Source organism: Urocampus carinirostris, chromosome 7 (assembly GCF_059441175.1).
Source record: "Urocampus carinirostris isolate Australia breed hairy pipefish chromosome 7, RoL_Ucar_1.0, whole genome shotgun sequence".
NCBI classification, from domain to species: domain Eukaryota; kingdom Metazoa; phylum Chordata; class Actinopteri; order Syngnathiformes; family Syngnathidae; genus Urocampus; species Urocampus carinirostris.
Genome location: NC_142355.1, coordinates 7,893,319 through 8,031,956, shown reverse-complemented (window position 1 = coordinate 8,031,956; position 138,638 = coordinate 7,893,319). Strand labels below are relative to the sequence as shown.

The window sequence follows — 138,638 nt, the reverse complement described above, 5'->3', positions numbered from 1 at the left end:
AAGTCCGGTAGCTGGATTTGAACCCACACAGGAGGTTCCCAAGACCTTAGAACTGTGCCGCACACGCGCGCTATGAATCTCACGCCTACCGATCTGAGAGCAACATCTACCGATTGTCTTTGTTTTTTAATTTTTATGTGAACAAAGTTTTGCCGATTAAAATGTAGCCGAATTATCCATAGTCTTTATCATCGTCTTTTTCGCCGTTCTGCACCGCAAAAAGCTTTGATGGAGACTCGGCAGTCATAATCAGGAACTCCGCGTGATCTCATTCCTTCGAGAGCAGCAGACGAATAAGAGTGCTACATATGACTATGTTTAATGTAACAGAGTTGAAATTTGATTGTTTTGAATGTTTTTTTGAATTCTCACAAAATCTGTGTTTTTGTTGTATTACTGTTAATAATCCGGTACCTCATTCAGTTGTTAAGTCATGGGCGTCTGCGGCTGTCTTTTTCGTTTGGCACTTTATGGGCTTCAGCGCTTGCCGTAGCTTCAGCTAATTTGCATCGCGCTGAAGGTAAGATGTGCCCAATATCAGTTGGGTAAAAAATGCATATTTTGCTAGATATATGAGCTGCTTTCGCAAATTATTTTTGTATATAAAGATATATGTTGTGCTAAATGATGTATATTAAAAAAAGCACTAAATAAGAAGTAAAGCAATACAGCTTAAAACGATGATGCAACGTGTTTTGATGCAAACACGCCACGAGGTGCGGCCTGTTGAGTGATGACCCATTTTTTGTAACTTTAATATTTTAGAAAGTTGCAGTCGTGAACAGATGCCCCTGACTTTTGTATTGTTTTGTTTACTGAATGCAGGTACGTGGGAAAGTTATGTTCATTGTTATTATGGAAGTTTCATTATTAATGTGCTCGCATGTTGTCTGCTTGCCGAATTTGTAAGCGCTGAAGATAATTGCAGTCGTGAACAGATGCCCCTGACTTTGTTGTTTTGTTTACTGAATGCAGGCAATAAACCCAGAGACTGTGAAACCGTGTGTCATGCATGAAAGAGGGTCGCTACATAAAGAACACCAGAAAATGTGGAATAATTAAACATTTTAATAATCACATGTAAACACAAAATAACAATAAAGTAAATTGAAATTGAATTTTATTGTTGTCTTTTCAAATAATAATAATAATAATATAATAATAATAATAATAATTTAATCGCGTCGGAAAAAAGATCTCCCGATTTCCCATTTCTGAAACTTAACATGTATGTGTCAGGCTTTTACATTCGGCCAGACAAACCAAAATGGTCAAAATATCCATACATCCATTGTCTGCACCTTACCCACAGTAGGGTCGCAGGGATGCTGGAGCCCATCAGCGCAGTCCTCGGGCGGTGGCCAGGGGACACCCTGAACTCATACCTGTCAAGCTCCAGGGCTCCATGCCCTTACAAACTGTCGTATTTTTCCTTACAAAATAATCTTACACCATATTTTTTTTCCAAACGTGTTTATTTATGTAGTTTAACATGTTATATTGTACATGTGTTTCGTTATATCATCTCATCTCATTAGCTGCACCGCTTATCCTCAATAGGGTCGCGGGGTTGCTGGAGCCCATCCCAGCAATCATCGAGCAGTGGGCAGGGGACACCCTGAACTGGTTGCCAGCCAATCGCAGGGCACACAGGGACAGTGGTTAGCGCGTGTGCGGCACAGTTCTAAGGTCTTGGGAACTTCCTGTGTGGGTTCAAATACAGCTACCGGACTTCCTGTGCGGAGTTTGTATGTTCTCCCCGTGCTTGCGTGGGCACTCCGGTTTCCTCCTACAGTCCAAAGACATGCATTTCAGGTGGATATGCCGGTCCCAATTGTGTGGGCATGCTACAATACACTGGCAAATGCCATCAAAGAGAATTGTCAACAGGCGGCGCAGTGGTTGGCGCGTGTGCGGCACAGTTCTGAGGTCAGTCCTGAGTGGGTTCAAATCCAGCTCCCGGCCTTACTGTGCGGAGTTTGTATGTTCTCCCCGTGCTTGCGTGGGTTTCCTCCGGGCACTCCGGTTTCCTCCCACGTTCCAAAAACATGCATTTCAGGTGAATTGGCCGGTCCAAATTGTTCCTAGGTGTGAATGAGCGAGTGAGTTGTCTGTCCCCTTGTGCCCTGCGATTGGCTGGCAACCAGTTCAGGGTGTCCCCTGCCCACTGCCCAGAGATGGCTGGGATGGGCTCCAGCCCCCCCGCGACCCTAATGAGGATGAGCGGTACGGCTAATGAGATGAGAGTGTTTGTCCATGCCTCAGACTGTAAGCTGTTATAAAAGCCAAAGGTGGTGCAGCTAAATACTAGTGATACATTTCGATATGTCTTTGTCATGACTCCATATTTATTTCCCTGCACTTTCTATATAAAAGTAACATTTTCTGATCATTTTAATCCAATATGTTACTTAAGAACAGGGGTGTCAAACTCATTTTAACTCGGGGGGCCACACAATAGAACAAACATTCTGTCGGGGGCCGGACTAGTAGATTAAAGAGAAAGAAAAAGATAAATAAAAGAGAAAGAGGGAGGGAAAAGGAGAGGGCGGGACAAAGAAAGAAAAAGAGAGGGAGAAAGCGTGAGAAACAAAATAAATAAAAAGTCGTGAGGGAGGGGGAAAAGAAAGGGATAGGAAGAAAGAAATCCAAAGAGAAATAGAAAGACAGAAGGAGAGAAAAGAAAGCACCAAGGGTAGGGAGAAAGAGAGAAAAGGAAAAAAGGAAGTTAGAGCAAAAGAAGAAAAAAAGACAGAGAAAAAGAGGAACAAAGGAAGAGAAAGAAAGAGACAGAGAAATAAATAAAAGTACAGTGTCTTTGTTCGAGGCACCTGGCTTTGTCAACATAAAGTTGACATATTTCAACCTGCAGCTTGTTTTTCTCTTGCGCTTCTCTGAGTGTTGTCTCACGGGCCGGATTCAATCCTTTAGCGGGCCCGATCTGGCCCGCCTGTTTGACACCTGTGCTTTAGAATGACCTTAACAAATTGCATTGTTTGTGATTTGAGTTTCTTTTCTACAAAATAAAATGTCTGAGTGAGGGTTTGCTCAACCTTCTTTTTGTTAGGGGTTTCATTAAACCCTGGAATACTTCACCGTTTTATACTAGCCATGTGTATAAATCCAAATATTAGAGGATGCAATAAACGCACATACATTGGCTCAATGTTATGTATACACATCAATGTGGCGGCAGTAGCTCAGGAGGTAGAGCGCTCGTCTTGGGATCAAGGGATCCCAGTTCGAATCCTGGCTCGTCCGTGTTACATGTCGAAGTGTCCTTGGGTAAGACACTGAACCCCTAATACCCCCAATAAGCAGGTTAGCGTCTTACATGGCTGCAATACAAGGCCGCTATTGGGAAATGTGAAGCACACTGTAAGGCGCTTTGGGAAGTCATTGACTTGAAAAGCGCTATATAAATGCAGATCATTTCATAACACCAAATTTAAATCACATGAAGACACATTTTTCTCCAGTACTGAGGCCTCTTGTCAAGTCAAGCCATTTTTATTTGTATAGCTCTAAATCACGAAGAGTCTCAAAGGGCTTCACAGATTATTACACTATATTACACAGATTATTTTTCAGCCGACGAGAAGAGTAGGTTATTCATATGCTATGGAGTAGAAGTGAGTTTTAAACTTAGATTTAAACATTTCCACTGAGGTTGCAGATCGGATCTCAGGGGGAAGAACATTCCACAGCACCGGTGCCTGGATGGAGAACCCTCTTGAACCAGCAGAACACTTCTTTGCTCTTGGGATCACCAGAAGACCGGCACTCTCAGAACGCAGGGTTCGGACCGGGACATAGGGGGAAATCAGATCTGAAAGATAAGAGGGAGCAAGTCCATGTATGATTTTGTATAATACTAAGAGAACCTTGAAATCACATCTAAGGCTAACTGGGAGCCAATGCAGGTTAGCAAAAATCGGTGTGATGTGATCGGACTTTTTTGTCCTAGTTAAAAGCCTCTCTGCGGCATTTTGTACCAGCTGAAGCGACTTGATTCTAGACTTCGGGAGACCAGAGAGTAGTGCATTACTGTAATCGAGACGGGAGGTAACAAACGCTCTGTGATATCAATGAACAAGACACATTTCACTGCTCAAAACTAGACCATTAAATTGAACCTTCGCACCAAAGATAAACAATTAAGTTCAAAATTGACATGTCCAAGTTTATTGGTCCAGAAAAGTTTTCAACAAAACAATTACAATGGAGTAAACATCTTTTTTTTTTCAAACCTGTCACAGGAGCAAATATCTTACCTGTAATGCTTAGTTGCATACACGTAAGTTTTTCAGTGTGAATGTTTTACACAACTGTCATTGAACTTTTTTTAAAGGACATTTCCATTTCAATACAACCATCAGCATTTGTACTAAGGCCAAAGTTCTAAAATGAATACAACGGTGGTAATATGTGACAACAAAAAATGCAGATGTGCTCAATATCACTGCATGTTAACACCTTTTAGATAAACAAAAGAGGTAGTGCACAATCGCTAATGGCAACAACTGCACGACTAAGTGCCCCTGTGCCATACCAACAGAGGTCAGATTTAGGTCTAAACGCATGTTTTTCTCAAACTGTGAATTTAAATATTACCTTCAAAGAAAATGTTTTGGTTCAGAGTCAACCGTAGCAGTTTTTGTATACGGACGATGCAAGAAATCCGAGACTTATGAAAAACAGACGTCTTAAGAAAAGCATATGAAAGGACCACCATCCACCACAAGCTATCAAGATTTTGTAGTAGCTAGAAATAGAAAGCTGACAATTGGAAATTGGTTTCTGTATGTACAAGGGAGTATGAAAAACTATTGAGGAAACGGAACAAATAACAGTTATAAATGGCGCGTTAACGTCTACCTGTCATGATTTCGAAACAAAATTGCAATTTTTCCAGAGTTTGTGCCAACCGGGAAAGCAGAGGAGTTTAGTCCAAAGCGATGATGTCATCTTCATCATCACTGGGGGCAGTTGCTGCACAAGACTGATCGGTCCGTGGCCGCTTAGTGGTTGTGTTGTCTCCATCAGCGTCTGGATGCTTCCTTTTGTTGTTACTCGCGATAGCTGCCGAGCTAGATGAAGCGTCGGCATCGTCATCGGAGTCCACGAGCATAACATCGTCATCGTTCTCAGATGTGACTAAAAGGTGGAGGACATAAGCATGAGAAGGTGGAGAATGAAACAAAATGATCCTTTCCAAAGTACAGTGGAACCTCGGTTTTCGAACGCCTCTGAGTTCGGACAAATCGGTGTTCGACCAAAAATTTCGAGAAATTCTTGCTTCGCTGTTCGGTCAAAAAAGTCGGAGTTCGAACGCCGGTACGCTAGGTTGCGATGCAGAGCGGCGTACGGGTGTTTCAGTCCCTAACTATGCCTCCGAAGAAGGTCGGTGCAAGCGGGACAGGTGGAAAAAAAAAAAAGTTGTTCGTCCAACTATTGCCTTTAAGAAAGACATAATAGCTAAATATGAAAAAGGTGTACGAATTTCCGATCTTGCTAGTGAATACAGCATGGCTAAATCTACTATCAGTACGATAGTAAAGAATAAGGAGGCTGTGAAATCGAGTGATGCGGCTAAGGAAGTTAGCGCTATAGGCAAGCAACTGCCGCAAGTTTTGGAAGAGGTTGAAAAACTTTTGAGGATTATTTACACGTTCAAGTTAGCGTAATTTTTCGTACGGAAGATGTGAATTTCCCTTCGGGGATGAACAAAGTATCTATCTATCTATCTATCTATTACGATAACACGAACGTACGATTAGCCTGGGTTAGCTTCATGTTTACGTTCATGGTAAACATTCAGGGTGTTGGAACGGATTAAAACGATTTTACATTACTTTTAATGGGAAAAACGATTTTCGGTGATCGACCAAATCGGTTTTCGAACAGGGTTCTGGAACGGATTATGGTCGAGAACCGAGGTTCCACTTTAGAACAAGAACAAAATCGAACAAAATCAGACCTTTAGAGGAAGTGGATGCCTGGGCAGATTCCTTGTTGCCATTGATGATGCTGTGTACATCGCCCTGGTCGTTTTGAGGCGGAGGTGCTTTATCTGGAGCTTCACCAACCACTTCGAACTCGACATCCCTCTCTAGATCTTCACTGTTGATGAAAATACAATCTGGCTTTAAAAAAAGAATTTAGAGCCAAACTAATGCTTCTGTGTTATAGATTAATAGGGCTGCAACATTAAGTCAAAGTTGTTGACAGAAAATAATAGATATAGTTGCATATGGATTCCATTGTTGATTATTTTGACGTATTTCCGACAAGAAAGGCATCTCTACATGTATAAAATATCTGCTTAAGGTTGCTCATGTGCATTAGTCCCAGTCTCAAGTGTTGTTCATCTTAAAAATTCTCCATTTCACTTAACTGACTTCAGCACATATTTAAGCAACACAGAAAACTAAATTTTTATTCGCTGAAAAGCAGTTTTGTTCTCCCACAAACATATTTTTTAGCAATCTTAGAATCAGGAAACATTCTCCTGAATAGCGGTCCCATGTGGTCGGCCATAGCGATTGGAACACCATGTTCAATGATCGCTTCAGTAAATAACACTTCAGCATTTATGACGTCCAAAGAATCGGTTGGGCTGACAATAAAAGTGGAGATTTTGCCGCTGAACTTACTGTCATCTGCATTTGATTTGTGTTTTTTCGTTTACAAGTGGTCTTTAACGTCGCTAATTCCTCCATGACCCACAGAAAAGTCTTGTCTACACAGTGTGCAGTTGGCGTAATTTTCACCTTTTCTCGATCTGATAATTACTCCAGGGAAAGCTTTGGAATATTCTTCACAAAAGCAGTGTCATTTTCGTTTCGGTTTCACAATTTTCTGCACTTCTCCGGTAGACTCCATGACCTCTATTCCCGCTGCCAATTATAGTGCTCCAATTGAGCTAAAAATAAACCTCGCGCAGTGATATATAGTGGGACCTCGCTACTTCGCAGTTCCACGTTCGCGGGTTCAGAGCTTCGCGGGTCTAAGAAATAATCATAAAATAAAATAATTTAAAAAAAAAAAAAAAAAAATATATATATATATATATATATATATATATATTTTAAGCATTTCTGAAGGGGCGTCTCTACTTGGCGGGTGGTTTTGGTCCCCATTAACCGGGCCTAAAACTTAATAATAAAAACATTTAATAAATAAAAAAAATATATATATGTATATATATATTTTTTTTTTTCCTTCAAAGCATTTTTGAAGGGGCGTTGCTACTTCGCGGATTTTCACTTTTCGTGGGTGGTTTTGGTCCCCATTAACCGGGTCTAAAAAATAATAATAAAATGAAATTTAAAAAAAAAAAAAATTAAAAAAATATGCATTTTTGAAGGGGCGTTGCTAATTCGCGGATTTTCACTTTTCGCGGGTGGTTTTGGTCCCCATTAACCGCGATAACCGAGGGACCAGCTCAGTAGCCTAGATGGTAGGGCGCCCGCTTTGAGACTGCGAGGTCGCTGGTTCGCGCCTCGGCCGAGTCATACCTAAGACTTATAACATTGGTAAAATGGCGGCGCCCTCTGTTGGCTGCGGCTGCATCGGCTCGCTACAACGGGTCAGGTGTATCGACATTTCGTTCTGTGTACATTGTTACAAAGAATGATAATACAAAGGAAATTATTATTATTATTACTGTATCAGCACTGCCAGACGACTTGCAATGCTGATATAGCCGTTTGAAATGGTACTTTGTCTCCATCTTGCGGTGGAATGTTTTTACGCTTAAATTTTTTTTAAAGGGAAAACCGGAGTTTATGTGACCCAACCATAACACCGTAGTGGGTTGAAGAAAACCGTACTCATTACAGCAAAACCGGAGTACTTGGCAGGTATGCAAACGTCAGTTATCAACAACGTTTGATTTGAAACTGTTGGAAATCATTGAGTCGTTTTGACTTTGCAGTTGACCACAGAATGTACCACACAAAATGTGCATATTTGTTTTGTTTACGATTCTACTGCTGCTAATGAGCCTGTTCAGTTTACTTGATTTAAATGTATGATGTTTTTGTCTGTCCCTAAAAATAGACAGAGGTTCATTTATGGATTTACGTTCCTACTGACCGAGAACTGCACCTAATTAGTTTTAGTGCAATTTTATTAAAATTTGTACGAATCCGCAAGATGTTAAAGTAAAGATGCATTTCTCGTTGCAACCATTTTGTCTTGTGTTTATTATCATTTTAATTAAATCAACTTCATGCTTAATTTAAGAAAAACAAAAAACAATGATCATTATTCAACTCATCGTTTTAATAGTCAAAGACTTGTAAACTGTTAAAATAGTTGCAGCCCTACGCATTAAGTCTCAAAAGGTGAGATGTGCTGTACATACGCGTGCAACACATTAATGAGGAGTGTGTAATCTTGAAGGAAGTCATCAGCTTGTAGCCGACTGCCGTTACGGATCCCGAAGTCAGAGAGGAACTTGCTGTTGTTGTCTTTTTTATTGCAAGAAATTGAAAGTCAGCAGAAAACAGACAAAGCAGCTTTTGTACATTCATTTGAATGTTAGACTCACTCGAAAATAAAACTTATTTCACTGATTAGAAGTCTGACAGGCAAAAATGCCTGTTAATTACAACTAAATGATTTACCTTCGGTTTCTCCTTCCTCAGAGGAGATGAGTATTGTGCCTTTTCCATCTTCTATCTGAACATCTGGAGCCACCATACCAAACCGCTCCTTCAGGATCTGTACACAACACATGGAGAAACATGAACTTTAGGTCACATGGTTTTAGATCAGCAATTGAAAAACAAATCTGATTTGGGTATTTAAGAAAAAGTACTGTGTTGATATATTACAGTGGAACCTCGGTTTTCGAACGCCTCTCAGTTCGAACAAATCGGAGTCCGCTGTTCGGTCAAAAAATTTGAGCCGGTATTGCGTAAGTGAGTACGCTAGGATGCGATGCTGAGCGGCGTACGGGTGTAGATGGCTCTTTTCGTGACCAACTTATCACGTGCAGACGTGCTTCGTTTTGCTTTCGCTTTTAATATAGGTGTACGAAGTGTTTTAGCCCCTAATTATGCCTCCGAAGAAAGTCAGTGCAGGCAGCAAAGTTGCTACAGGTGAAAAATGAAAAGTAGTGCGTACAACTATTGCATTTAAGAAAGAAATAATAGCAAAATATGAAGGAGGTGTGCGAGTGTCTGATCCTCTCCCCACCGTCCACCTGCGCCTTCTGTTGACCACCACAAAGGTAAGAAATCCTATGCGTAATTCTTTTCTTTATCCTTTTTTTTTTAAATTTTTACACGTTCATGTTAGCGCAATCTTTCGTACGGAAGATTACGATAACGCGAACGTAAGATTAGCCTGAGTTAGCTTTATGTTTACGTTAAACATTCAAGGTAAACATTCAGGGTGTTGGAACGGATTAAAACGATTTACATTATTTTCAATGGGAAAAATGATTTCGGTGATCAAACAAATCGGTTTTCGAACAGGGTTCTGGAACGGATTATGGTTGAGAACCGAGGTTCCACTGTACTTGGTTTTACTATTACCAGTGGCCTTCATAATTTTTGCAAAAGAATCATTTTAAAAATGATTCATGTGTACTCCTTAAATTTTAATAGCACATTTCCTAAATCAAAACTCAGATATGAATTTAAATTACTTAATTCGAAAATACCCTAATACCATCTGGTCTAACAGTCTATTTTACGCACTCAACCAATTTATGAAATACTTAACTAAGTCCGCGAAGCAATATTTAAAACCTAACTGGATATTATATACACGGGTTTTCAAGGCATTTGGTGTCATTGAAATAATATAATTATGAAAAGTATATGCATTTCCCCAAACTAATGAGCAGATCTGTACATAAAAACAAAGAAATGGTAATCTGCTGGAATTTGTTACCAAAAATATGCTTCAGCGAGCTGGATTACTGACTTGACGTATGCAGTCTCAGGCGGTGCGCATTTTGAACATTTGTGAAATAGTACACATAATCTACATGCTTTTGAATTTCTCATTAAAATTGAAAAGAATGTTGGGATTTTCAGCATGAACACTTTTTAATTTAATTTGCCATAATCATGTACTTTCTGTGATATTCACATCTCGACGGATAGGACAGTTTTTAAAAACACGCTGCTTTTTCCAAATCATGTTAATTCATAGGCAGAATACTCCTAGTTACAAGTATACACTGATGTAGCAATATAACTTGAATTTCTATGAGAGCATTTCTTATTGCAAACGCTTTGTAATGAATATAATAATTTATAAATAATTGATTTTGTAGCCTTTAGATTTTCATTGAGTGTTCCAAAGCCAGTTTTGAAAAAGAAAAATAAGTGTTTCATGATAGCAGTAGTTTGGGACCTGACAGTTTAACACAAGTGAAATTCTTTCTTTAGTTTATAGTAAACATCACTAATCACCTTATCCTGCAGAGCGAGAACCGTTGTTTTGTTGACATCGACTTTGACAGTGACTTCAGGTTTGCTGGCACAGACATAACAGTTGGCAACTGGCGGGTCCAAGATACATGGCACTAGCAACTTCTTCCTCAGGTTCGGACATTTATTTAGAAAGATCTGGAAATGAAAAAGCAATACATTTTGGTTGGTATTTGCGAAGAAATAAACTCTTAAGCCCACAATAGTACAGAAATACCTTTGTACCCTCAACGTCTCCATTTGGAAAAAAATCTGTAGGCGACCCAAAATATAAATAGAGTAATATGTGCGTTGGCATTCGAACAAAAAAAAATACGTTCCCAACACTCCCAAACGTATGGCCGTGTGAGGTGAGCAGCAATCTTAGATAGTCTTGCCCGGTCGGTAAGCATCATATCGAGAGGTCGTCGTTCCGAAAACAAGTGTTGAATGGTGCATTTTATTTCCTTTTTCACCCAGTAACAACAAGTTCTAGGACGGTTAGTCATAAGGAGAAGTAAATGGGAAAACAGTGACTACAATGATCGAGTTAAAGGAGGAAATGATTTTGAAATACGAGAACGGTGTACGAATGTTTGCTATCGAATTGCTGCTCTGAGAGGTACAGTAAATGGTTAAAATTGTTTTATATGTATATCTTTATTATGTTGTAATGTGTACGAACATATAAAAGTACACATTATTACTTTGTGTAGTAAAAAAATATTTCAGTACTCTAACAATAGTGTCTGAACACAGATCCGGAATGGATTAGGGTCAAGTACCGAGGTATCACAGTAGTAGGGGAGAAGTCTGAAGTCTGTAGAAAAATGACAACATTCAGGTGTAAAATCATCATCACAGGGTTTAAGCTTTTATTAAAATTACAGCCTTAATAATAACTTTTATCTCCAAGTCAATTCATTATAAATATTGTATGGGGTAGTTACTTTCCTTTAACATAATAGATCTGATAATATTTTGTTTGATACGATTGATAACCGCGCAGAGGGAATGAAGCCAAGACGTGAACGGGATTTCTGCTTCATATACTACATAAATCAAATCATATGCTTTTAACGATGGTGAATACAAGAAAAAGGGGTAGCAAAAATACTTTTAAATTAGTTTAACAATTTAAAAAAACGTAAGTATTACAAATACTATAAAATTAATATATCCGCCACAAACCCACGGAGCAGCACTGCAATCATTTGAGGATTTAGTTTACCAATTTTTGATACAATGCACTATTTTTACACATCATAACTATAACAGTACAGCACAGTCATAACTTTGCAATTGATTATTTCCAAGCAAAGCAAGTTGCGCATCAGGGCTGCGCAATTAACCGAAATCGAATCAGTATCGCGATGTGACGTAGTGTTGTAGTGTAACCACAAACCATCGCATTTAGTATTCATAGTTCCTGTTTGTTATTTGAGGGGTTTGGCCAAGAATTGTCACATTTCCGGGTTTAACAGAAGCAGTTTTTATTGGCACCAGCCAATAAAGGCAAGGCAAAGTTAGCAAGACGAGTGTGCACGACTTTGATTGGCCGCTTACACCAGCCAAAAAGAGCGTGCACAAATGCGCACCAAAACAAACGCCTCAGTATCGACATTTCGTTCTGTGTACATTGTTACAAAGAATGACAATACAAAGGAAATTATTATTATTATTATTATTATTAGTTTGGAGCCTTATATTGAAAATACTTTCATTAGGGCGCCCGCTTCGAGACTGGGAGGTCGCTGGCCGAGTCATACCTAAGACTTAAACATTGGTACCCGTTGCCTCCCTGCTTGGCGTTCAGCATTAGGGGGTTTGGTCACCTAATGACTCCCAACACCTCAGTTGGGTTGAGCGAGGGGGCTGGGAATCCCCTCCTCTGAATCAATCTCCCAAAAAGAGTCAGAAAGGACTCTAGCCACCTCCCACTAGGGGGGTATGGCTGTGGTATGTATATATATATATATATATATATATATATAAAATACTTTCATTAATCAAATCAGACTCTGAGGGGAGACATAATAGCGCAAAGATAGCTGATCACCAGTGGGTGCTGCCTGAAACTTTATCGCGTCCAGGAATTGACTATGGTGGCATCGGGAGGGAAAGCTAACAACTCTTAAGCCACCACTGCCGAACGCCAGATCCATTACCCATGAAACAGACTCACGAAAACCGCTACATTTGTGACTCTTGTAATTTAATCATCACAGAGACCTTGCAGAAGTCTTGGTTACCCGACGCTAGCGTGTAGCTAGCTAGGCTCTCTAAATCATTTTCTTACACTGCACTCCAATTTTGTTGTACTTTTTTTTATAATAAGAGTACAGACAATTTATCCAACTGCAATTCTGTTTTTATTTGTAGATCTATATTTTGTTACAGTCGTATACTTTTAGTCTCTAAGGACATCATATCTCAAGGTAAGTTTGCATTTCACTATATTTGAGTTTTCCCCAAAAATAAAACAAGCACAGAAATGCACTTTTCTTGTAAAATCATATCACATGGAAATTGCCAATATAGGTCTGAAAAATCGCATTTAGCTTTTTTCTAAAATCGTGCAGCCCTATTGCACATTGTGTTTGGACATATTTCAATTACAAGCGAACTCCCAGATCTAAAAGTTTTGTTCTTGGTAGTTGCAAAGTCAGATACCCGGTAAAAAGAATCTCAAACTACATGTATGAATGAATGTTAGCCGCTAAAAAGCAGTACACGTCAAAAGCATGTATGAGGTTGTTAGTTCAATCATCCTAACGACGAGTGGTAGAGAAACTGACTGTGCGGCAGGATTCCATTTCCCCGGACAGAATCTTGAGCGCCTCCAGCACAATGAGCCCAGCGATGACAGCGTTGGTTGTCGCGATTGCTGGGATTATGTTACCTGCCATTGCTGGTACAAAAAAGCCAATTCAAGACCTATATTTTCCTTTCAAGTGTGACACAAAAAGAAAGGGACTTACACTTGACATCGAAGCGACTCTTCATGTTCATACTGAAAATGTGCATTCGGAGGTTGGCTGCTGCAGTTACAAAGTCCATGGAAGGAGGATCATCCTGACAAAATAAATCAAAAAACAGGATCTAAGCTCCCTGTAGTTCAGTTTAACGTCTTGAAATCTATACAACACATTCAGCCAATAGAAGAGCGTGCAGGGGACAGCCTCATTTACCAAGAGCAAATTATGATTCATTATCTTGCTCGTGGACACTTGGCATGCGGTTGAAATTCAAACCACAATCTTAAAGATGTAAGGCAACCGTCTACAGGGATCTAAATCCAAATTAACATTTGATAAAAAGGGATCAATTTAAGACAGCCACACCTTTCCAACGGAGGCGCACATATTTTTACATTCATCACAGAGTTTTATATTTATGATTTTCATACTGGATTCCAATTTGACAAGTTGCACTTCTACATCATGCATACAAAAGTTTTCAAATGTATGAAACGTAATGGCCAATGTTCTTTTCAGAACTCGGGGATAAACTGATGGTCAAAATGGTTTTACCTTATCCCAGACAAGTTCTGCACCGTCTCCTTTCTGATCTAACAATGAGTGGAGGGTGTCCACGCTCTCTTGGAAAAGTTTACAGTTGCCCCAAACACCAAGGACTTGCTGGTCCTTCAGACCAGGACCTGAGGACTCTTCCTGAGCACATCCTAGGTCGAACGATAGAAACGTCACTCAAACACACGGTGGCTTGTAATGCAGAAGAAAACGACTAGTAAATAGAAAGCCAAATTAATATTTTCAGACAGAATGCTGCAATAATCAGTGAAAACTAAATGGTGTCCACACACCTGACTTTTCCAGCTTCTGCCAGTCCAGTGGTGTCGGAGCCTTCCTTTTCTTCCACAGCTTGTCCATGGTTAACAGGTACATGATGTCATCTTTGAAAAGCTAAAAAAACAGCCAAAGATAGAAGGTAAGAAGCAACACTTAATTCACTTTACTGGATGGAAACTTTGCAGGCCATTTTCAGGGGCGTACTACTTTTTCATGGCCAAATTTAGGCTCTTTAAAGCCAAATATATCTGCAGTTTACACACATGTTTTTCAGGTCCTCAAAAATGTAATCCATTCATTATCTGCACTGCTTATCCTCAGTAGGGTCGCGGGGGTGCTGGAGCCCATCCTAGCTGTCTTCGGGCAATGGGCTCGGGCCACCCTGAACTGGTTGCCAGGGCACACAGCGACAGACAACTCACTCGCTCATTCACATCTAGGGACAATTTGGACCGGCCAATTCACCTGAAATGCATGTTTTTGGAATGTGAGAGGAAACCGGAGTGCACGGAGGAAACCCACACAAACATGGAGAGAACATGCAAACTCCACACAGGAAGGTTTGATCTCATGACCTCAGAACCGTGCAGCACACGCGATAACCACTGCGCTGCAAAAATGTAATTTTAGTGTAAATATAATTTCCACAATTTACATGTGTGATTAAGGCATTTATCATGACATGATTTTTTTTTTAGATCTTGTGTAAATCCCAAATTTATTTGTGTATATTAGCATTACATCTGTCGAGACAAATCTCCCCATATTGGTCCCCTGGGTAAAAATTAAATATTGCGGTAAGTTCTTGCTTTTACAATTTTACCACTGGGAAACAACTTTTTTTTTTTACATGTCCATTAAAAAAAGGTCCAAAATTGATCATCTTTCTACTACTACACATTTCATCACCTCATTGGGCCTTGTTTAGATGAAGCATGTGGCAAACGGTTAGCAAAAAAATCTTAGTTAAGTAGTCATCTCTGTGAAATGCCTTTAAAATGACTTGAGAGAGCTGGTTTTCCATTTTTACGAGTTGGATACTTTTGCAAAAAAACTTGAAAATACATTAAATTTAAGCATTTTCAAGGATTTTAAGGACCCATACAAAGCCTGATTTTCTATGTTAGGTAATGAAAGAACAAATTTATTTACAGTTTTTCACACCCATACAGCGCACATAAGATTTCATTCAAAACATGAGTCACGCTCTATTTTCCAGCACGGGATTGTGATATTCTAGTGTTTTACTTTGTGATAAATACTTAAATGAACAACAGCCAAACTCAGTTTTGTTCTCCCCGCTTTTTTTTTTTAATTTGTGCACTCATATGCCTGTCTGAGTAGTTGCAGTGTTCTCGTTTTCCCGCGTCCCTGCGTCCTAAACGCATCATTTTTGCTGGGGACGCATAGTCTCAAATCAACGTGCGTCCCCGGGACGCAACTTTTTTGACACAAAATTGTCATTATTACCCGATTACATTTTTTTTATACAAAGATTTACCGCACTCCAAACTTTTCGTCAGGCAGATCCAGCAGATGTTGTTTTGGTCTCGCGGTTCGAGTTTTCGTCTGCACGCCGATCTCGAGTTGTGTAGTGAAAAGTCTGTCTCTTTTTAGAGAACCGGCTTTTTCACCTCAACTCATTTAAGAGAGCCGGTTCTCAAATGGCTCTCTTAAATGAGTTGGAAATTATTACGAACAATAATTTGATGCAGAAAATTAATTAATAATTTGATGATTAAAACTGAATGAATATATATTTTTATTATATATTTTTTACCGATTTACAATTTCAACCTCGATAACACTAAATTTTGGGGACCCATAGATCTCTGTTGGGACCCATAGATTTTTGAGCATGCGAGACTCATCACTTTTCAGAGGTAAAATGAACACTGTAGTTGTAAGGGATGGCAGTCGCGCCCAATGTGCTGGTGCCCCATATGAGCTGAAAAATAAAGAAATAGAACCAGCTAGGGAGAGTGCGGCCTTTATCAAGAGATTGCAAGTTCGATTCCCGGCTCCTCCGTGTTATATGTCGAAGTGTCCTTGGGCAAGACACTGAATCCCTAATGCCCCCAATAAGCAGGTCAGCGCCTTGCATGGCCGCTATTGGAGTGTGAGTGCGTGTGTGAATGGGTAAGTGTGAAGCACATTTTAAAGCGCTTTGGGAAGTCTTCTTTGACTTGAAAAGCGCCATATAAATGCATTTACCATTTAACAATGTGCGCCTTATGGGTGTGAAAATACAGTACAAAGACAACACCCGCTTCGGTGTTTGTCAATACTGCAGACTAAATTTTTCAAGTGCATAGCCAGTAGATGTTACCTTGTTAAATAGTTTGATGGCATCATATTTGTTGGTGCGGGCCCACTCCTTGGTAGAGACGCGCTTGACATCTCCGTCCTTTTCTGCAGCTGTGGCACGGGCAGCCGTTTCTTCAGGCTTCCCTTCATTCGAGAATGCAATTCACAATTCGATCGTCAGTTAAAAGCGCCACAATACAAACATGCAGTGGCTTGCGAAACCATTAGGTCCCCTTGAACTTTGTGACCTTTAGCCACATTTCAGACTTCAAACAAAGATTTAACTGTAATTTTTGTGAAGCGTCAACAGTAAGTGGGACACAATCATGAAGTGGAACACTTTATTGGATATTTTAAACTTTTTTAACAAATAAACGAAAAAGTGGGTGTGCAAAATTATTCAGCCCCGTCAAGTTAATACTTTGTAGCGCCACATTTTGCTGCGATTACAGCTGCAAGGCACTTGGGGTACGTCTTTTGTACATGGAGAAACTGATATTTTTTCCCAATTTCTCCTTGCTAAACAGCTCGAGCTCAGTGAGGTTGGATGGAAAGCGTTTGTGAACAGCAGTTTTCAGTTCTTTCCAGAGATTCTGAATTGGATTGAGGTCTCGACTTTGACTTGGCCATTCTAACACCTTGTTATGTTTTTTGGTGAAGCATTTCATTGTAGCTTTTGCTTTATGTTTTGGATCATTGTCTTGTTGAAAGACAAATCTCCGTCCCAGTTCCATCTGATTTTCCTTCAGAATGGTCCCGTATTCGTCTTAATCCATCTTCCCCCTGCTGAAGAAAAGCAGGCCAAAACCATGATGCTGCCACCACCATGATTGACTGTGGGAATGGTGAGTTGAGGGTGATGAGCTGTGCTGCTTTTACGACAAATATAACATCTCCCATCGTTGCCAAAAAGTTCTAATTTGGTCTCATCTGACCAGATCACCTTCTTCCACAAGTTTGGTGCGTCTCCCAGGTGGCTTGTGGCAAACTTTAAACAACGCTTTTTAAAGGATATCTTTAAGAAATGGCTTCCTTCTTGACACTCTTCCATAAAGCTATGTGCAGTATACAACTGACTGTTGTCCTATACACAGATTCTCCCACCTCTGCAGTTCATCTAGATTCTCGAGTGATCACTGGCCTCTTGGCTGCATCTCTGATCACTTTTCTCCTTGTATGAGCTGAAAGTTTAGGGGGACGGCTCGATCTTGGTAGATTTGCAGTGGTCTGATCCTCCTTCCATTTCAATATTATTGCTTGCACACTGCTCTTTGGGATGTTTAAAGTTTGGGAAATCTTTTTGTATCCAAATCCAGCTTTGAACTTTTCCACAACAGTATCTCAGACCTGCCTGGTGTGTTCCTCGTTCTTCATGATGCTCTCTGCGCTTTAAACAGACCTCTGAGACCATCACAGTGCAGGTGCATTTATACAGAAACTTGATTACACTCAGGTGGATTCCATTCATCATTCCATTTAGATCAACATTAAGTCATTCACAGATCCTCACCGAACTTCTGGACAGAGTTTGCTGCACTTAAGTAAAGGGGCTGAATAATTTTGCACACCCACTTTTTTTCATTTGTTAAAAAGGTTTAAAATATCCAATAAAGTGTGTTCCCCATCAAGATTGTGTCAGACTTATTGATGATGCTACAAAAGGAATTACAGGTTTTATATGTTGATGCGGCAAAAGGTCACAAAGTTCAAGGGGGCCAAATTGTTTCGCAGCCACTGTAACAAGCAAACCTAAATTGGAATCCATTTGTATCAACATGTCACAATTAATTTTATGGGCAAAAAAAAAACCACCCAGACTCACATGAAGCCTCAGGATCTGCTGTGTCAGGTGACACATCTTGATCTGCATCCTCCTCGCCGAATAGCTGACTGGAAAAGCAAGTTGTTGGTTAGGTCAGTGTATACGTTTTGGGGGTCAATTGTGCGTTACTATTGCCTATAAAAATTAACAAATATGACTCACTTGAAGAGATACTTGGCCCAGACAATGCAGTGAATGGGTTCAGAGGGCGTATTCCTTATTGTGCATCCTGGGAAGGTCTTTTGGGTTGGTTTTGGTTGGCACTCGTAGCACTCAGTCATTCCCTGATGTAAAAAAGCAACAGGGTTCAGACACCTTTTTCATGGCCAAATTCGAGCACTTTTAAACCCCCCAACGTTCTGACGTTTTACAGATGAGAAGCAAGTACGTGTCTGTATGATGTCACCAGGTCACTGAAAACATGTCATGCCACATATCATTTGAAAGCTTAAATTTCTTAGGATTCAAGATAAAGGATTTCAAAATGTAATCATCGCCATGAGTCGGAGGCAAGATAGCGGAAAACTATAAAAGCCGGTATAGCTCACCAATAACATGCTCCGATAGTCAGCTGATGAAACGATTCTCCGCATACATGTTCTTGTTACATTCAGAATGGTACAGTGAATCCAACCATGTAATACATTTACTCCAAAACGTCGACAGATTAAAAATAAAATCCGCGTGAATGCATTTCTGCATCGTTGGACGTTCCTTGTTGCAATCAGGCTGTATTAACTCTGTAGTGTTTGACTGATAATGCCAATTTTGTTTGTAAAGATGCAATGTTCAATAAAAAATTATATAAAAAAAAAAAAAGTAAGATACTTCTGTAGAAACAGTCTCAAGGCATCATCCGCCGGGCTAAAGAGGTACTATAAATTTACAACGAGATCCAATGCACTTATTCGCATTGATGAACATGCTTGGTGGCTCATATTCAGGCTGTACCATGAATCGATGAGGTAATTATTTGCCAACGCTCTAGCTGCAACTAACGTTTATTTTCATAAAAGATTAGGTCGATTATTTTTTCAATTACAGTATTTTCCGCACTATAAGGCGCACCTAAAAGCCTTTATTTTTTTCAAAAGCTGACCGTGCGCCTTATAATACAGTGCGCCTTATATATGGATCAATATTAAGTCGCAAAGTCTTGCAACTTAGGCAAGCAGCCGCCGACTAGATTTTCCCCCGAAGGCGAAGTAGTCCACGGTGTATGCTGGGATTTATATACCGGCGCTTCATTTCCTAACCAACGTGTCAATCATCATTTGAATCAGTCACTATTGGCTAAAGTTATTCGGAGGTAAAGGGGGCAGATCCTTTTTGTCATTTACAGGCTCGCATAGGCTAAAGGTGCGCCCTATAACCCGGTGCGCCTTATAGTGCGGAAAATACGGTAATCATATTTCTAAAAAATATTTTTAATTTCCTCCTCTTTACACAAATATTAAAATTTTGGACGGATAGAAAAGTAGTGCGCAAAATAACAGAATACTCTATAGTATAAAACAATCCCACTTGACAATACACAAAAATGCATTAAAATATATGCTATACACCTGCAAATATGTAAAGGTACTATTTTCCTACCACCACATCCAAAGATCATATTATATTTGGACTAATCATACGAAACAAAAAAAGAGCAATACATTTCATTTTGTTTGTAGCATTTTTCTACCCACAAAATAGATATGAAAAATGTAAAGCTTTTCAAAAAGTTGTCAATATTTTTTTATTAAATCCTTTAATATGAGCATATTATATATCATTTTCATATTGAGATTGATTATGAATCGGCCCCTAGTTAAACATGCCATTAATATTCTTTTTCCTATTAATTCATTTATTTCATCGACTTGTTTTCAGACATGTTTCCTCTGTACTTCTGTAGCACTTTGTTCCCTTGAAAGATTGTTAACTTTGTTTCATAAAACAGTCAGACACTACAGAGTTTAAACTTTCAGGCCAATTTCCTTTGGAATTATGCAATGTTCAATAAAAAGATGGAATAAAATGTAAGAACTTATCATAGGCACCCTCTGCCGGAACAAAGTGGCACTGCAAGTCTCAGCGTCACAACGGAAGTTTGTGCTCTCTTATATGCATTGATTTAACATACTTAATGGCTCATAAATCACGTGATACAACAAATCGATCTAATAACCAACAATTGTATTAATTGATTTGAATAGATTTTATCAATTAGTTTTTGCAGCCCTGCAAAGGATAATGCCACACAAACTAATGCCAACTGCTGTTAATTACTCGGGAAAAAGAAGTGCAATGGCAAAGCCAGCAGAGAGCAATGTTGTCGTCAGTTTTAAGCAGACTTATTAAGAACCATGGCAACAAGCATTTCATCCCAAATTCAAGCACTTTTAATCCTTGAAAACGCAACAATAAAATTCAAGCAGCGGTGCAAACCTTAAATCGGACTTTTTTTTATTTAGACTACAGTGGAACCTTGGTTTTCGAACGCCTCTCAGTTCAAACAAATCGGAATCCGACCAAAAATTTCGAGAAATTCTTGCTTCGCTGTTCGGTCAGAAAATCGGAGTTCGAACGCCGGTAATGCGTGAGTACGTACGCAAGGGTGCGATGCTGAGTGGCGTACGGGTGTAGATCGCTCTTTTCGTGACCAACTGTTATCGCGTGCAGACGTGCTTCGTTTTGCTTTCGCTTTTAATATAGGTGTACCAAGTGTTTTAGCCCCTAATTATGCCTCCAAAGAAAGTCAGTGCAAGCAGCAAAGTTGCTACAGGTGAAAAAAATAAAAGTAGTGCGTACAACTATTGCATTTAAGAAAGAAATAATAGCAAAATATGAAGGAGGCGTGCGAGTGTCTGATCTTGCTAGGGAATACAGCATGGCTTCTGCTGACCACCACAAAAGTAAGAAATCCTATAATTCTTTTCTTTATCCTTTTTTTTAAAAAAAATTTTCACACGTTCATGTTAGCGTAATCTTTCGTACGGAAGATTACGATAACGCGAACGTACGATTAGCCTGGGTTAGCTTTATGTTTACGTTGAACATTCAAGGTAAACATTCAGGGTGTTGGAACGGAGCCCAACTTTTAGGGTGTTGGAACGGAGCCCAACATTGAGGGTGTTGGAACGGAGCCCCCTTTCCAATGACCCGCACACTACTTGTTGTGGAGACCCGGGTGCTAAATGACTTGTAAACGACCTGATTCTTTTAATTTTTACACGTTCATGTTAGCGTAATCTTTCGTACGGAAGATTACGATAACGCGAACGTACGATTAGCCTGGGTTAGCTTTCAGTTTACGTTGAACATTCAAGGTAAACATTCAGGGTGTTGGAACGGAGCCCAACTTTTAGGGTGTTGGAACGGAGCCCAACATTGAGGGTGTTGGAACGGAGCCCCCTTTCCAATGACCCGCACACTACTTGTTGTGGAGACCCGGGTGCTAAATGACTTGTAAACGACCTGATTTTTAAATTTTTACACGTTCATGTTAGCGTAATCTTTTGTACGGAAGATTACGATAACGCGAACGTACGATTAGCCTGGGTTAGCTTTATGTTTCCGTTAAACAATCAAGGTAAACACTCAGGGTCTTGGAACGGATTCAAACGTTTTACATTATTTTTAATGGGGAAAATGATTTCGGTGATCGAACAAATCGGTTTTCGAACAGGGTTCCGGAACGGATTATGGTCGAGAACCGAGGTTCCACTGTAATTGATAATCCAAATAATCACCGAACCCTGTTCATTTTAAAGACGAAAAATTCTATTTACAAATCATTTTCTGTTCACAATTTGATTCCGGTTCTTACAAAAATTGTGAAAACAAGAGGGATAATTTGTTTAAAAAAATTCTAGAATTGTTGCAGAACCACTTTACCATAAGTAACACTCACTTATAAGACACTAGCAGAAAATGTTAGACGCGGGAGTTTAACTTGCTGTCATACCTTTTTAATGACGGTAACCTGTCCAAGGTATCCTGCTGTGCCGCTCTCAACGAGAGGAATGTCAGCTGCCAAGCACATCCTGTTCACATGGTTGCGAGCGGCTGGGAAATAAAAAGTCAATTAATATCTTAAACATCTTAAAAAAACATAGAAAAGCTCGGTAAGTCTTTATGTGCCTACCTCGGTTATCCAATGCATTCATCACAAGGATAAAATCCTTAAAGAATTCCACATTGTAGTCAGGACTGTTGGGAGAAAGTTTTTGAGTTTCCTTTTATCCAGGATTTTTGCATGCAGCATTTCTTGACCAATATTTTTACACAACAAAAAAGAATTTACTTCATGATGCTGTCATGGTAGGCGGTGATATTTGCAGAGGGGCAAAATTGCAAGGCACTCTCTTTGGCAACCTGGAATAAACATTAGCACACAATCTGGAGTTATTGAAGACATCCAGCAACAGTGCAACGGCAGATATCTCAAAATATGAAACGAAACCTGAGCTTTAGACTTTCCAACATGCTTCTTCTGAAAGAGAAACTGGCGATTCAAATTGCTGACATCGATTGTATCCAAGTCGATCTGTGAAAAAATGTTTCGTTATGTCCGTAACAAGCAGAATCACGTTTTCTACTACTACGACTTTCGGCTTGCAGAGTGGCTGGCATAAAAAGGACACCATACTCTTGAAAATCCTCCATCTTCCTTACTAATTCGATTAAGGAGTGGATACGGTAACTAGTTCAATCAGAATAGAAAGTTAATAGAGGTTAGTGGTTGTGGCCATTGTCCGAATAAATGGCAACTAAAAAAAGGGTATTACTTGTATTTCGGGACGTCGTTCACTAGCAGCCTAAAAAGGTATATTTTGGAGTGAAGAGAGCACAGTAGCCATTTAAGAATAAATTAATTTCGATTGTGAAGCCAGAAGTTATGATGTTGATATGTGTTATACGATTAAGCCCTTTAATTTAAAATGTACTTTAATTCAATCCTAGCTCCTATTGTAGTTTTAATTTAATGCGCCTTATAGTCCAGTGTGCCTTTTATATGAAAATATATGACTAAACATTATTTTTAGGGAGTGCACATCACAGTGCAGAAAAAAACAGTTCTATTTGTGTGAAAAGTTTATATTTGGCCAATGGAGTAAACTTAACGTAATCTAAACAATGTTTTAACACTATAATTTGCATGTTCATGTTACATAAACAATGCCAGTAGAATTACATTTGCATACCTGTCAACCAGTACGGTTTTGCCGTAAAAAGTACATTTATTATGCATTTTAAGACGTGTGAGACGAAGAAAATCCGTACGGAAAAACGCAAATTTGTAAATTATGGGAACCATCTGGTTCACTGACTATCACGAAACGGCAAATCAATCAAGTCAAACGAGTTCGCCGCGGAAGCCTCTATCTCTGTATCGTTTTTTTTGTTGCAAACAAAGCAAGCGGTTTGATGTAGTGAAAGGAAGTCCGTCTCTTTTCAGAGAACCAGCTTTTTCGGCTCAACTCATTAAAGAGAGCCGGCTCTCAAACGGCTCACTTGCTTTGATGCATTACATTACGAATGATTATGTTGTATAAAGTTAAGAAAAAAAGTATAAAAGGATATAATGAAAAAAGACAGGTTTGTGGTTATCCTTTTAAGTATATTACCAACAATAATTTAATGCAGAAAATTCATTCATAATTTGAATAAGAAAATGTATTATTCTACTTAAATATATTTGCATGTATTTTTTCCTTCTACAGTGAACGTCCAAGCTACTTCATTTTTTTACTTTTTTTCTAATAAACCTCATTCATGTCGAGCAACTCAGGATCTCACAACAAAATCTTAATTAACAATAAATATGATATAACGAAAGGGCAGCACAAAGTTCTAAGGTCTTGGGAACCTCCTGAGTGGGTTCAAATCCAGCTACCGGACTACCTGTGCGGAGTTTGTATGTTCTCCCCGTGCTTGCGTGGGTTTCCTTTGGGCACGCCGGTTTCTTCCCACATTCCAAAGACATACATTTCAGGTGGATTGGCCGGTCCAAATTGTCCCTAGGTGCGAATGAGCGAGTGAGTTGTCTGTCCCTGTGTGCCCTGCAATTGGCTGGCAACCAGTTCAGGGTGTCCCCTGCCCAATGATTGCTGGGATGGGCTCCAGCACCCCCGCGACCCTACTGAGGATAAGCGGTGCAGCTAATGAGATGATATAACAAAACACATGTACAATATAACATGTTAAACTACATAAACACGTTTGAAAAAAATATGGCGTTAGATTATTTTGTACTTTGTAAGGGAAAATACGGCAGTTTGTGGAAGTTGACAGGTATGCAGAATACAGTTCTATTTGTGTGAAAAGTTTATATTTGGCCAATGGAGTAAACTTAGCTTGGAATGTAAACATTGTTTAACAATATAATTTGCATGTTACCGTTACATTAACAATACGAGTAGATTTACATTTATTGATCAAATGGGATCAAAGTGAGCAATCTTTAATGTACTGTACATGTAGCATTAATTCCAAAAACGTGGAAAAATTCAATGACCTGTAATTACGCTTCAGGATGAACGATCAGGATACTTCAATGAATAAAAGCATATAAACCACAGCAGCTAATCACACACTTAAAAAGGGCATGTTATTTTTACTTTAATATTAAGTTATTCGGGTTAATGGCGCCAAAAGACCTCCTTTAGCGCTAGGCATGCGCGTATTCTACGATAGTATATCATCTTCCAAGTTCATTCAAGAATATTTAAAGATAAATACATCCTCACCCTGCAATGATGTATTTACCTCTTAATACGCATCAGTGTTATAAAAATGCTTGGATTGATAGCCGAGCCACCCACTCAGCGGCACAAAGAAATTAGCACGCTAGCCGGCTAAGCTAATGCAAACAAACGTAAGTGGTACCGACCACTTGAATGTTTTTGAAGCCCGTGAGAACGAGGTTCTTCAGCAATTCGCAGCCGATACCGCCGGCGCCCACTACCAAGACCTTGGACGTGGACAGGGAGTCAGCCAACTCCTTTCGAAGAGAGCCCACAAGTTGAACCATGTTTATGGCTGCAACCAGCTACGACGTGTAGCGACGGTTACAAAGTGGTTGGCTATGTACTCCACACCGCTGAAGAAAGAGTGACGTACATATACAGATCTATATGTGACAGAATTCTATCGTGTTGTCATAACGTCATTGCGTCTGCCATATTGAATGGGGCGCCTTATGAGCAACGTTTCCTGTAATTTTCCACGGGACTGAGCGTTCACACTAAATCGGTGAGCAACGCTTGAAACAACAGTGAGCAACAGCAATCCCAAGTGTGGCAACTAAGTCATTATCAAACATGTCCAATACTTGAGTTGCCGGTAATGCAAATGTTTTTTTCACTTTTGAATGAATTGACTAATGTATTATTGCAAAGGTTGTACGGCCTACAAACGTCATTTGTTTTTACAATTATTTCACAAGATTTCCATTTCTTTTTTTTCCTGGTATCTTTTGTCGCATAATACTAACATTTTTGGGGGGCTTATTTAGTCGGTTGCGTGATACACAACTGTATTTAATCACATTTTTTAGTGGAAGTACAATGTTGGCAACAAGATTGACTTGGTATAATTGGAAATTATTTGAATGCAACACAAACTTTTTCTTCTTTTTCCCTGATTTTTTTCTATTTTTTTTAATTCCTTTAAAAGAAATCACATTGTGTTTTTCCTAGCTGTTACTTTTTTCTTTTTGTTCTCTATTTCTTTTTTTTCCTTTGTTTCTTTCTTTTCTTTTTTTATCCGGTATCGATCCCGTCTGTCCCGTCCTGTCCAGCATCCTGCTTGTGTATCCAGTACCCGGTATTGATCCGGTCTGTCCCGTCCTGTCCGGGATCTTGCTCCAATATCCGGTATCGATCCCATCCTGTCCAGTATCTTGCCCGTGTATCCAGTATTGATCCTGTCCTGTCTGGTATCCAGTATCTGTCCAGTCCTGTCCAGTATCCTGCTCATGTATCCAGTATCCAGTATCGCTCCCGTCTATCCGGTATCCTGTAGTTTGCAATAGTCTTTGATCTGTGCAGCCCTTTGAGACTCTTTGTGATTTAGGGCTATACAAATAAAAATGTCTTGACTTGACTATCGATCTTGTCTGTCCCGCCCTGTCCGGTATCCTGCTCATGTGTCTAGTATCCAGTATCGGTTTGGTATCTTGCTCGTGTATCCGGTATCTATCCCGTCTGTCCCGTCCTGTCCGGCATCTTGCTCGTGTATCCGGTATCAATTCCGTCTGTCCGGTATTCAGTATCCGGTATTGATCCCATCCTGTCTGGTATCTTGCTCGTGAATCCTGTATCTGGTATCGATCCCGTATGTCCTGTCCGGTTTCCATCTTGTCTGTCCCTGGCTTCCTGTTTTCCCGCGCCTGACTTCTCTGTCTCACTTCTTCTGCTCAGCGATCGCCGAATCGCTGGCGTTTGTGTTCCCACACATGACTGCCCCGTTTCCATAAAATAAAGCTTGTGTGAAAACGTTACGCGTCTGGGTCCACCATTTATTCGGGTTTTGGCAAATAGAAGTACACATTTCTCAACCTATGATTTTTTTTATATATGAAAAGTAACATAGGTACAGGGTTGGGTAGGGTTACTTTAACTTGATTACTTTTCAATTACTTTTGGATTACTCCAATACCAAATATGCTAATAAAAGACAAAAGAAACTATGAATAAAGTTACTAAATGTTGTGCAGGCTTGGGGAGTAACGGAATACATGGAACGGCAAAAATGATGTCGGCAAGCTCTTTGGATTTATTTTCATTTTGTTTCTGTCGCATTTTATGTTCGTTTTGCCGGAGATCAAAGAGATCAAAGCCAGGAGAGAAAACTTACCACGTGTTGTGAGTCATCATTTTATTCATATTTAGTTTCTTTTGTCTTTTATTAGCATATTTGGTATTGGAGTCATCCAAAAGTAATTGAAAGTAATCCAGTTAAAGTAACCCTACTCAACCCTGCATAGGTATGATAGTTCAAGTAATTGTACCTAAACTATCCAAATCAATGCTTTGTTTTTTGACTGTATTGGATGCACCAAAAATAATACACTGTTTCTCGGCAGCGGATCAGGAGGTAGAGCGCTCGTCTTGGGATCAAGAGATCGCAGTTCGAATCCCGGCTCCTCCGTGTTACATGTCGAAGTGTCCTTGGGTAAGACACTGAACCCCTAATACCCCCAATATGCAGGTTAGCGCCTTACACGGCGGCATGGCTGCTATTGGGAAATGTGAAGCATACTGTAAATCGCTTTGGGAAGTCTTGACTTGAAAAGCGCTATATAAATGCAGATCATTTCATTTCATTTTAATCAAGAAAGTTTTCCACTTTCAAGTTTTTAAGGATACTTCAAACGACGCACCCCATCTTTTAGATTTAAAACATAATTCAAAAAAATGATTGTTTGAAAACATTTTTAACGTACTCTGTGGCTGGAGATTTGTTTTGAACGAAAATAAGTCTTCATTAGCTCAAAAAAAGTTGAGAAATACTCACCTAGAGGTCATTGCCCGAAAGTAACCGTAAGGTCTGTGCGTAATCAACAATGTTGCGCAGATTTTGGGTCGGCAACAAGAGGGCAAACGTTCTTAACCATTATTCCTAAAAGTGACCTGGGAAAATAAATACACTCATACATAAAATGTGAATGAAAATGTGTTCTTGAATAATTAAAAGGCGAAGGAAAAGTCAATATAAGCGCAGGAGAAAAATAAGCGTTTAACAGTAACCTGCAGTTTTAAACATCTCCACTGGATGTCGCCAAAGCTAAGAGCAACTCCCAAAGCTGTATTTGCTGACTGACATTGATTGACCAGAGAACATGGAAAAAAAGCCATCTCGCTGTTGTTTTACTTGTGATAAAATAAATGAAAAATAAATATGTGTTTGCATTATATATGATATCTGGGATTACATTTCCAGATATATTGACATTGTCGTGTTTATTATGGTATTATTATAGTATGCTTTTACTTATTTTACATTTCACATTTAATTATTAATTTTATTGTTATTGCAACATCCATTGCAGCCTGGTCATCCTAGGAGGGGGGGTTACCTTATGTGCGGTCCCTTCTCTAGGTTTCTTCATTTTAATCATGTTGAGGATTTTGAGTTTTTCCTTGCCTTCGTGTAGGTTTTAGATCAGGGAATGTTGTAATAGTAGTCTGTAGTCTGTACAGCTCTTTGAGACCTCTTGTGATTTAGGGCTATACAAATAAACATGACTTGACTTGACTATCCTACGTTTGAACACTGATTAAAGGGGAAATTGACGCGTTGCAAACCAGTAATTCAACAAAAACCATACAATGGAAATAGTTAGGAAAATATAGTACAAAAATATTAGATAAATACTACAGAAATCCTACTACAGAAATATTAAGTGTACTACAAAAATACTACCGCAGAGAATTATACAGAACTACCTGAAAAAAAAATCATACTACAGAAATACAGTACTAACAAAAAAAAAACAGACAAAAATCCTACTAGAAGAACAAAGAAAAATACTACAGCAGTCTGTCAAGAACCAGAACCGGATCAGGACCCAAATGCGTGACGTTCTCACACAAGCCTTTTATTTTACGGGAAATGGGGAGTCATGCACGTTAGACAGCGGTCTGGTGTGAAAAGACAGGAAGCCAGAGACCGACGAGATCGATTCCAATTGCCCGAGTTCATTTCGGACAGATGGGGTAGATACCGGACAGGACGGGACAGACATACAGGATAGATAATGAAAAAGGATATTGACAAACAGAACAAACAAGACAGGAACGAAAACTGGCGAGAATAATAGACAAGACAAAAATAGAGGGGAACGAAACTGGAAACCGATATTAAACAGAACAAAAATAAACAGGAACAATACCGGACAGGAAAATAGCGACAAGAAAACAGGACCGAGTCAGAACCCACGGTCTTGCGGGGCAGCAGTTCGCTGACGGGCTGACAAGGGAAGCGTGACAGCGCTGAGCTTAAAGTAGACAGAAAGCCAATCTGTTAACAAGCCGCAGCTGGCGCCACAAGGCTGGGCCAATTGGGCGCCATGGCAACCGTGACACAGTCATATTGAAAGAATAAGCTAACACCTACGCTATTAATGATTGAAATTTCCCTTTTAAAGCAGAAAAATAAACCTTGCAATCACAAAGTGGCACCTATTTACTCACAACAAGGCAGGCTATGTGTCAGGAACCAGGACGGAATCTCGGACCCAATTGCGTTCGTTTTAAAGGAATCTTTATTGGAATGAGTTGTCAGAGCTTGCTTTGGACGCCGGTGTTTGTCGGTCAACAGCAGCGTCGGACGGAATGGCAGTTCCGTGACATGTAGGCAGAATTGATACAGTTTAATAATAATAATAATAATAATAATTTCCTTGTATTGTCATTCTGTGTAACAATGTACACAGAACGAAATGTCGATTGCACCTTGACCCGTTGTAGCGAGCCGATGCAGCCGCAGCCAACAGAGGGCGCCGCCGACCACTTTTTAAGTCTTAGGAATGACTCGGCCGGGGCGCGAACCACCGACCTCCCAGTCTCAAAGCGGGCGCCTTACCATCTAGGCTACTTTAGCGGGCAGGTCGGTGACCAGGGCAGGAGAGTAGATCGTAAACGTGGGACAGAAACAGGTCGAAACAGGAGGCAGGCAGGAATCAAGCAGAAGAAGTCTTTGCTACTGGTAATCTGGCGAAACACAACAGAGAGACACAAGTACGGTCTGACACTCGCCCTGGGTGCTGACAGCTTAATAGGGGAGTGCCAGCCAATCAGAGAGTGCGCTCCTGCGCGGCAAACGATTGCCCCAGGTGTCTTCATTTTGGCAATCATGACAATCATGTAATAATCTGTGAAGCCCTTTGAGACTCTTCGTGATTTAGGGCTATACAAATAAAAATGACTTGACTTGACTTGACTATGTAGAATAAAAAAATAGATCATTTCTGTGAGCAAGTTGATTTACCAAGCAAACAACACAGACGTTTCTTTCATCATCTTTCTTCATCCTTTCCCCACTTGCATTAAATGTAGCTTATACGTAGTACTATAATTTAACCCCTCCCCGGTAAATAGATTATCATAAGTGTACACAAAGAACGGATAAAAAAAGGGGAAGCCTTAAAATGGTCAGATCTGGATTGAACAGGACACATCAGAAATGATTGCTTTTTTAAATATTGGTTTGTTGGTTGGATCCCTTAACCACCAGGGTTGGGTAGGGTTACTTTAACTGGATTACTTTCAATTAGTTTTGGATGACTCCAATACCAAATATGCTAAGAAAAGACAAAAGAAACTAAATATGAATAAAATGATGACTCACAACACGTGGTAAGCTTTCTCTCCTGGCTTTGATCTCTTTGATCTCCGGCAAAACGAACATAAAATGCCACAGAAACAAAATGAAAATAAATCTAAACAGCTTGCCAACATCATTTTTGCCGTTCTATGTATTCCGTTACTCCCAAGCCTGCACAAAATTTAGTCATTTTATTTATATTTAGTTTCTTTTGTCTTTTATTAGCATATTTGGGTTTTGAGTAATCCAAAAGTAATTGAAAGTAATCAAGTTAAAGTAACCCTACCCAACCCTTGTTATCTGTAAATAGAACACTTCAATTGACCCAGAGCATCAAAAATGAGCATTTAGGTTGATTACGACGACAAACTAGTCGGGTTGCAACCTTGTCAATGATGACCAGGATGCAAATATGCTTTCTTTTGATTTTGGCTTTCTGAGAATAGTCCGCCAATTTTTTTAACGCAAACTTAGTATTGGCATATAAAATATTGACTATATGAAAGTGTTAAAATTACAGGATTTTCCTAATTGAACTGTATATACAGTATTTCAGGTCATTGGAGCAACATTCCCTGTGGTGTGTCTTGGGTAAGTACAGCCTGGTGGAGCCCATCCCTCTCCAGTTTTAAAATATAGTACAAAGTCAATGTTGTGTCACACCAATACCATGACGAATTTAAACAAATTATGTGTTCCGTTCCTTGAACCTCGTCACAACCGCCCGGTTCGTCGTCAGTCACGCAAATAAATAAGTGAAAATCAATACTGCACTGAAGACACTGGAGTTTATTTGTCCTGGGAACGTGCGTCTGTGTTCCCGATGAAATAAAAAAACAACTCGCGTGGGGTTATTAAACAGTTTATTAAATCCTCAAACTCGGTTTGCCATAGGTTCGCAACAAGTAAAGGCTGCTCATAAAATTTGGTTTCATTCATGTGGGTTGGTCCACTAGAGCCAACCCCCCTCCCACTTTTGATTTGTTCATTGTCAATAGTGTTGCCAAGCTTCAGAAGAAACATCGGCCAACACTGCAGCACAGAAGAAGGACACTTAGGATGGCTTCTTCAGGACAAAGATGGCTTTTGTTGACATTTGGTCTTATGCTGGGACTTCATCAAACTTCTTGCTTCTGGATCCTCAACGTTGTCTTTCCTCCTGATTCGAAAGCTCACAACCATACCCTCATGAACGTCACACCTCCACTCATCCTTGGTAAGTTTATTCACCTCATCTTTATTTTGTTTAGAGAGAAAACATTATTCTCCTTGGAAAATACATGACCCAGCGTTGGGAAGGTTACTTTAAAAAAGTATTTTGATACAGTTACTAGTTATCTGTTGAAAAATGTAATCGTTAGCGAAATCCAAACACCATAATTTTGCAGCAATGTAACTTGATTACTTTACATTACTTTTGGATTACTCCAATACCAAATAGGCCAATGAAAGACTAAATAAACATGATATAGATAAAAAGCTGTACTTCCCATAAAGCCTGTCTTTTTTTAATCAAAATGAGTTTAAAAAGATTGCATAAACAGAGATAAATAATAACAATGATGGGCGGATAATAAAAAAGTTAGCGAGAGAGAAGCTTGGCCCGAAATTTGGATCGGGTCGGGCTATGGCTGGAGCTTTAGATCTTACCTCTAGGCTGAAAGTGGCGGAAAGGATAAAAGCAAAAAATTTACGCGCTTTAGAGTTGTCCAACATCCGGGCCTCATTAGGCCAGGAGGTAGAGCGCTCGTCTTGGGATCAAGAGATCATAGGTTCGAATCCCAGCTCCTCCGTGTTACATGTCGAAGTGTCCTTGGGTAAGACACTGAACCCCTAATGCTCCCAATAAGCAGGTTGGCGCTTTGCATGGCTGCACGGCCGCTATTGGTGTTTGAATGTGTGTGTGAATGGGTAAGTGTGAAGCACATTATGGAGTGCTTTTGGAGGTCTTCATTGACTTGAAAAGCGTTATATAAATGCAGATCATTTCGTTTCATTTCCAACATTTTGTTCTTGAATCAATGCAATATATTTCCTTGTAACGCTCCGTGTGTTCAAGTTTAACGTCTGTTGGCGTCGTAATTGATTTTGTGGATTACCACCCCATAACCCATCATAGTTTGTAAAACTGTTGAAATTTCTCATGGCCTTCTAGAAGGCTCTGGCGCGCCAACTCGGAATCTGATTGGCTTAACCAACAGCTCTCTCGAAGAATGATATTACTGGTTCACCGTTCACGGATCCCATAACAACATGGGTCATCGGGACACCAATGAGAATGCAACTCTGGACACCCTTTTCCACTGTTGACAGTCCCTGGGCTGTTTGTGGCAACCAGTCTTTTCTTATTGTTGTCGGACACGACCTTTAAGATTATTTGTGAAGGACTCTGGGTAGATTTTTGAGCCTAGCAACAACTAATGGCTGTAATGTGATTGGTTAAATGCGTAAATATGATAGAATACAAATAAAAACAGCACAACCAAGGGAGAAGCAATGAAAGGAAGCTGACAGTGTTATTTAATACGTTTTGATGGATAAAATGTTATTAACATCACATGATTCAGATATTTTTTGGGCCAGCAAAGAAGGCCTTGCAGACCCTCACGGCCCACCAGTGCAGTAACGATACGCAACTCTAAAGGATTCGGCATGACACTGTCAAAATACACATTGGCAGAATTTTGGCACTGTTGGAAAGTAATTTCATTCATGAAAAGTATTTTAGCAGTACAGTAACTCCAAACGTGGGAACTTAACATGCACATATACAACGGCAGCTGGCATTGACACTTATCATATATACACAGCTAGTCACGTCACAATCACAGGCATGTCATTGGGCGCATGGACAGAATTTTGGCACTGAAGGGACCCCATATAAATTGTCAATAGAAGTAGATTATGAACTATAGTATAGGAGTTTGAATATGTAGTTGCTAACCTCATGATTAGGATGAGATTTATGTGTTTAGGTCCCGTTGTTAAATGTTGAGAATATAAAGATGCTTGGAGTGTGCCAGAGGGAATATTTGTGAGTTCTGGGCCTGCAAGGCGTTTGGTTCAGTAAAACAAATCTGTTCACCGTCTAAGCTGTTTGTTTACATTTGGTATGATTTTATTTATTGTTAAATACATGCCTACCTTTCAATCAATGTCATACCTGTCAACCTGTACGTTTTTGCCGTACAAAGTGCGTTTATTATGCATTTTAAGACGTGTACGACGTACAAGAAAATCTGTACGGAAAAACGCAAATTAATCAATTATGGGTACCATATACCGACTATGACGAAACGGCAAATCAATCAAGTCATGTTCGCCGCGGTAGCCTCTATCTCGGTATCGTTTTTTTTGTTGCAAATGGAAGCGAGCGGTTTGATGCTACTGTGCGCATGCATCTTTGAAATACATCTGCTCTTAAAAAACATCGGATTTCATGTGGTAGTTATGTAGTGAAAGGAAGTACGTCTCTTTTTAGAGAACCGTCTTTTTCGGCTCAACTCATTAAAGAGAGCCGGCTCTCAAACGGCTCACTTGCTTTGATGCATTATATTACGTATCATTATTGTTGTATAACGAAGTTAAGAAAAAAAGGAAGTACAAAAGGAGAAAATGAAAAAAGACAGGTTTGTGGTTATCCCTTTAATCAGTACATTTCCGACAATAATTTAATGCAGAAAATGAATTCATAATTTGAATAAGAAAATGTATTATTCTACTTAATTATATTTGCATGTATTTTTTCCTTCTACAGTGAACGTCCAAGCGAATTCATTTTTGAACTTTTTTTATAAAAAACCTCATTCATGTCGAGCAACTCAGTATCTCATAACAAAATGTTAATTGACAATATATATGATATAACGAAACACATGTACAATATAACATGTTAAACTACATGAATAAACACGTTTGAAAAAAAAATATGGTGCAAGATTATTTTGTATTTTGTAAGGAAGAATACAACATTTTGTAAAGGCATTTAGTCATGGAGGCTGACAGATATGCAATGTGCTCTTACTCTACTATAATGTAACATGCTGATACTGAAAGCCCTTTGCTGTTTCACAATGTTGGGTTTACTTCTGTCCATTTTCGGTTACACACTCCGACAAACATTTTAGAGGCCTAAGAGGAACCTGTTGTTTACTTTTCGAGGCTTATGTCTCGATTGTTTGTGCAGTTCCAGGAAATTTGGGGAACCGTTTGGAGGCCAAAATAGACAAACCACAGCTGGTCCACTGGATGTGCTACAAGAAAACAGATCACTGGTTCCCCTTGTGGATTGACCTCAACATGTTCATGCCCGTTGGTGTCGACTGCTGGATCGATAACATTAGGTAACCGTAGAGTTATGACTTTCATTCACTCTCTGCCTGCAGAAGCGGAAAATATCAATAAGCAGAAACTTTCACTTGGGTTTAGTGATCAATGCCGATCAGTCGGAACATTTTTGATGGCACTGTTTGTTTTGGTAAATACTGCTTTATCATTTGCGGTCTAGGCTTAACATTTTTTTTCAACATGATGTGCTTTGCCGTTTTCAGACTTGTTTACAACAGGACGGCAAGACGATCATTCAACTCCCCAGGAGTGCAGGTTCGAGTGCCAGGGTTCGGACAAACCTATCCTATTGAGTTTCTTGACAATAACAGATTGGCTGGTGAGATAAGTACACTATTATTTCTTGGTTAAATTCTATAAATGTGTTATGATTGTCTGTCAAAAACACTGGATTTCCTTCATAATACACTCCCCTAAAAATATATCTCATCTAATCTCATTAGCTGCACCGCTTATCCTCAGTAGGGTTGCGGGGGTGCTGGAGCCCATCCCAGCAATCATCGGGCAGTGGGCAGGGGACACCCTGAACTGGTTGCCAGCCAATCGCAGGGCACACAGGGACAGACAACTCGCTCGCCCATTCACACCTAGGGACAATTTGGACCGGCCAATCCACCTGAAATGCATGTCTTTGGAATGTGGGAGGAAACCCACGAAAGCACGGGGAGAACATACAAACTCCGCACAGGAAGTCTGGTAGCTGGAATTGAACCCACACAGGAGGCGCCCAAGACCTTAGAACTGTGCCGCACACGCGCCAACCACTGCGCCGCCGTGCTGCCTCCCCATAAAAATATATGTCACGGGTAAACAATGTTTTTGAAGCTCACAGCTTCTTTGTTACAGATTATTGCGAAGGGCTTTAAAGGGACACTGTGATATTTGAACACCAGATGCCTCTGTATTGTGTGGTGCAACTGAAAACCAGTGCTAAAAAGCACAAGAAATAATATAAAACTACGGAGACTCAAAGTGAACAAACAACACCATTTTCCCATCATATTTTTCACATCCTTTCACAAGGCTCTCTGTTTTCGGAGATACCTGTAGTAGCAAGATTCTGGACAATCTTGTCTGCCCCCTCCCGGTGAGCCTCATGTTAAATAAAATAAATCAACATTTCTCAACCTACGAGTGTTTCCTAAAATACACGTTTGTATGCTAGTTCAGGTATTTTTGCTTATCGTTAAAAAATTTTTTAGAAAGCGCAAAATCAGAGGCCTTTAAACTTTTTAAAGCGGGGAGCCATTTTTTGTTACTGATCGGCACAAAGAGCTACTGGTTTGACATACATTTCTAAAATGACCACTTCTTATGTTATTACTGTGTTGTTAGTGTAACCGCGGTGTACCTGTCCCACCAAAGATCCACATTCACGCTGGACTGGATGATGAGGTTTTTTATTACAGTTTCTGCAGATGAAATGAGTCACAACATTAGCTTCTCTGCTGGCTTTGATCTCTTTGATCTCGTTGGCAGCTCTCTCTGTAGACTGCTCAAAGCATATCAAAGAGCTTGCTTTTCAATTTACATAAAATACATTTTAGAATATCACAATACATTTTTACATCCATTTTAACAAGATACAATTTACCTGCAGATGAAATGAGTCACAACATTAGCTTCTCTGCTGGCTTTGATCTCTTTGATCTCTATAGAGGGAATTAACATTTTAGCACAACAGAAACAAAAACAAAAATAAATCCAAACAGCTTGACAACATCAATCACATTACTGTGCATGTTGAGAGATCTGTCAGCTGTGGTTATAATGTTTGAAATTAACTTCTTTTGTGGAGCACCAAAAGATGTGTCTTACCGTTGGCAGCTCTCTCTGTAGACTGCCAACAAACCCCGCCTCCCGGTCACATGTCAGAAGCCAAAACCAAACCCTACCCCATACCAGCAGGTGGCACTGTTGGACTCATCATTGCGGGACACTTACCAAAAACTATACACATATTTCAGCAGGAATTTCAATTAAACTAAAGTTATTATTACACCCGTTACATTAGTATGTTATTACCATGTTTTACTTATTAGAAGTTGGGTTAAAATCTGCTCAGTCAACTACTAAAAATCGTACAAGTTAGGAATAAATTTCCTGAAAAATCACAATGGCCCATCATTGGTGAGCTATTTTTCAGATCCTGTCAGGTGTTCTTAGGGGATAGCTTGTGCCTAGAGGCACCACGTTGGAGACCCCTGCACTATATAACACACAAGGTCCCTTTAATGAATATTTCTGAAATATCAATTGTTATTATGTTATTCCTATGTTATGACTATGCTGTTTACTATGCTTTGAATTATTCTGAGTTAGGCCTTCATAGGCTCAGCCAATCACAAAATGAAAAGGGCTTTAAGCAGTTAAATCTTATTTATAGTTCTAAAAAGATATATTCAGGGGCTTTAATAAGAATTGATGTACAGTATGTGAAGACACTAAACAGTGCACATGTTATTGATTTCATATGTCAGTGCTAAAAACATGATACCACCAATATAAAACACCCCAACACTTTCCATTGTTTTGATTCTTAATTGTCCTAGAAAATTACAAAAACGTATGAGTGATTACCAATGTTCCCTCTAAACTGCGCGCGTGCGCACTGCCCGCACATTCTCAGCACACAAGAAAATCTATCCAGCGCAGTTTTTGGAGAACCGGCTTCTTCGGCTCGGCTCACCAAAAGGAACCGGCTCTTTTGGGTCCTAAACGGCTCTTCAGGGTGTTTTTGCTTCTTTCATCCCTATATGACCAAATATTATGTACAATTATGCACAAAATGCCTTAAAGGAAGGGGGAATAGAACAAAAAAGAAGAAAATACCAAAATGTAAAAGGAGTGAAAAAAGAAGGAAAAATTCAGAAAAAAAGCCAAAAAAAGGAAAAGAAAGAAACAAAAAAGGAATTAAAATAAATAGAAAAACAGGGAAAAAGAATAAAAAGTTTGTGTTGCATTAAAATAATTTCCAATTATACCAAGTCAATCTTGTTGCCAACTGTCATGGGACCGGACCAGAATGGAGGCAGGAGGCAGGAAGGGTGAACTCATTCGCGTTAACGATCAGTTACTTTTTTTAAGCAAAATAAAAGTTGTCCAACACTCAGGGACAAAACAAAACAAAAACAGGCTTACAGGCAAACAGAAACTCAGAGTAGGAATACTCACAAAACAGGCTTTTACTCAGAACGGGCAAACACAGGTTTCAACAGAACAGATTAATGCAGAACAGAAAACGCAATGAACCAGCAACCGGCAATCCCCAAAACCCGCCTTTAAGAAGCACACAAGCAAATTAGACGATCTGCTACACCGGTGCCCAGGGGGCGGGGCCAGCCAGTCGCCACGGCGACCATGCTGGACATGACAGCCAACGTTGTACTTCCACTCAAAAATGTGATCAAATACAGTTGTGTATCGTGCAACCGACTAATTTTTTTGCATTGCCGGAAACTCAGCAAAATATAACTTGATGTCAAGTTTTGGACATGTTTGATAATGACTTAGTTGCCACACTTGGGATTGCTGTTGCTCACTGTTGTTTCAAGCGTTGCTCACCGACTTTGTGTGAATGCTCAGACCTGTGGAAAATTAGAGGGAGCATTGGTGATTACCCAGATGCCACTTCCTGGTGAAAACAGTGATCTTAGTCTGTGTTTATATGAAGTTGAAGTACATTAACTGAGGTTAGACTGTGTTTTGCAGGCTACTTTCATACAATGGTGCAGCATCTAGTCAACGTTGGCTACACTCGAAACGAGACTGTCCGTGGAGCACCATATGATTGGAGACTAACTCCTAGTAAGTTATAAGAGATACATGTTGTCTATTGCACAATATTGTGTTTGTTTTGGAGATTCAAGTAAATTGATGCTTTATACCGTCTTATTCTTTATTCTTATGCTTGAAAATAAGATATTAATTTCCATCCAACGATATCATGAGCATATGTGCAAGCAAAAAAAAAAGAAGAAGAGAGGAATTTCTGTGACGATGATGAGAAATCAATGTGAGCGTCTATCTTTGCTCTCCTTGCAGATGAGAATGCAGAATATTTAATGAAGCTGAAGGATTTGGTGGAGCAAATGTACGAGCAGTACCAGGAGCCCGTTTACCTGTTGGGACACAGCATGGGCTGCCATTATGTCCTTTACTTCCTCAATCAACAGCCTCAAGAATGGAAGGACAAGTATATTCGGGGCTTCATTTCCCTTGCGGCTCCATGGGGGGGCGCTGTTAAAGTCATGCGAGTCATGGCGTCAGGTACGCTAATTTGCACACCGTCAAAAATGTCATTAAATTAAAAAGTGAACACAGTCATAGCTTTAGGTATGAGCAACTAAAAACACGAGAATTTCAATATAAGAGATTTATTTGGGAAAAAAACCTTGCTCCACATGCAATGGAAAATCCAAGTCATGAGCAGTCCCAGTGGCTACCACTAGAGGGATCTCACCGCTCGAGACTGCTCCTTGGTTGCGCTACAGCTCTTTTTAATGATACTTGCCTTACGTACTTCCTTATCATTTTGGAAGGGAGGCAGAGACAAATATTCTTGAATCAGTCTTTCTTTAAAAGACCTTTAGAAAAGGAAAGCATTGTGAGGTCCCTTCTCAAGGTTTCTCTTTTTCCTCACGCTGAGGATTTGAGTTGTTCCTTGCCCGCATGTTGGTTTAAGATCAGGTCATTGTGTCATTGTAATCCTGTGCAGTCCTTTGAGACATGTTTGTGATTAAGGGCTATATAAATAAATTTGGCTTGACTTGACCGGAGCTAAAAGAGCAAAAAACGGAATGCTACAGTAACTTTAATTTAAGCTTACAGTAATTGCTAACGTTTCATCAAGAGTCTCGTCCTCGCACAGTCACTCGCCCCACACCACGCCCACACCTCGTTTACGGCAACCCCCTCATAATAAACTCACATTTTGTTTCCTTAATATAATTTTTTTGAATCTTATGACTGTATTTTCAATGTTTAATTACTATTTGAATGTATTTGAAGTGATACAGAAGATGTGTTTTATAGCTACTTAGGGTTAAGTTTGATGCTTTTGGAAGGTTGGGAACAGACCAATTAGTTTTTCATTTTTCAGTTTGGGCAACTTTAAAAATAATAATAATAATAATTTCCTTGTATTGTCATTCTGTGTAACAATGTACACAGAACGAAATGTCGATTGCACCTGACCCGTTGTAGCGAGCCGATGCAGCCGCAGCCAACAGAGGGCGCCGCCGACCACTTTTTAAGTCTTAGGAATGACTCGGCCGGGGCGCGAATCACCGACCTCCCAGTCTCAAAGCGGGCGCCTTACCATCTAGGCTACTGAGCTGGTATGGTAAAAAACTCGAGCCATCAGCCTGATCTTGGAACAAATTAAGCTCGTATGAAGAGGTACTACTGTACCCCTGTAATTTATTTTTTTTTTTAAAGTGAGGGCTTAAATTTGTTCTATACGCACATAGTCAGATGCTAGAAAAAAATTAATGATAATTACAATTAGAAAAGCAAGATCAGTTTCTTTACTAGTCATAACTGATCAAATTCTGCTTCTAGAGAGAGAGAGAGAGAGAGAGAGAGAAAGATCTCTAATCCATAACTTTTTTACTGCATTAATATTTATAAAGCCCACAAGCTCACAAAACCCATTATTGTTATGTGTATTTTTACTGTATTTTTGTTTGCAATTTCTAGAACGCAGTACAGCTCCAGAAAACACATCTCCAAAATGTAATGTTGGAGTGACCAGAGCTTGACGTTTTTAATTAATCAATCAATACTTTTTTTGTCCATGACAACTAACTATAATAACTATAATACCAGTACATTGGTATGGTTATCAGTTCATTCATTATATGAAAATGTGTCATTTCGAAACATAATGCAAGAGCTCCAATACTGAATGGACCATATAACATTATCTTAGCAGCAGACTTAGCTATAATGAATCAAAATAAATATACATATGCTGATGCATAGGGGGAACACATCATGGAGCAAACAACGATTGTCCAATTGTGGCCGCGGAGGTCTCTCAGAATGGCACTCTTGAAGCAACTTTATGTTAGCAGCGACTTCTCAAACCTTAAATTAATTATAATAATGATAATATTTTGTAGAAAAAAAGTTACATATTGTGTTGTGATTAAAACACTTGTTTGCAGACTGCGTGCAGAGCAGTGAATCTTAATGAAAGAACTCTTTCATAACTGTTCATCTTATAAAGATGGGTTTTCAATGTATTTAGAACTTCATTCATTAAGTCAAGTCATGATTATTTAGCCCTTAATTACAAAGAGTCTCAAAGGGCTGCACAAACCACAGATTATTGCAAACCACAGACTATTATTACAGCACCCCCTGATCTGAAACCTACATGAGGGCAAGGAAAAACTCAAAAACCTCAACATGAGGGAAAATGAAGAAACCTTGAGAAGTGACTACACATGAGGTCATGAAAAAAAGAAGGAAAATTAAGTAATTCCCCTAAATGAGATCAAAAGTAAAATCATACATGGTCTTCTAGGAAATCAGACTTTTGTATTTAGAAAAAGCTAAATGTTCTTGATTGAAGTATGCGCTTTCTGTCACGAGGACCAGAACAGAGCAGGAGACCCCAGAGCGTTCGTACAATTCTTTATTTGGGGAAGCGTAAGGGTTAGCGAGAGACGCGATGACCGTCGAACGTCAGCAGCAGCAACACCGTGAAGACAACTTCGGAAGACGTAGCCAATCGTAGCGTGGGACGGAGGCAGGTCGAGTTTACCAGGACTGGAGAGAAGATCGTAGCGTGGGACGGAAGCAGGTCAAGTTTACCGAGACTGAAGAGAAGATCGTAGCGTGGGACGGAAGCAGGTCGGATCGGAGGCAGGCAGGCAGAATCAGGTAAACAAGAAGGCACATGTAATCGGGGGAGTCATACGGGGTACAGAAGTATCCTCAGACGAAGAGGTCTCCGCGTAGCGTGCTTAAAAAGGGAACACAAACCAATCAGGGAGCGCATTCCAGCGTGTCAGATGATTACCCCAGGTGGCTCCATTTAGGTAATCATGACACTTTCTGTGGAATATATTGACTTGAACCAAAACTAATGGGTTCATATCACCTACTTTGAGATGACACATTAGCTACAACCTTCCCAAAACTGTTTGAACAAACACTAAGAAGGCTAATCGGCCTATCATTGACCTGATGTGTTTTGCTGCAATTCAGGTTGTAGATACAATCATTATGTGTTCTTGTTTAGGTGAAAATGATGGCATACCAATGATTTCCAACATCAAGATTCGAGAGGAGCAAAGGATGACTACAACAAATCCTTGGATGTTGCCTACGGAAAAGGCGTGGCCTAGAGACCATGTCTTTGTATCAACGCCAACTTTTAACTACACAAGTGAAGACTTTAAGCGGTTTTTCCAAGACATCGATTTTGAGGATGGCTGGTAAATTTAAACTGTACTTAGAGAATGCTTTTTTTTTTTCTATTAGCTGTACTGTTGACCAGTGTTCCCTCTAAGCTGCGCGTGTGCGCAATGGCGCACTGCTCGCACATTCTCAGCGCACAAGAAAATCTAGCCAGTGCACAAAAATGAGGGCTCAAAATTACTAATTAAGAAACAACTTAACTCAAAGTTACAGTGCATGAAGGTAAAAATACTCGGGTTCCCCTGACGTTGTGTCCTAAATGCGGTATTTTGAAGTCGAGTCGAAGTAGAACGAAGTTGAGTAAAGTTAGTAGATTTAGTCGAGAACTGGCTTCTTCGGCTCGGCTCACTAAAAGGGTCCTAAACGGCTCTTCAGGTTGTTTTTGCTTCTTTAATCCCAACATGAGCAAATATTATGTAAAATTATGCACAAAATGACTTAAAGGAAGGGGGGAATAGAACATAAAAGAAAAAAAAACACCAAAATGAAAAAGTAGTGAAAAGCTGAGAAAAAAAACAAAACAAAAGGAAGAGAAAAAAAGAAGGAAAATTTTAAAAAGAAAGCCAGAAAAAAAGAAAAGAAAGAAATGTAGGAAAAAAGTAAATAGAGAACAAAAAGAAAAAAGTAACAGCTCGGAAAAAATATACACAATGAGATTTTTTTTAAAGGAATTAAAAAAAAAGTAGAAAAAAAACACGGAAAAAAGAAGAAAAAGTTTGTGTTGCATTCAAATAATTATATCAAGTGACTCTTGTTGCCAACATTGTACTTCCAGTAAAAAATGTGATTAAGTACAGTTCTGTATCTTACAACCGACTAAATAAGCCCCCAAAAATGTTAATATTATGCGACAAAATATATCAGGAAATAAAAAGAAATGGATATCTTGTGAAAGAATTGTAAGAACAAACGACGTTTGTAGGCTGTACAACCTTTGCAATAGTACATGAGTCAATTCATTCAAAAGTGAAAAAGAATTTTGCATTGCCGGAAACTCAGCAAAATGGAACTTGATGTCAAGTTTTGGACATGTTTGATAATGGATTAGTTGCCACACTTGGGATTGCTGTTGCTCACTGTTGTTTCAAGCGTTGCTCACTGACTTTGTGTGAACGCTCAGACCCGTGGAAAATTAGAGGGAACATTGCTGCTGACCCAAAGTGATTGGAAAAATCTAATAACGCTTTTCCTCAGACCGATACTAATCCAAATACTCGATTCTTGAGTAGTCATCTCGAACAAATCCTCACTCTAGTTAAGAGGGATTTTAAAATACAATACCCAAACCACCCCCCCCCACAAAAAAAAACCAATTAATTTGAATTAAAAACCTTCATATTCGAAAACCAGACTTTCCCTTAACTTTGAATTAAAACAACAACGTTTTTTCATTTGTTACCTTTAGTTAATTATCATAAATTGGCCACAAAAGAGCACTGTTGCAGGGCAGTACGGCGGAGCAGTGGTTAGCGCTTGTGCGGCACAGTTCATGTCATGGGAACCTGTCATGGGTTCAAATCCAGCTCCAGACTTTCTGTGCGGAGTTTGTATGTTCTCCTCGTGCTTGCGTGGGTTTCCTCCCACGTTCCAAAAACATGCATTTCAGGTGAATTGGCCGGTCCAAATTGTCCCTAGGGGTGAATGAGCGAATGAGTGGTCTGTCCCTGTGTGCCCTGCGATTGGCTGGCAACCAGTTCAGGGTGTCCCCTGCCCACTGCCCAGGGATGCCTGGGATGGGCTCCAGCCCCCCGCGACCCTAATGAGGATAAGCGGTACGGTTGATGAGAGATGAGAGCACTGTTGCAGTATTGTCCATGCTAAACTAGCCGTTTTTGGTTCAATTGATTACTTTTCGATTTATTTGCGACCAATCTCTACTATGTCTGCCACACATGTCAACCCCAGCGAATTGCTCCCCATTTTAATAATTCCAATTCACCTTATTAAGTGATAACAAATCTTATGAAACAGGTATACACGACAGACTATGTAGAATACCGCGACAATATGAGCAATCTACGATGACGTTGTCGTCTGTTACCAGTGACCGAGACGATGGGCAAGACGAGAACAGTCAAACAAAAAACAAGAGTTACTTTTTGGTACCTGTTTTAAAGCAACTATGATAAGTCAATATTTGGACTGTTTAGGTTGAGTAACATGGGGTATCCACTTTAAAAAGCACCCTCAGAAATTAGGAAAACAATATAACCCACTACATTAAAACTGACTATTATTTGATTGGTTTCAGGTATATGCGGGAAGACACCAAAAACCTGACTGGTGATCTCCTCGCACCTGGTGTAGAGGTGTGGTGTATGTACGGCGTTGGACTACCAACTCCAGTTACACAAATTTACGACGAAGGCTTCCCCAACGCAGACCCCATCAACTTTTTGTACGACGATGGCGACGACACCGTGGGAAGCCAAAGCATGAGTCTGTGCAAAAATTGGGTAGGACAGCAGGAGAAGCCTGTGCATATTACGGAATACAGAGGATTGCCACATCTGGATATTGTGTTCAATGAAAATGTGCTTCATCAAATACAGCAAATCTTAGAGGGCAAATCAGAGATGCCCAAGGAAGTTGATGTTAGGTCTGGACAGAGCTGAGGTTTATAAATGTGGATCTTTTTTTAACATAACATTTTTAATGCTTATTTGGTGTTTATTGTAGTATTTCAATTTGCTTTTATGAATATAATGTTCCAATACAATGTTGTAATACAGACTTTGAAAGTAACAATACAATCTTGTCTTGTTTTATTGTGCAACACAGATTCATCCACTGCAAACCACTTTGACACTTTGCGTTACTGGGATTATATGTTTATTTAAAATAAGGTCTACACAAAATTGAAAGTATCTATTTTTTTCTTTTTGGGGCATGTTTAACTATTTACTTTGTATGATAGATAGATAGATAGATAGATAGATAGATAGATAGATAGATAGATAGATAGATAGATAGATAGATAGATAGATAGATAGATAGATAGATAGATAGATAGATAGATAGATAGATAGATAGATAGATAGATAGATAGATAGATAGATAGATAGATAGATAGATAGATAGATAGATAGATAGATGGATGGATGGATGGATGGATGGATGGATGGATAGATAGATAGATAGATAGATAGATAGATAGATAGATAGATAGATAGATAGATAGATAGATAGATAGATAGACAGATAGATACTTTATTCATCCCCGCAGGGAAATTCACACTTCCAGCAGCATCCCTGCGCTGGAGAACAAAACAATAATAAAGCAAAAAGAATACAATACACAAATACCCAATGTGACTTGTTAATACCCAATGTAGCGTGTTATATAGAATATCTAAATAGTGCTACACAGAATACACACTGCAATAAAAATACGGTAATATGCAATGTGGGGGGTGTGGTTTAATGTGGGCCTTTACTCCGCTGGGTGGACTTGAAGAGCCTCATGGCATGAGGAAGAAAATATCTCCTCAGTCTGTCCATGGTACAAGACTGTGACAGCAGTCTGTCGCTGAAGCTGCTCTTCTGTCTGGAGATAATGCTGTGTAGTGGACAGTGTTCCCTCTAAGCTGCGCGCGTGCGCAATTGCGCACTGCTCGCACATTATCAGCGCACAAGAAAATCTAGCCAGCGCACAAAAATGAGGGCTCAAAATTACTAATTAAGAAGCCACTTAAGTCAAAGTTACAGTGCATGAAGGTCAAAATACACGGGTTCCCCTGATGCTGTGTCGTAAATGCGGTATTTTGAAGTCGAGTCGAAGTAGAACGAAGTTGAGTAAAGTTAGTAGAGTTTGTCGAGAACCGGCTCACTAAAATGAACCGGCTCTTTCGGGTCCTAAATGGCTCTTCAGGTTGTTTTTGCTTCTTTAATCCCAACATGACCAAATATTATGTAAAATTATGCACAAAATAACTTAAAGGAAGGGGGGAATAGAACAAAAAAGAAAAAAATACCAAAATGAAAAAGTAGTGGAAAGCTGAGAAAAAAAGAAACATAAGGAAGATAAAAAAAAGAAGGAAAAATTTAGAAAAAAGGCGTAAAAAAAAAGAAATGTAGGAAAAAAGTAAATACAGAACAAAAAGAAAAAAGTAACAGCTCGGAAAAAATAAACACAATGAGATTTTTTTAAAGGAATGTAGAAAAAAAAACACGGAAAAAAAAAGAAAAAGTTTGTGTTGCATTCAAATAATTTCCAATTATATCAAGTGAATCATGTTGCCAACATTGTACTTCCACTAAAAAATGTACAGTTCTGTATCTTGCAACCGACTAAATAAGCCCCCAAAATAGTTAATATTATGCGACAAAATATATCAGGAAATAAAAATAAATGGATATCTTGTGAAAGAATTGTAAAAACAAATGACGTTTGTAGGCTGTACAACCTTTGCAATAGTACATGAGTCAATTCATTCAAAAGAGAAAAATAATTTTGCATTGCGGGAAACTTGATGTCAAGATTTGGACAATTAATTATCTTGCCACACTTGGGATTATGGTTGCTCACTGTTGTTTCAAGCGTTGCTCACCGACTTTGTGTGAACGGTCAGACCCGTGGTAAATTACAGGAAACATTGGTAGTGGATGTGATAAATTGTCCATGATTGACCGCAGCTTTTTTTAAAAATATAATTTTCTAACAATATGAGGTTTGAACCTTTTTTTGTCGACACTTTTAACAGCAATTAAACACATTCACAATTTCAGATTGACAGGTATGCTACCACAGCATGCTGCGGGATTTGACAGCAGGGTTGGGTAGGGTTACTTTAACTTGATTACTTTCAATTACTTTTGGACTACACCAATACCAAACATGCTAATAAAAGACAAAAGAAACTAAATATGAATAAAATGATGACTCACAACACGTGGTAAGCTTTCTCTCCTGGCTTTGATCCCTTTGATCTCCAGCAAAACTAACATAAAATGCGACAGAAACAAAATGAAAATAAATCCAAACAGCTTGCCAACATCATTTTTGTTGTAGTTAGTTTATTGTTGTTAGTTGCCGTTCCATGTGTTCCGTTACTCCCCAGGCCTGCACAAAATCTAGTAATTTATTTATATTTAGATTCTTTTGGCGGCAGTAGCTCAGGAGGTTGAGCGCTCGTCTTGGGATCAAGGGATCCCAGTTCGAATCCCGGCTCGTCCGTGTTACATGTCAAAGTGTCCTTGGGTAAGACACTGAACCCCTGATACCCCCAATAAGCAGGTTAGCGCCTTACATGGCTGCAAGGCCGCTATTGGGAAATGTGGAGCACATTGTAAAGCGCTTTGGGAAGTCATTGACTTGAAAAGCGCTATATAAATGTAACCGCGGTGTACTTGTCCCACCAAAGATCCACATTCACGCTGGACTGGATGATGAGGTTTTTATTACAGTTACTGCAAATGGATGAGTCACAACATTAGCTTTTCTGTTGGCTTTGATCTCTTTGATCTCATTGCAGTTCTCTCTGGTAAGACTGCCAACAAAGCATATCAAAGAGCTTTCTTTTCACTTTACAGAAAATACATTTTAGAATATCACAATACATTTTTACATCTTTACATTTTAACAAGATACTTTTAACAAGAGATCGTATCGTGGATTTTTAACGTTTACAATGGATTCAACATATTTTTCTTTCGTCTGAATTTTAACCAACATCATCCTTTTTTAATGTATATGAAAAAATAGAAATAAAAACAATAATGAGTATAAAAACGGGTACAAGTTACCTGCAAATGGATGAGTCACAACATTAGCTTTTCTGTTGGCTTTGATCTCTTTGATCTCTACAAGGGGAATTCATAATTTAGTAAAACAGAAACAAAACGAAAATAAACCTAAACAGCTTGACAATATCAATCACATTACTGTGCATGTTGAGAGATTTGTCAGCTGGGGTTATAATGTTTAAAACTAACTTCTTTTGTGGAGCACCAAAAGATGTGTCTTACCATTGCAGTTCTCTCTGGTAAGACTGCCAAAAAAAAACCTGCCTTCCGGTCACATGTCAACAGCCAAACCAAACCCTACCCCATACCAGCAGGTGGCACTGTTGGACTCCTCATTGCAGGACACTTACACAAAAACTATACAAAATATTTTAGCAGGAATTTCAATAAAACAAAAGTTATTATTACACCCGTTACATAAATGCAGATCATTTCATTTCATTTCTTTTATTAGCATATTTGGTATCGGATTAATCCAAAAGTAAATGAAAGTAATCCAGTTAAAGTAACCCTACCCAACCCTGTTTAACAGGCAGCGTTTAGTATGCTGAGCTCCCTCTTTCCGCCTATCTGCTCTCGATTACTTCGGTCTTGACTGAAGTTGCGTTACCAGGTTGAGATTGCCTTCGCACCTCGTGACCGCGTCATCACGCTGCTTCAGACAAACAACAAACTGTTAAAGGTTCAACAAACGAGGCGGGAGAAGACACTTAGTGTACAGCTTTTTTTTTTCTTTTTTCTTTTTTTTTATTTAGCTGAAGCTAAATGTCTTTTCGGCTATGATATATCTGAAGTCATGGGGAGTAGACAGCGGGTAGCCGCCTTCTCGCTTCTCACACTCGCGTTGTTATTGTCGCTCTTTTGCGAAAGCAGCCTTGCCAAACCTGTGGACAAATGCGGGGACAAACCGTGTCAGTCCCCGGGACCTCCGGTGGTCCTCGGTAAGTGTTTACCGTGCTTCATACTTCGTTTTTTGGCTTTCGTTCGGTAAATGTGTACAGTTGACAACCGATGGACGGAAGACTTCAATGTGATGAAATGTCATTTTTTTCCCCTTTTCTATTTAACCTTGCTCTTGTGTTAGGCTCGCATACCTGTCAACCTGTACGGTTTTGCCGTACAAAGTACGTTTATTATGCATTTTAAGACGTGTACGACGAGAAAATCTGTACGGAAAAACGCAAATTTGTCAATTATGGGTACCATCCGGTATACACCGTCTATCACGAAACGGCAAATTAATTAAGTCAAACGAGTTCGCCGCGGAATTCTCTATCTCGGTAGTAGTTTTTCGTTGCAAACGAAGCGAGCGGTTTGATGTAGCGAAAGGAAGTCCCTCTCTTTTAAGAGAACCGGCTTTTTCGGCTCAACTCATTAAAGAGAGCCCGCTCTCAAACGGCTCACTTGCTTTGATGCATTATATTACGAATCATAAAGTTGTATGAAGGGCAGCACAGCGGCGCAGTGGTTAGTGCATGTGCGGCACAGTTCATGTCTTGGGAACCTCCTGCGTGGGTTCAAATCCAGCTCCAGACTTCCTGTGCGGAGTTTGTATGTTCTCCCCGTGCTCCGGTTTCCTCCCACATTCCAAAAACATGCATTTCAGGTGAATTGGCCGGTCCAAATTGTCCCTAGGTGTGAATGAGCGAGTGAGTTGTCTGTCCCCGTGTGCCCTGCAATTGGCTGGCAACCAGTTCAGGGTGTCCCCTGCTCACTGCCCTATGATTGCTGGGATGGGCTCCAGCACCCCTGCGACCCTACTGAGGATAAGCGGTGAAGCTAATGAGATGAATGTTGTATGAAGAAGTTAAGAAAAAAAGGAAGTATAAAATGAGAAAATGAAAAAAGAAAGGTTTGTGGTTATCCCTTTAATCAGTATATTACCAACAATAATTTAATGTTTTGTACCACTAGGACACACAAAATTGTACAAACTGTCCCTTTAAAATAGAAAAAAAACTTTAGCAGATGTTTTGTAATCCCCTAAAACCTTTTATTACGTTATATAATTATTTTGAGGTTAATTTTGACATTTTTCAAAATTGGGGATATACATGGAACCGAAAAGACCGAGAGACCCACAACACAAATAGAAAAAATATATAATAATAATAATAATAATATATGTTTACAGATAAAGAAGCCTAACCAGGTAAACGAGCGATGAGAAAAAAAATGTATGGCAAATTATTATTTTCACTGTGTATTACAGCTCATTTAAGACACGGGTCACCAACATGGGGCTTGTGACCTGAAAAGTAACCAAAAAAAAAAAAAATTCAAAAGAAGTAATCATTATTTGGCTGGCCTGTTTCACTTTGGCGCAAATTAGGTTTCAAATTGTTAGAGACAACATATACTGTTTCTTGATGCGATGATTTTGTCGCTTACTTAATCTTTTAACTCCATATTACACCAATGACTAGCTTTTATAACACATTACGAAAAAGTCCCAAATTGTTGACAGGTACACAGTACATCAGTGGTTCTCAACTTGTGGGCTGGGACCCAAAAGTTGGTCGCAGACCCGTTTTCAGTGGGTCTCGTGCCTTTGCCTTGGCAAAATAATGCTAAGAAATGAGAAAATAACTTCAATCTCCTTAATAGTTGCAAATGCATGTTGACACCCCCCAGTTCACACCACAGAAAACAACATTTACGGTTGGTTTACACATGTTGAGCATGGCCAAGCGCAGTTACAGTAGAGAATATATGAGACATGGATTTCATTATCTTGAAAATTATAGGTAGTGAAGCATTTAGGACTTCACTCGAAATGTATGAATGCATTATTTGACCACTGAACGTTCTGTACTGTTTAGTGCATCCCAAAATGAGAATGAGAGAATACAAACTATGGAGACTCAAAGTGACCAAACAGCAACATTGTCCTTAAATTTTTTTGCCTTTCACGAGGTTTCTGGTTTTCGAGGGGACCCGTAGCATCAAGATGGCCGACTAAGATGTCCGCTCCCTCTCCATGAGCCTCATATCAAATAAATGCAAAAAATGAAATGAAAAAACCTTTTTACATGGTGTATTACATGCATTTTTGCTTTTTATTTGAATAAGAAAGGCGTTTTTTTAACACTAGAAGGCGCTAAATAATACACACTGACCCTTTAAAGGTAATATTAATACTAGTAGTTGTATTTGTTCTATTGGTCTATTTATTTTTTTAAATAAACGTAAATATATCTGTTAGAGGAAGCACGGCGGCGCAGTGGTTAGCGCGTGTGCGGCACAGTTCAGGTCATGGGAACCTCCTGCATGGGTTCAAATCCAGCTCCAGACTTCCTGTGCGGAGTTTGTATGTTCTCCCCGTGCTTGCGTGGGTTTCCTCTGGGCACTCCAGTTTCCTCCCACATTCCAAAAACATGCAATTCAGGTGAATTGGCCGGTCCAAATTGTCCCTAGGTGTGAATGAGCGAGTGAGTTGTCTGTCCCAGTGTGCCCTGCGATTGGCTGGCAACCAGTTCAGGGTGTCCCCTGCCCCCTGCCCGATGATTGCTGGGATGGGCTCCAGCACCCCCGCGACCCTACTGAGGATAAGCAGTGCGGCTAATGAGAGATGAGATGAGATATCTGTTAGATGCACATTCTTTTCATTGAATAAATTTGATTTTAGTTTTCTTGATTTTGGTTGCAACTTGTAAGCAGAGTGGGATGGTGGGTTCTAAAGTCAAACCAGTCGAGTAATACCGTAATACAGAACCGTGCACTTGATTTCATTTTACAGCCGTGTCACAAGATGGCTTTTACGCAGCCAACTGCTTTCCTGGCAAATTTGAGCCAATCCCCTCCTCCATCTGCACTATACGTCATGGGACTCTTTTCAATCAGCATTTTATACAGATATCCTGTTCAAACCTCATTAGCATGCAATTCCCATTGTCCCCTGACCGCCTTGATCAAATGTGGTCAGCTATGTGGAAATCTTATCTTGTTCATACTCATTTTGTCGACATGAGATCAGGGTACGTTCTGGTGGCGGCAGCACACACTGATACGCTCAAATTGGAGCAATTGTCCTTCTCTTCAACTCGATGTGTATTGGGTTAGTGTTGGAATATTTAAACATACTTTTCGCAGTCTTACTTAACTTCCAGATAACGGTTGGGAAAAAATGAAAATCAATGTTTTGTCTTTGAGCAGAACGACAACGTGGATTCAAGGCTGTTGTCGGTCCAATGTCAATGTGAACTCGGAAAACGATCCAAAGATCAAAAACTCCAAACAACATGTTGCATGATAAAAATAGCAACAAAATATTGTATATGTCCAAATCAGGGTTGGGTAGGGTTACTTTAACTGGATTACTTTCAATTACTTTTGGATTACTCCAATGCCAAATATGCTAAGAAAAGACAAAAGAAACTAAATATGAATAAAATGATGACTCACAACACGTGGTAAGCTTTCTCTCCTAGCTTTGATCTCCGGAAAAACTAAGATAAAATGCGACAGAAACAAAATGAAAATAAATCCAAACAGCTTGCCAACATCCTTTTTGCCCTTCCATGTATTCTGTTACTCCCCAAGCCTGCACAAAATTTAGTAATTTTATTCATATTTAGTTTCTTTTGACTTTTATTAGCATATTTGGTATTGGAGTAATCCAAAAGTAATTGAAAGTAATCCAGTTCAAGTAACCCTACCCAACCCTGGTCCAAATGTATGAGCGCTAGGGGTGGCCGATACTGGGAATTTTAGGATCGATCTAATCCTTGGAAATACATTGTAGTATGGATCGATTAAGATCCGAAATTTAAACTTTTTATTTGGAAATGTCATCGAATAATTGAACCCTTCCCCTTGAGTACGTTTATATTTGCGATAAACACGGCACGAAGATTTTTGAGACTAAAATGTTTAATTTTTTCATTACATTATTACAATTCAAACTTTAATATATATATAAATATAGAAATTAATAAATAGAAATATTTCTATCACAACTGTTTCAGAAAAAGCCAAGAGAGTTGAATAAAAAAGCGGCAATGTATCAAATACAAATATAGACAATGTCAACTATACCTTCCTTTTTACAATATTTTAAAAAAATAAAGTCAGAAAGTGCAATCTACAAACCTTGAACTGTATAACAAATAAAATACTTCTACAACAACTGTTACAGAACAAAAGTCAGGAGAGTTGAAACCCCCAAAAATCAGAAATGTAATGAATAAGCTCTTTTGGCTCTGTTGCCATAGTGACTGGTTTGACAAGTTTTTGTTCAGGAACCGTAATATTTTTACATTTTTGGTTGCAGCTCGTTGCTCTCTGTAAGTTGAACTATTTTTCATGTGTTTTTGTAAATTTGCCACAGTTGCGCACCACATAACCACCTAAATGACACCTGGCTTTGTTGTACACCCTTCTGCACTTCTCAGTTTCCTCTGTCATATTTACCTTCTGATAAGGGTGTGCGCATAGATTTGGCCTTCACTTCTGCCTGGCAGGCAAGATGCAGCAGCAGGCCAGGTAGGGAGAGGTGCCTGTCAGTCACACTAACAGGGGTAAACTTGGAGAGTGGCCGAGGGTGCTGGGTGAGGGAGAGGACTGCGCTATCCACATTGAGAATCGGCGCTTTAGGGTGATTGATAAAGAGGTGAAGTATCAATCCCAGGATAATAGTATCGATCTGATCAGAGTACATGAGCACCAACAGAAATCGAGTTGGACTCTAATGCGATTTTCTGTAGGAACTTTCCTCGCGTCTGTTTATGATTTCTGTATTCATTGTTGTGCTTTTCTTTGGATATTGCACTAACAAACTTGACAATGTCACTCTCATGAAAAATCATTGTGTGTGTTACCTTTGTTATGAAATGGTGATAGCAAAATTGAACGTTTCTTTCTAATTGCAGTTCCGGGAGATCTGGGAAACCAGCTCGAGGCCAAGTTAGATAAACCCAGTGTCGTTCATTACATTTGTTACAAGAAGACGGACACCTTCTTCACTTTATGGCTCAACTTGGAGCAGCTTGTGCCTGTTGCCATCGACTGCTGGATGGATAACATAAGGTATGACGCCTCAATTTCATACAGTTATCTTAGTTATGAACATGATAAATTTACAGGTTGAAACATTTAAATACGGTTGAAAATTTCACATCAATAAGTACCGTATTTTCCGCACTGTAAGGCGCACCTAAAATCTTTTTTTTTTTTTAAAGCTGACTATGCGCCTTATAATCCGCTGCGCCTTATATATGGATCAATATTGAGCCGTGACAGTTCTCGCAACTTACAGTAAGCAGCCACCGACTCAATTTTTCGCGTAGAAGAAGTGCACTGTGCATACTGGGAAATATTAAACGATTCTCTTTTATTTGTGCGTTTGTATAAAGACCCTGAAATGGCTCCTATTAAGAGACACGCTTACAACGCAGAGTTTAAACTCAAGGCGATCAGTCACGCAGTAGAACACGGAAATAGAGCAGCAGCAAGAGAGTTTAACATGAATGAATCGATGGTGCGGAAGTGGAGGAAGCATGAGGATGAGCTGCGCCAAGTAAAGAAGACTAAACAAAGTTTCCGTGGCAATAAAGCGAGATGGCCACAGTTAGAGGACACACTTGAACAGTGGGTTGTTGAATTGTCCCCGAACTGCCAGACAACAACAGCGACACTGACTCGATTAATGACGACCTTGATGAGACGGAGTCAGACGTGTTGGATGGCCCATTCACTGAGATGGTCAATTCGAACACTGCAGAAGAAGAATTCGAGGGATTCGTAGATGAGGAGCTGATAGAGTGAGCTTTGTTTTTCTTTTGTGTGTTTACGTTTTACATTTTACAGTTACTATGTTATTGCTTTATTGTTATTGTTTTGCACTTGTTATTGTTTTTGCACATTACTAGTGTCACTATATTGCGATTGCACTAACTTTTAATTTACCAAAACAGTATCAGACTTTTTTTGCCTGTTGACTAAATGGAGGAAAAGTAAAATGTTATGCCTTGCTGTTGTTCAAAGATGTGTCACGAAAATGCTTTAACTCAGAGAAAATCCAAAACAGCTGTTTATTCATTTTGGGAGTGAATGGAGTTGTGGAAAGCTTGTTTGTTATCTATTAATAAAGTTTGACTGACCTATCTGACTGTTTTGTTGACATTCCCTTTAGCGCGGCACCATCTAATGGTGGCATAACGTAACTACAGCCTCTACTGTAGCGCCTTATAATGCGGTGCGCCTTATGTATGGAAAAAGTTTTAAAATATATCATTCATTGAAGGTGCGCCTTATAACACGGTACGCCTTATAGTGCGGAAAATACGGTACACATATGAACGATAGGGTACTGTTGGAGCTGTCAACCTTGAACTAGTTACATTCTTCTTTCTGCCTTAAAGAATCATACACAAAGCTGTTGCAGAGTCTTTCATTCATTTCAACCTAAGTCTAATTACTTTTGTAAATATTCCCCGCGCTGGCTTTGTTGACACTCATTGAACTTTTATCCATCTTTGTTGTCCAAAGGTCAGTTTTCCCAATTAAAGGTCATGTAAACAAATGTTAAAGGTAAACCTTAACATGTGGGGATTTGTCAACAACGAAAAAGCAAACTGTTAGTGGAGTATATCTAATTAACTTAGCATTTATATAAATTTCGTTAGATTATTAAAATAGGTCACTGAGTATGTTGTCACCGTAACATGAGTTTTCCAACTATATTAAGTTTATTATTTAATCATCACAGCATTACTTTAATAATGACATTAGATGTTTAGTTGTGATAAATACACTTATGTTCATCCACATATTTGAATCAAGTATTTACTTGCTGTATCCTTTCATATCAGTACTTTCCCACCGATGATCTGCCGCCCTTTTGAAATGAAATGATCTGCATTTATATAGCGCTTTTCAAGTCAATGACTTCCCAAAGCGCTTTACAATGTGCTCCACATTTCCCAATAGCGGCCTTGCAGCCATGTAAGGGCTAACCTGCTTATTGGGGGTATTAGGGGTTCAGCGTCTTACCCAAGGACACTTCGACATGTAACACGGACGAGCCGGGATTTGAACTGGGATCCCTCGATCCCAAGACGAGCGCTCTACCTCCTGAGCTACTGCCGCCCTTTTCTGGTCATACAACCTTGACGTCTCGTCAATGTGCAGTATTAAATATTGGAGAGGGAGTTCTTGTTCACAGCAATGATCTTATCGTACAAACTTCAAAATACAGCTGTGTTATCAAAGGGCTCTTGTAATGTGAGTTCCCAGGAGAAAGCCTGTTATAGCTTCTTTTTCTGTTTTGTCAAATCCTCGCCTTTTTCCTATTAAGCAGGGGGAGAAGCATTCTTGCATGCCTTTTTGGGGGAGCGCGTTTCTCGCCATCTTGGTGGGAGGACGCTTCCCATCGACTGGTCCTGAGTGCACTCTGATTTTATCTTTATTTTGAAATTTTGTATTAAATGTCTTCAACTGCATTGATTCTCTCCAGCTCTGATTTTTCAATGTCCGAATACCCGGTCTGGTTTCGGAAGAGAACACAGAATGTCTTTCGCCTTTAATTTATAATTTAATATTATAATTTTTATGAGACTAAATAAACAGCGCTTGTGGCTGATTCTGAAGAAACATTGAGAAGGTTGGTAACAGAGTTTGGAAGAGTATGTGATAGGCCAGGGGTCGGGAACCTATGGCTCGCGAGCCATATATGGCTCTTTCTATGAGTACCTGTGGCTCAGAGACAAATTTGATTGCATGCTAATTTTCTCCATCTCGTCCAAAACGTAAGCTACTAATCCTGTTCAGGTACACACAAAGCCACACTAAAGCTGATTTCGGGGAAGTGCTTGGCAGAATATATAGGGCACGTTTTTCACTACAATTTACAGTCAAGGTGTCACACGAAAAAAAAAAAAAAAAAAAACTCGTTCTGGCTGTACATCGCTAAAGAATCCGTTATATAAAACCTCACTATATTATCGGTCTTCAGTGTCCAGATACCTTATGATGAATCCACAGAACACACTGTAAATACGCCAAAACACCGGAAGAGAATTTAAAGTTTTTTGATTGGGTGAGTGGGAGGGATGGGTGGAGCCATGCAAAAAGTGCAAGCACTCCCTCCCATCTCTCGCCCTACGCCGTCTGCACCATAGATAAGCACATCAGGCTCCCTTTTTGCAGAATGTTGTGACGTTTTTACAAAATAACTGCTTACATCTGGTTTTGAAACCAATATGTATGAAAAAAAGGGTCAAAGTGAGTTTAACCGATCTTGAGTAATTGCAAGAAAGACAGAAGTTTAAATTGGTATGTTTGTTGATTTGGGGACACGGGCTCTGGCATTATTCTCTTTTCATAATTTTTATCAAATCATCAAAAATAAATGTGCTGAAGACTAAGTTTTTGTCTGGGGCGCGTGTTTAGCATTATAGTAAATTTGTCTCATAATATATGTCTCTTTCCCAAAATAAAATTAATATATTTTGCTTTTATGGCTCTTTGAGTCAAAAAGGTTCCCGACCCCTGTGATAGGCGTAAGTTATGTGTGAATGTTGGGAAGAGTAAGGTGATGAAGTGTTCACGCGATGGAGTGGGCATGACGTTAGAAATCAGGTTGCATGGACAGGTGCTGGAAGAAGTTGAAAGCTTTAGGTACTTGGGTTGTGATGTGGCTGCAGTTGGTGGAATGGAGTGTGAGGTATTGCACAGAGTGAATCAAGGAAGCAAGGTTTTGGGTGCTTTGAGGAGAGTGATGAGCAACAAGAGTATGAGTATGGATGTTAAGAGGGGACTGTATGAGAGTGTGATTGTGCCGACTGCGTTGTATGGTGCAAATACTTGGAGTCTGAACGCAGATTTAAGAAGGAAGTTAAATGTTTTTGAGATGAAGTGTTTGCGGACTATGTTAGGAGTGACAAGATTGGATAGACTGAGAAATGAAATTGTGAGAGACAGAACTGGAGTAGTCGTAGAACTGAGCAAGCGTGTGGATAACAGAGTACTCGGTTGGTTTGGACACATGGAGAGGATGGAGGAGGAGCGAATGTTGAGGAGGATCTACAGAGCAGAAGTCAATGGAAGGAGACCAAGTGGAAGGCTGCGATTTACATGGATGGATGGTGTTATGAGTGCACTGCAGGAAAGAGGTCTAAATATAATGGAAGCTAGAGCTCTTGTTGGTGATAGAAAGGAGTGGAGAGGTGTTGTGAAAGGATAGTGGGATTGTGGACGCGTTCTTAAGGATGGGCTGGGCACCCGTATGATGCGGCAGGGGTAAACCAGTGAAAGCTGTCAGGCCCTGCTGTTGAACAAAAGAGTGTGTTGTGTCACCCTGACCCGAGTGACATGGCCGCTTTCTGGTGTCCCCTTTTATCTGGAGGGACGAAAGCATGACCAACTTGGGTGCCGAGGTGCCTAACTTGTTTGGGTGTTTGGGCAATTGGGTTGGCCATGGTCCAAAAATTGTGCTATTTATTTCCCTTTTATTTTCTTTGTTATTGTATGTGTGTGTCTTGCTGTCGGTCACCCCTCTTGAGGGATATGACCAAGGTAGATAGATAGAATGAAAATAAACCCTGGTATGGGAAACATTGCGCACTTGTGCCCCAAAAACAGGAAGCTGTTCATACACAAGGTGCAGGATGTTCATCAAAACCTTTTCTTAACAATAGACGGGGTTGGGTAGGGTTACTTTAGCTGGATTACTTTCAATTACTTTTGGTTTACTCCAATACCAAATATGCTAATAAAAGACAAAAGAAACTAAATATGAATAAAATGATGACTCACAACACGTGGTAAGCTTTCTCTCCTGGCTTTGATCTCTTTGATCTCCGGCAAAACTAACATAAAATGCGACAGAAACAAAATGAAAATAAATCCAAACAGCTTGCCAACATCATTTTTGCCATTCCATGTATTCCGTTACTCCCCAAACCTGCACAAAATTTAGTCATTTTATTCATATTTAGTTTCTTTTGTCTTTTATGAGCATATTTGGTATTGGAGTAATCCAAAAGTAATTGAAAGTAATCCAGTTAAAGTAACCCTAGCCAACCCTGACAATAGATGGACAGAACTCACAACTAAGTCATGATTTCTGTATGACTTTGTTATTGTAGGTTGATCTACAATCGGACCACACACACCAGCTCATCACCACCCGGGGTGAATATTAGCGTGCCGGGATTTGGCCAAACATACTCTGTGGAGTACCTGGACCCAAGCAAACGCAGCGTGGGTAAGTAAGTGAGGGAGAGACGTAGAGAGGACAAAGGTTCGCTTGCAGCTAAGGATACACCAAAATTGAATTTGGGGCAGAAAATCAAAAGTGCGTAATGATTGGCCCAAGAAAAGTAAAATATTTGTGTATAACGAGTGTCCGGGCACTCCGGTTTCCTCCCACATTCCAAAAACATGCATGTCAGGTTAATCGACCGATCCAAATTGTCCCTAGGTATGAATGAGCGCGTGAATTGTCTGTCCCTGTGTGCCCTGCGACTGGCTGGCAACCAGTTCAGGGTGTCCCCTGCCCACTGCCCGGAGATGGCTGGGATGGGCTCCAGCACCCCCGCAACCCTACTGAGGGTAAGCGGTACAGATAATGGATGGATGGATGGAGTGTCTGAAACTCATAATAAAAAGTTACCGGACACCAGGGCAGAAAACATAGCCTGCCCAGCCATAAACTTGCCTGCCCCATTTTTCACAACTTAAGACAGCTAATCGCATTAGTCATTTTCATTAATGCAATGTTTGTTTTGCGTCGTCTGCTACAAGCCACGTGAACTCCTCTTTCCACAACGGTTCTAATGTACGTTTACGTTTTGAAGCGTCATCAATTTAGTTCGCTTCTTTTGAATATTTCTTCTGGGGCTGAGGTTTTGGCTTGATTCCTAACCACTTATCCATTTTCCTTGTGTTCCATGTACGTCTACTTTGGAAAATAATATGCAAATGCACAACCTTATAACGCTCGGGATAGTCCGGAAGAACGAAGTTATTCGATGCAGGCTTCTGATTGGCTGCTGAGTATGCAAATTGCCAAACGATTTGAAATCCCGAAATTTCCAAACCGAACGAAGACGACGTTTTGTAAGATGTACGCCCGGCTTAAAAGATGCACGCCCTGGGCGCAATCATGTATAAGGTTCACCCTTGATTTTTAATATAGAATCGGTATAAAATATTTTATTTTTCTTAGCTTGTACTAAACATTGTAAGTGACAAAGGTTGAATGCATACGGCCATAATAAAGATTATTCATTGACAATGAAAATAATGAACACAATGCCAACATGAAATTTACAATGTATTTAATATCCTTCACTCGAAGTGATTTTTTTGGTTATATGTACGAGTATATCTTTCAGAACCACTTTCTATTTTCTCCTTTCTCTAACTGTTGTCTCTGGTACAATGAATTATCAGCTCGCTGGTCGATATCTGTTAATCTGTTAAGACTATCTTCATTTAAGAGCAATGTTGCCTCTAATTTTCCACGGGTCTGAGCGTTTACACCAAGTCGGTGAGCAACGCTTGAAACAACAGTGAGCAACAGCAATCCCAAGTGTAGCAACTGAGTCATTATTAAACATGTCCAAAACTTGACATCAAGTTACATTTTGCTGAGTTTCCGGCAATGCGAAATTATTTTTCACTTTTGAATGAATTGACTAACGTACGATTGCAAAGGTTGCAGGGCCTACAAACGTCGTTTGTTTTTACAATTGTTTCACAAGATTTCCATTTCTTTTATTCCTGGTATCTTTTGGCGCATTATACTAACATTTTGGGGGGCTTATTTAGTCGGTTGCACGATACAGTAATTACATTTTTTAGTGGAAGTACAATGTTGGCAACAAGATTGACTTGATATAATTGGAAATTATTTGAATGCAATACAAACCTTTTCTTCTTTTTCCCTGTTTTTTTTTTATTCCTTTAAAAAAATCTCATTCTGTTTATTTTTTCCTAGCTGTTACTTTTTTCTTTGTGTTCTCTATTTACTTCTTTCCTTTGTTTCTTTTTTTCTGGCTTTTTTTCTGAATTTTTCCTTCTTTTTTCTCTTCCCTTTGTTTCTTTTTTTTCTCAGCTTTTCACTACTTTTTCATTTTGGTATTTTTTCTCTTTTGTTCTATTCCCCCCCTTCCTTTAAGTCATTTTGTGCACAATTTTACATAATATTTGGTCGTGTAGGGATTAAAGAAGCAAAAACAACCTGAAGAGCCGTTTGGGACCCGAAAGAGACGGTTCCTTTTAGTGAGCCGAGCCGAAGAAGCCGGTTCTCGAAAAACTCTACTGACTTCACTCAACTTCGTTCTACTTCAACCTTGACTTCCAAATACCGCATTTAAAATGCAACATCAGGGGGACCCTTGTATTTTTACCTTCATGAACTGTAACTGTGACTCAATTCGCTTTTTAATTTCATTTTTGTGAGCTGGCTAGATTTTCTTGTGCGCGGAAAAGCTCTGGGTAGTGCGCAATTGCGCACACACGCAGCTTAGAGGGAACATTGCGCTGGATAGATTTTCTTGGTTAAGAGTGGCCAACAACAAAAGTAGGAACAGGTTCGATGTCTCCATTTTGAAGAATCCATCTTATTTTCTTGTCTGCTTTTTTAGGTATGTATTTCTTTAATATTGTCCAGTCGTTGGTGGACTGGGGTTACACCCGAGGTGACAGCGTGCGAGGAGCGCCGTACGATTGGAGGAGAGCACCAAGTACGCATGCTCGCAACTCTGTTTACTTGTCAATCAGCGTTTCATGTCTGAATTTGAGATGTGTTTTTGTTTTCTTGAAAGATGAGAACAAGGAGTACTTCCTGGCATTGAAGAAGATGATTGAGGAGATGGCTAGCAATGCGGGTCGACCCGTGGTCCTGATTGCGCACAGTATGGGCAACATGTACACGCTATATTTCCTCAACCAGCAGTCTCAAGCCTGGAAAGACAAATATATCGAAGCGTTTGTCGCTTTGGGCGCTCCGTGGGCCGGCGTGGCCAAGACGCTTCGTGTGATTACGTCAGGTAAGAAAAGGGATTCTGTCGTTTCTTTTTAAATACTTTATTGTCATTATACAAGTACAGTGGAACCTCGGTTTTCGAACGACTCTCAGTTCGAACAAATCGGAGTCCGAACAAAAAATTCGAGAAATTCTTGCTTCGTCGTTCGAACAAAAATCGTAAGGGTTAGCGGGAGACGTGATCAATCGTAGCGTGGGACGAAGGCAGGTCGAGTTTACCAGGACTGAAGAGAAGATCGTAGCGTGGGACGAAAGCGGGTCGGATCGGAGGCAGGTCGGATCGGAGGAAGGCAGGCAGAATCAGGTAAACAAGAAGGCACATGTAATCGGGAGAGTCTTACGGGGTACAGCAGTAATCCTCCTTTTTTTACTCCTTTTAATTTTCTCAGGTGCAATTGCACCTCCAATACACTAGGGGACATCCGAGATTAAACAAATGTGTAGCAAATGGGCCGAGTTACAGAATTTCGTGGAACTCCACCACCCCGATGAAGCTGTAGCCACCAGAGTCATTAATGACTTTAACGACACTGTCATGAACCACTTCCGAAAAGTGCTAAAAAGAAGGCAGAAGCAAGTGTCATTGGATAGATATTTTAAGAGAAAAGAACATCCTTAGCAAAGAGATTTGAACGTGTGAGCACCCCTCAGACAGAAGAGCTCCCCAAAGTTTTTATGGAAGGGGACTCTCCTTCCAAACAATAATTTTCCTTCCTCCTCCATCCCTCTCACCGTCCATCTTCGCCTTCTGCTGACCACCACAAAGGTAAAAAATCCTATTCATAATTCTTTTCTTTATCCTTTTTTTATTTTTACACGTTCTTGTTAGCCTAATATTTCGTACGGAAGATTACGCTAACGCGAACGTACGATTAGCCTGGGTTACATTTATGTTATTTGTGTCTTTAAGGTAAACAAAGGTAAACATTCCGGGTGTTGGAACGGATTAAAACGATTTACATTATTTGCAATGGGAAAAATGATTTCTGTGTTCCAACAAATCGCTTTTCGAACAGGGTTCTGGAACGGATTATGGTCGAGAACCGAGGTTCCACTGTATAGCAAAAATTGATGGCTTCTCCTTTCAGTGCAAGTAAAACAACTTAAAGGTATAGTGTTAGATAGATAGATAGATAGATAGATACTTTATTCATCCCCGAAGGGAAATTCACATTTCCAGCAGCATCCCTGAGCTGAGAACAATACAATAATAAAGCAAAAAGAATACAATATACAAATACCCAGTGTGACGTGCAAATGCCCACTGTAGCGTGTTATATAGAATATCTAAATAGTGCTACACAGAATACATAAAATTCGGTAATATGCAATGTAGGTGGTGTGATTTAATGTGGGCTTTTACTCTGCCGGGTAGAGTTAAAGAGCCTCATGGCATGAGGAAGAAAATATCGCTTCAGTCTGTCTGTAGTACAAGCAGTCTGTTGCTGAAACTGCTCTTCTGTCTGGACATAATGCTGTGTAGTGGATGCGATGCATGTGCAAAAGGATAAAAATGTTAAAAAAAACACTATATTTTAATTATATTTAATGAATATGTGCATAATCCTATTGGTGGTTTAGGGTGGTAGTGGCTTTCGGGAAGAAGCTGTTCCTCATTCTATCTGTTGCTAAGATGCACCTCTAGTGCCTTCCAAACAGCTGGACACCTTGTTATATCATGTCCACAATGATGTTTTGGGCCCTGCTAAGGCGCCGAGGGGAGTAGATGTCCATCTCGGAGGGGAGAGGGCAGGAAATGATGGGCTGTGCTGCTTTCACTGTCCTCTGCAGCATCCCTTTGTCATTCAGTGGTACTAGACCAGGGTTGGGCAAACATTTTGAGTTGTGTGCTGCAGTGGGTTAAAAAAATGCATAAGGGCCAGGCCAAGGGAAAAAAAAGTACTGATTGATGTATGTATTTAATGTATTGTATATGCCAATAGAGAATATTTTTCTTGATACATTGGCATTACATGAGGAAAAAAGATAACATAAACCAATGTTTTCTTGTTTGCATTTACCTGAAAAAGTTATGTTACATTGGCTAAAAGTTTATCAAAGGGTCAGGTCATCCAATTGGTTTTCAAACACTGCAAATAAATACAAATAAAAATATTTATTAACGGATAAAAACTTAAATTAAGCGGAGAAATATCTCCTTTTCTAAGCACTAAATTTGATTTGCATTGAAAATTTAATGCAATAGGGCTTCTTCTGGAGTGTTTTATTGCATGGAATGCAATATTTTGATGAATAAAATTGATTTAAAAACAAGCTAGTACCGAAAAATATAGCCAGGTATTTGAATGTTGCCATGAGACCCATGAAAAATAGTTTACACAATGTGACACAGATTATGAAATCCAGGTGAGTGCAATCGTATTGCCTTAAACAGCGTTTCCATGACTTCTATTGTAAGTGAATTAAGATCGGCGTGGTTTGTTTCCTCAAAATGTTCTCTGGTTGATAAAAGGTAGGCAACAAATACAGCTACAATGGGGGGTTTAGTTGTGAGAGGCTCTTAGCTTTGGCAACAACCAGTGTATATATTGAAAACTGCAGGTCGTTTAACATATGATGCTATTTATTTTTCTTTAGGGCTTCTCTCAGCTATGTCTCACAGGCCGGATTAAATATATTGGGGGCCTGATCCGGCCTGCAGGCCATAGTTTGCCCTGTACTAGACCAAACAAGATGCACACTGCAGAGTAACATGTAACTCTAAAATGTGCATATTTTTCACTCAAAACACGATATCTTGTTCTAGGTCAAGGTATCGGCACTTGGAGCGGCGTCTGTTATCAGCATCAGTAGAAAATAAACATAATATATTGTTGATCAATTCTGTAACAACTTTAAGGGAGTAACACCTATCCTCGGACATATTAGTGTTTATTATATTATTTATTATATAATTAAATAGTGGAATAAGAAACATCTTTCTCGGAAATGTCTGTAATGACGTAATTTGAATGATTTAAAAACAGGTTATGTAATGATTTCAGTGCTAACCAATACTATGGATCGTTTGTAGTTTACTACACTAGTTAATAGCAAATTTGGAAATGAGCATTTTCTATCAAATTACAAAATTGAAGGGAAAATTATACCAGCTCAGTAGCCTAGATGGTAAGGCGCCCGCTTTGAGACTGGGAGGTCGGTGGTTCGCGCCCCGGCCGAGTCATTCCTAAGACTTAAAAAGTGGTCGGCGGCGCACTCTGTTGGCTGCGGCTGCATCGGTATATACCAGCTCAGTAGCCTAGATGGTAAGGCGCCCGCTTTGAGACTGGGAGGTCGGTGGTTCGCGCCCCGGCCGAGTCATTCCTAAGACTTAAAAAGTGGTCGGCGGCGCCCTCTGTTGGGTGCGGCTGCATCGGCTCGCTACAACGGGTCAGGTGCAATCGACATTTCGTTCTGTGTACATTGTTACACAGAATGACAATACAAGGAAATTATTATTATTATTATTATATCAAGCAAAGCTCGTTTTTGTATTTACAGTGTACAGTGTGCATTAGTGCCCTCTGCTGGACACTAAAGCAGTAAAAAGCAGGCTTGGTGCGCGGTTTCTTTTTAAATCTAAGAATCGCTTTTGACTTAAAAATTGCGTTATTTTTTTCAGAAATGTTATCAACCGAATGTTTTGGGTCTTGTCTGTTTGTATTTACTTTTGTATTGCTCTTTGATTTGTTTATTTTCAATCTTGTTGCAACAAACCTCACATCGCAAATGATCAAATCATCCGAAAAGGAAAAAAAGTGATCGATTATAAAAGACCCGTCCCTAAAATAAATGTGGACCCCTTTCTTAATTGTAATTGTTTAAGGTTTCGAAATGGTGGATGGTGCCAAATGGTTCATCCCACATGACCAACATTTACATTGAGCATTGTGTCTTGTGATCCAATCACTCAACCTTTACAAATGATTAATCCTCAGTTTATCTTTGAAAGGTTAAACGTCAGGAATGCCCATTTGTGATTGAATCTTTTTCAGTAAATGGGTGATCCTTATCTCTTTTAGTTAAACATTGCCTTTAAAACTACAAATCCAGCAGAAAAAAAGGTTGCTGGGGGCAACGCCCAGCCGGCATCTAAAATGGGAGTGAAAGAGTTTTACTCTCTTCAGTCTGTTTTGTTACATTACATCATTCGTTATTCATTACATTATTACAATTCAAACATGAACAAATATAAATAAATAAATATAAATATTTCTAGCACAACTGTTTCAGAAAAAGCAAAGAGAATCAAATAATTAGGTGGCAATGTATGAAATACAAATATAAACAATGTCAATTATACTTACAGGAGCTCGCCAAACCTTTTGGATCGCTCAAATACTTTGTTTTACAATTCTGTTTGATTTTAATTTTGAGTGTGTGTGTGTCTCGCTTAAAATACTGGGTTCCTAAAGCCTTAGGCACATTTGGATATGGAATATCTCGGAAAATACTAGGGACATTTAAACTCATCTGGTAAATTCAGCTTGCAATCTCAATTTTTACGTGAAAGGTTCAATGATGTTTAATGTGAGCACCGTTGATCACATGACACACATCAGGCCGATGGTCAAATTCTTGCCTAACACGACCCAGCTTGCAGGGTTGGGTAGGGTTACTTTAACTGGATTACTTTAATTATCAATTTGTTGCCACCTATATGTTGAAATAGGACATTTTTAGAAAATAAACCATCCAAATGTTACCACGATGTACCCGTCCCACCAAAGATCCACATTCACGCTGGACTGGATGATGAGGTTTTTATTACAGTTGCTGCAAATGAATGAGTCACACACACAACACGTGGTTAGCTCCTCTGCTGGCTTTCAACACGTTAGCAGCGCGCTGTAGACTGCCCAATACATTTTCTTTACAGTTGAGATACAATACAAGTTCAGAAAATCAACCATGACAATTATTTTTACATCAATTTTAACAAGATACTTTTAACAAGAGATCGTATAGTGTTTTTTTAACGTTTACAATGAATTCAACATATTTTTCTTTAAACTGAATTTTAACCAACATCATTCTTTTTATATATATGAGAAAATAGAAATAATAACAATAACGAGTATAAAAACGGGTACAATTTACCTGCAAATGAATGAGTCACACACACAACACTTGGTTAGCTCCTCTGCTGGCTTTCAACACTATAAGGGGAATTAGCATTTTAGCACAACATGCAACGTCCGGCAAAACTAACATAAATGGCGACAGAAACAACGAAATAAAATCCAAACAGCTTGACAACATCAATCACATTACTGTGCATGTTGAGAGATTTGTCAGCTGTGGTTTTAATGTTTAAAATTAACTTTTTGCGGAGCACCAAAAGATCGTGCCTTACCGTTAGCAGCGCGCTGTAGACTGCCAACGGCATCTGCCTTCCGGTCAGTGGATCAAAAGCCAAACCAAACCTTACCCCATACCAGCAGGTGGCACTGTTGGACTCCTCATTGCAGGACACTTACACAAAAACTATACAAAATATTTCAGCAGGAATTTCAATAAAACAAAAGTTATTATTACACCCGTTACACAAATAGCAACCTCATTAAAATTAAGACATTTTTTGGAGGGGAAAATAGACCATTTCCAAAAAGTTGACAACAGAGGAATGGGAAAGAACAACTATTTGTTAAAACTGACATGGTACTTCTAAATTCTTATCATTTATAAACCCGTAACTTAATAATAGCTTGTTGTAGACTGCCAAAAAAAACCCGCCTTCCGATCACATGTCAAAAGCCAAACCAAACCCTACCCCATATCAGTAGGTGGCACTGTTGGACTCATCATTGCAGGACACTTACACAAAAACTATACAACATATTTCAGCAGGAATTTCAACAAAACAAAAGTTATTATTACACCCGTTACACAAAGATTGCACAAATATGTGAGACACTGATTTAAATGATACATGCATTACTTTTAGTTGTATTATTTCTTATGGACCTCAAGCTTTTTCTCAGATAATTACTGTTGTGTCTGACTGAAAGCCACAATTAAAATTCCCCTTACTTTTTGTTCCCCTGTCTACTGAAATGAAATGATCTGCATTCATATAGCGCTTTACAGTGTGCTTCACATTTCCCAATAGTGCCTTGTAAGACGCTAACCTGCTTATTGGGGGTATTAGGGGTTCAGTGTCTTACCCAAGGACACTTCGACATGTAACACGGACAAGCCGGGATTCGAACTGGGATCCCTTGATCCCAAGACGAGCGCTTTACCTCCTGAGCTACTGCCGCCCCACTACTTCTTTAAAGTGACACAGCATTTGTGTGTATTTCAGGTGACAATAACAACATCCCAGTCATCAGACCGCTCAAGATCCGCTCTCAGCAACGCACGGCCATATCTACATCTTGGCTGCTTCCCTATTCTCACACGTGGCCCAAAGACAAGGTGCGCTTCATGTACACATTCGTGTTTTATTCTGTACAAACCTATTCCTGTTCACTGCCGTTGACGGCTACAGACGCTATTGGTATAAAGTGTGCATTTGATGGCTACCGTAAATTCCGGACTATAAGCCGCTACTTTTTCCCCAAACTTTCAACCCTGCGGCTTATTCAGTGATGCGGCCAATTTATGTCATTTTTCTAACGGCCTCCAGCGGCGCTCGAGTGCAAAAGGTAAGATTTAGACTGCAACTTCTTAGCTTGTGCACAAATTAAGTTAGCGTAGACATATCCTCATCATGCAAATTGCAAAAAGAAAGGCACATGACGCGACTTTCAAGTTAAATGCAGTCTAGCAGTCCGATATAGAAGGAAACAGAGCTACCGCACGTATACTTTACTTTGCGAGCGTGATGCTAGCGTGTTTTTGATTAAGGGAGCGTGGGACGACGTCTATATGACAAAGTCCCTTTCCCATACTGAAGGAAGACTACTTTAATGACATCAGTTATAAGGAGGAAGATGAAGACCGTTTACCGTGCTTATTACAAGTACGGTATGTTTTTTTAACAGAGCCGTTTACTCTTTTGCGAGCGTGTTGCTAGTAGCGTTTTGCTACCCTTCACAGGCACGGTTTGGGATGAAAGTTATAATATTATTATTAAAGCTTTGAAAACTCTCTCGATGTACCGTCTTTCTTTGTAAATATGTGTAACCATGTATAATATGTATTTGCAACTGTTTATTTTTGTAATGTATTTATTTTAGAAACTTATTCTGATATGTTTTGTATGAGCAAATGAGAAAGAAGGGGCAGGGCAAACGCGGGCTGACGGGAAGTGGAGTAAAGGTGAGACGTGTTTGTGGACGCGGCCGACAATAGTGGATATATATTTTTCCCACCCTTACCTTTGGAAATATACACTTTTTTCCTTGGATTACTTTCAACAGGCACCCGGACTTTGCAGGTCTGCATTAAATCTTAAGTACCGGTATCATTTTCCGTTCATTCTGCCGGCTGTGTTTTTTGGACCGTATGGGGTATGGGTTAATTTCGTGTTTGTAGTGCGTTATTCAATGTGGGCGCATGCGGTTAATATACAGGTGCGGCTTGTGTATGTACAAAATCGGTTTTCCTCCCGAAATGTGGTGGGTGCGGCTTATAATCAGGTGCGCTCTATAGTCCGGAATTTACGGTATATACAGAGACCCCTCGCTACCTGGAGCTTGTTATTGCTGCTTCACTCCTTCAGGAGGAAAAAAACAGCACTGATGAAAAACATCCTGCTGTTCTTAAAGGGACAGTGAATTATATTTGTCCTCTAGATGTCTCTGTAATGGGTAGTGTAACCAAAAATGAGTCCATGAAAGACTACAAACTGGAGACTAAAGCAGCCCTTTTCTTCCAATTCTAACCCAGCCTTTCTCAAAGAAAGTCAAAAAAAGGGGAAATACTTTTTTTTCGTTTAAAGGAATAAAAAAAAATGGGGAGGAAAAAAAATAAGAAGCAAAAAAGGAGAATAAATAAAAAGAAAATTAGAGGGAAGAAAGCTATAAAGGAAAATGGGGCAAAAGAAGGGAATCAAAGAGAAAAAAAGACAAACGTAGGGGAAAAAGGCATTTTTTTGTTCGTTTTCATTTTTTACTTTCATCTTTTTATTCCTTTTCCTTTTGTTCTTTTCTTTTCTTTTATTCTGTTCATAAGTAATAGTGAGTTTCGGTCACTGAGTCTGTATTTTGTCTTCTTTCGTGGTCCTTTGAGCACTCGTTTTAAGTGGCATGACAAATTACAGTGGCAATTAGTGGGAAAATCATACACACTGTCCCTTTCACTTTCATATTAAAGCAAGGTCTCAAACTATCATCCTGGGGGCTGCAAAATTGAGACCCCTGCTAAAGATGGGATGGGTTCCGGACGATTATTCTTAAGTTGAATTTGTTCGTAAGTGGCTTCAGTACTATATTTTGTATGTTTAAGGCTTGTATAAGTAATCTCTTTTGTTTTGTACTAAAAAATAAACATTTCATAAAATAATATGCTTTATAAATAAAGTTTAACTTACTTTTGGAAGATAAGCTTCAAGAATTAGGCAACTGGTAAAAAGTGGCCGAAAAAAGCGATTCAACAATTTTCTCAACCGCATCAAGCTTTCTTATTCCACTTTCATTTCAAAAGAAACGGCTCCCCTCTTCTTTACGACTTCACACCAACCATATTGAATTGATGCACAAGACTTTAAACAATAAAACTGTCAACGTTCTTAGCGCGCTGGAGATACAGTATACAATGTTTACACACAAACTGGAAAGAGGAAACACAAAGACAAAAGTAACTAAATATGAATAAAATTACAAAATTTTGTGCAGGCTTGGGGAGTAACGGAATACATTGAACGGAAAAAATGATGTTGGCAAGCTGTTTGGACTTATTTTCATTTTGTTTCTTTTGCATTTTATGTTAGTTTTGCCGGAGATCCAAGAGATCAAAGCCAGGAGAGAAAGCTTACCACGTGTTTTGTGTCATCATTTTTTTCATATTTAGTTTCTTTTGTCTTTTATTAGCATATTTTGTATTGGAGTAATCCAAAAGTAATTGAAAGTAATCAAGTTAAAGTAACCCTACCCCAACCCTGGTCACTACAAGAAAATTCAAAGATAGTCATTATTAAGACTCTTTGGTGGCTGTATTTACACAGATAAAATACATATATTGTTAAAAACTACATCGTGATAGCAGCTGCAAGGTACTCACGAGGCTCTCATGTTGGTTGAAAAAGGAAAAGAGGGAGCCCAAACGGTGGGCGTGGTTTATTATACGTCAGTGAAAACAGTACACACATGAGCACGACTTTACAATAAAAGAATATAAGATTGATAAACGTACAAGAGATATAATTAGACTGATTATTGAAACGTTGTTTTATGTGTGTGTGTGAGAAAGATTGTTTTTGTATTTAGGAATATAAAAAGTTATTTTCATTAGACTGAATTCTGAGAGATTTACATCCAAAACGGCCAACTTGTCCCGCATAGGTTCTGATCCAGACCCCCACGACCAACTACACGGTGATGGACTACAAGCGGCTGTTCTCGGACCTGGGTTTTGAGGACGGTTGGCTGATGCGTCAGGACACGGAGCCTCTGCTCTTCAACCTCACCCCGCCGGGCGTGGCCGTCCACTGCTTGTACGGCTCCGGCGTCCCTACTTCGGAAGCTTTCCAGTACACCTCCAAGTTCCCCGACATCGATCCCACCGTGCTGAACGGGGACGGTGACGGGACGGTCAACCTGCTGAGCGCCACCCAGTGCAAGCGTTGGGCGGGGCGGCAGGCGCAAGCGGTGACCTTGCACGAGCTCCCCGGGAACGAGCACGTCAACATGCTGCTTAACGTCTCCACTGTGGCGTACATCAAGAAGTTGCTTTTATAGACTATAAGAAAGTTTTTATACACGTTCCAGTTCCTGGGTCAAAACTCTTATCGCGGGAAGTTGAAATCGTCAATTTCGCTGTTATGGGTCCTTCCCTCCGAAAAGCTTAAATGCAACACTGCTAACTGGAACGAAGCAGCGGATAATTTGACACGCTTAAGTCACTTTCCTATCTGTTTTAAATGGTGTGTTTTTTTAATCCTAGCAGTTTTAAAAGAATTTCAGAAAGTTAATGTCATAATGTTTACAGAAACACTCTACTGTCCATAAGAGTGATTATTTAACCTGGCAAGCAAAGCTGGTTATATGGAAATACTCTTGAGCATATTAGTTACTGATTTGCAGGGTTGGGTAGGGTTACTTTAACTTGATTACTTTCAATTACCGTATTTGCAGCACTATAAGGCGCACAGTGTTATAAGACGCACCCTCAATGAATGATATATTTAAAAACTTTTTCCATACATATGGCGCACCACATTATAAGGCGCTATAAGTGCATGCTGGTTTAAAATCAGGTAATTTTGTAATTGTAATCCTGTGCAGTTTTTGAGACATTTTTGTGATTAAGGGCGTCATAAATAAATGTGACTTGACTTGACAGTACACAGTAGAGGATGAAGTTACGTTATGCAACCACTAGATGGTGCCGTGTTATTAATAGATAACAAACAAGCTTTCTACAACTCCATTCACTCCCAAAATGAATAAACAGCTGTTTTATTATTTTCTCTGAGGTAAAGCATTTTCGTGACCCATCTTTAACATCTTTGAACAACAGCAAGGCATAACATTTTACTTTTCCTCCATTTAGTCAACACGCAAAAAAACGTTTGACACTGTTATGGTAAATTAAACAGTGCAATATAGTGACACTCGTAATGTGCAAAAACAGTAACAAGTGCAAAACAATAACAATAAAGCAATAATATAATAACTGTAAAATGTAAAACGTAAACAGCTCATCCTCATGCTTCTTCCACTTCCGCAACACTGATTCATTAATGTTAAACTCTCTTGCTGCTGCTCTATTTCTGTGTTCTACTGCGTGACTGATCGCCTTGAGTTTAAACTCTGCGTTGTAAGCGTGAATTTATGTGCGCCTTATAGTGCGGAAAATACGGTACTTTTGGATTATTTCCATACCAAATATGCTAATAAAAGACAAACTAAATATGAATACAATGATGACTCACAACACGTGGTAAGCTTTCTCTCCTGGCTTTGATCTCTTTGATCTCCGGCAAAACTAACATAAAATGCGACAGAAACAAAATGAAAATAAATCCAAACAGCTTGAAAACATGTTTTCCGTTCCATGTGTTTTGTTACTCTCCAAGCCTGCACAAAATTTAGTCATTTTATTCATTTTTAGTTTCTTTTGTCTTTTATTAGCATATTTGGTATTGGAGTCATCTAAAAGTAATTGAAAGTAATCCAGTTAAAGTAACCCTACCCAACCCTGCTGATTTGAATATGAGCCTTTAATTTCGTAGGCACAACATTTTTCCCAATATAATTATATTTCAGGACCTTTGCCTAACCTCAGACAATTTTTTTAAGCTTTCATTCACAAAGGACTTTTTTTCCGGATGAGTTTTAAATGAGAAATAATATCGTGCCTAGCCGAGTAGTTTAAAACTATTTGACTTTGGAGTTTACAGCGAACCAGAACACTTGCCATTAAATCAAGGATGATTACTATTTATGATCCGGTTTTAATTTTAGGAAATGAGCCTCTTTTGTGCGTTGTATCTCGAATTCTTTCAAATTTATATCACGAGGGAGTCAATGTATGTCCAAGTATATCGGTGTTTGTATTATAGATATAATCTCTCACACCATATAGTATATTGTAAAATTAATTTTACTTTTGTCTCCTGGATATTCCCTGTTACACTTTTTTAATTGTTTTTTTTTTTTTTTTACAAAGCCAAATTTTCTATTATTCCCTGTCAAAACTAAGAAGGTTAAAAATAACTCTTTGACGCTTTGATTATCAACTGTGTATGCTTGCCGGAATTAATTTGACGATTTTAGTAAACGTAAATTGTCAGCCAATGAGTAGTAACCATTGCGTGATGCTTTGTTTTGGGCTTGTATCACAAAAAAAATTGTAATTTGTCAAGACAATCAACGGGTGTGTATTTTGGGTTGCTGTATTTGATCCCCAAGATGAATCTGTGTCATGTGGAAATGAAGTTTTAGGACCTGACCACCATGACTCGCTGCTGATAAATGTCAGTTAATGACTGCCATTGATAAAATGTTTCAATTGTTTGATTCGAGCTGACTTTTTTCTGCTTTTTTTGAATTATTGTAACATAAACATTATGCAGTATGTTTGGTTTTCTCAAACTGACAGGATGCGAATGGAGGAAATTGGACCCTGATCTGTTTTCTGGGCTTCATGTGCAAATACAAGTGTAACCGCCCCACCAAAGATCCACATTCACGCTGGACTGGATAATGAGGTTTTTATTACAGTTGCTGCAAATTAAATGAGTCACAACATTAGCTACTCTGCTGGCTTTGATCTCGTTGTAGACTGCCCAAAATATACCAAAGAGCGTTCTTTTTAGTTTACATAAAATATATTTTAGAATATCAACCATTACAATAGGGCAGCACGGCAGCGCAGTGATTAGCGCATGTGCGGCACAGTTCATGTCTTGGGAACCTCCTGCGTGGGTTCAAATTCAGCTCCAGACTTCCTGTGCGGAGTTTGTATGTTCTCCCTGTGCTTGCGTGGGTTTCCACCGGGCTCTCCGGTTTCCTCCCACATTCCAAAGACATGCATCTCAGGTGGATTGGCCGGTCCAAATTGTCCCTAGGTGTGAATGAGCGAGTGAGTTGTCTGTCCCCGTGTGCCCTGCGATTGGCTGGCAACCAGTTCAGGGTGTCCACTGCCCGATGATTGCTGGGATGGGCTCCAGCACCCCCGCGACCCTACTGAGGATAAGCGGTGTAGCTGATGAGATGAGAACCATCACAATATATTTTTTACATCCATTTCAAGAAGATACTTTGTTAAAAGAGATCGTATAGTGGCTTTTTAACGTTTACAATGAATTCAACATATTTTTCTTTAGTCTGAATTTCAACCAACATCATCCTTTTTATATATATATAAGATATTGAAATAATAACAATAATGAGTATAAAAACAGGTACGATTTACCTGCAAATGAATGAGTCACAATACGTGGTAAGCTTCTCTGATGGCTTTGATCTCTTTGATCTCTATAAGGGGAATTAGCATTTTAGCAGAACATGCAACGTCTGGCAAAACTAACATAAAAGGCGACAGAAACAAAACTAAAATAAATCCAAACAGCTTGCCGACATCAATCACATTACTGTGCATGTTGAGAGATTTGTCAGCTGTGGTTTTAATGTTTAAAATTAACTTTTTTTGCGGAGCATCAAAAGATCGTGTCTTGCCGTTGGCAGCTCGTTGTAGACTGCCAAAAAAACCCCGCCTTCCGGTCACATGTCAACAGCCAAACCAAACCCTACCCCATATCAGTAGGTGGCACTGTTGGACTCCTCATTGCAGGACACTTACACAAAAACTATACAAAATATTTCAGCAGGAATCTCAACCTCATTAAGATTAAGACATTTTTTGGAGGGGAAAGTAGACCATTTCCAAAAAGTTGACAACAGGAATGGGAAAGAACAACTATTTCTTAAAACTGACATGGTACTTCTAAATTCTAATCATTTATAAACCCGTAACTCAATAATACTTCTGCGTGTCATGTAATTTTTGGTTACCCTCTTTCGAGCACAGTTCTAAAATACAAACAAATATTTGTTTTTTACTGTCAGTCTGGCCGTAATAGCCCAAAGGAGTTGTTTTTGAAACTCCCTTTTAAGAGATCTATGATATTCTAATTCCAATTTCTACTTTTGGGGTTTGTTTTACTATTGGTACAGTTGTACTCTGCACCATAGGAGTCCAATGGTGGTTGTTGCCTTTTAACTGAGCAAAAAAACACTTACTTGCTCATAAATGATACAAAGCAGATAAGAATAAATACAGGGTTGGATAGGGTTACTTTAACTGGATTACTTTTGGATTACTCCGATACCAAATATGCTAATAAAAGACAAAATAAACTAAATATAATAATAATAATAATTTCCTTTGTATTGTCATTCTTTGTAACAATGTACACAGAACGAAATGTCGATACACCTGACCCGTTGTAGCGAGCCGATGCAGCCGCAGCCAACAGAGGGCGCCGCCATTTTACCAAATATGAATAAAATGACTAAATTTTGTGCTGGCTTGGGGAGTAACGGAATACATGGAACGGCAAAAATGACGTTGGCAAGCTGTTTGGATTTATTTTCATTTTGTTTCTGTCGCATTTGATGTTCGTTTTGCCGGAGATCAAAGAGATCAAAGCCTGGAGAGAAAGCTTACCACGTGTTGTGAGTCATCATTTTATTCATATTCAGTTTCTTTTGTCTTTTATTAGCATATTTGGTATTGGAGTCCTCCAAAAGTAATTAAAAGTAATCCAGTTAAAGTAACCCTACCCAACCCTGAATAAATATCAGCAAATATCTATTACTGAGCAAATAAAAGTAGAGACCAGATGAGAGCATATTCTCAGTACAAGTCTATACTGCCCTCACGTGGCCAAGACACACACAACACATGATTTGGGGAAGTAAAGACCCAAAATGTCATGACAATAATAGTACGGTAATCCCAGCAGAGTTTAAAGCAGGGGTGTCAAACTCATTCTAACTCGGGGGCCACACGATAGAACAAACATTCTGTCGGGGGCCGGACGAGTAGATTAAAGAGAAAGAAAAAGAGAGATAAAGAAATAAGAGAAAGAGGGAGGGAAAAGGAGAGAGGGCGGGACAAAGAAAGAAAAAGAGAAGGAGAGAGCGTGAGAAACAAAACATAAAAAGTCGTGAGAGAGGGGGAAAAGAAAGGGAGAGGAAGAAAGAAATCCAAAGAGAACTAGAAAGACAGAAGGAGAGAAAAGATGAAAGAATGTGCGAAGGGTAGGAAGAGAGAAAGAGAAAAGGAAAAAAGGAAGTTAGAGCAAAAGAGGTTAAAAGACACAAAGAGAGAAAGAGACAAAGAGCAACAAAGGAAGAGAAAAAGAGACACCGAGAGTGAAAGAGACAGAGACAGAGAGTGGGAGAAAAGGGGTGGAAAAGAAAGAGAGAGAGAGAGAGAGAGAGAAAAATAAATACAAGTACAGTGTCTTTGTTCGAGGCACCTGGCTTTGGCAACATCAAGTTGACATATTTCAACCTGCAGCTTGCTTTTCTCTTGTGCCTCTCTAAGTGTTGTCTCGCGGGCCGGATTCTATTCCTTAGTGGGCCTAATCTGGCCCGCGCGCCGCCTGTTCGACACCTGTGGTTTAAAGGGTAAGCAATGGTGGGCTGTGAGGGCCTCCAAGGCCATCTCTGCTGGCCTAGAAAATATCAATCTTGATGTTGGCACAGCGCACTGTGCTAATGTTCCTGCTTCCCTGCGTTTGGTTCCACAACAAAACATAACATATTGATAATAATAACAAAATCATCAAAAAGAAAAAAAAATAGTCATTCAAAACTTGAAAAAATATTCAAACCAAAACTCACAGACCAAGATAAGACTGGAAACAGTGCTGTGGTGATCCGGATGGTAAAAATTGATGGATCATGTCCCTTCAAATATTTAAAAATAATGCTCATCTATATGATACTTCAGGTACTTTTTCTTATGTTTCCAATCAATATATAGATTTAATAAAGTTAACTTTTTACCACTAGGAGGCGTTGAACATAAATAGAATAGAAAGTTATCTTGATTTCTGTTTGAAAAAAAACAAAGAAAATAAATGAGTGTGTCTTTAGCAGGGTTGGGTAGGGTTACTTTAACTGGATTACTTTCAATGACTTTTGGATTACTCCAATACCAAATATGCTAATAAAAGACAAAAAAAACTGTATATGAATAAAATGACTAAAGTTTGTGCAGGCTTGGGGAGTAACGGAATACATGGAAGGGCAAAAATGATGTTGGCAAACTCTTTGGATTTATTTTCATTTTGTTTCTGTCGCATTTTATGTTAGTTTTGCCGGAGATCAAAGAGATCAAAGCCAGGAGAGAAAGCTTACCACGTGTTGTGAGTCATCATTTTATTCATATTTAGTTTTGTTTGTCTTTTATTAGCATTTTTGGTATTGGAGTCATCCAAAAGTAATTGAAAGTAATCCAGTTAAAGTAACCCTACTCATCCCTGGATATAGGAAATGGGGGCTTCCTCGATGTGTGGACAAAGATCCGATCAGAGCCATCTAAAGGTGATTTACAATGCTGGAACCATTCCCAGAGGCTTGATACTTACAGATGAGCAGCGCCAAACTCTTTTCAAAAAAATAAAACCAAAGAAACATATTTTTACATTTTGGCACTCAGGGACAATGCTTCTAAAAACGGTTTTATATATTAAGGCATTAAATGAGTTGTTTTGTCGTTATGTGTTATGTTAGTTTTGCCGGAGATCAAAGAGATCAAAGCCAGGAGAGAAAGCTTACCACGTGTTGTGAGTCATCATTTTATTCATATTTAGTTTCTTTTGTCTTTTATTAGCATATTTGGTATTGGAGTCATCCAAAAGTCATTGAAAGTAATCCAGTTAAAGTAACCCTACCCAACCCTGGTCTTTAGTTATTTTCTCTTTATTGGCTGTGGAACAGTAAAGACAACCATTACACTTGTTTTGTTGCTAAGCGTTTAATGATACTATTGCTTACAAGGTAATTCGAACACTACTCATGCGTGAGTTTGTTGGAAGGCAGGGGTGTCAAACACATTTTGGCTCTAGGGCCGCATCAGTAAAAGGATGCCAACTCCACACGCTTTGTTTTTCAGTATTATGCTTTATCATTCAGCCTACCCAACATATTATAATTACCGATGACAAGGGATACTTTCTAAACAAAAAAAATTCATTCGCAAAGAATGAGGGAATGCGATTTTCATGTTTGGCATTGAACTGGTTTACTATTTTATTTTAGCAGTTAAGTGAATGCAGTTTAACCAACTCACCGTGCTATACAAACTCAACACCGGCCTCTAGTGGCTGAAGAGAGTATTTGGTTTGCATTTATTTAAAATAAATCATAACTTTTGATCGCAATAACCAGGGTTGGGTAGGGTTACTTTAACTGGATTACTTTCAATTACTTTTGGATTACTCCAATACCAAATATGCTAATAAAAGACAAAAGAAACTAAATATGAATAAAATTACTAAATTTTGTGCAGGCTTGGGGAGTAACGGAATACACGGAACGGCAAAAATGATGTTGGCAAGCTGTTTGGATTTATTTTCATTTTTGTTTCTGTCGCATTTTATGTTAGTTTTGCCGGAGATCAAAGCCAGGGGAGAAAGCTTACCACGTGTTGTGAGTCATCATTTTATTCATATTTAGTTTCTTTTGTCTTTTTTTAGCATATTCGGTATTGGAGTAATCCAAAAGTCATTGAAAGTAATCCAGTTAAAGTAACCCTACCCAACCCTGGTCACCAACCTTTTTTTAGTGGGTTTATCTTGTTAAAATAATGCTAAAAGGAATAAACATAGGGTCAATTACATACCTTTATAGTAGATAGTGATAATGCCCCGCTTAATTTTAAGGAGAAAGAGAAAATAATATACAACTACAGCACTTTTGGCCTGGTTTTGGTAACATCGAGTGGACACATTTCAACCTGAAGCTCGTTTATCTGTAGCGCTTCTCTCGGTGTTGTCTTGCAGACAATGTTCCCTGTAATTTTCCGCGGGTCTGAGCGTTCACACAAAGTCGGTGAGCAACGCTTGAAACAACAGTGAGCAACCATAATCCCAAATGTGGCAAGATATTTAATGATCAAACATGCCCAAAACTTGACATCAAGTTACATTTTGCTGAGTTCCGGCAATGCAAAATTATTTTTCTCTTTTGAATGAATTGACTCATGTACTATTGCAATAGTTGTACGGCCTACAAACGTCGTTTGTTCTTACAATTCTTTCACAAGATATCCATTTCTTTTTATTTCCTGATATATTTTGTCGCATAATATTAACATTTTTGGGGGCTTATTTAGTCGGTTGCACCATACACAACTGTACTTAATCACATTTTTTAGTGGAAGTACAATGTTGGCAACAAGATTCACTTGATATCATTGGAAATTATTTGAAAGCAAACACAAACTTTTTCTTCTTTTTCCCGTGTTTTTTTCTACTTTTTTTAAAATTCCTTTAAAAAAAAATCTCATTGTGTTTATTTTTTCCGAGCTGTTACTTTTTTCTTTTTGTTTTCTATTTACTTTTCCCCTAAATTTTTTTCATTTCTTTTTTCTGGCTTTTTTTCTAAATTTTTCATTCTTCTTTTCTCTTCCTTTCGTTTCCTTTTTTCTCAGCTTTTCACTACTTTTGCATTTTTGCATTTTTTTCTTTTTCGTTCTATTCCCCCATTCCTTTAAGTTATTTTTTGCATAATTTTACACAATATTTGGTCATGTTGGGATTAAAGAAGCAAAAACAACCCGAAGAGCCGTTTAGGACCCGAAAGAGCCGGTTCCTTTTAGTGAGCCGAGCCGAAGAAGCCGGTTCTCGACAAACTCTACTAACTTTACTCAACTTCGTTCTCCTTCGACTCGACTTCAAAATATCGCATTTAGGACACAACGTCAGGGGATCCCGTGTATTTTTACCTTCATGCACTGTAACTTTGACTTAAATCGCTTCTTAATTAGTAATTTTGAGCCTTCATTTTTGTGCGCTGGCTAGATTTTCTTGTGCGCTGAGAATGTGCGAGCAGTGCGCAATTGCGCACGCGCGCAGCTTAGAGGGAACACTGCTTGCAGACCGGGCTGATCCGGCACGCGGGCCCATGTTTGACACCCCTGTACTAATCCAAACTCAAATCAAGAATCATTTGGACTGAACAGCGACGTGTCTGCTGTTGCTGCTCATCAGTTTGGGATAGGCCGTGCCGAGGGAGCGTCCGTGCCGGACGACCGTCAGCTCCATCTGACATTGGTCCACGTTGACCAAAACGGCCGTGCTTCTCTCCGTGTTCATGAGGAAGATGACGGTGAAGAGCGCCATCTCGAACTCGGGACTGGTGCCGATGAAGGTGCTGCCTACAGGTTTCAGAACGCCGTGCCAGCTGAACTGCAGGCTCACCACGTGGTCGTCGCCATCGGGCTGGAAATTGCCACAAAAAACAAACAGTTGTGAAAAACTATCTGGTTGTGGTGAGTCCGTCCAACGTGGACAAATTCCATAGAATAGAATAGACTATACCTTTAATGTCATTGTTACAAAATGGGTTGAACACATTGTGACAACGAAATTGGACGTGGCACTCCAGGTTCACATTTAACAGTGAGGATAAAAGAAAACAAAGAAGATAAAGGAACAAAGAAGATAAAGGTTATAATTTACACAATATTTACACAAGATCTTGGGAACCTCCTGTGTGGGTTCAAATCCAGCTACCGGACTTCCTGTGCGGAGTTTGTATGTTCTCCCCGTGCTTGCGTGGGTTTCCTCCGGGCGCTCCGGTTTCCTCCCACATTCCAAAGACATGTATTTCAGGTGGATTGGCCGGTCTAAATTGTCCCTAGGCGAGCGAGTTGTCTGTCCCTGTGTGCCCTGCGATTGGCTGGCAACCAGTTCAGGGTGTCCCCTGCCCACTGCCCGATGATTGCTGGGATGGGCTCCGGCACCCCCGCGACCCTACTGAGGATAAGCGGTGCAGATAATGAGATGAGATGGGATTTACGCAAGAAGTGTGGGCATGTAGGATGTTACATACAGTTTTGGTATCGTATAAGTGCAATATGAGGTAGTGCAAAAATAGGCAACATTGTGCAAAGTGAGCAAAGGCATGAATACAATTTGACATCTGTATGAGGTAGTGTATTTGCAAGAGTTTCAGTTTTTTGTGCGGTGTGTGTTAAGGGAGGTAATGGCTCTGGGGAAGAAACTATCTCTGGGTCTGTTTTTTTATGTTTTGTGTGACCTGTAGGCGGGGTTGGGTAGGGTAACTGGATTACTTTCAATTACTTTTGGATTACTCCAATACCAAATATGCCAATAAAAGACAAAAGAAACTAAATATAAATAAAATTGATGTTGGAACAGCAAAAATGATGTTGGCAAGCGGTTAGGATTTATTTTCATTTTGTTTCTGTCGCATTTTATGTTAGTTTTGCCGAAGATCAAAGAGATCAAAGCCAGGAGAGAAACTTTACCACGTGTTGTGAGTCATCATTTTATTCACATTTACTTTTTTCCTACATTTCTTTCTTTTCTTTTTGTCTGGCTTTTTTCCAAATATTTTCCATCTTTTTTCTCTTCCTTTTGTTTCTTTTTTTCCTCAGCTTTTCACTACTTTTTCATTTTGGTATTTTTTTCTTTTTTGTTCTATTCCCCCCTTCCTTTAAGTCATTTTGTGCATAATTTTACATAATATTTGGTCATGTAGGGATGAAAGAAGCAAAAACAACCCGAAGAGCCGTTTAGGACCCGAAAGAGCCGGTTCCTTTTAGTGAGCCGAGCCGAAGAAGCCGCTTCCCCGAAAAACTCTCCTAACTTTACTCAACTTCGTTCTCCTTCGACTCGACTTCAAAATACCGCATTTAGGACACAACGTCAGGGGAACCTGTGTATTTTTACCTTCATGCACTGTAACTTTGACTTGAGTCGCTTCTTAATTAGTCATTTTGAGCCCTCATTTTTGTGCGCTGGCTAGATTTTCTTGTGCACTGAGAATGTGCGGCCAGTGCGCAATTGCCACACTTGGGATTATGGTTGCTCACTGTTGTTTCAAGCGCTGCTCACCGACTTTGTGGGAACGCTCAGACCCGTGGAAAATTAGAGGGAACATTGCTTGGATGTGACTTGGACGTACCAGGTCGTGCGCTCTCCTCGCCTTGTAGCCTTTGTAGTCCAGCAGGTTGCCCTTCTCCTGCATGTAAAACTGGATCCAGTTATGGAAGCCTGTGATCTCAGTGGTGGATTTGATCTCTCCGACAAACACATGCTCGAAGCCGCACGAGTCAGGCCTGTCAAAAATATTTTAATGACACCAGAACATATTTTAGCCAGGTGAGCTAGCAGATAGCCAAATATCCTCTTACCCGGTGTTCCTCTGCCTGTGGTAGAGGTGAAACCAGATCAGGTGGAGCTGACTCCTGAAGAGTCTTGGATGAGATGGAGACTGTCCTTTGCTTACCAGATATCTATGAGTACGCTGGAGGGGAAAAAAGTACAAAAATTAGGAAACAATGGAAAGGAATTTGGCTGGTTGATGTCGGTCGATAGACCCTTATAAGAACCAGACAATGGAAAGATCGTATACAAATCAAATACGTAAATACAGAGTAACAAAAGGTCCACTGCTGAATTGATTGTTGTAATTCATTTTAACATAAAACCAATGGGGGGCAGCACGGCGGCGCAGTGGTTAGCGCATGTGCGGCACAGTTCATGTCTTGGGAACCTCCTGCGTGGGTTCAAATCCAGCTCCAGACTTCCTGTGCGGAGTTTGTATGTTCTCCCCGTGCTTGCGTGGGTTTCCTCCGGGCACTCCGGTTTCCTCCCACATTCCAAAAACATGCATTTCAGGTGAATTGGCCGGTACAAATTGTCCCTAGGTGTGAATGAGCGAGTGAGTTGTCTGTCCCCGTGTGCCCTGCGATTGGCTGGCAACCAGTCCAGGGTGTCCCCTGCCCACTGCCCGATGTTTGCTGAGATGGGCTCCAGCATGCCCGCGACCCTACTGAGGATAAGCGGTGCAGCTGATGAGATGAGATGAGATAAAACCAACGGTAAGATTCATTTTGCTATTTTAAGACTTTCTCCAATTCCGTAGTCAATGGTCAAATTTTTATTGGCCCTCGGCCTCTGTCATAAAATTTATAATATGTGATCGTCAGTGATGTTGAAAGCACTCTTAAATCATTTGGCCACCTTGCCTTTGGCTTTCTGTGAGAATATAAGCCCACCCCCCATTTACAACATGTGGAAATAAAAAAGAAAACCGAGAGAAAATTCGGGTAGTTTTTTCACCCAAATCCGAAACAAATCCTGATTTGCCAAGAGACTGTTTTAAAAAAAAGTAATTTCAAGAGGCACTGCCAGCCCAAACGTGCTACAAATGGAAGCTGTTTTAATGGCACTGCTGCACTTTTTTACGGGACCCTGCGATTCAAATGAAAATGGTACAAAGGAGAGATGCGAGGCCGTGCCGCTGAACGCCAAGCACTGAAAACTATTCACTGAGGATGAATTTATTAAAAACTGTTCAAAGAATGCAAGGCTGAATAATCGGCCCTCATTTTCACTTTACCAAATCTGGCCCGCTTTCTGAAAAGTTTGGACACCCTTTGCAGTGTTCATTTTACCTGTGAAAAGTGATGGGTCCCAGGGATTTGCATGCTCAAAAATCTATGGGTCCCAACAGAGATCTATGGGTCCCCAAAATGTAGTGTTATCAAGGTTGAAATTGTAAATTGGCGACAAATATATAATATAAATCTATATATTCATTCAGTTTTAATCATCACAGTTTATTGGTAATACAAATCAGTTATCACTTCAAGAATTTTCAGTTCACAACAATATTTTACATTATACAAAATAATATTGCTGAAATAATTATATTAATCTATATTTTGTTTATTTTCTTTCATCGAATCGTTGGCTTCAACACACGTGTTTTCCTTGCCTCCGCGATCTTCCGAAGAATTTATCTGCCGTTTTTTCCTGCCGGAATTATTGCCGTTGTTATCACTTTCTGCATTATGTTTCAACTTATTACTGACACTGAAGAAATTACCAATTTTGTGTTGATTTTCATCTAATACTAACTGTTTTTTCGGAGGCATACTCATATCTGTCGCGCTCCAGGGCTCCATGCCCTTACAAACTGTCATATTTTCCCTTACAAAATACAAAAAAATCTTGCACCATATTTTTTTCAAATGTGTTAATGTAGTTTAACATGTTATATTGTACTTATATCATATATTGTTAATGAACATTTTGTTGTGAGACAATGAGTTGCTCGACATGAATGAGATTTATTATAAAAATACATGCAAATATGATTAAGTAGAATAATACATTTTCTTATTCAAATGATTAAATTATTTTCTGCATTAAATTATTGTTGGTAATATACTGATTAAATGGATAACCACAAACCTGTCTTTTTTTCATTTTCTCCTTTTATACTTCCTTTTTTTATTAACTCATTTATACAACATCATAATTCGTAATATAATGCATCAAAGCAAGTGAGCCGTTTGAGAGCCGGCTCTCTTGAATGAGTTGAGCCGAAAAAGCCGGTTCTCTAAAAAGAGACGGACTTTTCACTACACAACTCGAGATCGGCGTGCAGACGAAAACTCGAACCGCGAGACCAAAACAACAATGGCGTATCTGCCTGACGAAAGGTTGAGTGCGGTAAATCTTTGTTAAAAAAAAGTATCGGGTAATAATGACAATTTTTTGTCAAAAAAGTTGCGTTCCGGGGACGCACGTTGCTTTGACACAATGCGTCCCCAGCAAAAATGATGCGTTTAGGACGCAGGGACGCGGGCAAACCAGAACACTGCCTTGATATAGGCTCTCAGCCTTGGATAGACTTTATTCACGGATGCTCTTAGCTGAAACTACTTCGCATTCCCATCCCTCAACTATTCTTCTCATATTTACCGAAACACAAATCATAGAGGCCTTTTTCCATGAGCCACATGTATCACAAATTTCATACGTCCAACACAACTTTGCTTTTGTGACCAAGCTTCAAGGTTTATCAACAACAGCTGCAGGCTACCAGTTCTTAGCAAAGACATGGGAACAAAAAAGGAGATAGTCTACCCCATCCCAAATTCCTCAAGTGGTGGCACAGGTCCAGTTTGCTGCGAGGCGGAGACAACCCAGCAGATGTTCCACATGTTTACTCTTTTCTCTTTGCGAAAGAATGTTTCCAGTCAAAAGACAAGACTCCCTCTTGGGGTGCAGCTGCAATCTCACCCCACAAGCGGTTTACTCAAGTGAAAAACAACTTTTGTTATACGATGGGAAACTACAGATAAACACAAACAACTACATACCTGTCGACCTCAGCCAATTACTCCCGGTCAATTACTCGCCCTCATTAACATACAGTAAACCTTACAAACACGACCGGCACCTATTTATTCACGGCAAGAACGACTATGTAGAATACGGCAACGATATTACCGATCTACAATGCCGTCTGTCAGAACCCGAACAGACGGTGGACCCAGACGCGTACCGTTTTCACTTTATTTTACAGGAACGGGGCAGTCATGCGCGGGAACACAAACGCCAGCGATTCGGCGATTGCTGGGCAGAAGAGATCGAAACGGGACAGGACAGACGGGATCGATAACGGATACTGGATACACGAGCAGATACCGGACAGGGCAGGACAGACGAGAGCGATACCAGACACAACAGCAAGATACCGGACAGGACGTGATCGATAACGGATACTGGTTACATGAGCAGGATACTGGACAGGACAAGACAGGCGGGATCGATACCGGATACTAGATACACAAGCAAGATACCGGACAGGACGAGACAGATGGGATCGATAACAGATACCTGGATACTGGAGCAAGATACCGGACGGGACGAGACAGAGAGAATCGATACCGGATACTGGAGACTGGAGCATGATACCGGACAGTACGAGACAGACGGGATCGATATTGGATATTGGAGACTGGAGCAAGATACCGGACAGTACGAGACAGACGGGATCGATATCGGATACTGGAGACTGGAGCAAGATACCGGACATGACGAGATAGGCGGGATCAATACAGGATACTGGAGACTGGAGCAAGATACCGGACAGGACGGGACTGAGGGATCGATAACAGATACTGAAGACTGGAGCATGATACCGGACAGGACGAGACAGGCGGGATCAATACCAGATGCTGGAGACTGGAGCATGATACAGGACAGGACGAGACAGGCGGTATCGATACTGGATACTGGAGACTGGAGCAAGTTACCGGACAGGACGAGACAGAGAGAATCGATACAGGATACTGGAGACTGGAGCAGGATACCGGACAGGACGAGACAGATGGGATTGATATCGGATACTGGAGACTGGAGCATGATACCGGACAGTACGAGACAGGCGGGATCAATACCAGATGCTGGAAACTGGAGCATGATACAGGACAGGACGAGACAGGCGGTATCGATACTGGATACTGGAGACTGGAGCAAGTTACCGGACAGGACGAGACAGATGGGATTGATATCGGATACTGGAGACTGGAGCATGATACCGGACAGTACGAGACAGACGGGATCGATACCGGATACTGGAGACTGGAGCAAGATACCGGACAGGACGAGACAGACGGAATCGATACCGGATACTGGAGCATGATACCGGAGAGGACGAGATAGGCAGGATCAATACAGGATACTGGAGACTGGAGCAAGATACCGGACAGGACGGGACAGAGGGATCGATAACGGATACTGAAGACTGGAGCATGATACCGGACAGGACGAGACAGACGGGATCAATACCAGATACTGGAGACTGGAGCATGATACCGGACAGGACGAGACAGGCGGTATTGATACTGGATACTGGAGCAAGTTACAGGACAGGACGAGACAGGCGCGATCGATACCGGATACTGGATACACGAGCAGGATACCGGACAGAGTCAAAATACAAGTTTTACAAGTGCGGAAGTGTGTTGACGTACTCACAAGGAGTGAATGAGAGCACTGAGTTTAAATAGGAGGGAAGCCAATCAGGCAACGAGCAGCAGCTGGCGCAAAAAGGGCAATGGCCAACTTGGTGCACGCAAACCCCGGCCTTAAATAGAACCCCAAAGTTTTGTCCGACAGACCTCAGTTTTTACTTTAAAAGTGAAACGTGAAAAAAATGTTCAAAGATAATACTATTTTAGATGTATATTTTTGGACTTAATCATGTCTAAAAGGAACTGAAGCAGATTTATCAATGCTGCCGCTTGCAATGGTGATGCGTTTTCCATTAATTTTCCTTAAAATGTTTGGATAAATTATTTTTTAGTAAATGACAGTCCAGTAACCAGGGTTGGGTAGGTTTACTTTAACTTGATTACTTTCAATGACTTTTGGATGACTCCAATACCAAATATGCTAAAGAAAGACAAAAGGAACTAAATAGGAATAAAATGACTCAATTTTGTGCAGGCTTGGGGAGTAACGGAATACATGGAACGGCAAAAATGATGTTGGCAAGCTGTTTGGATTTATTTTCATTTTGTTTCTGTCGCATTTCATGTTCGTTTTGCCGCAGTTCAAAGAGATCAAAGCCAGGAGAGAAAGCTTACCACGTGTTGTGAGTCATCATTTGATTCACATTTAGTTTCTTTTGTCTTTTATTAGCATATTTGGTATTGGAGTAATCCAAAAGTCATTGAAAGTAATCCAGTTAAAGTAACCCTACCCAACCCTGCCAGTAACACAGGTTTTTCTGAAATGATTAGATTTTTTTTACCTTCATGACTTCAGTCTGCATGATGGCGTCCAGGAAGAGGTTGATTTCGGTCTGTTCCTCTGCAGTGACTCGCTCAGCCACGCCGGTTGTCCTCTCATAGTTGTCCATCAGCTTTAAAAGCCCTAAGGGAGAAATTTAGCTCAACATACAAAATACATGTACAATATTTGTTCAAACTTTGATATGTTTACCGTAATTTCACAACCATAAGGCGCACCCTGAGTGTGATGTAAACTGATTTAGACAGTGTTCATTTTTTTTTTCAAACATGTTTATTTATGTAGTTTAACATGTTATATTGTACATGTGTTTCCTTATATCATATAAATTGTTAATGAACATTTTGTTGTGAGGGACTGAGTTGCTCGACATGAATGAGGTTTATTATAAAAACAGTTCAAGAATGAAGTCGCTTGGACGTTCGCTGTGAAAGGAAAAAATACATGCAAATATAATTCAGTAGAATAATACATTTTCTTAGTCAAATTGGTAATATACTGATTAAAAGGGATCACCACAAACCTGTCTTTTTTTCATTTTCTCCTTTTAAACTTCCTTTTTTTCTTTACTTCTTTATACAACATCATCAATCGTAATATAATGCATCAAAGCAAGTGAGCCGTTTGAGAGCCGGCTCTCTTTAATGAGTTGAGCCGAAAATGCCGGTTCTCTACATAACATGAAATCCCGAGGCGGCAGATGCATGCGCACAGTAGAATCAAACCGCTCGCTTCGTTTGCAACGAAAAAAAACGATACCGAGATAGAGGCTACCGCGGCGAACTCGTTTTGACTTGATTGATTTGCCGTTTCATAGTCGGTGTATACCGGATGGTACCCATCATTGACAAATTTGCGTTTTTCCATACAGATTTTCTCGTACGTCGTACACATCTTAAAATGCATAATAAACGTACTTTGTACGGCAAAAACGTACAGGTTACACGTATGTATTTGTATTTTTAGGGTGGGTTTCGACCCGGCTATAAAACAAAATTATATAGCTCTAGCTACAGTCAAAACTAAAATCGTATGTGAACTAGACATATTAAGCATCAACTACAAGTAATAGCTTATTACTGCGAAAAACTGTATTTTAACACATAATTGCATGCACGTACCAGTTCCAGCTTCCTGGGAAAATTTGAGCCAGTCCCCTCCTACATCTACACAACTCGAACTGGAGATCGGCGCGCAGACGAAAACTCGAACCGTGAGACCAAAACAACAATGGCGGTTCTGCCTGACGAAAAGTTTGGAGTGCGGTAAATCTTTGTTAAAAAATGATAATGACAATTTCGTGTCAAAAAAGCAAACGAGAACACTGTTTAGACCAAGATCGATGGACTTAGGGTTGGGCGCCCGCCTCAGGACTGGGAGGACATACCAAAAACACTACAGAAATACAACAAAAGATACAACTACAAAATTAAATATCACATTTAGTGCCTGACAGAAGGTCTTAATTTAATAGTTTGCTTTAAATTTGATAAAAGGAATCTATTTAAAACAGATCTATGACATAACGGCACGTATATTTATTCTTAAATGCAAATGTGAAAAATTCAAGAGCATGGTTTTGGCATGGTTATTATGTGATCACTTGAAAAATGCTAAATGTCCCCTCCAATGCCAAAACCATACCTAAACCTTTGTCTGCCGGCCCTTGAGCAAAATGTTTAAACTCAATGCAGCCCGCTACTCATGAAACAGGGGTCAGGAACCTTTTTGACCCAAAGAAGCAAGAAATTGAGAGAGCCACATCATATATTTTCAGACAAAACTCAAAAAACTGCCAAACACGCTCTCTAGACAAAAGCTAATTCTTCAGCGCATTTTATTTCACTGTGTGTCATTTGGTGACTTAATCAAATGTATATGAAACGATAATAATGCCAAATCCTGTGTCCCAAATCAATGTAAATATGTCATTTACAATTTGTCTTCCACCTTAAGTTAAAAGTGTGTGAGAGATATCCAAGATATAAACTCTTTGTTGGCGGAATCATTCAGATAAAAACACTTATTGAGTTTTTAATCTACATCGTGGATGCCTCAGCCCGCCCGGCACAGCCATCTTATAATAATTAATAATAATAATTTCCTTTGTATTGTCATTCTTTGTAACAATGTACACAGAACGAAATGTCGATACACCTGACCCGCTGTAGCGAGCCGATGCAGCCGCAGCCAACAGAGGGCGCCGCCATTTTACCAATGTTATAAGTCTTAGGTATGACTCGGCCGAGGCGCGAACCAGCGACCTCCCAGTCTTGGTCGACTGCTCCGGGCAAACTAACCTACATCCAGTCAGAAGGCGTGGTTTATTGTCATCACACATAAATAGGAAATGAAGTCACACATGAGAGCGATTTCACATTAAAATGAAATTAGACTGAAAAACGTATTTACAAATAATGGAATTAGACTGATCTTTGAAACCTGACTATGTGTGTGTGATGATTGTTTTTATATTAGAAATATAAAAACAGGTTAATTTTATAGCATGGAAGTCTGAGAAATACACAACCAAAAACAGCCAACTTTACAGAGTGTTGAGGCAATGTTTTTCCATGAAATTTGTCCTTAATAACGGTTTCAAAACAATGTGCATGCAAAGTTCTTTTGTAAAAATGTCACAAATTACTGCAAACGATAAGCATATCGCCATATTCACTTTGGGTGTAGACTGCACTGAGCGAGAGAGAGAGAGAGAGAGAGAGAGAAGGAAAGGATCCGCCCACCTGTACTGCTCACCCAATCAAAGTCAGCGTTTTTATTTATCAGTTTAAATGTTTTCTTATCGAACTTCTGCATTAAGTTGCTTCGGCTTTATATGGACCAAAATCGGGATGAAATCACTTGACTTTGGAACGCCACAGAGAGATGTGCAATAGTTACATTCTATTTCGGAGCCATACGTACTCGAGAAAAGAGCCATATATGGCTCCCGAGCCATAGGTTCCCTACCCCTGTCATAAACCCCCGCTAGAGGACGCCACTCACTTGAGATGGTGGTCGTGTTCCCCATTTTGAGTTCATTGACGTTGGAGAAGAAAGGCTGCGACGCATGATCGGTCACAACCTGAGCGCTGGGGCTTACGAATCCTGCTCGCCCCTTAAACCACAAAAACAAACATATGTTTTTTTCAAACAGCAAAAGGATGCGGGAGAATTACTAAGAGTGGAGTACAGATTCTCCATACTTGAACTGAGATGGTGTAGTCTACACCTGGTGTCATTCGATTGGTGTCCAGTCTCCATAGCTCGTTGAAAAGGTTGGAAAGTTCTTGGTTTAATTCCAATCTGTCATCGGGAGAACTGATTTTGTTATCGTGCATCCACCCGGACTACAAATAATGCACACTGTCCCTTTAAAATATACATTCAAATGTAATTGGTTACTCATACATTTTCATGATACTATGTATGTGCCAGTGGTTAGTCTCTACGGCCTGCAAGGCTTTCTTTGCTGGCCTAAAAAAATATCTGAATCATCTGCTGTCAGCATATTTTGTCCATGAAATAAATAATTAAATAAATAAGTGGGCGGTAATATACAAAAGTCCAAAATCTATTATTCTACTAACTAATAATAGTATTGTTTTTCACTCAACAGTAACCTTCTAAGTCATTTATTTTTTAATATAACTTTAATCTCTGAATAACACACAACACGTTAATTAAAGTATTTAAATTTGTTAGGTAAAATCCATTATCCCTGATAAACACAGGAACCATCATTTATGTCATGATCACTGATTTGGATCACCTGTGCCTGTTTATTTGGCGCCAACCGCTGCGGGCTACCTGATTGGTTCCCTGTCCCTTTTTAAACCCAGTCCTTTCACTCTCCGGTTGTCAGTGCGTCAGCGAACCTATGTTGTTACAAGGCAAGCATTTGTGACCCTGAGTCCCGCCGGTCCCGTTTTTGCTCCAGTTTTTCCACCTGTACGTTCCTGATTTCACCGTTTGTCTCCGGCTAACGACTGGTTTTTGATCCCGACCACGCCTGCTCCCCTGTCTTTGCTTACGACCCGTTTTTGATCCCGTTCACGTTTTTGCTCTCCTGTCCCGGCTATCGACCTGTTTTTCTGTCCTTGACACCGCCATCACCCGTTCCGGAAGATCCACTTCCGTATTCGGATCACGATTCGATTGCGTGAGCGGCTTGCTTCCCGCGTCCAGCGAGCACCGGATCGCGGGCGCTTCCCTTACTCTTTCTATCAATAAACTTGTGGTTAACGCTACGCATTTGGGTCCTGATTCCGTTCTGGCCGTGACAATTTAAAATATTTATAGACTTACAAAAAGGATGAAACACAAAACAATTTAACCTTTTTTATACTCAACAACATCCATCGATCCATCCATCCATTATCTGCACCGCTTATCCTCAGTAGGGTCGCGGGGGTGCTGGAGCCCATCCCAGCTATCTTCGGGCAGTGGGCAGGGGACACCCTGAACTGGTTACCAGCCAGTCGCAGGGCACACAGGGAGAGACAATTCGCTCGCTCATTCACACCTGGGGACAATTTGGACCATGCATGTTTTTGAAATATGGGAGGAAACCAGAATGCCTGGAGGAAACCCACGCAAGCACGGGGAGAACATGCAAACTCCACACAGGAGATTCGCTCTCATAACCTCAGAACTGTGCCGCACACGCACTAACCACTGCGCCGCTGTGCTGCCTACTCAACAACAATTAATCTTAAAAAATGCATATTGAGGACAAAAAAATCCTCTCAAAGCAAACCGGCTCTTGATTGGTTCGTTTGTTGACAACACATCAGAAAAGGCCATCACTGAAGGCCTAGTTGTGAAATGCACAGCCTGTCACTGGCACGAGAAGTGGGTGGTGGATCCCTTAACCACAAGGGTTGTAGGGGCCCCATTTACTGTGGTGTATCTTGGGAAAGTACAGGATGGTGGCGCCCATCCCTCTCCAGGCCAATAAATGTTTCCACCAAAACCAAATAATTATAGGGTACCAATCAATCATTTTGTTCTTTTATGGGATCAGATCTCTGAAAACAGGTCATTTTAGATAGAGAGATAGATAGATACTTTATTCATAGATATTATTGTTTTCTATTGCGGTTTGAAAGGAAAATTTCTAGTCAAAATAAAAGATAGATAGAGATATAGAGATATAGATAGATAGATAGATAGATAAATAGATAGATAGACAGATAGACAGATAGACAGAGATATAGATAGAGATAGAGATGGATAGAGCTATAGAGATATATATATATAGCGATAGATAGATAAATAGATAGATACTTTATTCATAGATATTGTTTTCTATTGCGGTTTGAAAGGAAAATTTCTAGTCAAAATAAAAGATAGACAGAGATATAGATAGATAGAGATGGATAGAGCTATAGAGATATAGATAGAGATAGATAAATAGATAGATACTTTATTCATAGATATTATTGTTTTCTATTGCAGTTTGAAAGGAAAATTTCTAGTCAAAATAAAAGATAGACAGAGATATAGATAGATAGAGATAGAGATGGATAGAGCTATAGAGATATAGATATAGATAAATAGATAGATATATACTTTATTCATAGATATTATTGTTTTCTATTGCAGTTTGAAAGGAAAATTTCTAGTCAAAATAAAAGATAGATAGATAGATAGATAGATAGAGGGGATAGATAGAGATATAGATAGATAGAGATATAGATGGACAGAGATATAGAGATATAGATAGAGATAGATAGATAAATAGCTAGATACTTTATTCATAGATATTATTGTTTTCTATTTCGGTTTGAAAGGAAAATGTCTAGTCAAAATAAAAGATAGATAGATAGATAGAGATGGATAGATAAATAGATAGATAGATACTTTATTCATAGATATTATTGTTTTCTATTGCGGTTTGAAAGGAAAATTTCTAGTCAAAATAAAAGATAGATAGATATAGATAGATGGATAAAGATATAGATAGATAGATAGAGATATAGATGGATAGAGATATAGATAGAGATATAGATAGAGAGGTAGATAGATAGATACTTTATTCATCCCCGTAGGGAATTGTTTTGCTATCTTTGACCGCCCCAAAAAAGCAAAAAAAAAATAGTAGTATGCAGTAAGTAATGTTCAGTACTGTACCTTGACGCATTCAGTCCAGTGAGAAACACTCCAAGGAGGACCACAAAGACCCTGTTCAAAACAAACAAGGGGGAAAAAAATCTCTAAAACTCTTCACAACAGAAAAATCATAAACAAAGATACATTTCCCTTTTTACAGATAAACTTTTGCAGGGGAAAGTAAAATGAGAGAAAACAATTCACTCACCCCGACGTCATTCTGCTTTTGGGTGGTTTTGCGCAGTTAAAGCGCAACGAGAGCAACTGAAAACAAAAGCGCGCATGCGCATTTCAACTTCAAATGAATGTGCATGTCGTTTCATCGGCCGCTAGAGGGCAATGTTCCTGATTAAACTTTAAAAACTTTGAAATATTTGGAGTTGTACCAAAGGCAACAACGTCATTAAAACGAGAATCATGTTATTAGGACCTTAATTTGAGGTAAATACGTGATTTTGAAGGCTAGCTTTGACAAACGCGATCAATTGTAATGAGAGAGAGAGAGAAAGAGAGAGAGAGAAAGAGACAGTGAGGCATAGAGAGAGTCAGTGAGGCATAGAGAGAGACAGTGAGGCATAGAGAGAGACAGTGAGGCACAGAGAGAGAGACAGTGAGGCATAGAGAGAGAGAGAGAGAGTGAGGTATAGAGAAAGAAAGAGTGAGACAGTGAGGCATACAGAGAGAGAGACAGTGAGGCATAGAGAGAGAGACGGTGAGGCATAGAGAGTGAGAGAGAGAGAGAGAGAGAGAGAGAGGACAGTGAGGCATAGAGAGAGAGAGAGAGAGAGAGAGAGACAGTGAGGCATAGAGAGAGAGAGAGAGAGAGAGACAGTGAGGCATAGAGAGAGAGAGAGAGTTAGTTAGAGATAGTTTTTGTGTAAGTGTCCTGCAATGATGAGTCCAACAGTGCCACCTGCTGGTATGGGGTAAGGTTTGGTTTGGCTTTAGACTTTGCGACAGGAAGGTGGGGTAATTTTTGGCAGTCTACAACGAGATGCCAACGGTAAGACACGATCTTTTGGTGCTCCGTAAAAAGTTAATTTTACACATTAAAACCACAGCTGACAAATCTCTCAACATGCACAGCAATGTGATTGTTTTCAAGCTGTTTGGATTTATTTTCGTTTTGTTTCTGTCGCCTTTTACGTTAGTTTTGCCGGACGTTGCATGTTGTGCTAAAATGCTAATTCCCCTTATAGAGATCAAAGCCAGCAGAGAAGCTTACCACGTGTTGTGTTGTGACTCATTCATTTGCAGCAACTGTAATAAAAACCTCATCATCCAGTCCAGCGTGAATGTGGATCTTTGGTGGGACAGGTACACCGCGGTAACAAACATTCACAGTAGTGAAATGTTTGACAAAAGTGGAAAGGGGATTTTATTGACTGATAGGTTGGACATTGCCGATTAGGCATGAGAGCAGTACAGACCTACATGTGACTACAATTTAGAGATTGACCGATCTGAGATTTTCAGGGCTGATACGGATTATTAGAATTGAGAGAACGCCGATAACCGATATTTGGAGTTGATATCCATTTGCTGTAAAAGCTTAAAAATTGGTGCAAGAAACCTTTAATGACACAAAAAGAAGCAAAGAATATTTGTTAGAAATTAAAATTGATAGCTCTCTCAAACATTTTACAGTAAATAAACATTTAGAGTTTTAACACAACTAATCTACTAACCTTACACTTAAACCAAAAACTGACCATGCAGGAAATAAGAGTAGGCTCTGCAGCAACTTAAAAATTAAGATAGCTCCCTGAAACCGTTTACAATAAATATATTAAAATGTCAAAACAACCAACATGACTTAAATTATGAGAGGAAACACATTTATGTTAAAATTAGATTACCGCACAATAGACATAATGTAAAAGAATAAAGGAAACACGAAAAATATTCACTTACCTTTTAACCGGCCTTGCGGTTTACCATTCCTAAACAGTGTTTTGTGTCTAGTTTCTTGAAAAACTGATCCAATGACGTCTGCATTTGCTGGCTTTTGGAATGCGCGAGGCAGACATCATAATGAGCGATAGCCCAACCTGTCAACACATTTTTTCTGGGTGATTCCTTTAAACAAACTCTGAGACTTCATGGAATTTTGCCAAAATGTCCTTAATTTTGGCTGATGGAATGATGGCTCCATCCTCATCTTTGCCATCTCTGAACTCCGGCATGGCACTGTGTTGTCATACCATTCTATTATTTCTTGGTTTGTTTTGATGGCCTATAGTATTTTCCTCTTCTTTTCTCTTTGTCCACTTTTCTGCATTTCTTTCACGGGCTCCATTGTGAATGATAGCTCTTCGTAGCGGTACCATACAAAAGACTGTTTAAGAGGACACGAAGAGCATGCCTGGATTCAGGCAGACCCGTTGCCAGGTAGAACTCTGGGAGCGGTGAATGGCAGTGTGTGTTTTTGACTTCGTATCCGGGACGCCTTTGTAACTTGAGACAATATATTTCCGTTCAAGTGTTTTGTAACCTGAAACATTTGTATGTAGAGACATTAGTAAGCAGAGGTACAACTGCACTAGCTCCTAAATCACTGGGAATACACCATTTGTTTGAGTATCACATTGTACAATTCACATTGCATAACTTCAGGGTTGGGTAGGGTTACTTTAACTTGATTACTTTCAATGACTTTTGGATTACTCCAATACCAAATATGCTAATAAAAGACAAAAGAAACTAAATATGAATAAAATGATGACTCACAACACGTGGTAAGCTTTCTCTCCTGGCTTTGATCTCTGGCAAAACTAACATAAAATGTGACAGAAACAAAATGAAAATAAATCCAAACAGCTTGCCAACATCATTTTTGCCGTTCCCTGTATTCCGTTACTCCCCAAGCCTGCACAAAATTGAGTCATTTTATTCACATTTAGTTTCTTTTGTCTTTTATTAGCATATTTGGTATTGGAGTCATCCAAAAGTCATTGAAAGTAATCAAGTTAAAGTAACCCTACCCAACCCTGCATAACTTGTGCTTTTCACGTTTTTGTTGAAAAAAAACTAACTTTGTAGCAATGATGTTGCATCCTTGGGTAAGACACTGAATCCCTAATGCCCCCAATAATGGCTGACTCCCTATTGGTGTACGAGTGTGTGCGTGAATGGGTAAGTGTAAAGCACATTGTAAAGATCTTTGGGAAGTCTTCATTGACTTGAAAAGCGCTATATGAATGCAGACCATTTGCCATTACTTTGCTTTTGTGACATTAAAGGCTCAAAGTCACTTTTTTTCAGCAAAAGACTTATGTTTCGTACATTTTCGATATTGAAATGATGGATGTATTTAAATAACCAAATATTAAAAGATACATAAAAAAATAAATTTAAAAAAATCACTGATAAATCACCTAAGCAATTAAAAATGAATTCACAATTGATGACACCATATAATTTAAATAACTTTATTGCATTTTTGAATTACAGTACAAAGTTAAAATTTGTCATTTCAACGGGTGCGTTATACGATTACGACTTAATAAAAACGATACTTTAAGCAAAAATAAGAGATATATTCATTAAAAACAACGGAAATGAACGGAAAACAAATACAAATCCATGCTGTATCTAATGCTTGAAATGGCCACGGTAATAAAAAATAGATGAAAACTTACTTGATAAATGTATATTTTGTAGAAAATATAGCAGCTGTCATTTAGAAATATAACTATCTCCCCTTTTCAATGAACTCCATTTTCTCTTTAAATCTTACAAGGCAATTTCAACGATATTATTCACACTGCCTTTTCCACTTTGAATTTGAACAGAAACCAAAAATGCCAGCACATAACTTAGTAGAAAAATATTTCCAGAGACCAGCTGGCAGGCAGTGGCGTTGTCCTCCATGTTCCCTCCCTTCTTTTGGCTGCAAAAGACACATTTTCTTGATGGGAAAATAAAAGTTGAGCTCGTCATTTAAAGGAAATCTAAAAAACAACTACTGAGCAACTACTAAATCCGTGCGAGGGAAATTTTTTCCGGTTTTTGCTCGAGATCATGGTGCTAAAAAACTCATCAAGCGGTGGAGTCGTCGTCAGTCACGCTGGGATTTGGCGAGGTCGACGTTCCCTTGAAGAATTCGTCTTCTTTCAACATGCTCTGTAAGCGTGTAGCAAACACAATTCAGAGTTCTGTCGAGCATGGCTATCGACTTTCTCGATTGTTTGTACCGTCAGGTTTTGGATTCCCTCGGAGAACGCGCCGATTTGCCGGACAGTTCCCTCAGAGTCGTCCATCTGCTTGAAAAAAAAGAGCGCGCGGATGTAAAATGTAGAATTGACAAATTCAGTCATCAAAGATCTACCGTATTTTCCGGTATTATGGTGCACCTAAAAAGGGAGAGGCAGTATCCAACTCATTTAAATACTTGGTAGTATCGATAAATAACGATCCAATACTGATACTTTTTTGCTTGGAAATGTCATGATTATGAGTAATGGAACCCCCCCCTTGAGTACATTTATAATTACGATACACACAGCAAAGAGATTTCAGGCACTAAATAGGTTTCATTTGCTATTAAATACCTACAATTCAAACTTAAATAGTATAAAAAAATAGAAGTATATCTACTACAACTGTTTATGAACAAAAGCCAAGTGAGTCAGGAACAGTAAATTGTTCACATTTTTGGTTGCAAGTTGTTGCTCTACATAAGATGAACTTTATGTGATTTTGGAGAATGTTCACAGTGGTGTCCCACTTTACTACACAAATGAAACTTGAGATTGTACTTTTCCATTCTTGAAAAAAAAAAAGTCACCACACTGCAATTCCTGTTTGCCTCAATCATATTTAGCTTCTGATAAGGGTGCGCGTGTAGATTAAGCTCTCCCTTCCACCAGGCACGCAAGATGCAGCAGCAGGCCAGGTATGGAGAGGTGCTAAAAGGTATAAACTTAGGAAGTGGCCATGGACCCTGGGTTAGAGAGAGGACTGCGTTCTGTACTTATTGAAGCGGCGCTTTGAGGATATTAGTGGTGAGGTGAAATATTGATCCCAGGACAAAAGTATCGATCCCATCTAAGTACTTACTTAATATCAATAACATTCATATTTGGATCAATCCAATCACAACTACTAAAAACCCCAATGTGGGCAGAAATGTGCGACCTTATAGTGCAGACTACAGCAGATAAGATTGAAAAAACATATAGTAATTATACGTATGCATACCATTCAAGGTTTTATGATTATACAATAATTGACCTAAATTGCAAAACATTGTGTGCAACGGGAATCGAACCAGAGTAGCACCATTGAGAATTCAAACCCTTTATCATTAGACCACCAGTAGTACAAATGACATACGACAAGGCATTAGACCTTATCCTATTAATCACGCAGTTTTTACTCACGGTGCCAGGATAAGTCATTTGCAAAGTGCATTCTGATGTGTTAAAAAGTCTCTCCACTTCTTCACCAACGAATGTTAGAGAATGGAGAAAACAAACAACAAAATACTATCAAGCTGTTTTACCCAGACATGGGACCAAGTCACACATGTGCAAGTCTCAAGTAAGTCTCAAGTCTTCACCTTCAAGTCCCAAGTAAGTCCCAAGTATTTTTTTCTTGGGCAAGTCAAGTCACAAGTCAAGTCCCGAGTCTTAGATTGCCAAGTCCAAGTCAAGTCACAAGTCATAAAAACAGCGACTCGAGTCGACTCGAGTCCAAGTCACTAAGTCTCAAGTCCCCATGTCTGGTTTTACCTACAAAAACATATTAAACATGGAAATTATTGACGCACAAGTGAAAAAGTGGAGAGACTATTCAGAATGCACTATGCAAATGAGTGTTATGACACCGTGACTAAAAATAGTGTGATGCCATTTAGTATGTAATCTGTACCACTAGTGGTCTATAAGCAATGTATCTGCGCCCTCATCGCCAACTACTTGGGTTTGATTCCCGTTGCATACAATATATTGGGATTTTGGTCAGCGGCATGAACTCGAAAGCTCTTACTCTAGTATTGCTTTCATGCGCCTTATGTATGCAAAACTATATTTCTGGTGGTGCTGGCAGTGAACAAGACCAAGAATGAAGTCGTCTCAGCTGACCTGGTCCAGTCTATCCAGGTCATCCTCGTAGATCTGTAGCTCAAAACCTTTTTGAAAACTGCGTCCTTTGGGCATCTCCATGTCCATGGGGCATAAATACTCTTCATTCTCTTCTTGTCTTTTTTTCCTCAGACTGCCAAAGTTACCAAACGACAGTTTCCTTGGCTGGAAAGACAATGTGGGACACAATGTTGCAGTCACAAGCATTTAAATTTCCAAAAGAACTTTACTCAGATTTAGAAAAATATACTCAAGAAGCTTGATGAATCAAGAATTTTTGGGGTATTATCTGTTATAGGAGTCACTAGCCATACTGTTATAAATTTGACATTTCTTTTTTGTTTTCAAATTTTCCTTTTGTGTGTTAACGTTCTGTTTTCTCATTTTGATTTTGGGTATGTTTGGATATCCCCTCCAAAGGATAAAAATGGACAGGGAGTAGGAAGTTAAACCCTTCAGCCTACTCCCTTCGGGCACATGTTTATGCATTATATTATGGCATCGCACAGCTGTTTGTTGTGCAAATATTTTAGTGTTGCCTTTGGTTAAGTATCGATTTTTGTGTGTGCTGTGCTTAGTAAAAAGCCACAAAGTAAAGTGAACTTGCTTGTGTTATTTACATATTCAATCTTTAAGCAGTTTTAGTTCATCAGTATCACTTTGTTTCCCATACAGGGTTTCTCCTAAGCACTTAAGTGTTTTTGTTTTGTGAAATTTTAATAAAAGGAGAACTTAAAATTGACATTTAGCGATATGCCCATCAGTTATCGATAATTTTGTATAGCTGGATCTTTAGAAACTCAGTGGAAAATAAAAGATTTAAAATATTATCATTTGTAATTCATGTCTGTTTTGTTTCCTTATTTTGGGTCAAGCGTTTAAATTTGGGGTTGTCAGTTTTGCCCCAAAATTCTCACTGCAGTGCATCCCTAATATATTCAGGACTATCTCAGACAATTTACATCTTGTGCTGAAGGTTCTTATTTTCTGTAAAATTAAAATAACAAAAAGGGCATGCATTCTGGATTCATTAAAATCAAAATAAATATTGCAAATCTTTGATTGTTTTCATCGCGCTCACTATGGCGTAAACTTCAATAGTCAAATCCCAAAATATTATAATATCAAAAAATGGTATGCCAACAGACCGTAAGTAATAATAAACAATATTTAAAAAAATGGGTTGCAATAGTTCAGTTTATTTGTAATGAATCCGGGATGTATCACATTTTTTTAATTGGATTACAGAAAAAAAACGATCACAATATTCTATCTTTCTGACAGTCCTGCATATAGTTGAGGTCCGTTGCGTATGACCATATAAAGGATTGCAGGATGCAGCAGCAAGGAAGCGCACATTTGGAAGGAGGTCAACACTACAATTGAGTGGGGTGAGTCACAAAAATAAATAGGAAAATACATTTCACTGACAGTACAAATGTTAATTAAGCAAAAACTAAGTCAACCTGTATGATATTGTCGTGCCTTCGAACTAAATTTTCCAATCACGGAAGTAGTCTCCTCACTCACGCAAGCTAACAGGTTGTTAAGATTTCTTCAGAAAGCCTAAATCTGACCTTGACCCAAATGTCCCCTGCAAGTAAAGCAATTGTGTTGAAAATGTGCAAAACATGGGGCCTTCATACTTCCAATACAGAGTTGTGCTTTTGTGTCGAACTAATGTTACTGTTTTTTAATTGTGAGAAGGTTTGCCAAAGTGTTACGACTGCCATAAAAGGCAGAGGAATATGCTTTCTATCACCGATAAAGTTGGACTTCTCGACATGTTAGAGGAAGCTCGAAGCATTTTTGAGCCACATTTGTGTTTACCCAACAACTTCCCCACCATGGCCACAAAATATCTTCTAAAGTAAGCATGGTATCCTGAAATCATTTTTTTAACAGTATATACAACACAGTATAGCAGCAAGATTATTTTTAAAATTAAAATTTTACAAAATTGATGTTATTTATATATATATATAAAAAAAAGAAGGTTTATAAGCACACTACTTTTATTTGTTAAAAAAATGCTACAGCCGTTAAACGCTTTATTTTTTTGGTGTCAATGTATAAGAGTATTTGATGAATAAACAAATGTTTCTACTTCACGGTTCTGACTAAGAGATCATTTCTTCCTCATGCCATGAGGCTCTTTAACTCCACCCGGGGGAGTAAAAGCCCACATTAAACCACACCCTCACATTGCATATTACCCTAGTTTTATTACAGTGTGTATTTCATGTAACACTGTTTAAATACTCTATATCAACACGTTACATTGGGTATTTATCTATTATATTCCTCTTACTTTATTATTGTTTTATTTTAACACAAGGATACTACTGGAAGTGTGAATTTCCCTACGGGGATGAATAAAGTATCTATCTATCTATCTATCTATCTATCTGATAATTGCAGGAACCTTTTGGAACGCAACCCTCACCAAACAAAGAGGGATTGCTGTACTAAATTGAATAAACAGCTCCTAAGATTCTATGAACAGTAAAAGGTAGAGCTTTTTAAACATGATTTGCAGGTAGTTGAAGATTTTTTTTTCTCAAATCACTCGAACAAATTCCTGGAAATTGCAGGAAAGTACATCATTGGACCTTAAAACGTCACCAATAGAGGAAATAAACTATTATATTACAGAACAAATTATGCTCCTACCTTGACCTTAGTGGTGGCAGTCAGCAGAGTGTAGTCTGGGTTTTCCAGACATTCTTGTTTGAGCTGCTGAGCCTCTGAACCAATGAGCAAGTTGAAATGTGTGGCCAAGTGGCGACGAAGCAGAGTCTTATTCGGTGGGATGTTTAACAGCAGAGCCATCGTCTCCACATTAAATCTCGGCTCCAAGACCTTAGAAACAAACCAAATCTCGTAAAAGTATTCCCAAACAATTTTTTCCCCCTCAATCAGGCACAAAATGTGTAGTGTTCCTTCCCACAACTATGCAAATAGGTTGCAAAATATTGCACATGCCAGAGGCCTCGAGAAGCTAAGTCTAAAAGTTGCCCCATCTTAGCTTCTTTGCTGGAGAGCTGTGACACCATAGAAGGAACACAACACTTTCAAAATGGCGATTCCATTAACGAAACATGTAAGGCAAGCTCCGTAACAGACAGCGATTGAGAACAGAGATTGCATACTTCTAATTTATGCTTGAAGGTAGGCAACTGTTGATTTCTGTTTGTGCTTTTTGCCGAATGTGTCGCTGTTGGTATAAATTTGTCTGGCTACCTCCCCATTAGCATAGGGGGTGCCGGGGGTTTTCATGTTTTGTTTGCTATTGGTCTGGTCTCGTTGGCTGCACGCTGTGCGTTTTTTTGATTGGCAAGGTTGAAATTTTTATTCCTAGGCGGCTTTGAGTATGGTGCAAGAGCCATTGCTGCGTTTTGTTGTTTGTTCCCAGTTAGCCTGGATGCTCACAGCCTGTTCTTTGGTCAGCCAGCATTGAGTTTTTCCGCCAAGGTTTCTGCCGCCGATCGTTGATCGTTCACGGTTAGCACCCTGTTGGCAGCTCTACGTGTTTTTTTTAAATATTCTTTTTTGCCAATTAGCCCCTTTTTGGCTGCTCGCCCTTTGTTGTAACAATACTACACCCACCTGCAACACAACACCTAGGAATTCTCCACAAACCCACTGAAACTTCTTAAAAGACCCGCAACCGCTTTAATTAATCAACACATGAACGCGAGTGTTGGAGTGCCGATGATGTCACACCTCAGGATGACAAAGACATGCAGTCTTAAATACATTCTCTCTGAAAATAATTGGAATATACTGATGAAATATATTAAGATTACATACAAAACCCATGTAATATTTCCACATTTTAGATGTTTAACAATTTGGGATTACCAAAGAATTCAGGTCATGTGCACCCACTCCATCTATTCAGAGTTTAATTTCAAATCAGAGACGCAAATCTCACCATCAAGCCTCCGTGGACGCCACTGCCTCTCAAGTTGGGTGCGTATTCAGCTAGATCTGCAGAGCGCAGCCACTCCATAACCCTGTGATTGGTCCACTGGGAAATCTCGGCAGGGGATATATTGTTCTGAGGCAAGTGAGAAGAAAGCTAAATAAAACTGAAAATGTGTTAGGGGTCGGCATTCAAGTCTGCCAGGAAGGCACCTCGTCAGACGGTCTGCGTCGTAAGCAGTTGGGCTCGTAGTTGTTGAGTCGCAAAACTTGAATGGCTCTCTTGATACTGAGGTGGTGAAGGACGCTCCCCACTTTCATAGAAAGCAGGTCATCCTGAGGGAATAATTACGCACCAATTACAAACAGGAAACGGTCATCACATTTGTTGCCACCCTGTAAACAGCGAGCAGTTTCACAGTACGATGTGATAATGAAAATATTAAACTTTTTTTTAGGAGGCAGAAACGGAACTTTAGTCCATTATCTTATGGGGAGCAATTTAAATGCCTTCTGGGAGCGTATGATCACGATCTTCACTATTCTTTTACTTTTATCTAAAGGAGATAGAGCCTTTTCTGTTGTTGCTGTAGAAACAAAAATATACCAAATGCAGAATGCGTTACCCGGACAAAAATATTTCATTATTTTAAAAACGCAAAGGATGTACAATAATTTCATCGCTATTATTAGTTTTTCAACCAGAAGTATGTAAGCAAGGGATACATGAACTGTTTATTTATATTTTTTATACTTCTTGTTGCACAGAAAGGTAAAGATTTTTATTTTTATGTTACATTTCGTTGTGTTGTGTGTTTTTAAGGGATTCCGTGTTGTTTGAGCTTGGGTAAAAACAGTAGGGGGCAGTGACGCTTCACATGACAACACCATAAAGCCAGCTGCCATTGATCAAGGGAAGAGCAGACGCGTCGGCGTCATTTTTAAGCACACTTGTTTTATTTTTCTTCGTTTAATTCGTGTTCTATCGAGGCAGACTATGAGAAAATTGGCAATGGCAACAATTTCAAACATTTACAAGCATTTCAGACAAAATTCAAGCACTTTTCAAACCTTGAAAACGCAACATTAAAAATTAAGCATTATCAAGGATTCAATGCACCTGTATGAACCCTGGCTACAAAAAACAACTACATTTATTTTGTACCCAATGATGAAAGTGTATACAAAGGAAGATTCTGGAAGGCAGGTATGGTTTAATTGGTCCTGCCAGTCTTATAAACATGTATTATTAAAATAGCCATTATAGTTTTTAAACATATATATAAATGCCCAGTTAATCAAAATAACTTTCTCATTTTACAAACGATCAAAATCGCTTAGGTGTGTACTTGTGCTACATAACTGTCAGTCAGAAGGAATCTTGGTCAGTCTTCCTCACTACCTGTGCTAAAGCATGCACTCTCACAGACACACTCCGACATTCGGTTGTCTCGCCCTGCGTGCACTGTGATTAGACCACAGGGTAAAATGAGACACTGACGCGCATTGTGTTTTCCAAGTTGAACATGTTACAAAAAAAATTTAGCGTTGAGCGTTCCGTGTAAAAAAACAGCCCAGCACCTTGTCGCACTGCCGGCGTTTTCAACAGAGCTAAATAACGCGGTGCTGCCATTGCAAGCAATTAGAAAACTTTGCTCAGGGCAGGGAAACAGTTTGGTGGAAATGGGCCCGAACTGTAGCTCAAAAGATGTGTTTTACAATACCTTCCAGTAAACTATTGAAGAAGAACCAGCATCCGGTCATAGCAGCAATCACAAAAGAAGCAGTACTGATATTTACCAAAACTGATGAGTATACATTTAAAACTCAAATTTAATGCCCATGTCGGTGAACCACTTGTTCGACGATACGATATCTTAAAATAGTACAACATCGGCATTGGAATAACGCTAGTTATTTTTAGTCTAATTAGATGACAGTAATTTTTTTTTTTTGCATTAAAATCCTGTCTCGTTTACCATGCTTTGTGAGTGGGATTTGTTTGCTGTGTCATTGCCTTTCATAACTAGTTTATTTATGATTTAATAGTTTATAAGGGCACACATTCATCATCGAGCTAGCTTCTTGCTTGTTTTTTTTCGAAAAATGCACCAGATTGATGTGTTCAAATTTGAAATGTACAACATTTTCTTCTGGGGAAGCATAGACTGTCCACCCACGATGGTTTCACAAAATTCTATGGGAAACAAATAATGCAGTCATTGTTGTCTGCAAATTTTTAAACGATGCAAACTACTCTCAACTAATGAACCGATTAAAAAAATCATCAGAAGAAACTTGGAGGGTCAGCACTGAAATTGTAATGCTTTAACTTGACTGTATCACCCTGGTATCAATGATTAAAGGCAGCATAAAAGTTGGAGGTGACGTAATCAGCCAGAAAACAAACAGAGGAGCACTGCTCATTGTCAAAAACACTCACCACAGTCATGTAATGCAGCATGCGACCATCTACACGTCCTTCATCAAACTGTGTCTTATACTGTGGCAGACCAATGTCGTCCAGCCATCCTTAATGAGCAAAAAAAAGTCAGTGGAATTTGATTTTTTCTAAGCTTTGCCCAGTGGACAGTGAGCACTCACTGGTCACCCAGTTGAAGTCCAGCTTTCCTTTGTTATCATCTTCCTCTGAGCCAAGAGCCTGCAGAGCCAGCTGCAGCTTCTTCCGGTGAAGCGGGTGTTTGATGCCCAGCTCCTAAACAACAAGAACATAAGAAGCAGGAAAGAAAGGGCTCAACTCTCAACTCTTGTTCCAGGTGTTCCGCTGGTATATGAACCAATACACTCTTGTGCCAAACAAAGTCAATCATTTACAATTTGTTGTTAGAATTTGATTTTAACTAGTTTGGAGTTTAGTTAGAAACAAATAGTAAATACTTAGTACCAATTTTCTACTGGTTTTAATAATTACTTTTATTTAACGATTTATTGCTCAGTAAATGAGAAGATAACTGAAACGGGCAAAATCCTTTGCCAGTGAAACAAGAAAAAATTACGTGTACAGCTTGCTTATTTTACAACATTTTTCAAAGTCTTTTTTTAACAAATGTTAAGCAAATTAAGAATTATTTTCAGCGAAATTACAAAAATCATACTTAAATGAGAAAACTGTCAGCCAGTAAAACAAGACACAAAGATGTGGATGTGTTTATAAAAATAAAACAAAACACTTAATTTTAGCAACATTATACACAAAACCAGTGTTTCTCTAAAGTGGTGGGTTTAGGACCCAAAAGTGTGTCGCAGATCGGTTTTCAGCGCATTTTGGGCCCTTACTTAGGCAAAATAATGCAAAGATAAGAATAAACACCATTGAAGGTCCTTTAAAGTCCTTAACAGTATATGGTGATAATTTCCTGCAATTGCGAGAGGACACCCCCACCCCATTTCACACCAAGGAAAAAGACCTCTAAAGTTTGTTCACACATGTCAAGCATAGCCAAATGCAAAAAGAGCAGAGCATATATGAGATGTGGATTTTATGATCTTGAAGACAAAGCCACTGTAGAGAAGTGTTTTGGATTCTATTAAAAATGCAGCTATTTGAGCAAATTGAAAAGGGAATATTATTATGGTACTTGAATTTTTTTGGTCACCTAATGACTCCCAACACCTCATTTGGGTTGAGCTAGGGGGCTGGGAATCCCCTCCTCTGAATCAATTTCCCAAAAAGAGTCAGAAATGATTCTAGCCACCTCCCACTAGGGGGATATGGCTGTGGTATATATATATATATATATATATATATATATATATATATATATATATAAACTTGTTTTTTTTTTTTATATATATATATACAATAATATATTCAACCCTCTCTAGTTAAGACGGCACAATCCCTTTAATTCAATAAATTTGATGAGTGGAACTGTTTTCTTAATTTGGGTCGTGGCTTGTAATCAAGGTGGGATGGTGGGTCCTGACGACCAGTTGAGAACCACTGCACTACACTATACACTTTTATTCTACAAAAATATTGTATAGTAGACCATAAGAAATATTCTGCGAGTAGAGCAAGAAACATTGTTTCAAGTGTAGTTGAAACTATTTTATGTATCTTACCTTCTCCAGGTCATGTTGTGAGGCTTGAAGCAACGTCTGTCCAGAGGAGATCCACACTCGTGCCATGTTGACATAAAGACCAAGACCTTGCTCCTGCAGCCATTCACACACTTGGTCCTTGGACCAACGTGCAAACGGAGCATCGACATCACTGAGAAACCACAAAAGTAGCTTGTTATCGTCACGCAGATTCAGTTACTAGGAGAATTTGTGCAAAGGGCTACAACACAATAAATGACTGTCGCCAGAGTGAATACGAGTTTGAGACTTACTTGTTAACGCGGTGGAAATCACGAGACCAACCCAGTCTGGGTCCAGCAGTAGCTCGCACTCCGCCCCTCTTAAAATCTCCAAGTGGTGGGTCATCATCCAAGTTAAATGTTGTGGACTGGCTTCGCTTAAGCCTTAAATAAAAAGTTCATATTCATTTCAATCATATGCTAGAGTCAGAATATTGGACTTAAAAGCTTGACTATCACTTAAACATATTTGCAAAGGCCATAACTGTCAATGACGAGCCAGCATATTAATTAGAATCAAATACTCACTTGCCAAATAGCTTCAAAATTCCTTTTGACTTTTTCTTGCCCTCCTGTGTGGTGGAGAGGGTGTTTGTGCTGTCACTGTTTGCTGAACTTTGAGGCAGCCCGGCCAAATCGAGGTGATCCGTGCCGTGACGTTCAGTTTCGGCTTTATGAAGAAAGAGACAGAATCTGAATGCAAACATTCTCAACGGATCCAAAAAGCAGCCAGACGTCCGTGTGATGACTCGTGTTCCAGAGCAGGACTTTCCATGCAGAACGGTTCATGCCGAATAAAATGTCAGGAAAAAACACTCATGTTGTTTTTCTTTAACTAAATGAAGCAGCACTAAAATGTTTGGTTGCAAATGGATAAATGTGGAAAGAATTTTCAGACGCATGATTATTTTGGTGGGATGAGGGAAAAGATGCATGCAAGCACACAGGCAAATCAGCATACATTTGTTATGTTTCACAGACAAACTGTGACTAATGAGTGTTGCTGTTAAAACACTGCAGCTGCTAAAACAGTGATGAGTTGAGAATAGTCAGTTCTAAAAACAAAACAAAGGGTAATTTCTGTATTCCTTCCTGTAATGAGCATTAGACAATACTGTACCTAGCATAGGCGCGCTTGCACTGCGGCTGCGGTCTTCATGAATACATAAAACATTGCAGGTACCCAACAGAAAGAAACACAACACAAAACAGAATTCATGATTGAAAAACCAACAGATTGAAGAATTATCTAAAGTAGGAGTACATGTCCAAAAAGCAAATGGCATGGAGATTCACAAAGAACACAAACTTGCAATATCAAACAAGAACCACAGTTTACAGTAAATTATGGCTTGTGTGGTTTGGCCCAAGGGTGTGTCCTGTGCTAAAAAAACAGAGAGTGGTGGAGAATACTATAGTCTGGGTCATTTTGCTAACTTGCTCCACTCTTACCAAGATTCTGAGGACTTCCATTCTTCTTGCCTCCACGCAGTTTGAAGAAGCCCTTCCCAAAAGATGAGCGAGCCTTTTTGGAGCCAAAGCTGTCCTCCTCTGAGGTGCCGGAACTCAAGGGTTGTTTCTCTCCCGTTTGAATTACTTCTTGCGTGGTCTATGACAAAAACACACAAACACACAAAAGATAATTTATGTCAACATAATTTGATCTGGAACAAGACCAAGACCTTGCTCCTGCAGCCATTCACACAGACAGCTTCTGAGATTCAGGCATATGGTATATAAAGGGAAATGTTTAAATGTAAATGTATATGGTCTGCATTTATATAGCGCTTTTCAAGTCACTGAAGACCTCCCAAAGCGCTTTACAATGTGCTTCACACTTACCCATTCACACACACACTCAAACACAGATAGTGGTGTCAGCCATGCAAGGCATTAGGGGTTCAGTGTCTTGCCCAAGGACCCTTTGACATATAACCCGATCCTGCGACCTCTTGATCCTAAGACGACCACTTTAGCTCCTGAGCTACTGCCGCCCCAACAGCAGAATTCCATTGCTACAGTAGCACATTAGCCGCAATCAGTCCAGGCTTTAAAGTAAATTTTACAAGCGAAACATCTGGCAGGAAATGAGCATGGCATTTTATCTACTGTGCAAATTAGTAATTTGCACACTATTAGTAAAATATTATGTTGGGACTATAGTAAACAGAATTCCCTTTAAAAATGGTCATCAAATTACTGGATTTTGTCTTACCTTCTCATTTTTGTTCCTTTCTATGAATTCATTGCTGACAGGCTGGCTTATTTCTTGGCAGCTGGAATGAGTATTGGATCAGAGTTGGCATTGCATAGAGACATAGTTTGAGGCATAACTGTGTCGCAAAATAAATGCTGGTAAAAAGTGTCTTAGCTTTGAAAGACAAAACATATTTTACTTCAGCTTGAGCATGGTGTACTTACTTGTACAATTCTTTTACCTTTCTATATCTGAAGCTGCAGATTCTGTGGCTTGGTGAGTGTGAGAAGGGCTGGATGAGGGTGAACCATTCTCACACAGCATATTGAGGATTTCCAGCTGCACAGAAGATAATGACAAAATGAAAACAAGAGACTATCCAAAACACACATTGAATAAGATTCAAACCCTTTGTCATCTTTCTTTAAAGGGACCCCAGCATAAACTGCAAATTAAGTCAAATGTATTAGGATAATTCCAAATAAATGAAAAAATGGACACATAATTGAAAGAAGACCTTATTCAGTGTGATTTTGGCATCTCAATAGAAATGTGAGAACTTAAAAAAGCTATCATAGCATAAATATACTGCTTTTTAATTACTATAACAAACCGGACACAAAAAACAAACATACAGTACAGCCAGGGGTCAGGAACCTTTCTGACTCAAAAAGCCATGAAAGGAAAATTTGTGAGTTTTTGGAGAGGCACACCATATATTTTGGGCAAAATTCAATAAAAACCTCCGGATAAAGGCAAATTCTTCCACGCATTTCATTTTCGAGTGATAGTTAATGATTTGAAAAAAAAAAAAAAAAAAAAAATAATGCCTGAATAAAAAAATATCCCACTTAAAATGTGTCTCCCACACAGTTACTCTAGATCTTTGAAGTTCATTTTTCCCTAAATTTTGGTCGTGAGTAATGGCCTCAAAACAAGATGGGAACAGAGTTATTTCGTATAAATGTCACTAAATACTGCAACTGAGAAGGATACGAAAGCCTCACGTGCAGCTATGGGGAGTCATCACATTTGGGAATCGAGTGGTCATTATTTGTCCTCCGTTCTGTTTTATAAACGTGAATCTTTGACATCTTTGAAATGTACACATTTGTGTCAAAAGACCACAATCCTGTTGATATCTCATTTTTTTCATAACTTGCGCAAACTTTACGCTTGACAAATTATCCAGGGAAGGGTAAAAAGGCAGTATTGTGATGCATCTTATTGGCTAAAAGACAGGGAAAAAAGATTCAAATTACATTTCTTCTTATTAGCCTTAAATGTTGACAAGCGCGACAGTACCCTGCCACTAGTGTTAAAAATGCAGTGTTTCACTCTCGGCCTAAATGCGTTACAATAGTGAATCATATCTTTGAGCCAGATATACTCACAAACAGACCCACATCTGGCTAACGAGCCATACGTTTTTGACCCCTATGCAGTAAGCCTATACACACACAATTATTGCTCACATTATTATTATCAGAACAAACCTCATCCGTGTTCTTCCTCTGCCACTCACTATCTGTGTCTACACAGAATTGGTTTGAGGACGAAACATCATTTTCTGTAAAAAAATGAAAACAGGTACAGTGGAAAGACATGTCATGTTACCAATTGATGTTATGGAATAATCTGTGTGTTTACTGGGCATCACTCTAAGCATAAGACCACAAAGTATGGTGATGTAAGTATGGAAGATTTTGTACAGAGCTAGAACAACATTTTCTTATATTGGAGTTGTGATAAGAAAATACTTATGAAAAGATATCTGACCTTTTTTTCCTTGAACTGACATCACCATATCCTGGACTTTCTTGAACCTCATTAATGACTGCTTTAGTTCCTCAATCTTCTGGTCCTGCAAAAAAAAAAAAAACTTGGTTATTGTAACTAAAACAGAGTAAAATGCAATGTTGTGCAGGCGCTCAGATAACGTAATTGGGAGGAAAAATGTGTACCTTCTGCTCATTGGCTACAGTCAATGATTCAACTGCTTTCTTCATTCGTTGCACTTCCACATCTGGTGAAAAACAATAGTACTTAAGACACTTTCAAAGTCAGCGTTGTTGGAACGAGCAATCAACTGCAACACAGGATGCAAGTATACACCTCTACAATCTACTGAAAAATCACATATTATTGGGATTTTATTGTGGGATTTTTTTTATTTTTTAATGGTGGGCAAAGGTGTATTTCAGTAAATAAAGAAGCAGGGCTTGCAGAAAAAGTGGGTTCGGTAGAAAAACTAGAGGAAGAAAAATTGCAAAAGCAACACTAGAGTATTACCTGAGAGGGGTTGGGGCGGGGGGCAACTAATACTGTATACAGCTTGGCATCCTTTAGAAATCCAAGTAACACGAACCAAAAAATAGATGCCTGGCCTTGCACAAAACTTTACATTGCCTTAACAAACACACACACAAATAAATCATTCCCTCGCAAGGATTGCTATTGTGAGGGGTTTATTTCCCCCAAGTGTCAGTGTACTTCCGGGTCAGTTGTGCAAGAAGCCAGATATAGAGGTGGGGGAAAAAAATATGTCCCGCTGAAATTCCAACGTGTTCTCGTATAAAACACTGCATTCTCTCAGAACGAATGTGTTTCCCTTTATTTTTCAAGAAAAAGCTTTTTTTTCTCCCTTTGTTTTCTTACTTGTTTATACTGTTCAAATTCTAGCTGTTATTCATTATTTACTGTCTTACTGCTGTAACAAAAGAAATGTCCCCATAGTGGGACGAATAAAGGATTTCCTTATCTTATCAAGAACCCTACAATGTCATAATAGAACTTTAATTAAAATTGAACTTAATTGGATAAAGAATTTTATAGTTGCTATACAATTTGAAATATATAATGCAAGAAAATAAGTAAATGAAAAGATCCATTCCAATGATCATTGCGATGAATACGGTTAAAAATCTTTAGCAGCAGATCAGTGACAGGAAAGGGACAAATATGGTCACATTCAAACAATGTCACACATCGTTGACCACAACAGCAACATTGGTTAGCAGGACAGGGATTGATCACTGGTGTGAGCAAGAAGTGTTTTCAGGAGAATGGGGTCCTCTTGGCAACAGGGGTTGAGACAGAGGGATGAGCGAACAGACTGAAAGGTTACAAACACATTTCATTCCTCATTCATGTCAAAAAACAAAGCAAACAGGACTTGTCGCTGTACAAGCTTAAATATTAACACTGGATGATGCTTGTTTGGTTTGGGTTCATAGCTGTATAAAAACAACACAGATGATCCGGGTTTTGATGTTCACAGGGCACATAATAGCGCTCTGATGGGCAAATACAGTAATGGACAAGCAGAGTTCACATGGCTCATGCTCATTCATGCAAACACAAGTGAGATGAGTGCAAAAATGAACAGAAGCAAACCCTCTTACGTTTTTCTTTCAGCCTCTTTCTAAGAGTTTCATCTGGATAAAAATAAAGAGGAACATAATAGGGGAAACAAAATAGAGTTTGCAGTCAGTTGTGACTTCTATAAACAAACAAAAGGACCACATTTCCTTGGCTATTCAAGGACATCGTAACCACTGTAAATTACACGTCTTGCATGCCCACATGATGACTAAAGCGAATTTCCCACCTCTCTCTGAAGGATCTGTGCTGGTTGATGTCACAGTTTTGGAGCCTGTCTCATCCTGCACTCTGCCCATCTCGCCATATTTGCCCTCCAGCTGCCTTCTGAGTATAGTGAGCTCATCCTGTCAAACGCATGGACACTTAAGATATATTGCAGTTAAACACACAAGTAACGCCACACAATAGAGTGCAACACAACAAGGGTTTCACCAATATTTAAAAAGCAAGCAAGGTTAAAATTGGGGTTCTGTTCTCATCATTCTTATTCACAAACTTAATGAAATTATTTCAAGTGAACAGAGAAGATTCCAAATAAGAAAGAGAGTCAGTCACCCTTTTCTGGAAGTAATGTGTGTATAGGGTGGGAGCAGTGAGCACTGGCTGGCCTCAGCTAAACATAAGAACAATACAGCACACATCTTCAGCACAAATATTAAGGGTAAAAAGCAGGCAAAAAAGTACAGCATGGGAAGTTAAACTTTTTTTTTTCAATTAATGTCTGGTTAATGTCTGGAATGTCCTTTTCTGACAGTACTCTGAACCTCTAGTTAAAGAGTTAAAACAAAACTTGAAAAGGGGGATGGCAAGGCAACTGAGACTGTTTGACATCCTTAAAGAAAGAAAAAAGAAGAGGTGGAGCTGAAGGAAGGGAGAGGCCAAACCGATAATGATACAGCAGACACAACAGTGATCCTGGGAAACGCAAACCTTCAGAGCCTGCAGTTTGTGCTCCTTCCTCTGTTTCTCATACTGCATCTGGCCCATTTTGATTTTCTGGCTAGAAAGCTTGGCCATTAAAGACTAGCAGCAAAGAAGGAAAATTAAAACAATGAGAGATAATTTGCAAGAGCGTAAAAGAGACACACAAGAGACCGTCGGGTGGTATGGCGATATACACCACGTTGTAGAGCAAAATAACCAGATGTTAGCCTTTTCCAGCAAAAGACAATTTATGATATACAAGGTTCCTGAACCTTAAGGAAAGTTAAACTCGAGACTTAAGACTTTTTCACTGCCTTTTAAAATCAAATTTAAGACCGGGTTGACAAAAAAAAAAAAAAAAAAACACAAGTGAAAAAACAAATCAAAACAAAAAACTCATTCTTGCACACAATACATCTTTTCTTTTGCACATTACATGGCATAGCTTTTAGTCATGGAAAAAAATGTTCGTTGGACAGACACTTCTTATTAAATTAACACTTTCCCATGGTCCAAAGTAAATGTCTCCGTCCAAAGTTGCTAGGTGTATTATGAGTAGACCTAAGACATGCGTCTGCTCTAGAAGGCCAGGCTGAAACCACATCATCATTTTGATAATTGGGTCATTGTGGTCACTCCATGTTGCCACCAAAGTATATCACTCGATTAAAAAAAAGACAATTGATAAACGTTAGCCAACTTCGGGCAGTGGGAAGCGGACACCCTGAATTGGTTGCCAGCCAGTTTCAGGGCACACGAAGACAGACAATTCACTTGCTCATTCACACCTAGGGACAATTTGGACCAGCCAATTCACCTGAGATGCATGTTCTATGGAATGTGAGAGGAAACCCGAGTGCCAGGAGGAAACCCACAAAGGCACGGGGAGGACATGCAAACTCCACATGGGGAGGCAGTGGTAGCTGGAATTGAACCCTGGACCTCCGCACCGTGCTGCCCCGATCCCCCAGAATGATGAATCATTCTGAATATTCTTGTAATAAAGTGATTACTACAGAATATTACCAGAAGGAAATAGAGAAAAGGAGCGAGTAAAGTGCATGCATAACAAATGCAAATTAGTAACATTGAATTTCATTTTTTCAAAGCTTCGAGGCTTTTATTGTAACAACTCACCTTAGTTGTTTTGAGTTGCTTTTCATACTGTTGCTTTTCATTCTCGAGCTCAGTCAATCTGTACCGCAGTTCGTTAATCTCCAGGATTAAATCCTGTAAGAAGAATTTTGAGTAAACTCGTTCATTCAAAGACTACAAATAAGCTGGGTGATTTTGAAGATCTGGCTAAAATATGTTTGTCTCAAAGTGCCAAAAATATTAAATAATAGCCTTGAATTATAACAAATCTAATAGACTTGTGGACATCTTAATTTTTATTTGCGAAAGCAACTGTATTAGTGTAGATAACAATGACATGTGATTATACTTGAAGAAAGTGTATACATTCTACCTCGCTGTCCCGAAATCGTTCATCAAAGTCAAGCCTCTCTTTCTGCAAGGAATTCAGTTTCAACTTAAGGTTGGACAATTCTGAAACCAACTCAAGCTTTTGATTCTCTAGGGCGGTTCGACAGAGGAGTTCCTACATGAAAATATGAGAAAATGATCAATGTCAGTATTGCTAGGCATTTTAGACCACATTATTGATTGTGACTTCAAAGGTCACCTGCTGTAACATCTCCTCGGTTGTGTTGAGCTTCTCCCTGTGTTCATCTAAACAAAGGTCAAGATCTCGGATTTTTTCACCTTGAGCGTCCACTTGGTCCGTTAGCACGCTGACCTGCATGCAACAGGACAGAAAGTCAACTGCCTTTAAAAAACTTAGGGGGACGCATGTCTTTGTTAGGGATAGGTACACAAAGTCAGTACTAAACGTTCTGATGTGAACACGAGAAAATAAATAAAACGAAAACATAAATTTTCCTGGCTTACTAATTGGGGCGATTACATGCCACGAATTCTATTTTCATGCCAAAAAATTGAACCTAAAAAAGGTTGAGAAAGTAGTTTGCAAATGTCTTACTTGAGTGATGTTTGTTTATTACCCAGTGTATCTGAACCACAGCGAGTGCAGGTACTGAGAACTCATTGGCATTTACATTAGCAACGTTTTCAGATTTCTTTTTTTTTTTGGGAGGGGCGAAATACCATTATCCTCCATTTTTACTTTAAAAACAATTGTGAAGTAGAAAAAAGTGCATTGGCTGTTTACCAGAAGCCTTCTATAAGTGCAGAGTAGAGATCGGTATAAAATGAAATTCAACCCAAGTATTTGTATGCCCTGTTCTTACCTGAAGCACCAAAGACTCCTTATCACTCTCAAGTCGATTAAGCCTTTCCTGGTACTGGTCCCCCCCGCCCAAAGAGAGATGCCCGTTGGACTACAAGGACAGAAGACAACAGGGATTATTTACTCCTATGTACTTTGATTAGTTATTAAATAGGCCTACAGCAAAAAAAACGTGGAAAGTTCTGACAGAAAAGAAAGAAGACATGGTCTTACGGTGATTAAACAAATCAAGACCTCAAATGGCTAAGTGAAACCCTTACATTGAGACTGCTGGAAGAGTGAGTTACAGCATGAAACAAAAATTGCATGGAACTGGCTGTGAGCCATCCCTTTGCCAAAAGACAATTCAGATCCGCCCCAGAATCTGCATTTTCTTGTGCCAAAGATAAAAGTTTGTGCATTCTGAGGGACTTTGGCAAATAGTGCAGTTATGTTTCCACTTAGCAAACAACCTGGTTGTTGCCACAATGAATTGTGTCAGTTTTTTAGATGAAAGAACCTTGGCAGCATAATGTGCAAACATGCAAAATAAATATAGATTGCAATACAGTATGTTTGTATTTAACAAAGGGCCACCATAAAACAACCATATAATTAAAAGCCTTCTGACACTCACGTCATAATGTAGGACAGGAGCCATTTTGCATAAATTAATTTCTTTTGTCACTGATATGAACTGTTGTTGAATTGAATTGTCTTTATTGGTATTAATAACAACATAGTGAAACATTGTATGCAAGGAGATTAGGCTTGGAGCTTCAGAGTAAACACATAATTAAGGGAAAAAATAGGATGAAAGACTGCCAGGATAAACAGTCAAAAATATTTACAACATAATGCTTAGAGACTTGCCAACGTTATACCGTAAATTCTGGACTATAGAGCGCACCTGATTATAAGCCGCACCCACATTTTAAGAGGACAACCGCTTTTGTACTTACACAAGCCGCACCTGTATATAAGCCGCATGCGCCCACATTAAAACATGTAACACAAAACCAAAAGAAACCCAAACCCGACTTTGAGTCCCGCGATTGTAACTGAATACAAAGTACACAGTCCAAAACCCACAGCCAGCAAAATGAACGGAAAATGATACCGGTACTTAAGGTTTGATGCAGACCTGCAGAGTCCGGGTCCCGTTGAAAGTAATCCAAGGAAAAAAAGTCTATATTTCCAAAGGTAAGGGTGGTAAAAATATATATCCACTATTGTCTGCTGCGTCGAAAAACACGTCTCACCTTTACTCCACTTCCCGTCAGCCCGCTTTTTCCTTATAACTGACGCCATCAAAGTCGTCTTCCTCAAAATCGGAAAGAAACTTTGTCATATAGACGTTGTCCCACGCTCCCTTGTTCCAAAACACGCTAGCAACACGCTCGCAAAGTAAGGTTTACGTGCAATAGCTCTGTTTCCTTCCTATCGGATTGCTCGATCGCTTTTAGCTTGAAAGCTGCGTCATGTGCCTTTCACTTTGCAATTTGCATGATGAGGGTAAGTTTACGATAATTTAATTTGTGCACAAGCTAATAAGTTGCAGTCTTCCTCGGTGCATACATTCCAGCGGTCTAAATCTTACTATTTGTACTCGAGCGCCGCTGGCGGCCGTTGGAAAAATCACATAAATTGGCCGCATCACTGAATAAGCCGCAGGGTTGAACGTTTGGGAAAAAAGTAGTGGCTTATAGTCCGGAATTTACGGTAATAAGAGTGCAATGAAAAAAAATCGGTACATCGTAACAATAGTAGTTAAGATACTGTTGTGAAGATTCCATGCACAATTTGGACACACTCACCAAGCGACCCTGCAGCCACTCGACAAGACTTTCAGCTGTAGAGTCGGGGATCTGGCAGCGAAGACTGTTCCGGCCGTCATTGTCCAGCAGTTCGAGAATGCCTCGAAGGTCTTCCAATAGGTGAAGAGCTCGCAAATTCCCCATGAAAGGAGAGCTGGGTGACTGGCAGTCAAACAACCCATTAGAGTAGTCAAGAGCCTTGGATCCTAACAAAGAAAAACATGTTATATGTATAGCAAATAGGGAAAACTCGAGACAGCATTGGATACCAAAAGACTGGATTAAGTGCCGAGTATTCTACTGAGATCTTTAACTGCATTATGTCACACTAGCAAATTATCTTCTAATGAGGCTATAATTTATCTGCAATTGGCCGGAATCCACCAAGAAATTATTAAATGATTTCCTCGTCAAAGATCCATCGGTAATATGGTTGGCACTAAGAAGCAATGACGTCAGTTGCTCCAGTGACAAGCAGTGACAGTACATTGCTGAACAAGACGTTCTTGTGAGCATGGCTGAATAGTGTCAACACAAGCGCATCAAAACTACAACTTCAAATGAAGGCTGGATTGTGCTTTTTTCATAGTCATCGCTCTCCAAAGAAAGTGGAGCTCAGCAGAAGCTTGTCATTTCCATAGTGCCCTTTTAAAACTGATTAGGCAGTATCAACTGACACAAACCTGCGATAATGCCATCCATCTGCTCAAGAGCAGCTGCCAACATGTCGCTGGCATCCGCCATCATCTTCAAACGCAAAAAAAACTGCAAAAAGACAAAAACAAAAATAATAAGTGAGTTTGTGTAAAGGATGCACTGATTCTACAAAACAAAAAGTTTTGTGGGTGTAACTGTGCATTCATTTAATGTTCAAACAACACAATTAATTACCTCTTTTGCAACATAGAAAAGATAAACATCTAATAAATTATTAACTAGTCTTTTTATTGTGTAACTATACTGCAGGTATCCTCTGTCAAGTTTGTTTTGATAAAGTTTAGATCCACTGTCAATGGTCGCTTGCAAGACAGATTACCTTTAACTACAACAGCACAAACAGATACAATAAATCAAATTAGGAATGTACAGAAATGAAAATTTTGGGCCGAAAACAAAACACAGGAAACAGAAAAATCACCTACTTGCTAAAAAAGTACAATATAAAATGATAAACAATTAGCAGCCATTAGAAGATTTTTACTGTTTTATTTATTAAATCATCATGAAAAGACAAAAAGGCATTTAAAACAAAACAATACAGGAAAATTAAAACTGTTGCATCAAATAATGCAATTAATTTCATAGTATTTAAAGTGGCTGGTTACAATGAAAAATAACTTGTCGTACAGACACGTACTTTTTTATCAAAAGTCCGGCGGTAGTGTATATTATTAAAACTCCTGTGTACAGTATTTCTTTGTAAATATCTCATGTTTCAATGTGGGCACACGCGGCTTAAATGTTTTTTCCTTTTAAATGTACTGGGTGCGGTTTATAATCAGGTGCGCCTTATAGTCTGAATTTTATGGTACATATTTTACGGGCATTTTGGCTTCTAAAGGACAGGAATAACAAGAGAAGGGGATGAGGGAACTTGTGATGATAATGCAACCAATGTGGAACACCAACTTATTCCCCAATAAAAATCTCTCCACACAAAGCTTAGCTCCAGCCAATAGACTTTGGGCACAAATGGATGAATGTCACACACAAAGTATAAGTTCACAAATTCAAACAGCGCAACCGTAATAAGTTATCTTTTTTATGTTGGCATGTGAACATTTGTCAAAGTCCAGGCATATTAATCAAAACCAAGGAAAGGGATCATGTTTGTTATTTCAGTTGAATTTAGCCTCAAGTCGGTTGCATGAAAGAATGTTTAATTCCGCTCTACTCAGTTACCATGGTGATTTATTCTCTACAGCTAGCTGCTTCAGACCAAACTAACAACCAAGCTAAGATTATCCTTAAAAAATGACCCAAGTACTTGCAAAGGTGGCATCGAAGAAGTTTTTCACAGGGGTAATAGCATATTTAGGTTTAACTACCATTCATCTGTTCCCCCGTCAAAAATGCTTTCCCTTTTTAAAGTCCTTTTTAAGAATTGGACAGGTGCCAACATTGTCACGACCCAAAAACAGACCAGGCAGGAACCTTCAGCACAGGAGAAATCTGTCCAGAATTGCATCCTCAGTGGTACGCAGACACCACAGGCAGTTACGGGATCCGTGAACTAAATGTTTAATTTATAAATAAAAAACGAATGTATAATTTTGAACAAAAAAGAAAAGGACCTCAAGAAACGGTTGGGAGCCGAAATGTGAAACGGTTTTCACTGAGCTGAGCTGGTTCTCTAATACGAGGCGGAATTTCCCACCTCTACGATATGATCAGATAAATAAAGCAATGGTTTCTTATAAAGAACATTAATTTAATTCTATTAACTTCTTTGCAACCTAAAATCTGACCCAAAATGTTTTTGAAAATGATAGGCTGTTACATGTACGCATTTCAGGAAGTAGCGAGCCAATCATATTGAAGCACGGATGTACAACGAACGTATGTGCTCTCTACCCGAAATCAAGAAATGGACAGAGTTGGGTAGGGTTACTTTAACTGGATTACTTTCAATTCCTTTTGGATTACTCCAATACCAAATATGCTTATATAAGACAAAATAAACTAAATATGAATAAAATTACTAAAGGCTTGGGAAGTAACGGAATACATGGAACATCATTTTATTCATATTTAGTTTATTTTGTCTTTTATTAGCATATTTGGTATTGGAGTCATCTAAAAGTAATTGAAAGTAATCCAGTTAAAGTAATGTACCCTGCCCAACCCCGGAAAAGGACATGTGCCAACTTTGCCACGACCTGAGAACAAGCCAGGAAACATCAGCATTGGAGAAAGCTTTTCAGAGTAGCATCCTCAGTGGTGCCCCGAATACTCGGGCTATTAAGGGATCCATAAACCACGATTAATAATCAAGACAGTTCAAGTAAAGCTGTGTGAATTTCAAATATTTGCATTACTTGCGCATTGAGCTGGACCAGTTCCTTAACCCCTTAACGTTCTGACGGCCTGCTGGCCCGAGCTGTTGATAAACAAAGTCGTGTCTTCCCGATGTCAACAGTCACTGAAATATGTAATGCCACATGTCATTTGAAAGCTTAAATTCTTGTGATTCAAGAGATTTCAAAATATACTCATCACAGAAACATCAAGATCAGTCTGAAACAAGATACCCGAAAACTATAACGCCGGTATAAATCATCCAAAAGTGCTGTGAAACTCCACTCACGATTCGCCGCAAACATGGTCATGCTCATAATTCAAGAGTCCAGTGAATCCAAGCGTGTAGTTTTTTTTACACCAAACCACACAATAATGCCGACAGATTTAAAAAAAAAACCCGCCTTTAAGCATTCCTGTATTGTTCGACGATCTTTGTTGTAATCTGTTCGTACGGCTCCATAACACCCCTTTAAAAATAAACAGGCTCGTCAGATGATTTACGATATAGCCTCTGACCTTTTGATTGACATTACGCTCAGCCAATTGCAGGCTTTTTTTCACGGTCCTTAGGGAAATGTGACAAGCCAATATGGGCCTGTATTGAAAAAAACACCATGACCTACTTTGGACTCAAAGGTCTTTCGCCAATAGTGACTGAGTCAAATCTTGATTGACATATTGGTTAGCCAATGAAATCCCCAAAGTAATTTTATACAGTTTTACGGGTTTTATTGAAATTAAAGCCAAAAATAAACGATCGTAAATGAAACCTGGGGTCAATTTTTACGCATGATTATAATGCGCAAGTGTATAAAATCATTGACTTCTAGAAAGAGAAGTCAAACATTTATAACTCTTTCACAGTGTCTAAAAATTGACCTAAGTAAAATACACATTTTTTTAAGGCTGTAACCTGGTCGTTTCTAAATTGCCCTTTTTTGGAAATGTTTGACATACCTTTAGAAAAATGTGTAAAATACAATGTTTAGTTTTTTAGATTGGGATCACATTTGACCTGGGACAAGGTGAGGTTTCATGCTATTGTCCCAGCTTTTTTCCAGCTAAGATGCCTATTTTACACTCTTTTGCAGCCATGTAATTGCAAAAACAAATTCAGGGGTGAAATCAAAACTATTCCTGTGTGTTCCAACTTAGATTACTCAGTAGCACTTGTAGTGATTATTGTAGTTTCGGAAAAAAATTCAGAGTAAACCTTTCAAAAAAATACCAAAACCATCCATATTCTCCAAACGGTTGAAGAACAGCACCCAATTTACTTTGGGTACGTCTTGGATTGGTATTTTAGGCAAATTTTACAGGAACATTAGGGTTTAATAACAGTTCCTATGTAATCTTATTTCCTTATAAATTTCTTTCACATCAGTTATTGTTCAGTGGCCGTAAACAAATGATGCACGACACTTTTCTATCGTCTTATGAATGATTCTGAGTTTGATCCCAGGGGTCTTTTTGAGGATACAGTAAACACGCACTTATCCAAACTACAGGTTGCTTGACATAGCCATGCATTATCATCCAAACTCTTGAAAACGTGCCACCAAACGAACCACGATGCGCCGGCCAGACTAGGTCAAGCTGCACTCATTCAGTTGGCCTGGATTTCGTTATTCTATTTTCGTGCAATGACTCCCGGCTAGCGGCTAACAAAAACATAGAAGCGGATTAAAACATTTCTTGTTAAAAACCTGGCAGAGCTTCTGTTATGGCTGCATCCTCAAATTCCTTCCCCTTCTCATGTGCAAAATGAAAAAAAAGCAGCCAAATATCGTTCTTTCGGAAGCCTTTAGTCAGTTTTTTTTTTCTTGCACTTTAGGTCATTTGCGATGCTGAAAATCTGGTACATTCCTCAGTCAAATAATTGCAATTAACCCAATATACAAATATGTAAACACTGTACACACTTTGTTTATGATGACCAGCCCTGCGGTTTTCTCATTTTCAGTAGTCTGTTACTGTAATAAGTTGTTAAAAAATTATGACGATAAGAAAGCGATGTGTCTTAACTTTTAACATGATCAAACAATTAGGCATCAAATTAAAATGCTGACTGAAGGCATTGAGAATATCAACGAGACTCAAATTTTGACCTTATGATTTTCCACCCAGATCACAGTGGCGACTCAGTTTGCAAGTGTAGTCAAGATTTTTGGGTTCCAATCTTGAACAACGGCCAGAAGAGAATAGTGGCTGCTTTGTCCCTTGGTAATAGAAAGGCATGATGATCATGCGATGACAAGCACAAATCCACAGCCATTCATTGACAGACAAAAAAAAATCTGTCTTTACAGGGTGAGCTGTACTTATTCTTCTTTAAACTTACTTGATTATCTACCATTTTACTATATTTAGAATGGAGACTTTTTTAGTGTTGTCTAAATATGTCCGGCATGCACAAACCTCCTTTATTTAAAGGCCTGCCTCACATCCTGGGAGTGGCCAACACTGGTCACATATTCAAACTTGATGGAAACCATCCGCAAGACTGTTATTTCAGCATTCCTGTGAGCGAATTTTCCACTTCACATGAACTGAGCAACCAGGGAAACCCACCAAAAAATAAAGAGATTTTTGAAAAGAGATGTCTAACCAGGAAGAGAGCCAGTGACATACCAACCAGTGATGGTGTTGATTTAGATCACAAGTGTTAATCCGCCACGTCCTTGATCACACTGACATAACATGACGATGAGGAAGATGGAGTGGGAACTTAAATCAATCTTTTATTCTTTTATTATCAAGTATTCATTTATTATTTCATATTGATTTTGGTGGACCAAATTATAATGGTTTAATCAATGAAAGCTGAGCAGTTAATCATTTCTTATTGCCTGTAGAACTTTTTTTTAACTTTTGTTTTATTTCCCACAGGTATTAGCTGATACACACTCCTGATTAGATGCATCGCAATAAAGAGAAAGAGTGCATCTGCATTGTCTCAATGGTATTTGAATGGTTTCGTTTTACGTTTGACTCATACGCAATCAATAATTGTATTTGCGCGTTTTCTGCTTTTGATAGGATAGAATCCTACGTCTCCAACAGAGGGATGGATATTGAGTGTTTTAAAAAGAAACCCATAATTATTGATGGACTAATTAATCAACAAATGTTTCCATTATTAAAACAATTGTCAGTTGATGAGCTAAAACAACCAAGATTCTAAACAATAAAATTTACAATACAATTAAAAAACAAAAAAACGTTTGCATCATCATGACAACATCACAAGCCAAGAGAGAGGGTCGTGTATCTACACATGGCATCTTGCAAAAATGCTTCCAATACAAGACCAGACATGTTGCTCAACTGTGATCCATGCAAGATGTGTCGCCACTGACTTAGTGCAAAGACTATGCCTGTAGTCTTTGTATATTCCAGTGCAAGGACTTTGGCTCAAGGAAAGCTTAATTACAGTGAAGCACAATCCATCTCCTGATCCTAAAATAGCTTCTCTGAATGTCATATTCAATTCTGACAAAAAGCTGCAACAAAACTAGATTGTATTGCTGCAATAGTGTCGTCACCAAAAAGAACTAGGCTTTCTGTCAATTTGAAACGTATTATTCTCCAAAACAAAGTTATACAGTATTGTCTAACCGTGTGAGAACAGAGCAGGAGTCGGTAACCTATGGCTCGCGAGCTACATATGGCTCTTTTCATGAGTATATATGGGCTCGGAAATAAGTTGGACCTGCGCAACTATTAATATATTGTTACATTTAGAGCCAATCGCCTGACATGTGATGCAGAGACAGTATGGATGCTCAAATATAGGACACAATTTTAAAAACAGTTAACAGTCAGGGTGTCACACCAACAGACCCTGATGAGGCTGTGAACTTTAACCAAAAACAAAGTTTTTACCCAAAAGCCCTAGCAGAAAACCTTGAGCAGGGGTGTTTAAACTTTTCAGAAAGCGGGCCAGACTTGGCAAGCTTAAAATGTGGGAGGGCTGGCTATTCAGCCTGGCATTCTTTGAACTGTATCTAATAAAAACCCGTGAAAGGTTTGCAATGCTCGGCGATCAGCGTCATAACCTCGTAGCATTTTCACTCTAATCGAAGGGTCTTGTGAAAAAAAACGTTGCTGTGTCGTTAAAACACCTTCCAGTTGCTTCACCTTTTCACAGCATTAGTTTCCGGTTAGCCTTTTGCAGCCAGCATGTTACGTCTGGCAGTGCCTCTTGATTAACTTCTTTGAAACACAGTCTTTTGGATTTGGGTGAAACAAATACTCCAATTTCCACTTGTCCTGGAAGCGGTGGCCTTTACTGTCAACTTTTCTTTTTCTTATTTACAGTCGCCATGTCGGAAATGGGGTGGGCTTAAATTCTCATAGAAAGCCAAAGGCAAAGTGGCCAAGGGGCCAAAGCTATCATCTGGTGAAATGGGGAAATTTATTTTATACTGTGATCAACATCACTGGCAGGCAACGGGCCAGAAAAAAATTGATCACGGGCCGTAACTCACCCCTGGGTCGAACTTTAGACATGCCTGACCCAGAGCAATTGTATTGGGTGAGTGGTAGAAATGGGTAGAGCTATACACAGGTCATGCGCACACTCTTCCCTTGCGTCTGCACTGAAAGCAAATATGTTGGTATCTTCGTTTGCAGTATTTTTTACATTTTTACAAAATAACTTTGCTTGCACCTTGTTTTGAAACCGTTATTTAAGACAAAAATGGCAGTCAAAATGAGCCTCAACACTCTTAAGTAACTACAATAGGCACACTTTAAGTGATACAGTATATTTATATCGATATGGGCCATAGGCTCTGACATTATAATAATTTTATAGATTTTATTAAATCATCAAACATAACATAGTGAAATAAAATGTGCTGAAGAAATAGCTTTTGTCCGGAGAGCGGGTCTGGCGAGGCGGTTGAATATTGTCTTGAAATAAACGGTGTGGCTCTCTCTAAAATAAACAACAACATTTTCTTGCCTTTTTTGCGTTTTGGGTCAAAAAGTTTTCCGACCTCTGGACTAGGGCTTAGAGCACACAAAGCAGGCAAAAAATATAGTTTTGTTTCTACTGGCCGGGTGTTGTGACTGAATAACAGACAGAATGACAAAAATCCAGGAGTGCAAAAAACATAGTACACAACATATGCGAAAAAACACCTGCCAACAAGTACTGATTGCTATCAATCCCAAGCTTTTCTGGCTTTCAAGGGAAAAAAAAACCATAATGTTAAGACAAGAAGAAATAAAAGAAATCTGGCAAGAGAGACTGTAGACCACTATGGTGGCTGCAGAGTTCAATCCCTCCAGGTATATAAAGAGATGTTGAAGACAGCTCAAGTATTCCCGTTATCCAAAAGACAACACTCTTCTATTCCTCAAACTCTCTGTGACCCAGTTCGCCTCTGATCTGTATTCAGGACATAATGAAAGAAAATGCTTTAGGGCCTCTTGTTTGGGAGGCTAAAAGAAGCTACAGAACTCGCGCTCACAGCTGGGGATAAAACTAGGAAAAAAAAAGCTTGGGCAGAGAGGAATTTTCTCGTCATAAATCCCGTTTCATTTTCCTTTGAAGGTTTTTTGGGAACATTTGTTTCAGTACATGAGGAACATGATTTTCTTCCAAACTATCTGTGTGAAATACTTGGAGGCAATGGAAGGTCTTCTATTTTAAGTGACCTGTTAGGTAGCTACAGTTGTCCACTAATCTCCAAGCTGTTGGTTTGATCCCTGCCAGGGCGTCAAGTCAACCTTGACTCCAAGCAGGTTAAGAGGATATGGTGCCCTCATTTGCTCTCGATGGACACGCTTTACATTCGTAAAAGGTCAATGCTATAAATGTTTACTAATAGCACCATATGCACTAACTTGGTTTTCAGAAACAGCCCACATGTAAAAGTGTCTTATCCCATCTCTTCATGATGTTGCCTTCTAACAGACTGAGATGCAAGCTGTGAACTTGAAGTCCACTTGCAGTAAACACAAACCAGCAGTCACCTGCTCTGGAAAAAACAAGCAGCTATTTCTAGTCTTGGCAACTATGAAGGTTGCACCATCACTTGTTTTATACAGTGGACTAACAAACAACATGAATGAATGTTTGAGGGGAATATGAAACAATTGAAATAAAAACAGAAGAGCATCAATTTTGTGGATAGAATAGGTAACATCTCCTGTAATCCTGAATACAATATGATTAAAGTCTTACCACATTGTCCCATCTGTATGTTTGCAAGACTGGTTGTGTACTTTGGAGAACTGTAAGCACTCCTTACATTTGAAACCACTGCACTCCACTTGACTTTGTTTCTGTACTTATTCCACATCATATTTCGTTGTTTTAAAGTTACTGCTACCTCTGCAAAAGCAAATATTCAATAAACAGAATTTACAAATTTCAGTTACCGACTATTTTTCAATAAATGAGGACAACTAAAAAAACATCACAGAAAAGGTTCTGAATGGAATAAGACAGCTAAATAGAAAAACAAACATGTATTTTCTATCAACATCAATCATATAGACCAGGGGTCGGGAACCTATGGCTCGCGAGCCATATATGGCTCTTTCTATGGGTATCTGGCTCAGAGACAAATTTGATTGCATGCAAAATTTCTCCATCTTGTTCAAAACTTGAGTTGTCTATCATTTTCAGGTACACGCAGAGCCAAACCAAAGCTTTATGGAATGCAATTACTTCGCAGTATATATAGGGCATGTTTTTCACTACAATTTACAGTCAAGGTGTCACACAAAAAAAAGGGGGGAAAAAACTCGTTTTGGCTGTACAACGCTAAAGAATCCTTTATATAAAAGCTCACTATATAATCTGTGTTCAGTGTTCAGATACCTTATGATGAATCCACAGAACTGTAAATACGCCAAAACACCGGAAGAGAACTTAGTCATTTGATTGGGTAAGTGGGAGGGATGGGTGGAGCTATTCAAAAAGTGCAAGCACTCCCTCCCATCTCTCGCCCTACGCCGTCTGCGCCAAAAGTGAGCTCATCAGGCTCCCTATTTGCAGAATGTTGTGACGTTTTTACACAATAACTGCTGGCATCTGGTTTTGAAACCAATATGTATGAAAAAAAGGGTCAAAAGGAGTTTAACCGATCTTGAGTAATTGCAAGAAAGAGACAAATTTAAAGTGCTATGTTTGTTGATTTTGGGACAGGGGCTCTGGCATTATTCTCTTTTCATAATTTTTATCAAATCATCAAAAATAAATGTGCTGAAGACTAAGCTTTTGTCTGGGGCGCGGGTTTAGCAATTTAGTAAATTTGTCTCATAATATATGGTGTGGCTCTTTCCCAAAATAAAATTAATATTTTTTGCTTTTATGGCTCTTTGAGTCAAAAAGGTTCCCGACCCCTGATATAGACAGAAACACTCAATACTGGAGCACGATAAAATCCGTTTAAAAAATAAATTCCACTACATAGGGAAAAATATCAGAAAGAAAAAGGTACAAAACCAGAGTCGTATTTAACCAATGTAAAAAAAAAAAAATAACTAGGGGTGTCCCGATACAACTTTTTCACTTTTGATACAGCAACAAGTAACGTTTTATGCCAATATTATTGGAGCTGATGTCGGCGGGAATCTAGCAATTCAAAATTGGGCACAACATAGTTTGAATTTGAACTATTGCAGTTCATTGAGTTGATACATTAAAAATACTCATTTGCCCATTTGAGCATATCGTTATTATTTTTTATGCATGATTAAAATTATATACTTTGTATTGATCAACTCAACTAGCTGCTATGAAAAGGGGTTCACTGATGACCATTGACAGACTTAACCGACATTGTATGAGATTCAAGCCATGTTTGTTTTTAATATACAGGTAGCTCATGCGGCATAAAGCTTTAAGCGCTATGTTTTCTTTATTTTTCCAGGATTTAGCCTTGTTTACCTACTGATGGTCTTGCTTGTTTTGTTACCCAAATTTTGTTAACTGGTAGAGGAACATCCCAAAACTTAAAAAAAAAAATTACATTAAAAAAATGAAATGCATGGTATTTTTACTTTTTTTATTTTTTTTTATTTTACTTTCTCTAACCTTTAGTAGAAGCATGTGCCGGAGTTTCGGTACATTTTTAATTACTACAAACAAGGAGCTACAGGCAAAGAGAATCTCAGTTGTGACTAGGTGATGCCACTGCTCACTGGAACACGTTTTGTGCTAGAAGCTTTATTCTGATAAGAAACTCCTGTTTGAAACGTCCCCTAAGTTAATAAATTGTTAAGTTAAAGGTCCGTTAAGAAAGTTTTTATTTTAAGCAAGAAATATATCGGTCCCAAAAAAAAACTACAGTTAATTTTTCAGTTTAGTGACTCTTTAGTAGTTCAAAGTAAGCTCATGTGCAGAAAAAAGTAGATAGATTTTAGACTATAGATGGATGAGTGTCAATACCAGGTCAGTCAGTAACTGCTAAAACAAAACAAAACAAAAATCAGGTATTTGTACTCTGCTTTTGTGGCCATTTAACAATTAGGAACCTAAAATTTCAGAAAAGGTAAACCACAGTTAAATAAAAGCAATACAGTATTAAAAGAGCTGTATGGAATTTGGAACTTTTGAACTCTCTGCTGGCATTTCCTGGCTTAAAAAAATGATTGCAGCTTAAGTCAGCTCGTTCATGATGCGCGGGCGAGTGCATGAATTTCTTAGATGCGAATCTTTTTTTATCTTTCTTGGGGTTTGGGGATGGCGTTTGGACTATACTTAAAGCTGGCCTTTTCATACTTTAAAAGGGGAAAGTGTGTAATATTTAGTGCCTACAAGTGGTACAAAACACTTTCATTTTGTGAAAAAAAAAAACATTGATTTGAATAATAGGCAAAAATATATAAACCAGTGTACAAATGTTATTTTTATTAAAAAAAAAAATAGGTTGAGAAATTTGTATTTATTTTAACACAGTAGAATCCAATGAAATGATCTGCATTTATATAGCGCTTTTCAAGTCAATGACTTCCCAAAGCGCTTTATAATGTGCTCCACATTTCCCAATAGCGGCCTTGTATTGCAGCCATGTAAGACGCTAACCTTCTTATTGGGGGTATTAGGGGTTCAGTGTCTTACCAAAGGACACTTCGACATGTAACATGGACCAGCCAGGATTCGAATTGGGATCCCTTGATCCCAAGACGAGCGCTCTACCTCCTGAGCTACTGCTGCCCCGTACGTTAAAGTTTCTGCCCTTGCGCGCATCTGTCAACACAGTGCCATCTGGTGGTGAAATATTACACACTGTTATGAACAATTTTCATGCTACACCAATAAATTAAAGGGAAAAAAACATGATGTTATTCTAAGATCCTCCTGACCCCTCACCCCGTACCGACTACCTAAAGTGTTCCGTGGCGGGAAAAGCTTTGCTAAAATTAAGATAAAAGCAGATAAACGCGGTAAAAAAGGGCTCTTTGAGCTAAATTGGGCATTGTTAACACACAATTACTAGAGAAAAAAAATCTTATTTCAATTTTTGAAGAATACTTCAAGCGAAGCATCTCACCTTTTAGGAAATTTGTTTGGGGTATATCTATCTATCTATCTATCTATCTATCTATCTCTCTCTCTACCATGGTCATATCCCTCAAGAGGGGTGACCGAAAGCAAGACAAACACATACAATAACAAAGAAAATAAAAGGGAAAAAAATAGCAAAAAAAACACACACAAACATTTTTGGACCATGACCAACCCAATTGCCCAAACACCCAAACAAATTAGGCACCTGGGCACCCAAGTTGGTCATGCTTTCGTCCCTCCAGATGAAACGGGACACCAGAAAGCGGCCATGTCACTCGGGTCAGGGTGACACAACACGATCTTTTGTTCAACAGCAGGGCCCGACAGCTTTCACTGGTTTACCCCTGCCGCATCATACGGGTGCCCAGCCCATCCTTAAGAACGCGTCCACAATCCCACTATCCTTTCAAAACACCTCTCCACTCCTTTCTATCACCAAAAGGGGGATACCAAAAGGTCTTATTAAGCCAAGGGAGTTTTATGTACCGAATTTTCCGCACTATAAGGCGCACTTAAAAGCCTTTATTTTTTTCAAAAGCTGACCATGCGCCTTATAATACAGTGCGCCTTATTTATGGATCAATTTTAAAATTGCAAAGTTTTCCAACTAACTTGCAGCCGCCGACTAGATTTTCCCACGAACGCCAAGTAGTACGCGGTGTATGCTGGGATTTATTTATCGGCGTTTCATTGGCTAACCAATGTGTCAATCATCATTTGAATCGATCACTATTGGCTAAAGTTATTCGGAGGTCAAGGGGCGGATCCTTTTTATCATTTACAGGCTGGCATTGGCTTAAACGACAAAACAAAGCCTGCAATTGGCCGAAAAAGATGTGTCAATCATCAGTTTAATCGATCACGATTGGCTAAAGTCATTCGGAGGTCAAGGGGCGGATCCTTTTTATCATTTACAGGATGGCATTGGCTTAAACGGCGAAACAAAGCCTGCAATTGGCCGAAAAAAATGAATGTGTATAGCACGTGGCTGACGGCATAGAGAAAGCCTTTTTTTCTATTCTGTATTTGAAAATATTTTATTCTCCTGGATTTACTACCCTCACGGATACAAGAGGACATTGGCTGCACATTATTATGAACACAACGACTTCGGTGAGCTACTCCGGGTTTTATATTGTCCCTGTATCTTGTTCCAGACTGAACTCGATGTTTCTGTGATAAGCGGTGCAGATAATGGATGGAATGGAGTGTCTATTTTTAAATTAAACTCAATTCCAAGTGTTTATTGTCATATGCACAGTAAAGTTGCGAGCGAAAAAGAAAATAGATACTAAGGAATGGTTAGCATTTCTTGAATCACAAGACTTTAACCTTCCGAATGATGGAACGATGCATTTGAGTGACATCGTACGAACACTGCATCCGCACGTGTTCTCGACACGTATTTGCGTCTTTGCAAGCTTTCGGAATGTTAAGGGGGTAATCAGTTGGACTGAACTATCCGACTGTTTTGTCGACGTTCCCATTGTAGCGCCCTATAACCCGGTGCGCCTTATAGTGCGGAAAATACGGTACTAATGGTATGTGGAATCTGTATCAATGACTACTCAAGATTTGGGTATCATTCTGAAAAGATGTGGTTTCAAACCCCCTTAACGATGACTCAAATGAGATTCGACCCGATTAGATGGCTATACTAATACTCAGGGAATTTATTACAGGTTTCCTCACATATCTGAAATAATAGATACCTTATTAGAGAAAATCCCTGAATAAACGTCTCCACATGGCCATGACCACCTTCACTCCAGATGTGCTCTATAGTTACACAAGTTCACATTAGAATCACTGCCGGTCTGTTGACATTGTTATTAGAGTAGCTAATCTCGAACGATTTTAATGCCAAGGGACACATTTCAAAATCGATAGGTTGAAAAGGTCAGCCGCAGGGCAATAATCGGAAACGGGCAGCTGATCAAATGTTACTGCTTGACAAAAAAAAACGTCTAGTGCACGAATCACCTTTGTTTGCAGATTGAGTAAACACTACAACCAAATCTCAGCAAACTGACTTTCTTCTCAAGCTGATGACTTCTTATGTGCTAAAGACAAGTTTCAGGCGGAAGAAGCTAAAAACAAAAACAGGCTGTTTAAACAAATAGATTAAAATACATACACATCTTTTGGAACATTTTCTTTTACGTAAGCAATAAATTCATTTGAACACATTTTACACGAAAAAGTAAAACTGATCGAACAGTTTAATCAATTCATTTTATTTAATGTATAATGAGGGGTCTCAAACTTGTGGTCTCCGGAATGATAGTCTGAGGACCCCATCTTTATATGAAACTTAAAGGGGCATTGTGTGTTATGAAGCACCCAGGGTTGGGTAGGGTTACTTTAACTGGATTACTTTCAATTACTTTTGGATTACTCCAATGCCAAATATGCTAATAAAAGACAAAGTAAACTAAATATGAATGAAATGATGACTCACAACACGTGGTAAGCTTTCTTTCCTGGCTTTGATCTCCTTGATCACCGGCAAAACTAACATAAAATGCGACATAAACAAAATGAAAATAAATCCAAACAGCTTGCCAACTTCATTTTTGCCGTTCCACGTATTCCGTTTCTCCCCAAGCCTGCACAAAATTGAGTCATTTTATTCCTATTTAGTTTCTTTTGTCTTTTATTAGCATATTTGGCATTGGAGTAATCCAAAAGTCATTGAAAGTAATCCAGTTAAAGTAACCCTACCCAACCCTGCAAGCGCCTACTTGTGATTAAAAACAAATCATTCACTACAACAACAATATTGGTTCAATTCAAAAATAAGGAAAAATACAAGCACTAAAATATAAACATGCATGTTTTAAAATACTAGTATAACAAGAAATTTTATTTTAGTCTAGATAAATTTAGCTTCACCTCAAGGGAACTGGCAGAAATGTCTGTCATCTTGCTGCCAAGAGTGTTTACCTAAACCACATGTGTCAAACAGGCGGACCGCAGGCCAGATCAGGCCCGCTACGGGATTGGATCCGGCCCGAGACAACACTCAGAGAACCGCAAGAGAAAAACAAGCTGCAGGTTGAAATATGTCCACTTGATGTTGCCAAAGAAAGGTGCTTCGAACAAAGACACTGTACTTGTATTTCTCTCTCTCTCTCTCTCTCTCCCACCCCTTTTCTCCCACTCTATCTGTCTCTTTCACTCTCTGTGTCTCTCTTTTTCTCTTCCTTTGTTGCTCTTTGTCTCTTTCTCTCTCTCTGTCTTTTTAACTTCTTTTGCTTCAACTTTTTTCCTTTTCTCTCTTCATACCCTTTGTGCTTTCTTTTCTCTTTTCTCTCCTCCTTCTGTGTTTCTATTTCTCTTTGGATTTCTTTTTTCTGCTCCCTTTCTTTCCCCCATCTCTCACGACTTCCCTTTTTATCTCTTTTGTTTCTCACGCTCTCTCTCTCTTTTTGTCCCGCCATCTCTCCCTTTCCCCCCTCTTTCTCTTATTTCTTTATCTCTCTTTTTCTTTCTCTTTAATCTACTAGTCCGGCCCAGACAGAATGTTTGTTCTATCGTGTGGCCCTCGAGTTAAAATGAGTTTGACACCCCTGACCTAAACTAAAAAAACTGGTGAAAAACTGGGTAAAAAAATTGAGAAGGAAAAATGTATGGTTTGGTTACTTTGAGTCTCTGTAGTCTGTATTCTTCATTTTGCTTTTTATCACTCTCTTTTTCCAAGTAGTCAAACAATACACAATGTCCCTTTAATTTAAGTGCATAGCAAGCACATTATATAGACATTTAAACAGTGGAATGTTTATTTATTTATTTAAAATATATCAGCAGCTTTACAGTATATTTGAATTAAACTCTTTCCTTTTTTTCGCAACGGCAAAGAAGTATACCACCACGGCACCGTTATTAAAATCTCGGCTTTGAAAAGTAGTTGTGAAAAAGAAAAACTTCGAAGGTGGAACAATGAAGAAACGAGTAGAGGCAACTCGGCAGTGCCAGCCTCGACTATGAATTGTTTTTACTACCGAAACGCGGAGCTTTTGTGACATTTAAAGTTTAGTTAAACAACTTAAATCACTGCCCAGACGGTAAAGTCACTCACCCACTCGCAGGGTAAAGTATTTCAACGTTTACGTCGGTCAAACATTCGACTAAATCCCCAAAGTGTCCAGTTGCCTGTTGGGAAAGTTCTCCGTGTCCACCAGTGAAGCCGTGGGTCCACATCGGTACGCCATGATGTTCCCGTCACAAGACGGCTGGAAACGTGATGACGTCAGAGACGGAGAATCCCACCCTGCTACCGCCTGAAGTCCTGTTGCGTTCATGTACGGTACCCAAGGTAGGAAATGCAGGGACTGTGGACCAATTTGGACACGAAACTCATGTGCAAATACAATCAGGGTTGGGTAGGGTTACTTTAATTTGATTACTTTCAATGACTTTTGGATTACTCCAATACCAAATATACTAATAAAAAAAAGAAACTAAATATGAATAAAATGACTCAATTTTGTGCAGGTTTGGGGAGTAACGGAATACATGGAACGGCAAACATGATGTTGGCAAGCTGTTTGGATTTATTTCCATTTTGTTTCCGTCGCATTTTATGTTAGTTTTGCCGGAGATCAAAGCCAGGAGAGAAAGCTTACCACGTGTTGTGAGTCATCATTTTATTCATATTTAGTTTCTTTTGTCTTATATTAGCATATTTGGTATTGGAGTAATCCAAAAGTAATTGAAAGTAATCAAGTTAAAGTAACCCTACCCAATCCTGACCAAGATCAATGACTCGCACAATAATTTTTTTTATATTCAACAGAGCTGTAATTTTGCACCAGTCCAAATATACAGCCAAAATCTGACTCCCCTGCTAATATGGACCCTGTTTGAGACAGACTTGTGACTTCTAAGGTAACCTTCTGTGACATAAATATGTCAGCACAGTGATTTTGAAGAGCTTCAGAACGTTTCTCATAATATTGCTCATCTCATCTCATTAGCTGCACCGCTTATCTTCAGTAAGGTCGCGGGGGTGCTGGAGCCCATCCCAGCAATCATCGGGCAGTGGGCAGGGGACACCCTGAACTGGTTGCCAGCCATTCGCAGGGCACAGAGGGACAGACAACTCGCTCGCTCAATCACACCTATGGACAATTTGGACCGGCCAATTCACCTGAAATGCATGTTTTTGGAACGTGGGAGTAAACCGGAGTGCCCGGAGGAAACCCACGCAAGCATGGGGAGAACATACAAACTCCGCACAGGAAGTCTGGAGCTGGATTTGAACCCACGCAGGAGGTTCCCATGACATGAACTGTGCCGCACAAGCGCTAACCACTGCGTCGCCGTGCTGCCCCTCTTTAATCCCAACATGACCAAATATTATGTAAAATTATGCACAAGATGGCTTAAAGGAAGGGGGAATAGAACAATAAAGAAAAAAGTACCAAAATGAAAAAGTAGTGAAAAGCTGAGAAAAAAAGAAACAAAAGGAAGAGAAAAAAAGAAGGAACAATTTAGAAACAAGCCAGAAAAAAAGAAAAGAAAGAAATGTAGAAAAAAAGTAAATAGAGAACAAAAAGAAAAAAGTAACAGCTCGGAAAAAATAAACACAATGAGATTTTTTTTTAAAGGATTTTTTTTAAAAAAGTAGAAAAAAAACAGGGAAAAAAGAAGAAAAGGTTTGTGTTGCATTCAAATAATTTCCAACTATATCAAGTGAATCTTGTTGCCAACATTGTACTTCCACCAAAACATGTGATTAAGTACAGTTCTGTATCTTACAACCGACTAAACAAGCCCCCAAAAATGTTAATATTATGCGACAAAATGTATCAGGATTTAAAAAGAAACGGATATCTTGTGAATGAATTGTAAGAACAAACGACGTTTGTAGGCCGTACAACATTTGCAGTCGTACATGAGTCAATTCATTCAAAAGTGAAAAATAATTTTGCATTACCGGAAACTCAGCAAAATGTAACTTGATGTCAAGTTTTGGACATGTTTGGTAATGACTTAGTTGCCACACTTGGGATTGCTGTTGCTCACTGTTGTTTCAAGCGTTGCTCACAGACTTTGTGTGAACGCTCAGACCCGGGGAAAATTAACATTGGTAGACATGTACGTGTGTTGGCGCCTCTTCGACAGAGCATGCGGGTTTGGCGGCGGTGACGACATGGCCAAGCTGTGGTTTTGCTGGACACCAGCTCCACCGTACTCTTGAGGTTTTCCGCTTGTTTTTCTGCAGGACATCTCCCAGTCCCGTGCTCTGCTTCTGTGTCTGTAGAGTAGTTGTTTGTGGACATTGATCTTGTTAGGAATAAACCTTTTCCATGCTAGCACGTTTTGCTCCGACTCATGGATCGATCCCAATAGGTCTCCACGCGAGGCTTCAAACTCATGTCTAAGCAGGTCTTCCGCATTGATGGGCAAGCAGGAAAAGGTTTTGTCTGCCACTTTCAGCCCTTAAGGCAGGGGTGTCAAACTCATTTTAACTCGGGGGCCACACGATAGAACAAACATTCTGTCGGGGGCCGGACTAGTAGATTAAAGAGAAAGAAAAAGAGAGATAAAGAAATAAGAGAAAGAGAGAGGGAAAAGGAGAGAGGGCGGGACAAAGAAA

The 138,638-nt window shown here is 39.3% G+C and overlaps 5 protein-coding genes across 13 annotated transcripts; 2 read left to right on the top strand and 3 right to left on the bottom strand.

The window, feature by feature from the left end:
- Positions 1 to 4,162: 4,162 nt before the first annotated feature.
- Positions 4,163 to 25,467, bottom strand: uba2 (ubiquitin-like modifier activating enzyme 2). Its single transcript, XM_088339651.1, has 17 exons — positions 25,255 to 25,467; positions 22,825 to 22,908; positions 22,666 to 22,736; positions 22,507 to 22,571; positions 22,327 to 22,427; positions 18,537 to 18,658; positions 18,375 to 18,442; positions 16,575 to 16,696; positions 14,260 to 14,359; positions 13,967 to 14,118; positions 13,415 to 13,508; positions 13,232 to 13,344; positions 10,437 to 10,592; positions 8,634 to 8,730; positions 8,372 to 8,477; positions 5,981 to 6,123; positions 4,163 to 5,157 (listed from the first exon to the last, which is right to left on the bottom strand). The coding sequence occupies exons 1-17, from the start codon at positions 25,393 to 25,395 to the stop codon at positions 4,946 to 4,948; spliced, it is 1,947 nt and encodes a 648-aa protein (XP_088195777.1). The 5' UTR covers positions 25,396 to 25,467; the 3' UTR covers positions 4,163 to 4,945.
- Positions 25,468 to 31,559: 6,092 nt separating this feature from the next.
- Positions 31,560 to 45,223, top strand: lcat (lecithin-cholesterol acyltransferase). The gene is made up of 7 exons (XM_088339649.1): positions 31,560 to 31,908; positions 34,879 to 35,035; positions 35,243 to 35,358; positions 38,751 to 38,846; positions 39,084 to 39,308; positions 42,292 to 42,487; positions 44,722 to 45,223. Exons 1-7 carry the CDS (start codon positions 31,752 to 31,754, stop codon positions 45,083 to 45,085), a joined length of 1,311 nt encoding a protein of 436 aa, XP_088195775.1. The 5' UTR covers positions 31,560 to 31,751; the 3' UTR covers positions 45,086 to 45,223.
- A 3,613-nt stretch (positions 45,224 to 48,836) lies between these two features.
- Positions 48,837 to 74,341, top strand: pla2g15 (phospholipase A2, group XV). The gene is made up of 7 exons (XM_088339648.1): positions 48,837 to 49,156; positions 54,086 to 54,242; positions 59,303 to 59,421; positions 61,808 to 61,906; positions 61,988 to 62,212; positions 68,516 to 68,628; positions 71,658 to 74,341. The coding sequence occupies exons 1-7, from the start codon at positions 49,012 to 49,014 to the stop codon at positions 72,051 to 72,053; spliced, it is 1,254 nt and encodes a 417-aa protein (XP_088195774.1). The 5' UTR covers positions 48,837 to 49,011; the 3' UTR covers positions 72,054 to 74,341.
- A 4,427-nt stretch (positions 74,342 to 78,768) lies between these two features.
- On the bottom strand, positions 78,769 to 95,040 carry endouc (endonuclease, polyU-specific C). The gene is made up of 8 exons (XM_088339647.1): positions 94,962 to 95,040; positions 94,775 to 94,825; positions 91,846 to 91,945; positions 91,646 to 91,757; positions 88,641 to 88,762; positions 83,218 to 83,330; positions 82,989 to 83,142; positions 78,769 to 81,277 (listed from the first exon to the last, which is right to left on the bottom strand). Exons 1-8 carry the CDS (start codon positions 94,970 to 94,972, stop codon positions 81,002 to 81,004), a joined length of 939 nt encoding a protein of 312 aa, XP_088195773.1. The 5' UTR covers positions 94,973 to 95,040; the 3' UTR covers positions 78,769 to 81,001.
- Positions 95,041 to 98,172: 3,132 nt separating this feature from the next.
- Positions 98,173 to 136,282, bottom strand: ppfibp1b (PPFIA binding protein 1b). 9 transcript variants are annotated; one of them, XM_088339638.1, is made up of 28 exons: positions 136,116 to 136,282; positions 120,165 to 120,246; positions 119,482 to 119,687; positions 117,687 to 117,776; positions 117,062 to 117,175; positions 116,846 to 116,977; positions 116,515 to 116,607; positions 115,384 to 115,476; positions 114,680 to 114,797; positions 114,474 to 114,506; positions 113,034 to 113,095; positions 112,849 to 112,933; positions 112,566 to 112,639; positions 111,311 to 111,408; positions 111,088 to 111,148; positions 110,325 to 110,481; positions 109,993 to 110,025; positions 109,401 to 109,542; positions 109,125 to 109,256; positions 108,853 to 109,003; positions 107,371 to 107,482; positions 107,210 to 107,298; positions 104,980 to 105,102; positions 104,777 to 104,902; positions 103,513 to 103,701; positions 100,840 to 101,004; positions 98,950 to 99,018; positions 98,173 to 98,878 (listed from the first exon to the last, which is right to left on the bottom strand). In XM_088339638.1, exons 2-28 carry the CDS (start codon positions 120,226 to 120,228, stop codon positions 98,795 to 98,797), a joined length of 2,895 nt encoding a protein of 964 aa, XP_088195764.1. In that variant the 5' UTR covers positions 120,229 to 120,246; positions 136,116 to 136,282; the 3' UTR covers positions 98,173 to 98,794. The 9 variants fall into 9 exon arrangements, with proteins under 9 accessions (XP_088195764.1, XP_088195765.1, XP_088195767.1 ...); XM_088339639.1 differs by having other exon boundaries at positions 98,950 to 99,015; XM_088339641.1 differs by lacking the exon at positions 109,993 to 110,025.
- Between the last annotated feature and the right edge of the window lie 2,356 nt (positions 136,283 to 138,638).

What these genes read in the sequence shown, in the direction of transcription:
- uba2 (XM_088339651.1), bottom strand. Translation starts at nt 25,395, where the DNA reads ATGGTTCAACTTGTGGGCTCTCTTCGAAAGGAGTTGGCTGACTCCCTG. An exon ending in TACCATGACAGCATCATGAA is followed by an intron (nt 22,572 to 22,665) that starts GTAAATTCTTTT and finishes TTCTCCCAACAG; the next exon opens with TCCTGACTACAATGTGGAAT. An exon ending in GCAGAAGCTGGAAAAGTCAG is followed by an intron (nt 14,119 to 14,259) that starts GTGTGTGGACAC and finishes CGTTCGACCTAG; the next exon opens with GATGTGCTCAGGAAGAGTCC.
- lcat (XM_088339649.1), top strand. Translation starts at nt 31,752, where the DNA reads ATGGCTTCTTCAGGACAAAGATGGCTTTTGTTGACATTTGGTCTTATG. An exon ending in CACACCTCCACTCATCCTTG is followed by an intron (nt 31,909 to 34,878) that starts GTAAGTTTATTC and finishes TTGTTTGTGCAG; the next exon opens with TTCCAGGAAATTTGGGGAAC. An exon ending in TGCTGGATCGATAACATTAG is followed by an intron (nt 35,036 to 35,242) that starts GTAACCGTAGAG and finishes TGCCGTTTTCAG; the next exon opens with ACTTGTTTACAACAGGACGG.
- pla2g15 (XM_088339648.1), top strand. Translation starts at nt 49,012, where the DNA reads ATGGGGAGTAGACAGCGGGTAGCCGCCTTCTCGCTTCTCACACTCGCG. An exon ending in CGATTGGAGGAGAGCACCAA is followed by an intron (nt 61,907 to 61,987) that starts GTACGCATGCTC and finishes TTTTCTTGAAAG; the next exon opens with ATGAGAACAAGGAGTACTTC. An exon ending in ACACGTGGCCCAAAGACAAG is followed by an intron (nt 68,629 to 71,657) that starts GTGCGCTTCATG and finishes TGTCCCGCATAG; the next exon opens with GTTCTGATCCAGACCCCCAC.
- endouc (XM_088339647.1), bottom strand. An exon ending in ACTACACCATCTCAGTTCAA is followed by an intron (nt 91,758 to 91,845) that starts GTATGGAGAATC and finishes TTGTGGTTTAAG; the next exon opens with GGGCGAGCAGGATTCGTAAG. An exon ending in CGAGGAGAGCGCACGACCTG is followed by an intron (nt 81,278 to 82,988) that starts GTACGTCCAAGT and finishes GGCAATTTCCAG; the next exon opens with CCCGATGGCGACGACCACGT.
- ppfibp1b (XM_088339638.1), bottom strand. Translation starts at nt 120,228, where the DNA reads ATGATGGCGGATGCCAGCGACATGTTGGCAGCTGCTCTTGAGCAGATG. An exon ending in AGTGGCTGCAGGGTCGCTTG is followed by an intron (nt 117,777 to 119,481) that starts GTGAGTGTGTCC and finishes CTGTCCTTGTAG; the next exon opens with TCCAACGGGCATCTCTCTTT. An exon ending in TGCAAGCGCGCCTATGCTAG is followed by an intron (nt 109,543 to 109,992) that starts GTACAGTATTGT and finishes TTCTTCATAAAG; the next exon opens with CCGAAACTGAACGTCACGGC.